General features: G+C 42.9%; 2 protein-coding genes across 2 annotated transcripts; both read left to right on the plus strand.

Moving 5' to 3' along the window:
• Nucleotides 1-904: 904 nt before the first annotated feature.
• Nucleotides 905-45,204, plus strand: TBX20 (T-box transcription factor 20). The gene is made up of 8 exons (XM_037126605.2): nt 905-1,508; nt 4,764-5,019; nt 6,009-6,173; nt 9,633-9,741; nt 13,389-13,547; nt 21,609-21,685; nt 39,011-39,120; nt 40,340-45,204. The coding sequence occupies exons 1-8, from the start codon at nt 1,382-1,384 to the stop codon at nt 40,678-40,680; spliced, it is 1,344 nt and encodes a 447-aa protein (XP_036982500.1). The 5' UTR covers nt 905-1,381; the 3' UTR covers nt 40,681-45,204.
• Nucleotides 45,205-51,298: 6,094 nt separating this feature from the next.
• On the plus strand, nt 51,299-102,875 carry DPY19L2 (dpy-19 like 2). The gene is made up of 20 exons (XM_053661288.1): nt 51,299-51,493; nt 54,337-54,361; nt 55,662-55,749; nt 57,516-57,653; nt 58,969-59,089; nt 62,240-62,333; nt 67,017-67,074; nt 68,867-68,958; nt 71,107-71,206; nt 74,032-74,109; nt 74,871-74,957; nt 80,230-80,289; nt 83,755-83,835; nt 85,857-85,958; nt 87,061-87,132; nt 92,663-92,782; nt 93,660-93,834; nt 95,300-95,399; nt 96,689-96,814; nt 101,482-102,875. The coding sequence occupies exons 1-20, from the start codon at nt 51,358-51,360 to the stop codon at nt 101,630-101,632; spliced, it is 2,004 nt and encodes a 667-aa protein (XP_053517263.1). The 5' UTR covers nt 51,299-51,357; the 3' UTR covers nt 101,633-102,875.
• The last annotated feature ends 13,499 nt before the right edge of the window (nt 102,876-116,374 follow it).

Genomic DNA, 116,374 nt, shown 5'->3' on the forward strand with positions numbered 1-116,374 from the left:
ACAAGGCCAACAGGACGACCCCCACCAGGCCGTGGGAAGTCCCGGTCCCCGCCCAACTACGAGGGCAGAGGGCTCCGTGTCCGCCAAGCCCAGGCCCTGTAAGGCTCCCACTCTCCCACCGCGCGTCCCCGCAGGATGCCGCCCCCGCCCCCCGCACTGTGTTCGCCCCTGGCCTTCCCTTTGGTCGGAGCCCCACTTTCCTGAGTCCCTCTCGGGAACACGAACCCCAGGTGAGAGGCACGCCGGTGTGCAGCAGAAACCTTGGCTGCGAGGGCAGCGCTCTTTGCCCGATGCTCGCAGCACGCCCTTGGCGCACCTTTTGCGGGGCTGCGCCTCTCAGTGCCATGGTGAAGCGGGCAGATAATGGAACCCCCCCCCCAGTATGGGGACTCAGCCCAGGGGGCTTACCCCCCGAGAATGGGATCTGGGGATCCGGCCCGTGGGCACCAGCTCTGCTGCGCCGCTTTCCTCTCTACTTAGCGCTTCCCAACTTTCTTTTGGAACTTTGAGCACCGGTAAGAAAAATACTGGACGAAGCAAAAACTCCTCGAGTATTCCTCCAGCCTAGATTCACGCACCGCACCCCTCCCGGGATCCCGGAATTTAGGTCGCCACAGACGTGGCCCCTCCCGACAGTGCGCACCTCCCTCCCGCCCCGGGACCGCGAGACCGGGAGGCAGACGCCTCTGGCGGCTGCGCCAGCCTGCTGGTGACAGCCCCGTCCCCCAGCGGGTGCCAGGTTTTCAGCCCGTCGCAGCCAGAGGCCAGGAGGGCGCGGCGCCCCGGGCGCGCCCTCCCCGCCCAGCCCGAAGGCCCCGCCCCCGGCGGCGGAATCTGGAAGCGGTGACGTGGGGCGGCGCTGACTGGCTGGTGGCCTCGGGCATCGGCGCCGCCAGCAAATTAAGGCGCGGGGCTGAGAGCACCGGGGCGCAGTGTCCTCGGTGCTTCGCCGCTCGGCGATCGACCTCCCTGCTGTGGGTCCGCGCCCTCTCCGTGGCGCTCCGCGGATCCCCACCTCCCTGAGGGGATGCTGCTAGACCCCTCGGCTTTGCGCAGCTGATGCTCGTCACCAGCTTCCAGCGGCGCAGCCTGTGGTCTTGCGGCGCGCCCCGGGGCTTGCGCACCCGGTTGAGCCCGCAGTTGGTCTTCTCCGGTCCTCTCCGGCTAGTTCGAAGTGTCTTCGGCTCCAGGGCTTTGCGGTGGGGTGGTGGAGAGGCCGGTGTGGAGCTCTTGGGAGGTTGGGGCTGATTCATCTGGAATCCCCGGCTGCGCTGTGAAAGCATTCGGAAACTTTGCGCTGTTTTCGGTTTTGTCTCCCTTTGGGAAGCTGGACGGCACTTCGGCAGGCCCGGTCCCTGGCCAGGACCGCGTACTGGAGGTCATGGAGTTTACCGCGTCGCCCAAACCCCAGCTCTCCTCCCGGGCCAACGCCTTCTCCATCGCCGCGCTCATGTCAAGCGGTGGCTCCAAGGAGAAGGAGGCGGCGGAGAACACCATCAAACCCCTGGGTAAGTCGGGTGCCTGACTGTTCGCGGTGGGCGGAGGCGGGGTTCTGCCCATCGCCATGCGCCTCTGTCCCCGGGCTGCGCAAGGCTCCTGAGTGCGGCCGCTTTTCCCACTCGCGCGCGGCAGCTGCTGACCTTAAGGCCACGGACCTTACTTTTGGGGGGAGGAGGAGACTTTTTCCTTTAAGGCCCACTTTTTTTTTGGCAGGGGGCGCGTCACAATCTGCTATACAACCGGTTTCGCATCTCACAGACGCGGTAGACGCTCTCTACTTGTCTACAATCCCAGGGCGTGCGGGTGTGTAACTTTGTAGGGATAAAGACTTTCAAGGATAAATAATAATAAAGTCCCCTCCTAAGACTCAACAGGATTTATGATGCGTATAATACCTGCTTGTGCAGTGGAAACCAAGGACACTCCAAGTGACATAACAAGAAACTAGTTTAATTTTGTCTTCCCCCGACTTGATAGACTAACTAGGGCCAGCTTTTTAAAAAACGTCATCGAGTGCTGTAGAATGAGCCGGCTCTCCTCGCAGGAATCATTTGCTTCACAAACGCGCTAGACTGATCAATAAGGCATCACTGTATAGCCGCCGTCATTTTCAGTAGAGGTTGGCGAAAACATCAGCCAGTAACCATTTTCCAAATTCCTCAACTTTTAGCTATACTGTTTATTTAACAACCTTTACCATTTATAGAAGACTCTAGGCTTGGAGTAAAGGAGGAAAGGGATTATGTTCCCCTTAGCACCAGTGAATTATGTGGGAAAGAAACTGCCGGAAATGTGTTTCAGCGCCCCTTTGCAACTGAGAAAAAGCCTCCTCATCACCTCTTGGGGCCCCAGGAAATAATTATTTCATATCCTGGTCTGCTGGAAGCCCTAAAACAGTGAAAAACATCGAAAAGCAAACAGGGTAGTATTTATTTTGAACTCTCCCCAACTTTTCCTTCCTTCTTCCTGTCCTTCCCAATAATTTAATATCTCACATCCAAAATAACAACAATAAGAGAGACGAAGCTCTAGAGATGGGGAAAAATGAGCTAGGCAGAGAGAGAACAGAGAATTAAAACCCCTGCAGCAATTCAGAACCCAGGAAACAGGAAGTGGAAGGGCTCTAGGAAACACAAAGTCCCAAGTCTTCCCTTTAAGACTTTCACTCCCATTCCCTGGCTTTCCCCCCCTACGCTGAGGTCTAACTCTGAACTGGCCAAAGAAATGGAAACAACCAATCAAATCTCAACTGTTCATAAAAACAAAACAAAACAAAAAAAAAGGTTAACTAGCTATCTCAAAGTTATGTTTAGGGGACTTCCCTACATCACCCACTCCCGTTCTGGGGGCTTCCTGATTCTTTACAGACGTCCCCGTGTCAGTCTGGGAGCCAGCAGGAAAGGCCGGCTGCAGGTTGTAATTCCTGACCGAGGTACAGACAGCAGGCTGGGAAACAAGCCAGCTTCAGTTCCACCGTCATTTCAGTGCTGCTTCCTTGCCTATTGATTTTCCTGAGGAAAAAACACCTACCTAAATTCTAAACTATGGACGACTCCGAGCTCAGAGCCAGCACCCCCTTCCTCGGCACACATACTGTCAGTAGGCATCTCTCTGGAAGAACCAGGCGGCCTTCCTGTCCCTTTTAGGGGTCCGTCCGAGAGAGCGTGATTAGTAACTGTAAGCCAGGGACTCTGTAGAAGCCCCTAGAGGTTCTGTTAAGGGAGGATGTGGTTTGGAACCCCACTGAGAAGTGGAAGCGAAGTAGGGTGTCCCCTGTTTGAGCACTGGAACATGTTAAGTGTATTTAGAGGGACAGCTGGAGACCGCTGGAGCATTTCTTTAAAAATTTGTTCTGTGATACATTCGACATGTCGTACCATTGTGTTGGAGCATTTTGGAATCACTGTCTTCTACCGGTGGTTTGGGGCTTAGAGAGTTTGCATTTTTCAATGGTCAAAAAATAAAATTTCCAAGGCTCCTTGTTAATTCTTTATTAAGACAGTATGTGAACATGCTTCTGAAAATATTAGTAGAAAATAAGACATTGCCATAGCATGGGTCTCTTGCTTTGAATTGAAACATATAAGGATAAGATAATTAATGTAACAATTCTTCATTTAAGACACTTCCAGGAGCTGGACTGTTATTGTAAAAGTAGAAAAGGTAAAAAATCCTCTATTTCCTGCCCTAAGTCAAGGAGAAATACAGAAAGAAAACCATTTCATACGATACAGATATCGCATAAGTATATAAATATATACACACATCCCTACATTTAGAACTTGTTTCAATTCCTTGAGGGCACTTAGAATAGAGTTGTTTGGAGGTCAGTTTCACATTGCAGATTCAAGTAGTTTCTTTTTTAAGGGATGCAAGATAATTGGGATAATTACAAAAGTCCCCCTGTATTCCATCAAAGTGACTGGTGGAGGGAGTCCCAGGCCCTTATCAGCGGCGGAGGAAAATGTTTGGTTCGTAGGCAGCGGTATTTCAGCCTCCTGCTGGATGGCAAAGCTGCCTTCCTGCTTTAATACTCCTGCTAGCCTGGTTTTCTGATTGTTTTCCTCACTTTGAGGACCTTTTTGTCTCTGTTTTCCTCACTTCTAGGACCTTTTTGTCTCGACATGGCCCAGAGCTTACAGTCCTGTGATTTAACAAGCTAAATGCTGGGGTTTTTTAAGATCTCAGGCTGGGAGGTACATTGTACAAAAGCCCTAATCTAACCCCTTTAAAGCCTAGGACACTGAGAGCCAGGCAGAGAAGAGAAGGGACTTAATTTTTTTTAACTGCCTCTCTACTCTCTCCGGCCCACGGTTCATTTTCTCTCTGGAGAGGGGGCTCCAAGAGGGCAGGAAAGCTCCTCTGCACACGAGGGAGAAGCTCATCTCTCCACTCCCCCCGGTTTTCAAAGAGGCAGGACCGGCACCAGGTCCCAGGAGCTGAGGAGTCTAGACCTCGGGAGGGATAAAACAGGAGCGCTTGCTTTTTGTCCATCACAATCACCACCTTTCCAGTCCACACAGCTTGTTCCCCTGTGCAGGTTACAGAAGCAGTGGTAACAAGCCATGGCTCTGGAACTCACTCATGTGGCTCAGCCTGCTGGGAGTCGCCCGCTTGATTTAGAACGTGATGCATTCCCAGCGGCCTCCCTGGAGTTTCTGAGCTTAACTTTTCCAGAGTCAAACCAGGTGCCTATTTTCGCCGTGGTGCTCTTCCTGTGCCTTTGCTGGACGCTCTGCCTGTCACTGTCCATTCTTTTGCAGAACAATTTGTGGAGAAGTCACCCTGTGCTCAGCCCCTAGGCGAGCTGACCAGCCTGGATGCTCATGGGGAGTTCGGAGGCAGCGGGGGCGGCAGCAGCCCACCGTCCTCCTCGCTGTGTACAGAGCCGCTGATCCCCACCACCCCCATCATCCCCAGCGAGGAAATGGCCAAAATCGCCTGCAGCCTGGAAACCAAGGAGCTCTGGGACAAATTCCACGAGCTGGGCACGGAAATGATCATCACCAAGTCTGGCAGGTAGCGGGGCTGTGGCGGGGAGAGGCAGAGGATGGGAGTGCGCCCTGGGTGGCGTGGGTTGTTGGGGGGAATTGGGTGAATGGGGGGAATCCCCGCTGGTCCTGGGACCCAGAGGCAGCTTCCCTCGAGGGGGGCTTCTTTCCACCAGTTTGCTTTGGAAACCGCTGCTGGTCTTTTAATTCCTCAAGTTCTGGCTGTGGAAAAGCTTACCTCGGTCTTGATGAGAAAGGCACAGGGACCAGGGACCTCTGTCCCCTGCAGCCTGGGAGGGTTTGGGGGTGCAGGCTCGGCACCTGGAGGGTAGGAGGATTGGACACCAGGGGTACAGAGCGGAGGCTGGGTGCTTCAAGGAAGGCAGGTAGCTTCCTTTCTATGGGCCTCAATCTGCAGAAGCCTCCAGCTCCCATTAAAACTAAAAGTAAACCCCGGGTGGCAGAATGAAATTCCTAGTGACTGCGCTCTAGGGAGGAGGGGGCACTGGCTCCGCAGCCCCCTGGCGCCGAAGCTGAGCTGGCTCAGGGCTCGCAGGAAGCCAGGGTGCTGGCACTCCCAGGGCCTGGGGTGAAGGCTCCGGAGGTTGGCGGCCCTGGGCGCCCGGCCTGTCACTCCAGCTCTCAGGACTTCGGGAAATACCTCAAGAGTCCCCTGAGCCCCCTCCCGCTTTCTGGGGAGGGAGCGAGTTTTCTCCCAACAAGACCAGGAAGTTGCTGCTTGGGGAGCTAATGGGCTTGCTGCTGCCGTAGGCTTTTTCATAATCACAGACCTGCAGGTGTTCTCATTGCAATGAAAACACAACCTACCCCCAGCCACAAGGACTCTTGTAAAGGCTACACTTAAAATTTTCTAGACCGTCTGTCTCTAAATCCCCATCTCAGTGGCTTTCCAAGAAACAGAAAGGGCCACGCAGGGACCGACACTCGCTTCCCTCCAATGCTGGCAGCCCGTTGGGTGTGTGAGCTCAGACAGACTCTCTTGTCTCCCTGTGTCAGGAGGATGTTCCCTACCATCCGGGTGTCGTTTTCCGGCGTGGACCCTGAGGCCAAGTACATAGTCCTGATGGACATCGTCCCCGTGGACAACAAGAGGTACCGCTACGCCTACCACCGGTCCTCCTGGCTGGTGGCTGGTAAGGCGGACCCACCGCTGCCGGCCAGGTTTGTGCCCCTGCCCCCCACATCTCTGCCTGACCGAGATGCCTTCCAGCCCTGCTAGTGGGAACCTTGGAGAGTCTGTTTTTAAAGCCACGAGCTCTGGTGGATTCCAGGCCCACACGCTCCAGCACTAACCACACAAACTGCGGGCTGGTCTCTGAGAAAGGCAGGGTTTGTGCCTCCACAGGGCACTGTCTTTCTCATCCCTCTTGATCCGTTTCAAAGTTTCCCTTAAACGGCAGGCAGGTAGAATATCGGCTAGAGATCAGAACCCATTTCCCACGGCATTCATCATTTCTAGTTGTCTGCTTAACACCGCACTGAATAAATCTACTGACGAAGTGGTTGCCCTAAAATCCTTTTTAAAAAGTGCATTTTAGTGCAGTGCTTGCTTATAGTAAATATTTGTTAACAATGTGGTTAAAGCTGCACATAACAAATATCATTTTGGTAAACTGTGCTTTTTTTTTTTTTTGCCAGAAAGGGCGCAGAGATTTAAGTTTAACGTTTACATGGATGAGTGTATTCAACATCAGGTTGACACTTTTTTACATGAAACATTACTCAGTTAGTATAGTAGGGATCATATATATTTGCTTTCGTGCTATTTATTGGTAATAATGTTTTTCCAGTAGAACCCCATTTAAAATCCTGCATGTAAACCTTTATTATTGCTGCTTTGCCCAATTGAGCATGGGGGGCGGTATGGGAGGAGAAGAGCATGTATTTATTTATTTACGTGAACAGGAACAGCTGTAGTTATAGGAATCTTAAGTGCGTACTTTAATACAAGGAATATTAGCACTTAGGCTTCTAAAGCCAAGTCTTACAGCTTTTAAGTTATTTTACAACCAATTTTTGTAATGGATTGAAAGGTCATCTCAGAGCTGAAAACTGATTTAAATGTAAAGTTCTAGGAGCTTTGACGTTGCCGCTGGTTGTTTGAAAGCAGGTAGTCTGGACTCTTAGTCACACACAGACTCAACAGACAATTTGTTCAGACAGAGCGTTATGCTTGTTTCCTAGTTGATCACATTACTGAGCGGACGGTGTGCTAGAAGCAACGGAGGAAGAGATGGCAGGAGCTTCTCCGAGGTTGCCATTCCCACAAGGGACCAGGAAGGACATCGTCCCAACCCTTCTAAGCTAGTGCAGTGAACACATATTAAATAACTAAGACAAAAAAATGGTTACGTTTTAATTGAGCAAGCAAGATTCACCAGTTTCCAATAGGTATTAAAATGAATATAATTAGTGTTTGCTACTATTTACTACTAAATAGCTGCTTCGTATTACTCTTCAGCTTTTTGGGGGAGGATTTTAGCAGATTTCTAACCAGTTTTACAAACAAACCCTCTTTTTTTCCCCCCTTTAAAGTCTTTCCTCTAAGAAGTTAATCAATCTTACTTAGCATGTGTTTTGTTCCTATCTGAAGGTATGGAGAACTGGTGCAGGCCAGCAGGCCTTTGGAAATATGACATGCTTTGTTTATGTTACTAATCTCTTCTGGTTGCAGAAAGCAAGCGCGTACCAATAGACTATCTTAACTGAAGCATGTGTAAGCTATTGCTGGAATTTTAAGTCCCAGGGACCGTGAGAGGGGAGGGGCTTCCTGTAGGCTTCTTCATTCATCTTAGTTCAGCTTATTTATGTTGCTATTAGATAAAAATGTTTAGTGTGTTATAGGGTAGAAATGTTCTGGGTAATTTAAGCAACTATTCTCTATTATTATTAAAAAAGAAATAGTGCCATGTATTTTCTTCCTCTGTAGAGGAAAAGGTAGGAGACCTGGTAGGGTGACCATTTTTGTGTTGACGGTGCAGATTCCTTAAGTTCTAGTTCTTTGATACATTTTTGTCTCAGACTAAACCTCATCAGTCAGTGGTGCCTAATCAGAAGCAATAAGGTTTGACAATATCACTTGATCATAATAATGGGCAAGACATTATGCAAGATTTAAAATAATGCTCTGTTTTCACAGAGGACATTTTCTTTTCTTTAGAGTAATTGATATTTAATAAGTATGTTAATCGTTTTATTAATGTGGTTATACCTGGTGAATTGATACTTAGAGAACATTTCAGCAGCTTCTGGGACATTAAATACTCTCGAAACTTATTTGGCAGGGAGGGTAGGACATAGCACTGGCAGGTAAGACAACTGTGGCTATAACGCTGTAGCCCCGGAGGGGTGGCACATGAAAAGCCATTACAGCCGTGTTATCAAAGAATACTTCAGTTGAAAGGCAATTTCGAGCACTCGTGCTAAAAAAAGTCGTGCAAACAGGCAGGCAAACAAACACCGCACACCCGTCTGGTTCTTGCGTGGGTCTAGTAACAGTTTCCATGGCCGTCAGCCTTTGCTTTGCTTTGCTCCTGGTGGCTTCGTTTCAGCACCTGCCCCCAGTTCTTCCGTTCTTCGCCCTCTGTGTGACAAACCACAGCACAGGCTTCTGGTTCTTCACGTGAACATTGCAAGGAAAGGTTTCATGTCCTTTTTTCTTGCCTTGGTGCCAACTGTAATATTTATGTTTGATTAGAGTTATAAGGGTCCTATACAAAATTCAGATATGAATTACCTGTTACCTGTGGAATCCAGCACAGTTCCTTCCCTGCTCATCGGCTCTGTGATCTCCCCCAACTTCAGAAAAATTTCTGTCATATGGAAACCACGACTGGGAATTACCAGGAGCTGTACTTAGTGGGGTACTCACAGGCAGGACACATGGCCTGCGTTTAACTGAAAGTATTGTTTTGCACATAGCACCTGATCAATAGGTGATACATGCTTGATAAATACATTTTTGACTTAGGTTGTTTACAAATACATTGAATAACTGAAGCTTACTCAGCTTGTTTTCATTCTCGTGATTTAACAAGATGACGGGGGAAGAAATAGCATTGAAGGTAGTGGGAGGAGCAACCAGCTATGATGTGTGGGTTATTGAATTTCCAGCTCACTGTATTAAAGTTACTCTGTCCTGTATTTATTAAGACCATAAACTTGAAACCCAGTCACCTTCCATTTTAAATGAATGGATTCTGTAGGATTCTTTCCTGTTTTAAATTCTTTATGTCTTCATTGCTTCATAGCAATGCCTAACCTAGAACCTCATTATGCAATTAATATAGCCTAATCTTTCTTGAAAATACCTTTACCAATGAGATTTTATATTTTACAGAAGTGGCCCGGTAGCCTATTATGTAGAAAAAAAACCCATCTTTAAAAATGGTTTGCTCAACAGATAATAAAGTTTATTAAGTATTTTCCCTTTTAGATCATTGACACATAAAGAAACAGAGGTTTCAGAGTTATTGTATTATTAAATTTGAAATTATATGGAGTAAATAAAATCCACCACTTATATGGGAGTTTTGTGTTCCTTTAGAATCAGAATAATTTATAAACCACAGAAAACAGATTTTTTTTAAATGCCTCAATAAAATCTCCCAATTCTCTCAGGCTGTACGTGCACCCAGACTCTCCTTTCACGGGTGAGCAGCTCCTCAAACAGATGGTGTCTTTCGAAAAGGTGAAACTCACCAACAACGAACTGGACCAACACGGCCACGTAAGTGCAGCTCCTTGGAGTGAGTGCCCTCGGGTGCAATGGAGAAGCCACCCAGTGCTGCTTTCCTCCTCTCCCTCCACCCCTTCCACCCTCAGCTCCGAATCACTCTATGAGGACCTTCCTGTATTCGTGTTGCCAGGAGGCCATTTCTGTGCAAGAGGGTTGGGGGCCTTCAGCACCATGGATTTCCTGAGACTTCAAAAACTGCTTTGCACCCACACCAGTTAAACGAAGAGAAGGTGAATTGTGGAGGCTACTCCAGCTGGATCGTGGTTTAAGCATCCGAATTCTGTCGGTGGTCTATCAGATAACACAGCATAAAAGGAACGGGGCTGAGATGCCCCCATGGGGGTTGCTAAAGTGTGTTCTATGGACACATTCACGTGAGATGCGGAAGAACAAAAGGGTTTTGTGTCCAAATAAGTCTGAAACCTGTTCAGCTACTCCCAGCATCTGAACAGCACGCCCGCAGAGTCCTGAGTAGACCTGGTTATGCAGCCTCGGCCGAGATAAACGAGGGCTCCTGTGGGCACGTGGAGGTTGGCCAGGCCTGAAGCAATTTATTTGGTTTCAGGCTAAAGCCAACCATTTGAAATGATGTCTAAATAAGTTTGGGAGAGTGCTTTGTACTCGGTATATATCCCCTTTGTAGAGAGTCTTATGAATAGTAAGGCACAGAGGAGTCTTGCAATTAAAAACAAAACAATTTGATGAGTCTGAGTTCATCAAAAGGTAGAAAAGGGGAAACGAGAATTCTGTGCTGTTATCAATAGTTAATTGAACAAATAGCTACTGACGTGGGCCTTTGCACATTTGATAAGATTGCTTTTGAAGCAACCATCTGTGCTCTTAAAAATTTACATGAAACTTCTGTTTTATGTAAATCTAAGGAAATTTGGACAGACTTTCATACTTCTTTTTGATGAGAATACTAATTTTTTTTTGCCTTAATTGACACAAAGCACATTAGTAGTTTTCTAGTTGCTTCTGGGGCTTACTGATACAATTCTTTTTTCTCTTATTCCCTTAGTTTAGGCTCTTGTTACGTTAGGGTTTAGTTTGTGTTGGGTCTGTGCAATTTAGAAGAATTTCAAAACATTTTTCCAGAAAAGATGGTTGTAAGTAGATAATAAATAGAGGTTCTAGGCATGGTTTCAAATGGTTGGCTTGAACCTGAAACTAAATAAATTGCTTCAGGCCTGGCCGACCTCCACGAGCCCACAGCAGCCCTCGTTTATCACGGCTGAGTTAGTGTAAGTGGGTTAATCTGTGACTCAGCTGCTGCTGCTGTTCGGATGCTGGGAGTAGCTGAGCAGGTTTCTGTTATTTCACATGTTGGAAAACATAATTGACCGGACAGTGTTGGCATAATTGTCCCTTTTTTTTCAGAGATGTCTCCATTCATATATTTTTTTCAGGTTAAAACCTATAAAGTATCTGAGAGACATTTCCTGTAGGCCACTGATCCTTCTTAATGTCAGCCATGTTGAAATTTCTTGGGCTCTACTGAAACCTTTGCGGGGAGACTTGAAAAATGTTAAAGGTTCTAGTATTGCGTGAAGCTTTTTTGAGCCCTGGGTCTTTCCGGGAAGACTCGGAAGTTCACTCTGAGATCAGCTGTCCAGAGTTTGACAGATGGGCTTTCCCTTCAGCCTCACAGGTGAGCGTAGGTGAGCACTTCACTGTGTTTCCGGAGCTCTGGATTCTAGTCTGGTTATGAGATTAGATTTGGACAAATCGCTTAGTTTCAGGTTGTTAATATCCATTTTGACTTAAAAATCTTATTATTTAATACAACCCTTTGCCACCAGCCACAGTGTGTTCTGGAGAAGACAAGGGGAGATTTTTTAGCCACATTCTCTGAATTAGTCCTGAAGAAGCCCCTCTTACCGACGCACTTTTAGTTTTATAACAGGAAAAACTCTTACTTCCAGGAATTTGTTTGGAAGTAAGATGAAGCAGAGTCCACATTTTTATTAGTGTTCCTTGGCCTCATGAGAGTCCAGGAGCCCGGGAGTCTGAGGCTTGCTCTGAGGTTGGAGTCTCTCTGGTACCTTTTCTCAAAGGGAATTGACCTTGGGGTGGTGTGAGAAGGGGAGCCAGGACCTTATTTGAAGGTTGGGCTTCTCCCATTGTGTGTGTGATTTGAAAATTCTCTCTTCTCAGTAGCGCATGTCATGAATGCTCAGGTATTTTCTTTTATCAGTATTTTTTCACGTCAAGATTATTCCAGTTTTATGACTGAGCACAGATACCCTGAACTCCTTAGAATACACACACTATACAATGAGAAGACCTTTTCTTTTTAAAGTTCATTTCAGTGTGTTTAAAGCTCTCATGTGTTCCCATATGCCTACTCAGGTTTAGGGTCATAAAAAAATGGCAGGTACAAAATTCAGTGCCAGTGAATGCGCTGGAATGTGAAGTTGGCTTGCGCCTCAGCACTGAGAGAGATTGATTTTGTATCAGTTTTCCCACTGCGAACTAGTAAAGTCAACTAGCAGGAGCCCTCCTCCCCTACACCCATGTTAGCCAGGCCAACAAGGGAATTAACCATTGGTTGCGACAGCGCTTGTGTGCATTTGAACTTGGTCCTGCCATAGCATTTATACAACACCTCTCTTGAGAGCCAAGCTCTCTGCTATGCCCTTGGGGTAAAGGGCCTACTGCTTGAGGCCTGGTATGCCAGGAAAGATATGCTGTATTTTGGAGATTTAGGTAGCTCGCTGGGTGGCGGGGCAGGAGTAGGGGTGGGGGACGATGTGGAAAACCTTTTGTATCTGACAGTGAATTTTGTGGCACATATTTCATAGTGGCAAATTAATGTATTTTATTTAAAAGCTACATGAAAAAATACTGCCTTGTTGACCAGGGTAGGCTATGATTTCTAAACACCGGGCAACTTTTATGAGCTATGGAGTGGAAGATGGCCATCACTATCACTCATGTTTAGTTTATAACCGGAAGTCAGGAACCAACCATATCAACAATAATAATAAAGTTCACGTTTTTTGAGGACTTCCTATTTGCTATGTGATTTATAAGGGTTACATCATCGAATCCTCACCACACCCTGTGAGGTTAATACTGGTTTGTGTTTGAGAAGCTGAGGTTGGAGAGAGGTGAGGTCACCTGTCCCAAGATTAAAGAGCTAGAAAGTAGCAGATTCAGTGTTCTACCCTGGATCTGTTTAATATCACACTGTCTTTCTAAATTGTTTAATCCACTCCTCCCTCTGTCCCCAGTAAATAGCAATCTGTCCCCCTAGCATATAAAACTTATTGCTTCAGAAAATGTACATGTACATCCTTTGGTCTAACGAGACTAATAAACAAAAAATGTTTTAAAGACTTGATTTAAAAATAAATAAAGCTTACTCTCCAGATGACCTTCCCTGCATCACTTTAGAAAAGATACTTGAAACACCCTGTATTATCTGCACTTCTTTTGGTAAAATGTGATTTACAAGGATGACTCTGCAGTATCTTGGGGGAAGTGATTTTCTTTAAAAATGGAACAGGCTAGATCTTGCTGTGAACCTGAACTTGAAACTGCAGACTTTATGGTTCTTTCTCCCCAGATTGTAATTTGGCCCGTTGAGCAATATCAATACCTGAAAGTCAGTACCTCCCCCTTCTTCCTTGTAGATCATTTTGAACTCGATGCACAAGTACCAGCCCCGGGTGCACATCATTAAGAAGAAAGACCACACGGCCTCGTTGCTCAACCTGAAGTCAGAAGAATTCCGAACATTCATCTTTCCAGAGACCGTTTTTACAGCAGTCACCGCCTATCAGAATCAACTGGTGAGTGCTCCATTCACAATTTATGTCCCAAATAAGATAAGGACTTAGGAGGCTCTTTCATTTTCTTGGCGAGAACAGCTATCCTGGTACTTAAAGTAGCAGTTCCCTTTGGGGAGAGCTGTTGAGTATCAGCCCCGGAACCTGCCAGTGTTGAGGTAGGAAGGTCTGGATGACACCATCTGGTCTAAAATCTTTGTGCTCCGGGTGGGCTGCCCACCACTCATGCTCTCACTCAAACCTGATTCCCTTTGGCTTCTCAAATTTCTTCCTGAGAAATTACCTGCTTCCTTTTCCTCTTCCTGGTAGAGCCTCATAACGTGCGTAATCATCCATGCGCTGATTGCTCCACAAAATTTAGGACTTCCGTTTTTCTGCTAAATTATCACACATATTCTAGCCAACTGCCCAAAGTGCTGATACTTTGGATATTTTTGTAAGGCTTATTCAACTGTAAGTTAGGGTATGTTAATTCTAGTAGAATGATTTTAAGTGTTTCTTTAGATAAATGATAGTATGTAAGCAGTGTGTGTTTAATTGCTATCAAGAAATTTAATTGATAATATTGAGTTATATATTTTCTAATCTCTGTTGTACCTCACATTGAAAACGTACCCATTTTTTTTATCCATAAGGTTAGTTCAATTCAATAAATATCAAAGTCTTAGTAAGGGCTGGGTACTCTTCGGTACTTCCCCGTATATTTTCCTCATTCCTGGTTAGCACAGCCTTGGAGGCAGGGATGAAGGTAACATTCTGCAGTGAGGATGCTAAAGCTCAGAGACAATGAGTAGCTCTTCCACAGTCTGGAGGGACCAAAGTAGGGTTTCTTTTCCACCGAAGAAACTCACATTGTCAGTTTACTTGACAAGTTCAGTTGTCAAGTTCATACCCTCTCTGGTAGGGTATGGCCCTTTGTATCTGGCTGTCATTTGATTGGTTATGGGTAGCAGAGGTACCACTCCCCGCCTGTCCTGTTACGGTTTGAGTTGTGAGTGAATAACTGTTGGGTGCTGTCGGGTCCGGAGCGGGACAGCCAGTCAGGGGAGCCAGGGTGTTGGGTCTCTCTGGAAAAGCACCATGATGAAGCTGGAAGCTCAGGTAGCTCTGCTCAGATGAGGAAGTGGGACCCAGAGCAGGGCTCTGGGCAAATGCTGGGGCGGACCTGTGTCTGTGAGACGCGAGTCCCTGTCGTTCCTGTAGGGCCCTGAGTAGGTTTTACTGTGGCCACTGTTCTCCTTCCCTGTGAGCCGGGGCTGAGACTGCCCAGACCGGCTTCGGGGATGCCTGGGAGGACCAGACCAGATGCTGCTGGTAAATGTGCCTTTGGACATGGTGCTCTGTGAATAAGGCCTGTGGTTATTACTGGACTGTCTCTGGAATGTCCAGAGAGGATCTGTCACCATTTGCATTTTAAAATGTCAGGGGCATATTTTATAATGAGATACCTGAATGCCCAAATGCTATCATACTAATTATTTTAAAGAATAAAAGCAAGATGAAAGGAAGTTTCACAGAATAACATCTAGATGCGGTTTACCAGGCGAAGGAGCAGCGCAGAGTAAATGTTAGCAGGACCTCTCCCATCACAGTTCATGGGCCGAGGGGTCATCATCTACATAGTTACAGTAATAGCTAATATTGGGTCCCTCCTATGTGCAAGGCACCCTTCACAGTGCACTGTTTTATTTAATCTTCACAATGCTTTTATGTGATAGGGACAATGGTATTTTTATGTCACCCATACAGCTGGAAAATGGAGGCATGGAGTTAAATAACTCATCCAGGGTGACCGTCCTGCACCCATCAGGTTTGACCCCAGGTGGTCAGTGTCCTTAACCTCTATGCCTGGCGTCCTCCTGGCTTGTGACCCTGATGGACTCCAAGACATCCTTTTCAGAGGATTTCAACTCTTTAGGTTCATGTCATGTTCGGTTTTTTTTTTCTTTTCAACAAGTGCTCCCGCTTACGCGCCAGTGTGACGAGATGGCAGCCGTCCTAACCTGGCCGTCAGCATGGCCACTGGCACCGGCTGTGTCCAAGAGGGGCCACGCATGCTAATGATGTTATCTCTTTTGATGCTTTTTGTCCCACTCAACTATCTATTTAGAAAATCTTCAAATATGTAAGAGTTACACAAATGGTAAAGTGAATACCCTGTACTCCATCCAGATTAAAAACATTAACACCATGCCCCTTGACTGCCTCTGCCCCGTGTTTCTGCATGGACCCGTTCTCCCCGCCGTCATCATTTGATACCCACTCACTTGTGTGCAGCATGATGCTTTCCCTGTGAATGCTTCTACAAGTACATATGGACAATAGGAATATTGTTTTTGTAACCACAGTGTCTTTATCACAGCTAAGAAAAGTAGTAAGACATTCCTTAATATCATCTAAAATTCAGTTCATATCAAAATCTTCAGGGTAGACCAACAAATGTCTTTTATTACCCATTTTCCTCTCTGAACTAGGATCCGATTGAAGTTTATGGTTGGATGTATTAGTTTTAATTCAGAAAAATCTCTCTACATTTTTTTCTCACGATTCTGTTTAATTCTGACACTAATCCCCTGCAGAAGGCCCCCTTGGGCCCCATTCTGTCGAATAAGCAGCAGGGTCAGAGGAGTTAATACCCTTGCCTAAGGTCACAAACCTGGTAAAGTGACAGAACCGTCCCCAGGGTCTGAGCTCCTCCTTGTTGGTGGCCTTGTGCTCGATTGCAGGACCAAGGAAGAAGGGACCACTGTCAGTGTCGAGGTTTGGAAACTGAAATGGCAGTGTTGCCAGGTTCAAACAGTCTGTTTATTTCTATGTGTCTACCTTTAAAACCTTGACCAGTAGCACAGCGCTGTGTGTTTAATTGAAATTCAAGTAATAGTTGAGCAAAGGACAAAAAAATGTAATAATCAAAGATTTGATCTGGGTTTCAAGCCAGTTTTGAAATCATTTATAAACCTCCTAAGACCAATCAAAATTCATGTGTGAAAAACATATATGGGGTAAATAAATCATTTGGGAGTATTTTCTTTAGTCCTATACTGTTTTCTAAAGTTATCCTTGATTCTGTCTAGGCCTCTCTGCCTCGGCTGCTTTCTCCTTATTATATCTTGTTTGTGTACTGGTTATCTTATGGCAAACACAGGATAAAATAAATATATAGGAAGTAAATTAAATATGTACTGAGGATAGTAGAAATATTAGAATTTTTCTATGCACAGAGTAGAGAGAAGAGAGACGAAGAATATTTTAAAACTCATTCAGGATGGATCACCTTCATAACTCTAAAACTTTAGATAGGACTGTTATTTTTAAATCTATTAAAAGCCAAATCCAAGTTTCCTATAGAGTTGTGAAAAAGCTTCTTTTACTGTGGCTGGTATTTTTATTTATGAGTAACGAAAATGGAACTTTTTTTTTTTTTTTTACTATTTTTTCCTCTGGTTTTGGCAAGGAAATGATTGCATTTGTCTACCTTATTAGATAAAAGCTAAATACGTTATGCTTTCAACAAACTATTTTATAATTTAAGACTTAAAGGTCATACCTGGTTTGGGAGCAGGCAGACCACTGCTGTAGAGTTGAAGTGTAGGTCAGGTTTCATTTTTAAATGCCTTCGGACAGATCTTTTCCTGATAATTGGAGAGATGGTCTCGGAGGGCCAATTTCACCTTGCAGCTGGGAGCCCCCGCTGTACTCGGAGACCAGTGATGTCATGTGGAATGTCAACCACTGGGAAGGTCCCCTTCTCTCTGGCACAGCTGCCTTGCAGTCATGCGCACATTCATCTACAGATAAAGGAGATGCTGAAAGGGTGCATTTTTAGGTTAGGACCTGCATTGTGTTCTACGTTGTTAATTCAATGCATGAAATAATGGGCGTGTTTTGGCCTGAGTTAGCGATGTGCATGTGTGTGGACAGGCACTAAACGACAGAGTTTCCTCTGCGCAAAGTGCTGTCCTTACCTAGTAGTGCTTTTTTTCCTTGTCCAATGAAAGACCTGCTGCCCTTAAAATGCAGTTTTGAATTCTGAACCACACCTGTGGTTTGGGTGATCAAGACTATGCATGTTATGTTTGGTGTTTGACTGTTTTGGGGTCCTTGCCTTTGACGAGGGTGACATTGTTTAACGGTGTCACAAGAGGCTGGTATTCTATGTCAAGGACAAAGTGTGGTCCAGCTGAATCACTGTGTGTGACTGAAATCCCTTCTCTCATCAGTTCTCAAGTGTGCGGCACCTTCCCTTGTCTTAATGGGAGGTCAGACGGTACCTTCAGAAATGAATTTCTGTGTAACCACTGGTTTTTACTTAAATATCCATGGGAAAATAAAATATAATGCCTCACCTTTAAAAAGGCATGATTATCTAGAATATTAACATTTTGCTAAAAATTATTTTATCCTAAGTTTGAAATCTTAAGATTTATCTGAAGTTCGAATGACAATGCTTTTCCTGTAGGTCGAAGCAGAGTTTCATTCGGTCTGTAACTAGAGGGAAGACGGAGTCATGGTTCTGACTGCTTTCTCCAGAAGCAGAGTTCAACCAACCAGTGCTTCCGGGTGATCGTTGTTAGCACTGCAGTGGATTCCAAGCCTAGTGATAGTGCAGGGGCACCCTAGGCTCACTGAGGACTTTAACCCGTGGTCCCTCTGCTGCCCGTCTGTGCTCCATGAAACCTGTTCGAGGTTGGAGGTTAATCCAGGCCGCCACAGCATTTCAGTAATAAGAGCTCCATTCAGCTTTTTTCCTCCAACTTCCAAAAGCAATTGTTTTCCCTGGAATTAGATAAACGGGCCATAGAGACTGTGGATACCTGGCTGTTTTCTTGCGCTCCTTTTATTAGTAGTGCACTCAGGTTAAATCGTCGCTGCAGCCCACTGATACGTCAGGTGTAGGAGCTCAGCTGGTACTCATCTCCAAACTTTCCTGTAGTTGGAAGTCATATCAAAATGTAAAGAAAAAAGGTTCTTTACCTTTTTTCTGGTAAAGGTTTCTTTACCATGGCTATTCCGGGGGCTTATGAAGGAGGTGTTTAAGATAGAGGAAGCAGAAAATTTCATGATGAAAGAAAATTCCAACGAAATCGGAAAACAGATGTTGAATTTAAATCGCCTCCTAATTCAAAGTGAAGGCAGTGAGGTGTGGTGATGGCAGATGGACCCCACGCTGTGGGGGTGTTTATCCTCCACGACAGCTCTACAAGCAACAACTGCAGTTTCCACAATTTCTTTCCAGAGACAAAGTAGGTCAGAAGTCGTTCTTCAATTATCACAGAGAGATAATACTTTTCATCCTTTGAGTTTGTATCTCCACTCCAACAAAGCTTAACCCGGTTCACATTTTAGAGGGATGATGGAAAAGCACTTCTTTCAAAGTCCTTGGTTTTTCTTTATTTGTATTTTATTCTGTGATGTATCGGTTGGGGGTATACAGTTCAGTGGTGAGACAGTCCTATACTCTACATAGTGTTCTCCCTCCGCACTTCCAGGCCCCAGCTGGCACCGGCCACTGTGATTACAATATCATTGCCTATATTCCCTATGCTTCACTCTCTTTCCTGTGACTGTTTTGTAACCACCAGTCTGTACCTCATGGTCCTTTCACCTCTTCTACCCAGTGCTCCAGCCCCCCACCCGGCTACCACCAGTTTTCTCTCTGTGTCTATGAGTCTATTTCAATATTTTTGTTTAGTTTGTTCTTTAGATTCCACGTAAAAGTGAAATTGTATGGCATTTGTCTTTTTCTGACTGCAGAGTCCTCAGTTTTAACAGCAGATGCATTTATTTTCTGCCGTTGCCTGCAGAAAATGTTATTCATTGGTAAATCCATTTACTTTGTAACTTTACAAATGAGCTTGTGGTAAGTAATTGAGCTTAAAAGAAGCCCTAGCTTGATCGCTTCATCTCGCAGCTTCAGTTTGAGATTTCCGTCTGGGTTCGGCTCACCCAGAACATCTGGACCACTGCCAGGGGTGTGATGCCACCCTCTTCCCTGGAACCCACGTCACCTCAGTTCTGGCCAGCCGTGTGTCCCTCTGCCTGCTCCATGTGATCTGAAGTCCCATTAGGGCAGGGACCGTGTGTTCCTTATTTTTGTCCCACCCAACATTCCCAGAGGGTGTGATAAGTAACCAGTCTCTCTTAACTCTCTGTCCCTGAGTTGTGGCAAAAGCTGTTTCCTGAACTATAAAGCACTTCAGGGACATATTTTACCTTATAATGATCCAGGAGAAGGATACACAGCTCCCGTCTTTGAACTGAAAGTCTTGGTGGTGTTAATAATCTTGGAACATAATGGTTGCTCGGGCTTTAGAATGTTTTTAAATTTATTTCAAACAAATAACACTTTTCTCCTCGAAAATTGACCTTCAGAAGTAAATCCTGCTCTGAGAGAGTGGTTCACACAGACCTCCACCCCTCTGGGCTCTGTGGCTGCGTGTGAGGGAAGGCTCTCTACAAACTCCTGATGGTCACACTTTAGAGGCCACCTCAAGGGTCCCCATCTGTTCCTTTTATGCATCTGCCCAGTGGCTGTTGCTATCCATTAAGAACAGATTTCTGATTTATCTATTTTAGTTCCTTCCCTGTGTTCCATTTTCCATTAACTGAGCTGAAAAGAAAAGTAGCAAATTTCTTTTTGGCTGGTCTAGAATGAATGTTCATGGGCCAAACATTGAGCACTTCTCAGGTGTTATCAGGTGCCCTCAAAATTAATATTATCAAAGCATCAACCTTGTTACTCACCAGTGGTCATGGCAGAGAAATGCAGGCTCTCTGGTCCAGATAGTGTGGGAATTTCTGCTGTAGGTGAGGTAAGTAGCTTCTTTGCAGCGTGTACATTGGTTAGCTGACATGGGGAAAACTTGAAAGAGGAAAAAAACACCTTTCTTTTGTGTTAACAAAAGCCATTCTTTAGGTGTTAATGGCTTGAAGTGAATAGTAGATCCAATGAGATCCGAGGAAGAGCCGCTTGCGGTGAAACAGCACGTCAGACTGTTCTGCTCATGTGCGCTCCTCACTTGGAAAGAGGGACACACCTCCACCTGCCACTTCTTTCCCAGGTTAAGACTGGGAAAGAGTGACCTGGGCTCTCTTAATGATGTGAGCGTGGGCTCTCAGAGTAGGATTTACTCTCTCCAAAGGGGTCTGTGGTTCTTTTTGTCAGTTCTCCTAGGTCCCTCTCAGTTCAACACTCAGAATTTTACCAGCCAAGTGTGTTTTCACTGGTGTTTCCTTTATTTATTTCTTTGTTTTTGCTTCGTTGCCTGATTTATTATTCTTGGAGATGCAGTACATGTGACTTAATAGATCTTTTCCCATTAATATTAATAATGTGGGGACCATGGCTAGCATAGCATAGATAATACTTCAGACCATGATTCTTATTAGCAAGTAATTTTTTTCCACGTGACTATAGAGTCTGTAAATAACATTGCAGGGGTGGATAGCAAAAGGCCGACTCATCTGAGTCTAATTCAGTAAGATGGAAGGGCATACTGGGGTACAATTATATTCTGAAAGCTCTATAGCCTATATTTATGTCATGTATCTCAAGATAGCATTGAACATGAAGCTATTATTGGCCATTTAATCTTTTTTTAACCATGATGGTGTCTATATGTGCCTGCGATATTAACAAATGATGTTGCCAAGTCAGCATGAGGCAACGTTCTTGGTTTTATGCCCCATTCTCCACCGACTCTGGCCCTCTGGACAGCTCCCCCACTCCCCGGTGGAGCCCCAGCATTGCCCTGGTTCTCTGAAACACTTCACACGGCAGCCACGCTGTTCATGAAAGGCCCCCAGCCCTGACTGTCTCTATCCACGGACCTCCAGCCTGTTCTCAGATACCTCCTTCTCTCTGGGGCCTTCCCCAACATCCCACCCCATCCCGTCCACCCTTCCTGTGAACACTCTAGCAAGTTTGACCTTTCTCACGATCATGAGAGACACTGGGTATTCTTGGGGTGCCACAATGGAAAATGAACACACTCTTTATTTCTGATTTTATTTCCTGAACCTCAGAAATGATAATTGTTGTGTTACGCATTCTTCCCCTTCCAGATAACCAAGCTGAAAATAGACAGCAACCCCTTTGCCAAAGGATTTCGAGACTCCTCCAGGCTTACTGACATTGAGAGGTAATGAGAATTTTCTGTTTACTTTCTTTGTCCAGATAAGATAAAGAGAAGAGCGAGTTTGTAAGAACACACCCCTTTCAACGCCAAAGAACTGTACCCTCACTGTCTATAATCTCCATGTCGCTGCCCCTCCCCTTCTCGTTATGAACCCTGTAGATACACAAGTGCTTCAGTTCTGACAGCTGCTGCAGCCGGGTCTGTTCTGTGCTCAGTGTCTGAGTGAAGTGGCTCCTTTGGCCAGGACATTTATTCAACTGTAAAAAGTAGGGCTCCTTTGTTATCAGAGACTCAGTCCTCTTGATGATATTAAGCTGTACGTCTTGAGTGGCAATCTGCAGAGAAATGGCATCTTGATAGCTTCTGCCTCTGAACTGGAGGGACTTGCTAACGTGAAGAGTACAAAGGCAGTTCGGAGTTTTGAAATAAAGGGCGATGTAATTTAATTCAAGGCACATACTTGACCAATAGCTTGGACTGCTTCTACTTAATAGGAGAGATGTCAGACCTCAGGACCTTTAAGTGGACGAGTGACAATCCTGTGCCTGGAACTTACCCCACGTTTAACTTAATTTGAATGGTTAAATGTGAAGCCATCTCTGTGTTCAGTCCTGACTATGTTGGGATCCATGGTTTGCCTAACAGGAGTGTCAAAAAGTATGTGTTTCAGAGATGAGGTATTTTTTTAACATGATTATTTGCATCTCTTACACATACTATGTAACTTACTAGATTTTCTTTTAGTATGTAGGAGAACAGTTCAGTTCTACTCTGTTAGCCAATTTCAGTTATGCAATAGTATTATCAACTCTAATCACCCTGATATACATTAGATCCTCAGACCTTATCCATCTTCTGTGTTTATTCTTTTATGTGGCCTGAAGTCTTTATGGGTGGGAGGGGTACCAACACCAGCCCTCTGTCTGATCTTACCTCCAGATCTTTATGTGACTTTCCTACCAACCGCTACACTTTGCCACACTCTTCGTTAGCTTGCATGTGGATACTTCTTCCCAACTTGCCTTGGTAGCTCAAGTTTTTAAAAAATTACATGTTTTAGCAACACCTGTCTGATCCTTCCCTCAGCCTTCCCACATGGCAGTACATAGTGGGGTGGCTTTCATTTGGGGGAGCAGATATGGAGAGGCTCAGTGGGGAGGCAGAGAAGCCAGCGGGAAAAGCTGAAAGTTGGGCAGGAACTGTGGGACTTGAGTAGAAAAAAAGATTCCGTGGTGGGAAAGCCTCATGAGGGGTTGGGAGATGTTCAGATTAGGGGAAGAAATGAGCTCGTGGTTGAAGATCCGTCACAAAAGCAGAAAGGGCAAGTGGGCAGCTCTCTCGTTCCCTGGGTCACAGGCGGGCAAATCGGCCTTGAGACCCAGCCCGGTGAGAATGTGGTATCAGCAGTGTGAGTAACGAATGAGTCTATGTACAAAGTCTGCTCTCGAGAGGCATGACCTTTTCCAGCTATTTCTGGAGTGCCAGAGGCTCCGCTTCAGACTGGGCTTATGGTACAGATGGGATTATAAGCAGCGAACCCTCCTCAGTCTTAGCCAGGTGTCGAGCAAGAATGAAGACAGTGGCTCAGCAGGGGCCGTGGGGTGTGCTTTCATAGTGGACGTCATACCTTCTCTCTCAGCTTAAGGGTGCGTGTGTTCTATTGGGAGACACAGTCAAGGGTTTGAGCCCCAGCTCTGCCTTTTACTGGCAGAGGGATCCTGGAGAAGTCATTGAACCTCTGAGTCCATGGTCCGCATCTAGAAAATAGAGACAATATCCCTGCTCACTCCACAGGTTTATTATGAGAACCAAGGAAGATGGCATTCATGAAAGGCGCTTATAAATGCAGGCTCCTCTTGTTAGGAGATGAGCCTAGTTTCTGCCCCATCCAAGTCTACTCCTAAGAGTCTTCCTAAACTACACCAGGAGCAAGACTAGCCCCATGGCTGCCCACATGCTCCCGAGACAGGAGTGCCCGGGCCGACTGCCCATTTAGAATGACAGATGGGACGATGCCTGCGGCACACTCCCACTCAGTGAAGGAGCATCCTGATTTCAGGGGCCATGCGCACACACACCATGCCAAGTGGCTTCCCATGGTTGGAGGGCTGGGAGAGCATCTTACGTCCGAGCTGAATGTCCGCAACGAGACCCAAGTAGTGTGAAATCGGCCAAGGTTTGGGATTTCATTCCCAGATATTGAAGTCTGAATTTTTCCTAAACAGCCTTTGGGGATGGGACAAATCAGATCAATTGATCTTTAGAGACCTAAAGAAATTAAATTAGTCTGGAGTCAGTTACTGCACTAAACCATCTGGTAATTGAATTGCTCCTTGTAGCTGATTGAAAGCAGCCGCATCTGTAACAATACAGGGCAGTCTTCTTTAGAAGGGAGCTGAGGGAAGAGCACACTTTTTTACGACATGATGACAGAATTGGCACTTTTCTAACCTAATTGAATATGATGTTCAAAGTATGTGACCCCAGTGATTTCCAGTTTCCAGGTCCAGATTTACAACTACCATGGGACACCCAAACAAAAATGCCTTAAAGGAGGCTTGCCTTCCACCTCCGAATTCATCCCTTGGAGTTTTGCAACCGCACAAGCTTTGGGTACCCAAAAAGGCACAATGGCTCTCTGCTCTTACCTGACTAGGTTCCGTTTGGACCTTGAATGTCTCACCTGCTCCGTGTGTGGCCTTGCTCTTCAGGGTCAGCCTCTTCCTTGTTTGTAAAAGGAAGTCTTTCACCAAAGTAGAAAGAATAGTACTGGAATTTTGATTGGTCTTGTTTTGAATTTATATAGTAATCTGGGGGTGGGGGATCTTCACAGTATTGAGATTTCCTTCTAGAAATCTGCATATATTTATTTGTCTTTTTACTGAAATCGCTTCCTAAGTTCTCTAGAAGTTTTGGAATTTTCATGTGTATAGGTCCCGCACATACTTTCTTAGGCACAAAGCGAGGTCTGTTAGAGCTACACGGGCCAAGCCAATAGCCACAGGTCATTAGCGGCTAGTGAGGACTTGAAATGTGCCCGCTCGGTGTTGAGGTGTGCTGTGTTCACACACAAACGCCCCTGATTTTGAAGGCTTTGTATGAAAAAAAGAACAAAAATATCTCAATAATTGTTTAAAAATATTGATTAGGTGTTGAACTAATAATATTTTGGACATATATTAGGTTAAACAAAATATATAAAGTTAATTTCACCTTTAAAAAAATGTGGCAACTAGACTATTTAAAATTATATGTGGCTCCCCTTACCTTTCTATTGGATGGCACTGTACTAAGAGGGCTTTTTGGCAGGGAGAATGGAGAGGATTTGCTTTTGAAAATGGAATTTTTAATTAGGAATCTACCCAGTTTAGTCTGTGAAAAGCTATTGATTCATATATGTCTTTGGCATCCTGCCATTTTACTGAACTTAAAAAAATCTACTTTAAAGGATTTTTTATTTTAGCCTGTTGAGTTATGCTTTTAAAAATATCTTTTTCTTGTTTTATTACATGGACTAAAATTTCCAGGACACTACTGAAAAGTAATGATGATAGCATTTGCTCTTGTTTTGGACGTATTTAGCAATGCCTCCAGGGTTTTATCATAATATATGGTTTCCATGGGCTCTTGATTCTAGATGGGTATCTTTATCATATTGAGGTAATACCCCTCTCTGTCTAAATTAAGAGTTTTTTGTTATCTTGAATGTTACTTGAATTTATATTAAATGCTCTTTTAATATCCAATGAGACCATTTTAATCTTTTGTACTTTTAAATAACCATATTACTAATTATAGTCTTACTGTGTTGAGCCATCCTTGTATTCCTGGAGTAAAGCCTGCCTGATCTGTATCTGTTTTTCCATAACACGTTGCTAGCCTTAATTTACTCATTTTTAAATTTCAGTTATTTGATTATTGTTCAATTATAGTTGTCTGTGTTTTCTCCGCACTCCTCCTCCCCCACTAATTTACTCATTTTATTTTAGGCTTTTTGTAATGATCTTCATAACAGAGACTCGACTTGCCTTCTCTGTTAGTTTTTGGCATCTGATTTCTGCCAGTTTGTTCAGATGAACTAAAATATTTTTCTTCATTTTGTTGTCTGGATCAGTTTAATAGCAAAGATGTGATCCTCTACCTGAAGATTTTACCATCTTCTCCATACATTCATCTGGATGCAGTATTCTTTTGGGGAATTCTTCTTCACATTCTTAGTTTGTTTCATCGTTTATCAAATATATGTATTTAACTTATATCCCACTTGATGCTTTTTGTCTTAATTCTACTTTGTCTACTCTTACACTGCTAAACTTATAAAATGTTCACTTTCTTTGATTGGCTTCTTAATCTTAAAAATGATCTGTGACTACAGCAATATGATCGCTCTCCTATTAGCAGATATTCTGAGATTGCTTTCTTTCTTTTAAATATTTTTAGTGTTACTTTGTGTTGGTTTTAGGTATATAGCATAGTAATTAGACAATTGTATACAAGCATTCCTTCTAATACTTCTGGTACCCGCCCAGCCCCCAGCTCTAACCATACATAGTTATACGCTCTGGGCTCTACTTTGCATCCCCAGGACTATTTTGTGATTGTCAGTCTGCACTTCCCAACCCCTCACCTCTTTCACCCAGCCCCCAGACACCCTCCTCTCTGGCAGTGACCCATCTGGTCTCTGTCTCTATGAGTCTGTTGCAATTTTATTTGTTTATTTGACCAAGGAAAAACATCCTTCTATTGATTCTGTCTTTTGAGTTACTGACTCTCCCAGTTTTTGCTCCTTCTTGTAGGAAAGCTCCTTAAACAGAGTTGTGAGTGTTCTCTTCTCCAATTCCTCTCTTTCCTTTATCTCTTCTGCCCTGCCTCTCAGACGTTCATCCCCACTCCTCACCAGTCCACCCGTGTCCAGGTCACTGCAGCCTCCCCATTGCTAGATCCACTGGTTAGTTCTCAGTCCCCATCTTACCTGACATATCAGCAGGGTTTGACACAGTTGTCCATTCCCTCCCTCCTTTCTCTTGGCTTCCAAGACCCCCTTCTTTTCTGTTTTTTATTCTGCCTCATTGTGGAGTCCAACTGTGGAGACCTTGGTTGAGGAAGGCTATGGGGCCATTTTCTTTATGAGCCTTGTATGCCCAAGAGGGACTGTTGTAATTGCGTTTGAACAGGGCAGTGCCAGTGTCTTTTTCCTTGGGACTCTTTCAGCTTCCTTTGCTATCCACCCTACAAGCATCATGCAATAAAAGCTGATGCCAAACTCATTGTCTCTCCATTGTTGGAAAGTTACATTTTTTTTTGGTCTGGATAAAATGCTTTTAAAAGGTTATCTTTGAAACTCAGCACTTTTTACCAGTATTTATTTAGTTGTAAATGATTCTCATTAGTATTTACAACATAATCAAGCCCTTTGAATTGAAAACTCAAGTCATTATTGAGCTCATGAAAATTGTCTTCCTTTTCTTCCTCTTCCTCCTCCTTCGAACTTGCTTCTAATCGGTCCTGTCTATTCAGACCTTATGCAACTCCAATTGTACATATGTTACATCTCCTAAATCTATTCCTTTATTCCTTACTTATTCTTTAACACTTTCTACCTCTTTAACTTTTTACTGATTTTGAGAGATGTCTTGTAAGAGTCTTCTAATGTGCTGATTTTGTTTTCTGCAGCATCCAGCATTCTATTTGCTGAGTTCTCTTAAAATGCGGTAATTGTGATTTTGTCGTTTCCAACTATACTTTTACATTTCCAGACTCTTTCCTTTTGTGACTACTAGTCTCTGCTTTAACAACACAGGGTCTTTTTAAATCCACTGAAAACCTGAAAATATAAATTATGGGCTTATAACATTCTCCCTATTTCCTGCAATAAGTCTGTTTCAAAAGAGATCACTTGTTCTGCTTTTTAAAATTAGTCTTCTTCTTTTGGATTGCTGAGGGCTTCGTAATGTCCGAGTATTTTTCTCTAGCTCGTCTATAGAATGGGATGTTATTGGTATAATGTTTGAAGCTGAGATTAATTTTAAATAAAAGCATGTGGATCCTTGTGAAACCTCTGTTAGGTACAGACCAAAGAGGAGGTAATAATTGAAAATTTTAACTTTGCCACTGTGGAAATATGATTGTTCTGATTATTCTGTTTGATTTAGGGAGTTGCCATGGGTGGAAGGACATAGCCTTCCTTGGAAAGGGAGTTTTAACTTTGCATTGACTAAGTCGCTCTCTCTGACTGTAGCCAGAAATCATCTGCTCTCTCCCCACACCCAGCAAAGCAACTTCAGGGCCCTCCTGCAGAGGGGGTCATAGTTAGGGCCTCACACCCTCCTGGGTACCTGAGACAACACGTCCTGGCGAGAGTACCGCTTTAGGGCTCCTTCCTCCCAGCCTCCGGCAGGGTGTGAGCCTTCTCTCTCTCCCCTGCTCCAAGGTCTGCCTTTATCATTAACCCCCACTGCTGTAAGGTGGGGCTCAGGGAAGCCCTGGCAGAGGCCTTTTCCTCTCTTCCCTCCCCAGGTGCCCCTGCTCCTTGTCCACTGATGACTGACAGGCTGGTTGATGCTTCCCCCACTCCCTTCCTGTTTGGGCTAACATATCCAAATAAGCAGTTGGCACTCGCCCAAAGTTCCTGAGTTCCTCTTGTTTTCTCAATCGTATCAGTGAGGCGGAGAATTAAATACATAGGCTTATCTCACCATATTGGTTCAGAATTCATACTGAGAGTCTCTACAAAATATGTTTAGACCGTGCTGGCACTGAATGGAACTTTCAGACACAGGACATTTGGACGCACGCCCAGTGGGAATCAGGCCTTTATGCTCCAAGCTCAGAAACGCTCTATTAGTTTAGATGAGGAAGGGGACTTTAAGAAAGAAAGTTGCAAATCTAATATTCTGGGAAATTATGGAAGTTTTATCTACATCAGGCCACGAAACAGCAAGCATTTTTGGCAGATTTGCTAACGAGGTTCACAGTTTATGGATAGTTTTTAGGTCTTTCGTAATGATTTAGTGTGCTAGAAAGTAAGAAGTGTTTGGTCCTTACACAGCTCTCAGCGGCTGCAGAATGTCTGAGGAAGCAAGGTTTTAGGAGCAGAGAGGGGTCATGGGGCCCACCTCTGAGCAGGCACATGGCTTAGAGCACAGGCTAGTCCACCACCTCTTGCCACCTGTTTGCTGCAGCCCATGAGCTAAGGCTGGTCTTTACATTTATAAATGGCTGAGGAAGTTATAAAATTATTAAGAAAATCATTATAAAAGAAGAGGTGATGTACAAAAATAGTACGAAGTTAAATTTTATTGTCTATAAAGACTTACAAAAGCACAGCTGCAGTCTTCATTTTACATGTTGTACATAGCTGCCTTCCTGCTGCCAAGACAGAGCTGCGTGTACCTGACCAGACCCCGAGGCCTGCAAAGTGTGACACATTTACTTGCTGGGCTTGACAGAAAACCTGTGCTGACCCCTGGCTTAGAGCTTTAAAGGGCCATGGAAATGTTGGCAGCCAGGGAAATGCCTACCCGGAAATTTTACCTCCTTAGGATGGTTCTTCCTCCTTCTGGGTTGAAACAAAGACACTTAGAATTTTACTCTGAGGCAGTGATGCGAGTTGATGAAGCTGGTGGGGTCGGATGTCTGCCAACACGGCATCCTTCCTGTCTTTACAGGGATGGTTGAGACAGACTAAGGGTCTTTTGGTACCGGTAGGTCCAGCCAGAAGGAAGAGGACTGAATAGGATGACAAGTGATGACTTGGAGATGCATACTTTTTAAAGGGTCTCTGCAGATTTCAAATATCTGTGTTATTTTTGTCCGTCTTCTAATCTATCATGAATACTTGAAAACTAAGTCAAATGTTTTTTCTCCTCGGGGGTGCTAGAAACTTGGGAGACCTTTAGAGAGCAGTATAAAGGCATTTGGGAAAGTAGGAGTTTAGCGACTCCTAAAATATCATCGAGTGTGTTGTTACGGACTTAGAAAACACTTTTTTGACCACTTCCAAAATTTGCATGTTAAAATGGCAGGACAATGTAATATTTGAAATATGTAAGAAGCACAGACTCAAACTTTAAGTAAAATGGGAGCCTCGCCCTCCCAGAATCCCCCTCTGCAGCCAGTCTCCACTCCGGTGTGCATGCGCACTTTCAGATACAATCTGACAAGAGTCCACACTGCTACTTTCCATTAAGTTTGGGATGAATTTGACCTGACATCTGTACCCCTTTCCCCTCATGTTAAGAGTCCAGTTCTCAGGAACACTGGAAGTGATGGACTAGTCCATCCTTACTCATCTGCTTTATTTCACAAGTACAGGTGCTCAGCAAACTTGGGATATGCCTAGTCGACATAGCTCTGAAAACGTGGCACCCCAAAATTGAAAAAAATCTTTTTTGTGGTTCTTTTTTCTTTAGTGTAGTTTCTAGTAGAGATTCTGCTGGAGTGTTTGTTTCTTTTCGATTTTTCCCCTTATTTTACTAGAGTAAGTAAAACACTAGAGTGTTTTAAAGTCACTTGGAATCATTCCTTTGTGTGGTTGATATGCCACTAAGCCAATGGTACACATTTAGATTCATTTGTTTCATTATATTTTCTATGTTTTAGAATTTAAAAATATGTGTTTTTCTTATATGATTATTTAATGTATGATTTATGTGATTTCAAGACAAATGCGCAGAACATGGCTTCTTCAAGGGCATGAAGGTTCCAACCCTCTCAGCCCTACTCATTTCTTCCCTCTCCTTTTAAACCATTAAACAAGTATTGCTTATTCTTCCATTGGGCTTTCTAATATAAGTAGATACATGTTGTATATTCTTATTCCTCTTTTTATTAAATTTTAACATTTTACACTTTTATATAACAATGTACATTATATGTATTTGTACATCTGTGTTATAGGAGTACATAATTTACATGTAATATGCATTGTTATGTTTGGTCCATTTATGTGATTGCTTTGTTATAGATAAATAGAGATACAGGTCTTTTATATAAAAATGATTTTTTACTCCTTGGTCTTTTTATTAGCAACCTTTTTTTGGGTACTGTTTTTGAGGGTAAATATCAAAATCCTTACTCTTGTTCTGACGTTTTCCTCTTACCCTAAGATCTTTTAAAAACTCCTACTCCACCACTTGGTGATGTTCTGTAGGTTTTCCACTGTGAAAAATACTGAAACTAACTAGTAACTAGTAACTTATTTTTTCTTCCTTCTGCCCTCTCTCTTTTTAAGCATCTCATTCACAATCAGATCCCTGTAATCCCAGTTAATAAATATAATCATAACCTCCTTATCATCTCTCTCCTCCTTCACCCCCAGGTTTTGAGAATTGTCCATCTCCTTGACAGTGTATATATGTCATTACACCTTGTATTCTTTCCTAGAGGCAGGGTTTAGTCTCAGTTCTACAAGTAAATACATATTTAGTGCTCCTTATCATATCTTATACCAAGTCACTGCTAGATTCTTCCAGAAAGGCTCGTGGGCCCAATCTTTCTGTCTTTTGCATGAAAATGACAGTTTTTCCTTGACTTCATTGGCAAAAATCAGCGTGACTTGGTATACTATCCTTGCCTCACATGTTCTTTCCTGCTGTATTTTAAATGTCATTATTTCATTGTCTCTTCAAATAAAGTGTGGCTGTCAAACTCAGATGACAATCTCATATTCTTTCCCACGTGAGTCATGTAGTCTTCTTTCTGGAATGACCAAAAGATTTCCTCCTTCTTATGTTCCTGTTGTCCCTGATCCAAGGGCAGAGGGGGACATCCAGTTGCAGGGGACAATTATCTGCAGTTGCTTTCCCTCCCAGTGAGGCACAGAAAGAGGGTGGCATCAGTCCTCTGGAACATCACTCATCTGCTCCTCTCCTGCCACATGTCCCCTTCGAGTGAGCCATCTTTGGAGGACAGTCTGAGATTCTTCCACACTACACTCCAGAGAGCTTCCCCACGGAACCCTTGCTAAGTTGCCCAAAGCTCTGCTGACAATGCCAGAGGCCAAGCAGAGAGAGTTCATGGGTGAAGTGAAATGCGAACGTTTCACAGGTTTCCTCTCTCCATCGCAGCTCCCTTCCAGGCAGCTGGCACCGGGCACCACTTTGGAGTGGCTGTCCCGCATGCTCAGGACTCTCTCCAGATGCCCCACAGTAGGGACGCTTCTTGAAAAATCCTCCTTCGCCTTTGAATTTCGGATGTATTAGTCACTTTGTTCTTCAGGTTCGGTCCAGAACGAGACTTTGTGCTGGATGCTTTCGTGTGCTCATTTCATCTCTCCTCTGTCCTCACCCTCCCCTACACCGGTGTCTGCTGGGACCTGGGCTTTCTCCTCAGCGCGCTGGCTGCCTTTGGAGAAAGAAAACCTGGACATTCAGGCATCCTGGGCGCGTCATGCAATCTAAAAGTCGTCGCATAGTTAGCTGACAACCTAAGTTCTCATGTCACTCTTATATTCTACCTTTAGAAGAAAGCCAGCAGAGAATATTTGTGTAGGGCTGGGGAACTGTACTGGCTGCGCAAGTAAACAGATTAAACTTCAGCCTCGTGAACGCTGAAATGGTTATGGCTCATAACTTAGTTGGCTGATTTCCTTCATCTTTCAAAAATACAGCTATCTTTGAGTGTTGTGGAGACTCTTGCAATGTAGATTATACAGTGTCTGTATAAAATAAAAGTAAAATATAATTTCAATGAAATCTGCTAACAAACCCCCCAAAAAACCTAAAAAACCACTTAAGGGCAGCCACTATATGAGAGGCAAGCTACTGGAAAGTAAAAATATTAAAGATAGCAAATGGGAAAAGCTACTAACAATAGTCTCCAGCCTTGAGATTGGCCTGCTCCCGGTGACCCACAGGGCTCCCCTGGGGCCCACGTTCTGTAACAGGAGCCACAGAGCAGGCCACCACCTCTGAGACAGAGGGGACAGAGGGGTCTGCCTCCCCTTTGCTTGGAGGGACAGGCCTCAGAGATCCATGTCACTCTGAGTGAAGAGATGAAGTCAAGGAGTTTAAAGCTGAGTTTTATCTCTGGGATTATTGAGTAACGTATAATATCCCAATCTCGTAGAAAGAAAACAACTTTAATTATTGGTATGCGGTTTATTCTTTCTTACATCTAGACTAAAACATAAGCAGAATATTTGACATTATATTCAGGGCATGCTAAAGTGTGCCCTGACCTATTAGGTTTAAACTTTCAAAGGAAAGTGGAACTTCACTTTCTAGGGGGCATTTGCTGTGGGCTGGCACGATTTGGGGAGCCATCCAATACCTCTGTCATTACACCAGCGAGGCACCCGGGGCCCACGGGTGCAGGTGATTTGCACAAGTCATGCTTCGCTAGAAGATGTGGAGTTAGAACCCAGGGTTCTTTGCAATTAGTACTAGACTCTTTCAAAATAGGTATTTAAATTTTTAATTTTGGTTTATGTATTTATAGATTCAATCTGAGAGATCATTTAAGCCAGCCCACCAGCTCCCCCAAAACATCCCCCTCATTCTACAGAAGAAATCAAAGCCAAGATGCAGATAAGGATTCTGAATGCGCAGTTTCTTGGGAAAGAAACTTAAAAAAAATTATCGCCAGGTCCTGACTTGGATAGCTCAGTTGGTCAGAGCGTTGTCCCTTTATGCCAAGGTTGTGAGTTTGATCCTCAGTCGGGGCACATACAAGAGCCAACCAGCATAGATAGGAGGAAGAACAAATTGATGTTTCTCTCTGTCTTCCCCCTCCTCCCTCCTCTCTCTCTCTCAAATCAATAAATAAAAACAGAAAAATCACCTCCAATGAAAGTACAGTTAGTATAAAAGCCTGCATGCATAAGATGAAAGCCATTTTGTTTGGTAACTAGATTACAGTCTGCTTTAAATGAAATCTGTTTTATCGAATAAATTAAAATAATATTCTGACAACAACCACAGAAAAGGATAGCTTTTCACAGAACTAATTTTTTTTCAAATTATAAAAGTACTCACTACAAAATTCTTTTAACAAGCCGTGTTTCTGCACTTAAAATGTTATTCACTTATCGACAGCTTCTAAGAGGAAGCACTGACTTTAGGAAAGTGTCAAACCATTGGGTCTGGGAGCCGTAGAAGCAGAAGTGTTCACAGCTGACTTACCATTGTAGATTACCCTCCTGTCTTTCCTGCCTGTGTCTGTGTTACTGGGCGGGGGGGATGTTTGTTCCCTGCCCCAGAATCTACTCAAGCTCATCTAGAAGCTGAGGAAGCCGTACTTTTCACGGTGCCTCTCTCCTAGTTGTCACGGCCACAAGACCGAGGAAACCAAACAGAACAGCTTTTGTTTATTCAGTGGTATAGTTCACTTATCGACGTTGCTAATGATAATATAAAATCAGAAATGTAGATTGCTACTGAAAAGAAAAACCAGTAGGACTAAGTCAGATAATGAAAATAAAGTCTAGAAGGTTTTTAAAAGATTAATTTAGAGTTATTTTGTTTTTCCAGAATGGATTGCATACTATATTTCAGTTTTCAAATTAAAATAAATGATTCGTAATACATTTCAAATTGTATTATCTAAAGTTTTCATTTATTGAGTACTTTGTGGAAGCTATAAATATTGACATATTGTCTTCCAGTAATTTATAAAATTTTCTGCATAAATCTTTAGGGAAATATTGCGACAAGGAGTTATTTACCAAGGCCTAGCAAGACATGATATAAACATGAGCAAATTGATGAGCAAGAACAACTTTAAATATTTTGTTTCCTATAAGCTAGATTTCATTTTCATGGATTTGACATTTCCTTCCTGGACACAGTTCTTTTTTTTAAAGTTTGTATTTAGGAGAGAAAGTTAAAATGTAAATTGAAATAACATTTACTTTTTCTTGAATTTCCTCTCTGACATGTGTATGTTAAAGGGTGGTTTCAGTAAAGCAGGGCTCTATTCTCACTTTCATCCAAAATGATTATGAGATGTGACCAGCTTTGGGAACATCATCGCGATACTCAGTAACAACAATTATAATTTAATTTTGTCATCTATAAACACTTATTGAGCACTTACTACATTCTAGGTACCAACATATAAGCTCTCTATGTATATGAATCCATAAAATATGAATAATAACCCTAAGAGCTGGATCCCATTAATATCCTCATTTTACAGTCGAGAAAACGGAGACATGGAGAAGTGATTTGCACAAGGGCACAGCTGGCTAGTGGCCGAGCTGGGATTTGAGCTACGTGGGTTCCGCCGGCATGCCCCTACCTGCCAGGCTAGGGCAGGTCTCCCGGTGCGGCCTCCAGGTCAGCAGCAGCATCACTTGGAGACAGGCTGGGAATTACATTCTCTGGGCAAACCGCAGACCCACTGAGTCAGAGACTCCAGGGCAGGGGTGGACAGTCTGCGCCTTGACAAGCCGTCCAGGCAGATGCGTGCTGTTTCAGTCTGTTTGGGCTGCTATGACAAAAACGCCATGGACTGAGCGGCTCCGAAACGACATTGGTTTCTCATAGTTCTGGAATCTGGGAAATCCCGAATCAAGGTGCGGGCAGATTTGCTGAGGGCCCGCTTCCTGGTTCACGGACAGTCGTCGTCTTGCCGTGTCCTCACAGGGCTTAGAAGAAGGAAGCTGAGCCAAGCTCCCCGGTCTCTTCCTAGGAGACCAGTAATCCCACTGATGAGAGCTTTGCCCTCAAGACCTAATAGTCTATAAAGGCCCTACCTCCTGATTTCATCACATTAGGGATTAGGGTTTTAACACTGCATTTTGGGGGGACACACCATTCACTCTGTCACACACACTGAAGTGTGAGAACCAATGCCCAGATAAAGAAAGGATTGCTCTGCCTAGCCAGGCAGCTTAGGTGGTTAGAGCATCATCCTGATACACCAAGTTGCGGGTTCAATCTCTGGTCAGGGTACATACAAGAATCAACCAGTAAATGCATAAATAAGTGGAACAGCAAAAATTGATGTTTCTCTCTCTCTCTCTCTCCCTCTCTCTAAAATCAATACATAAAGAATTTTAAATTGTTTTAAAAAATAAGCAGCATTGTTCTCTGCCTGGTGCAGAAGCCAGCATGCAGAAGCACAGTCACGTGGATGCATGACTGCCCTCAGACTAGTACGTGCAGCAGAAGAGGAGTGCGTTGGTACGACGCAGGCGCAAAGGAGCGTGCGAGGGAAAAGAAGGTTCTGCTTTTTTGAGCAATGAGAGATTTGTGCTCTGGGTTCAAAGACAGAGGAAGGGCAGCCACTTCCAAAACTGATCGAGTCTATTATTGGTTTTGCTTATCTGGAGTCTGAACAAATAGTTGAAGTGGTTCTGAACATCTCGGCAGGATCCGCATAAGCACTGTAGCTACCCTCGGTCCTGCCCACCTCCTGGCTCTGCGTGTGCCCCCTCACATGCAGTATATTCCTCTTGGAATCGATGGCTACAAAGTAGTCAGAAGAAACATTTTTAAAGTACCTAAGGGATGATGTCCTTTTTTTGCCTAGAAAAGTAATTCAGTCTTAGATGTTAGAAAGGCCGAGTTTTGCGAACAGCACCCATTTTGCCGCCTCCAGCTTTGGGATCCAACAGCAGCGAGCATTGCAAGGCACGGTTATAGCTTGCAGTGACCTCAATGCTTAACCCATCAGGTGAATCATCCCTTAATTTTCAGGGTACGGTGTTTTAGAAATCCTCCCACTAGACTGCCAGGCTAAACAAATTCTTTGCACTTTTCATTTTGCTGGAAACAGGGATTAGACATAAGCAGCACGGGCTGCCTACTCTTTGTAACATCTTCGAAGAGATGGCCCCGATAGGCACCCGTTTCCAATCGCTTAAAAGGCAATAATTCAATTATGCCGCCCTTTATAGAAGGACTGCCATTGCTCTCCATTCACTCCCAGGCCTGACACAAGTAAATCACTTCGATAAAATCCCCTTTTTTTCCTCCCTCCTAGAGACAGGAGTAAGTAATGATACCAGTGGTCTACCAAGGACAAAATGGATTAGTATACTTCTTATAGAAAAGCAAAAATTTCACAAGGCAGTGATGCGTTGTGTGTTTGGAAAGTGATTTTTCTTGTGTGTGTATGTGAAAGCTGCTGAAATGATTTCCAATGAGGGTACTTGTAGAGTGGATACTATGTTCTGCTTTTGAACATCAGTGTGTGGATTGAGCAGTTTCTGCGCCTGGGGTGGGGAGGGGACAACACCTTCGGGAAACACCATCCCCAGCCTGGGCTCACTGATGGTCGTTCCTCAGTGACCACACAGAGAAAAGATATCTGCCAGGGTATCTGAAGCAAGTCCCTTCCTTCCTCATGTGAAAATAACCACGTAATTCTTTTCTAAGTTCATCTTATTAACAGTCTGAATGTGGCTCAGACTAAAGGGACATCAGCTTGCACGTCCTGTTATTAAGGGCTGTCATTTTATTAAGGGTTGCTCAGCTCGCTTGACCTTTTTCTTAATGACCCAGGTTAACCAAAAAGACAGCCAGTCACTGTCTAACAGTGTAGAGAATCAAGTCCTTGATGCAGGGGGTCCAGCATCACCAGAGTGTGGGCAAACAAACTTGGCAAATGGATTAGGACCACTGTCATGCCCAAGTATCCTTTCCATCATTATATGTATTTATATGTATATAACTCCATTTAGTATATTTATTGGTGCCTCTTAGTAAATGACAAAATATTTTCATTTCAACAAGTCTTTTTAAGGGATTTTTAAAAATAGGTTGCACTTTTAAACAAATGATACAAACTCACTTAAGTTGAACATTTTATCTTTTATTATAGATACAACTTTTTAATAGAGCTGAGAAGAACTTTCTAGCCGAGTTCCCAGCTGACTTTAGCTTTTAATCACCGAGGAAAGTCTTCTCTTCTGGATCACATTGTTCTGAACTAAGATCATTCAGGGGGCAGAACCGAACTGGAGAAATGACACTCTGGGACGATAGAACGTTTTTACCTGCTTTAGCTAAACTTCCGCAGTTTATTCACTAATACTCACTGAGGATCTCTCACGTGCCAGGCACTATTTTGGGCAATTCAAATAAATGCCTTATCTCACCGAATCCTTGCGTTCACAGTTCTAATCACTATTCCTGCTTTATTTTATTTTTCTATAGCACTGTCATCATCATCAAATGTGCTGCATACTTTTTTGTTCTCTCTCTCTCTCTTCCCTCCAGCCTCCTCCCATTAGGCGTGGATTATTAAGTTTTGTTTACCGCCACTTCCGCAGTTCCTAGAATAGAGGAGAGTAGGTACTCAACAAATATATATGTTTTCTGGATGAATGAATCGCCCTGTGAGGCGGATTTTTCTTAGACCAGCAGTTCTTTTCTCTTTGTTCGTTGGTAGGGTATTGTCTCTCATAATACTTTATCATTTGTAATTAATTTAGAATAAACAATGCATATGACCAAAGTGTAGCTGGTACTGAGGAATGTATGTTGGGAAGTGTCGATCACACACCCCTCTGCCATTCATTCCTTGCCGAGCCTGCGCCCTGGACTCACGCGGGGAGCTTTCTTTGTCCTTGGTGGTTAATTTGGCATTAGTCTGTAGGCCACAGCTGTTCCAGAGATGTACACTGTAAGCTAACCTGTTACCTATTTGTGCTTTTTGGCAGAAAAATTAAACAAAACTTTTGCTGGCTTTTTTTTTTAAGTTAATTCATTCTTTAGTTTATAGACTTTGTCCCAAGAGAAAAACCACCTTCAAAGACCATGGACCAATTTATTTGGGGGCCTCAGTCCACTAATTTAGGCTACATATGTGTCCTTCCCAAGTTTTGTCATTTTCGGTCTTCAAGCCACAAGGATCTCAGCACCTGTCCCCCGAGCTGTGCATATCTTTGTGTACCCCGTGGGCTCGCCAGCTTCATTAGTTGAACGCTGAGTCTTCTTATGAACAAAGCCATTCTGAACTTTAGCCAACATTTTATCAGATGTTGAGTATCTGGCTTTGTATTTGTTGGGCGATGACGTCAGTGAGAAGGTTCTTTGCAGCGCGTCCCAGGAAAGTCACCCACCCTTTCCCCACAATCAAATGCCATCTTCCTATGATCAGATTTCGTAGCCCTTTGCTCACCTCTTTGTTCCCTGTTCTGTGGGATTTCGGGGGACTCTCCCCGCCCTACCCACTTAGGTTTGCTCGTGTTTGCATGCCCGAAGTTGGGTTTCTGAGATGTCCGCAATGGGATAAATTACATGTGTTGGGACTGTCCCCCTTCCTGGAAGTGGCAGTCTTTTGCCCGAGGAAATGTTACTGACCAGTACATTCTTGGGGAGACCCTGTGTCAAGTCCCTGACGCCCCGCTCACCCGGGATGTGCTGCTCTGTCGCCCAGGGAGAGCGTGGAGAGCCTGATCCAGAAGCATTCCTACGCCCGCTCGCCCATCCGAACCTACGGAGAAGAGGACGTGCTGGGGGACGAGGTGCAGACGGCACCGAGCAGAGGTGAGGTCGCTGCGGCCAGCCGGCCGAGCAGCTGCTGGGAGCCCAAGGCAGGCAGGGAGGCAGCCTTGGCCTCAGAGTACACGTGGCCCCCAAAGTGTCTCAGAAGCCCCTTCAGGAAGGGACGGCTCTGAGGCTCATTTTCACAAAGGTCCTTATTTTGCCCTTGCATCTTCAGTGACGAGGCTGCCCAAAGGTGCCCTGGGGTCTTGTTTTAGAGTAAAAGGACAAGGAGCCTCTGAGTCGGGGCTCAGGAGTTACATGCCTGTGATCCACTAACTTCTGGGCTGTAGGACTTGGGGGGGCAGCCCCCTTAGTCTTTCTGACCCTCAGTTCAGAATCTGCAAAGCTGTGCCACTTAGGTGAGGAATACCTTCTTAGGATGATGACCAAAACTGAAAACACGTTACAGAAGAAGGAATAATGCAGTGGCCTCAGGCATGGGGAGGGGAGCTGGAAGGTCCCCTGTCACAACGGCCCCGGGAAGAGCCCTCTGCACCTGGACGTCCAGACAGAAGACACCAGGGGGTGGCCAAGCTGGGCTCAGGCGTGTCTGTATGGACAGAGAGAGCTCTGTCATATTTTAATGTCCACAATACACAAAGAGTGTAACCAGGCACAACAGAGGACATCTCTGATACCCAAATCCAAATGAGCTCCTAGGAATCATACAGTGGGAAAATTCCACGTCAGCTGTTGTTCCAACTTCTGGATACCACGATGTAAGAAAAGGTTATTTTGTACCTTGTGAAATAGTTAATAATGAAGGATAGAAGCTTAAAGAAGGAAGGAAGGGGGGAGGGGGGAGGGAGGGAAGGAACACTTTTGTGGATTTTCACAATGGCTCTGGAGGCTCCTGTGCCCAGTCTCCCTGCCGGGGAAGCCACAGAGGCTGGCACAGGTGCCAGCCACCTGGACGGAGGTCCTCTACAGGGAGCCAGGCCATTACCTTCGGGTAGGGTACCAGTGCTCCAGCCTCTGTCAGAGTACACAGACCAGCCAATGAGTTAAGTCTTGACTTAGTCAATTCTCTCTTCCACACATGGTGTGAATGATTTTTTATCTGGAAAGGTAGATTTGCCTCAGGGTTGACAGGTTTGTCTTCTTGAATTGCAGATCTACAACATATTTCCTAAAATAAGTTGGTCCTTACAGATCCTGTAAGTCTGGATTTGCCTGTGGAAATAGAACTTCCAGCCTAATGAGCTGCTTCCCCTTTCAGGGTCAGCCTTTACCACCTCCGATAACCTGTCTCTCAGCTCCTGGGTGTCGTCTTCGTCCAGTTTCCCCGGATTCCAGCACCCACAGTCCCTGACTGCTCTCGGTACCAGCACAGCTTCCATCGCAACCCCCATCCCTCACCCCATCCAGGGCTCTCTGCCGCCATACAGCCGACTGGGGATGCCTCTGACGCCCTCCGCCATCGCCAGCCCCATGCAGGGCAGCGGCCCGACCTTCCCGTCCTTCCACATGGCCCGGTACCATCACTACTTTCAGCAGGGGCCCTACGCAGCCATCCAAGGACTGCGCCACTCCTCCGCCGTGATGACGCCGTTTGTATGACTCTTGTAAAATCAGGAGACTCCAATCCAGAATGTGCAAGTGGGTATGGAAACATAGGGTGGCGCTGGGTGGGTGGGATGTGGGGCGTTGGAGCGAGGGCTCTGCAGGAGATGTGGGATCTGAGATCGAGGAGACCTGGACTCACAGGGAAGCCTGCTGCGGAGAGCATGCACCATGGACCAGGATGCATCTGGAGTTGTGGGTGGCTCTTGGGTTCAAGAAAGAATCCATGGAAAGGTCTGAGTCCCGCAACTAACAGGACATCAATGTACCCAGGAAGTTCAATAACATGAGGCAGATGAATCTTAAAGCGCATTACTTCTTGAGGTTAAAAACGTTGTGTCGGTGCAGTAACGTATCAAAAAAAATCAGCGTGTGGGGGTTTTCTTCCTGCTTTCCGCAGGTTTAAAGAATCTTCAAAGAGGCAATACTACGTAACATACCAACCGTAATGCATAATGACTAACTTAAGTCCATTTCTCCCTGTAGAAAACGAGAGCCAATAGGGAAGTACTTGTAGTGCTGTAGCTTACGCATGTTTAGTTCTCCTTTGTATTGCTTTGCTGGGGGAGGAGCTGAGATAATGCTAATGCATCCTATTCCGTGGCTGAACACTTGGTAAAGACTTCACGAGTTCTTTTGGTACTGTTGAAGGGCCAGTTCCTGCCGAGCTCTTTTTCACAGTCTTCCTTCTTCTCTTTCTTGCAATCACTTGCCACGTATGCAGGAAAAATCTTCTCTATACAGTGTTGCAGGAAGAGGCTGTATGTGTTACATGATAAAACCAAGGGTTTATTTTTCTGGGCTGTGTTCTCCATCCACCGCTGGCGTGTCCACTGAGGCACATTCTCGAGCCACTGCACAGGGGCACGCGGGGCTCGCTTCCACCCGCAGCTGCGGTAGAGAGGCGGCTGCCCAGTTCTGAGAGGCATTTCCCAGCCAGGGGTGCCAAAGGCCCCTTCATTTCTACTTCAGCTTTGGGAGACCTGCTGGATGTTCAAGGGCACTAGGCCAAATTCTCATTTTTTGGAAAATCTGCTTTGTTAGATTAGCTGCCCCTGCCACTTGACAAGGATTTGTGAACGACCCCTCTCGGTGCCCACACAGCCACGGTTGCAGCTGTGCTGCTCATGAGGCACCGTATGTCCACATTCCCCATTGTCCTTCTTTCTTCCTGTGACATTCAGTGACTCCTTGACCATTTTCTAGCCTATTATATGAAATGACACATTAACTCAGTGACTCCCTGACCGAAACACTGCTTGTAAGTAAATCTGAACATTTACCCACTTATTTTCAGCTTTTAGTCCCTTTAATGGTGTATGGTAATTAATTATATTTTTGTTATATATAATCTCTATTATTTGGGGGCAACACAGTATATGTAAACATTTACTGCCAGGGTAGTACTTTGGTATTCTGCAAGTTCATTACCCTAACAACAGAAATGTAATGAGCCTTACAGTCCTTGGACTTTACATATAATGCAGTCTAATTGCAGCGATATAACCTGCCCTCTTCACAAAGCTCCCTCAAACGGTTTTAATTTAATTTATATGTTCTGTGTAATACTTGTTTTACTCTGGCTGCAAAAATATTGAATCTGTTAAAAGAGATGGGAAGTACTGCTTCTGAGAGTAGAGGTGTATTTCAGAGTAAATGCAATATACTTATCACAACAGACTCCACTGGGATTTTATTGGGTTGTTTTAATGTTAGGCCTTTCCATATCAAATGCCTTTCTTGGGCTTTTCCAGCTTACAATACAAGGCAAAATGGCGTCACCCGTCGAGGGGATGCTGTGGTCCGACTTTGCCATTGCCATTGCCATTCTGTGCTGTGTCCTGGGGGTTTCATACGGAGAAGCGTGGGCTGCGTGAGCCCAGCAGCTCAAGGTCCTGTGGCAGATGCTGCGGGCCCCTCTACAGCTTCTGGGATGCTGGGCTGCAGCAGGCCCTGGTGGTCTTCCTTCGAACACAGCACAGACGTACATTTCCTTTAAAAGGCAGTGATGAGTAACGTTTAAATATCCAAAGAGCTTGGGAGAGGGATGTAATATTTAATCATTGGCCTATTGCCAGTGCTCCTTTTAAGACAGAGTGTGGCTGCTTAAAGTGGGGATGACAAAAGTAGATGCTGTTTCACGTGGTGCCAGTCGATGCTCCGGGGAACCACTGGTGAACTAAAGTAAATCCAACCTGAATTTTCTTTTCAATGAGAGTGACAGAATCATTTCGATATTTTGTTCCCAATCAGTGTGACTCCAAAGGAGGGTGTGTTTTTTGGTAAATATGATTTCACATCAGCATTTTCTGACTTCATAGCTTTATTTTGTAATTAAGCAATAAGTAGAGTGCTTAGAGAAAAGATGAAGATGTCAAAGCATGCTATTGGGAAATCACACCTGAAATTCTGAATTGGATATATTTTGAAGTATGTGGCTTTATTTGAACCAGAAAGAAAAAAGCACAACTGTGGAGCCCAACCCGATGAGAGTCCCTGCCGCTGAGAGAACCGGGGTAGAAGTTACTCCCTCCCTGCACCCCCTACCCAGTCCTTATGAGCTATTCGGGTTGTTGATTCTTACTTACTTAACTCCTTCAGTATTTAAGATTTAAAACTGTTATGTCTGTCTTACCAAAAGTAATTGCAACAACTAGATAATTAGCAAAAAAAAAAAGCCAAGTGAATAATAAAGAGCATGAGTTATAATACAACAGGAATAAATTCAGGGTTTCCCCGACGTATATCACAGTATCAGCAAGCATGGCTAACACATAGGGTGCTGAAAAGAGCCGCAGGCTCTGCCAGAATAGCTTTGTTCAACCTGAAGAAATGAATTTGTAACTTAGCAGGGCCTATGTGTGTGTTTTTTTACAAGCGTTTATCAATAATTCTAAGTTCTATTATTTCTTTGACTTAGTAAAATCTTCTCCCTTTCCTGCCCACCCTTAGCACTATAAGGATAAGTATATCCAGCTCGTGTGTAACATATCACAAATGGGGAGGCAGCAAGGTCTACGTTAATGAACCCATATGGCGTTGCTGGTCCTTCGGAGCGTGACAGTGCTCTGTGGTCCGGAAGGTCTACCACCATTCCTGGTGGGTGGGCCCAGAGGAGGGGCAATGAGGAAGCTTCCTGGTGACGGTTCTTCATCTGGCAACACTCCTCTTCATCTTCAACACTCCTATGGTACGGGAGTCACACTGATGTCTGGGGTGTTCCAGGGTTTCTCCTCTGCCATTCTCACCCACATCCCTGTCATTGCACAACTCCCATGCCCCTGAAAAGGAAAAAAATAACTCATAAAAGCCCATGAAATAAGTATTCTTAGGAGTAACACATCCTTATCCCTTACTGCCTATAAGTTTTTCAGCAGGATGTTGGGATATTTATCCCAATTCTGAATTTCACATTCACTCTTTAGGCTGTGCTCCTGATATTTGAGCTGAACTATCCTGAGAAAACGAGCCTCCAGTAAAGTGGGTGAAGTGACTACCACCCCATTAAATGCATGGTCAAGTTTAGCCATGACTCAGAAACTAAAGTTCACAATTCAGTTATGTCATTTACAGGATCCCTACTGTGAGGAAAACAGTATTTTCACTCAGTCTTCCATTCACTGAGTAAGGAAAGCTGTGTTCGTTGTTGATCATTATCACAGGTTAAACAGTATTACACCCTCAATCTAGACTGCACAGGCAGCCGATAAACCAGTGGACGGAAGAGCTTTGCAGATGTTTTAGAGACTCACACTTGGATAGACTATGGATTTTAAACATTTCTATATTATTTCAGAATCCAAGGATTTTATGTAAATGAGCAAAGGGAAGGTCATAATCTCTTAAACCTGAGAAAATCAATATCCTTTCTTCACTGCTGTTCATTCCATTCCATTTACCACATATTTCTCCAATACTTAGCTTTCTTCAGCACGCTTCAATGTGCATAGGTTCATTTATAACTCTTTGATAGGCACTATTCCCAAAGCATTTTCTGGCCCTTCTTTCTCTGTCCAAGCCTCAAATACTTCTAATTCCCTCCCCCAATAATAAAATAAAAACATGTTGGTGAGATAATACATCTGGACAAAAAATACAATTTGTTGTATTTTACTTCTGGTACATTAAAATACTGTATTTAGTTGCTTTTTTTTCTTTTTAGTTTCAGAAACCTAAAAGAAGGTCTTTGATTTCCTAAAGGAAAAAAAAACTATATTAGCCTTTTTAGTAGATTCCATCACGGTTCTGTTGTTTGCTGTGTTCATTTGCTTAACAACCTGCGTGCGAGCAGTCACTGTAACGAAGTGTGTGTGTCGGGGGCTGGGGGATGGGCATGGGAAATGTTTTATGAAAAAAGAAGTTATAAGCCTGATACTATGAAGTAACATCTAACGAAGTTCTTTTTAAGTGCAATATATTTATTTCTGCTAGAAATGTATTATCGACATTATGTAATATTTGAAGCATTACCTGTTATTTGTAAACAGCTTAAAATTATATATTACCCAAAATTGTACAGAAGTACAAATGTGTGCATATCAATTTCTTTCATTAAAAATGGTGTGGTTTTGATATATATAGACAAACATTTACACCTTTCATTATGTGACACCATTTGCTCTGTGACTTTTGCTACCTGTTTCCTCACCTGAAATAAAAGAGGGGGACTGAGTAAGGTCAAAGGTCACCACTGGCCACTCCCAGGGCAGACGCAGCCCACTGGATTACTACACAGGGTTTGACCTTGCCTTTGAAAACCCACGGAGAAGATACGGCTCTCAAGTCTCCACTAGTGCCAACTTGTCTGCACCCAGGCCCCTTCACTCACTGACTCCCCGGTGAACAGGCAGAATGCTGGGGCTCATGCAGTGATATGAAGACTCCATAACGCTCAGAGATCTCCTACCTCTCATTCCAGTCCCGAGCTCTTGGATGTGATGTAATGACATTACCCAGCAGGCTGACACAAAACAAGATTAGCCAAATTCAGTCTTCATCCTTCTTCCGCGGGACAGTCCTTCAGCATATCTGACGTTATCATGCCTGCTGCTCTCACAAGTCAGCTCTCTTACCCTTCATTTGTCATGCGTGCCAGACACCATTCTTGTAAAAATCTTCCATGGGAGTAATCTTCAGTGGGAGTTGTTGCAAGAAGAGCATTAGAAAACCCTGCATGCTCTTTACCCAGAATCACCAACCATTAACTTTCTTCCACATTTCTTTTGCCATTTGTGCTCACACTGAATAGTACACACACACACACACACACACACACACACAAATTGTTTTTCCGAACCATTTGAGAGTAAGTTTCACATGCCACGCCCTATTATTCTGAAGTAATTCAAAGGTCTTTCCTATAACAAAGAAGACTCCATGAAATCTCCATGGCAGAGTTAGCAACTTCAGGAAACTTAACAACGGTCTCGTACTGTGATCAGCCATCTGCCCTCCAGTTTTGTCAAATGACAGAGTGATGTCCTTTGTAGCACATTTTTCCTTCAGTACAGACCCAGTTCAGGGTCACATACTGCATTTTGTTATGTTTCTTTAATCTCCCTTATCTGAGATAGTTCTTCAGACTTTCTTTGTCTTTCATGGACAAAAAGTCCTGTTGTTCAATGGCTGATAATTACTACCCTTAGTTATCCTGATGTAATCCCAGATTTGGTCACTGGGAGCCTGCGGCGCTAGCTCCCCTGCACTTATTTTTGAGCACTTCTCCGATTTCTGGCATAACACATTTTCCCAGCCTCATCTGGTTTCTCTTGTGCCCCAGCCCCGGAACCAGCCATTTGTACAAGGAGCCTGGACTCCTTTTTGTTGGGGAACTGTATTAGGAACCAAGATCTGGGTGCAGATGTGCCCAGTGGGGCATGTTCGCTGCCAGGCCCTCTCAGCTCACAGGCAAACACACATTCAAGTATACATATGTGTGCGTGTGCACAAAAGGTCTTAGAAATCACGAATGTATGCCGATATCTCCAATTCCAAGGTGTCCCACAGAGTCCTTCTGCCCTTGCTCTGCTCCTTTCCATATCTGTGTCTGCCTTCTTCCACAGCGAGAACCCCAGCTTCCAACAACATCCACCTATCATTTACTCATCTCTGCCAGACATGCCAGCTGATGTCAGGTCACTTCACTCAAACAACTACTATAAATACACCTACAAACAGGGGATTTGAAGTTGTTTCCCTCTTCAACTCAGCGTCCATGGTTAAATGACATGTTTTTCAGTTACGTGGGTTAGCTCCTTTCTTGTTCTCCTGCCTGGTCATGTCTTTCATTTGCTATACAACTGAGTTCATTTGTTCAGCTTGCTTATAGTTTTAAGGTTCTTTTTTCCTTCTCACTAATTCCTACTGATATTTAAAAAAGAACATTAACATGTTTAAAAAAACTCATAGAACTGATAAGTGTTTGTAGCAAACTTGTAGGATAGAAGGTTAATATACATGAGTCAATTGCTTTCCTAACTATCAGCAATGAACAACTCGAATTTGAAATAAAAATACACCACCACTTACAGGAACACCAAAAAGGGGGAAATGAAATATTAGTGTGTACACAATCTCTATGAGGAAGACTATAAAACTCCGATGAAAGAAATCAAAGGAGATGTAATAAATAAATGGAGAGATTCTTCATTTTTGTGGATATAGGCAGACTCAATATTGTCAACATGCCAGCTCTTCTTCACTTGACCTAGAAATTCAACGCAATCCCGATCAAAATCCCAGCAAGTTTGGTGGCTATCAGCAAACTGGTTCTACAGTTTACACGGAGAGAGAAAAGACCCAGAATATCCAACGCAATCTTGAAGCAGAGCAAAGGTGGAGGACTGCCAGAACCCAACTTCGAAACTTACCACAAAGCTATGATAGTAAAGACAGTCTGATACCGGTGAAGGAATAGAAAAGATGATCAACCAAGCCACAGAGGAAGCCCAGAAAATAAACCCACATAAATACAGTCAACTGATCTCTGAGAAAGGAGCAACAGATCCAGCTGAACAGACACCTCACCAAAGAAGATAAGCAGATGGCGAATGAACATGAAAAGATGCCCAACATCATATGTCACTTGGGAAATGCAAATGAAAACAACAATGAGATAAGGCTATGGGAACGTGGAATTATTGCACAACCTTGTGAATATACTAAAGTCAGTAGATTCTACACTTAAAAGAATGTAAGTTATGGTATGTGACTTACATCTCACTAAAGCTGCTCCTTTAAAATGTTAAAGAAAAAGATATCCTGCAAATCTTTTATTTTCATTCCTTAGGGCCCAACTTGTCAACTTTGAGGACTTCCAGGGGAGTAAATCTTGTGTACTTGCGAGTTAAGAGTCAGTGGTCAAGAGTCTTCTCCCTGCCTCAATTTATTTTAACTGTAAAAAGAAGATAATATTGCCTATTGGATAGTATTGCGTGGCCTTAGGCTCTCAATTTATACAAGTTTGTTTTTATCCCTTTATTTTTTTTCCAGGAAGAATTATAGCTGGTTGTTTGGATTCCCTGGGAATGAAAAAGATACTGTAGATAATCCTTCTCCATCCTGGGCCTTGATTTGGTAATAACTGGTACCTTTCATAAAACACTTATTATATCTCTACACTCTATATACATCATCCTACTCAATGTTTGCAACCACTCTGTGAGGTTTGTGCTATTATCATTCCCGTCTGAAGTATGAGAAAAATGAGGCCGAGAGTGATTAAGGAGCCTACAGGAAGTGGGAAAGCCAGGATCCAAGTCCTGTCTGTCCTTGTAACTAACACACTGCCCTAACCGCTTGCACAAATAGTTCTAAATTCTAAGAATTAAAAAGAAACTTTATCTTGCCTTTTCTTAACTCAGATATACGGCCTTAACTAAGAAACAAAAACTGCATAACTCAACAGTTCTTCTCCTGATGGATTATAAATTGTCACTGGTAAGTGTCTCAAGAAGAGTTTGAACAGATTGCAGAAGAGGATTTTCAAGCTCCCCGTGCACCTCCAGTGGGCGGGCAACATCGATACAGAAGCAGGACTCTGCTGCCCCCAACAACAGTCTCCTGGTCTGGATGTAAACTCTGACTGCTTATCGGTTGTTTATAAAATGTGCATGTGCAAAGACATTTCTTTCAGTGGAGGTCACTGAACTGAAGAAAAATTTCAAAAATATCTTTTAAGATGTGCACACAGACCAATAGGAAAATGCATAGCCACCAAGAAGCACATACCATGGCTCTCCCATTTGGAGAGGACAAAGGTAGAGATACATATTTAAGCAAAAGGGTTTTTTTCATTTTTGTGAATTTATAGGAAATCTTGTAAAAGTATAAACTATAGATCTCATTTGGTTTACCTTTATACAATTTCTTGATTGAAATGAATAACATTACTAAATCAAACTACTCTAAGAGAAATGTTGGATATGTGGTTCAGTCATAGCTAACAAAATTAGGAGATCCTAAGAATTTTGTTACCATCTTTGGGAGTAATGGTGGCAGACCAGAGATGAACGCTGGGATGCCAATTCCAACTCCTTGTACCATAAAAAGGGAAAAAATACATTACTGTAAAAGAAACTGTAAAACAGCACAAATAAAAACCCACTTTTTATGCAGAAGAGTATCAAGTAAAGTGAAATTAGTATTTTAAACTATCAAATTTTAAATTTTGAAAATGATGTTCATTGCACTAGGAGCTTCTTGTTCCATAAAACGAAGCTAGACAGAGATATAACCAGGCTGCTCAAGGGAAATTTATATCTATGTGTTTGTGCAAAGTTCAAACATTTAAATTTGATTAAAAATTATCTGAATCAATTAAAGCAGAGCCATTACTGTATTAAATGGAAAACCACACATCGCCCATGATGAATATCTTCATTACTTTGATACATGAAATATACAAAGTCATTATTTTTATGCAGAGTTATATTTGGAATTTCCCTAAATTTCATATTTAGTAAACTGATTTATTACAACAGTGATTTTTCTGTTTCAAAATGAACTTTAAAACTACCTAAAATATTAAATTCTGATTTACAAGCCATTATTGCCATCTGCTGGTTATATAGTTTCATTGCAATTTTTTTTTTTTTTTTTTGCAAATTACCAATTTTCTTCATTAAAAGGCAAAAGGAAAAACAAGGGTGAATTTTAGATATAGAAGATTGCATTCAAAATCTCTAAGTAAAAGAAATCCATAACTTGCTAAAACATGAGGCATAATCATTTCAAAGAGGATAGGATACTGTGAGGATATGTTTGTATTATACCAAATTGTAATGTATCATTTTAATTCAGTTCATCACAGAATAAGTATCAGGCTTACTATTTTTAAGTTATTGTCATTAATAAGCATATAGCTAAAACATGACTCACACCACTGTCCATTCACAACTAGAGCAAAATAACTGTCCACTCTTGGAGAAGTCATAAAAAATGAAAACACGCCATAATTGTATTCAACCGAACGAAACTAGTGCCACGTTTTCCCTCATAGAAGCGCAAATCTATCTCTCCTTAGCTGGAAAATGCATAATTACTTAGTTTGTCAGCTTCCTGAGTTAACAAATGAAACTAGAACTTACATAACTGTTTAATAATAGAACTAACAAATAACATAATGACAAAAACTTAAGTAATATTCATCACTATACTCTGAATATGACCAATCTAAAGTAAGATACAGGATTTTCATCTTATTTCAATTAGGCATGTACTATGTTTTAGGTGCTTTTTTTTCAGATAAGGAAATAGTAGTTATTAGCTTAAGTCACACACTAGTAAAATATTTAGACTGGAGCCTAACATACAGTTAACTCTGTGTTTAGTATATATCTGAATCATATGCATATATTTTGCTTCTTTTACCTTTAAACTATATCATGAGTATTTTCCTATATCATTACATATTTATTAAAAATGACTTTAGTCAACTTAGTAATGAATGCTGCATTGCACTGAGTGTTCCATGTAACTGTTTGAAGTTGAGGTTATTGCTAGTCTTCAGTGATACAAATAGCCTAGTGAGTCTTCTTATAAAACTACTTTTAAAGGATAAAAACGATCATATTTGCACTTACAGGGGTTTGACCAAGGTAAGACTCCGCTGTATCCTGTTAAGACACTGATTGATCCAAAGTCCATTGGAAACTCCAGGAAACAAACAAATTAATTAAAAAGGGAAACCTTGGAAACCGAGGGAGTGCGCACTTGTGGCTGTGCTGGGGCAGCTGCGCGCGTGCGGAGGGCGCGACGGAGCCGGACTTCACGCCCCGCCCCCAGGTCCCTCGGTCACCCTGACGACCCGGGCCACCCGCAACGGCGGTGGGGCGGAGTCGTTGAGACTCCCAGCCCCCGCGGACTCGACGGACCGCACTGGGCCCGCGCCGCGGAGAGACCCAGGTCCACCCGAATAGGGATTATGAGAAAATGGTCGGGCAAAGGAGGAATAAGCCCAGAGAAGCGGCTTCGGAGCCGCTGCATTCTCCGCGCTGCGCGCAGGCGAGGCGGCGGCGTCGGGCCGCCGGGGCCGGGGAGCCGCTGCTGGAGGAGGAGCCGCGGGAAGAAGCGGAAAAGCCGCAGCTGTCCAGGGCTGTAGGCTGCGGGCGCCTGCCGGGGGGCTCCCGGCCCTGCTCTCCGCGGAGGGCCCGAAAACCGAAGGGGCAGAACTGCATGCAAATGGAACTGGTCGCAAAGACCCTGTTTCTCCGCCGCTTCCAATTCTTCAACTCTTTCCTGGAGCAACTGCGCGACAAGGTGCATCTATTGCGGAGGCCTCAGTTCTCCTTCCGGACAACCGTAGGCGTAGGTGAGCGCAACAGGCTCCAGAGAGCCCTTGGGTTTGAAGTGGTTTGGAGGAATGGCAGCCTAACAGCAGTAAAGATGAGGTCCGAGCTCTACAGAATCGCTGGCAAGAATCCCCAGTCCCCTTCGTTCTTGTGTTAACACATTTTCCAGGGTTTTGGGGCAAGGCACCAACAAAATATTTTAACCGGGGCATCTCCGTTTATATCACAGGTTGTGAAAATGAGAGCTTAGCGCTTGAGATGCAGATATTGTTAATTAAGGGTTAATTAAGGGAATTAAAGGCGTCCGTTTGAAAAGCTGTGGAAAACAGGAGAGAGAGTTATTCTTTGATGGGAGGGAATAGAAAAGTAAGGATTACCGCACAAAGAAACATTGAAGTGGGCATAAGAGACGTTTGCGATGCTTTTGTCAAATCATCGTTTCAGTCAGGTATAAGGCCGGGTCACTTTTAGAGGTGAAGTTGGTTGACAGAACACAGGGCACCCGGAGACTTGGTTTTTCTCATGCCTTCTGCATTTAGACCGTTGGCATTAGTACTCCTTACATTTTACCAGGTGTGGAATGTGGGGCACTGGGAGAGGCTGAGAGGCACAGAATATTTTGAGGATTTTTTGAAAACTAGGTGGATTTAGTGGGATATTTTTATTTTTTCCCTCTTCCCTAAATATAACTTAAGAGTTTTCATCAGTATATATAATTGTTGGGAGAATAAGAAAGGATACAAATGTAGTTGAATAGGACAGTGTATTTTAAAGTCATCGTATCAGAGGGGCATCTGTTTCAAGTTGACAAAGAAGATACAGGTTTAATTTCAAAGTGGTTCAGAGTATATTATATATTGGTAGGAAGAGTTACCATATCTAGTGAATGGGTTTTTTTTTTTTTCTGTAAAGAGCCAGTTAGTAAATATTTTAAGCTTCAGAGACCACCTGCCATCTCCATTGTATATTCTTCTTCCTTATTTTTGCAGCCTTAAAAAAGTGTAACAGCCACTTTTAGCTAGTGGACAAGAAGAGACAGTGGGCTGTAGTTTGCTGTTCACGGTGTAAAACAATGAAATCTTCTGAGAAGTATTGAACAGTTGTAGGAATGAGCTCAGGGTGGTTGGGAATATGGAAAAAGACCTGGAGAAGCGTGATTGGGAGTCTTTGACATTGCAGTGTTTATTATTATTGTTATTATTATTATTATTGAGTTATTGATTAACTTGCTGTTACTTTGTTAGCTGAGTTATTTTTGAATTTTTAAGGGGTTAATGTTGGTGGTGTGAGAAATAACTTGCCAAGTACATTTTGGGACAACCATAAGAAATATTGGGGTGGCCAAAAAGTCTGTTTAGTTTTTCTGTGAAATAAAAGACACATTTTCACCAGTAACTTAATTGATTTGGATATTTGAGTATGTTGGCTATCTCCTGCTATTGGCTTCTAGTGGGTAGACGGCATGCAGCTAAACATCTTCCAGTGCATAAGACAGCCCACAGCAAAGAATTATTTGGCCAAAATGTCAACAGTACAAGAAACTTCGCAAACCACTTTGACACATTCGATCAGTCTCAGCACTGAACAAATCTTTTTTTGAATTTCAGTTGTGTTTTTATCAGTAATTTTCCTCACTCTTTTGAAATAATAAAGCATAGTATGCCCAAAATATTGCATATTTTCTTCCATCTCTAATATTAAAACGGCTGCACAAAATTCACCAACTTTGATAAGCTTTTTAAATGCACACTGCTATGACAGCTGTCACAATACAGTGTTACAAAATTGTTTCACCTGAAGTTAAAGACAACTAAGTGCTACTTAAGAGCCATCGTGTGGAAAAAACTGAACGAACTTTTGGGCCAACCTGGTACTATTATAAAATCTTGGAGGGGAGACAGGACATCAGGAATAACTAAATAAATTCACTCCCCTGTGACAGTAACAAAAATACTTGAAATATTATGGAAGCAGTTTTTTCAGATCTTTGGAAATTAACCAAAGGTTTACATCAATCTAGAGTGCATTTATTCAAGAAAAATGACCGAAACTCTGTAAGAACAGTGGGGTTGGTGGTGTTTTCAGCTGGCCTCCTCCCATCCCTTTTCCCCAGCTCCACGATGTCCTTGAAAGTAGACAGTGTCTCTGCTACCAGAAGGGACAAACAGTGTTTGGAGCACCTCAAAAAGCCTATCCCCACAGCTGCTTCCCAGTCTCTCCAGTCTGGCAGCTCCCTAATGAAGCCCCCTTCCTAGGACATGGGCGTGGGGACCCCAGATGATCCTCCTGGGCATGGAGTCTGGGAGCTGTCAATGCTCAGTGAGGGCTGGAGTGGCCTTCAAGGGGTTTGTGGAGCAGGGCTGCTGAAGAAGCTTTTCCCTGCGTTGCCACATTGTGATGAGCCTGGGACAGTGGGTTCCAGTGGCTTCTGTGGCTGGAGTCACTGCTGAAAGGACCGAGCTGGTCAGACTGTGTATATGTGATTCTTTTTAAAACTTAATGTACAGAAGCAGAAAGTAACAGAGGTAATAAGAGAGAGGGAAACTGAAAAATCACAGAAAGGTCTAAAAATCATCAGTAATTTCCTCACTCTTTTGCAAATTGCATCAGTGGTCCTGCACGTCTCTCCCTTTGCTCCTCTTGTGCCCCCTGCAGAGGTAAGCGCTAGCCACAATTCATTTTATGAGCTTCTGGAATGTTTCCTGTGTCGCCCAGACAGGATTAGCCAGCCACCTGGCCTGTGCGTGCTCTCTGTAGACACATAAGGGGGTACATTTGAAAGAGTTATATAAAGGGTGTGTTAGAATTACCATCACGCATAATTAAGCAGCTTTTAACCACTTTTTTCTTTTTCTTTTTCCAGCTGCCTTTATGGGAGTTTTGCACTGGTAAGATTAGCTTCAGTCTGAAATAAATAAAAGCACTTGAATTAAAAGTTACCATCACTGTTTGCATACAATAAAACCATGGCCTCTTGGCATGAGTAGAGAGCATCTGTACGTGAGTCTGTATCAGCAGACACATACAGATTACTTTAGAAAGAGCCTCATGCAGAAGCAGCAATTACAAAATGGGTGCATTAGGGGAATAGTAACTTATGCCTTAAAATAATTTTGCTTTACCAAAGGATTCACTACTGTATTTCTTAAAAATCTAGATTTCCTAGTGTTCTTTGCTTATTTATTTCCTCTAAAAAACTACCTCACTTTACAGTAAAGTTACGTTACTTGACAGAAGCTTAGAAATAAAGCTTAGTAATAACTGGCACTTGGAAATCAGGTGGAAATGAAGCCAGAGACTGCAGTCACAGTACAGAGTTAAATGAGCCTTCAGCACACATGTGCCTCACTTTACACAAGTGATTTTTTTGTTAAAAAATATATGTAAAATTATACTACTTTTTCCCTTACCTATTTCATCTCTGCCTGAGCCCAGGGATTTCTCTTGGGAAGAATGGGTTCTGCCCCACCGCCTTGGGGACAGCACTGTTCTGGCCATTTGGTCTGCAGGGAGACTGTGGTGTTAGAACTAAGGCTGTGGTGGTAAGTGTTCCCTGCAGCTGTTGGCCCCCGGCCTTTGTCCCACATGTAAATGGAGGTGAGTGGGAGCCGGGCTGTTCCTTCAGCTTCACTGGAAGCACCTGCACGCAGATGAAGGGCAGCAGCCGGCTCCCTTCACTGACTGTGCTCTTCCCACTGGCGTCTCTCTTCACTGCCCGCAGCTGTTTTTCACAGTTGCACTAATGAAACATCTTGAAGTACAGCCCTGTGTTGACGCTTGAAAGCCGATTCCTTGTATGGAATAAGCCTTACTTATAATTGCTTTAATATCAAGTAGTTCTATTTAAAATTATATTCTGAATGCTTTTCTGCGGTTACAGAGGCATTTCCCAGACTTGGTACATTCGAAGGCCTTGGGGAGCTTTACAAATGAGCCAGAAGTTACCTCTGTTCTGACTTAGGGGCCGCAGTTAAAGAAGTTCAGTTGTGTGTACAGCACCAGACTATAAATGCCCGAAAATATACACGGTAGAGAGCAAATTATAAAGTTATCTCAGTGTTGATTATTAAGATTTATTTTCTTTCTTCTTCATGGTTTTTGTACTTTGTTTATCTGTAACTTGGTTATTTTACAGCTTGTTTGAGACATGTTCTTGTTATAAAATGGTGCTTTATTTTTTTTTTCTAGGATACATTTAGTAACACTTTTTGAAAACGATCGCCATTTTTCTCACCTCTCATCTTTGGAACGGGAGATGACTTTTCGCACTGAAATGGTTAGGTTCCTTCTTCTAGTGAATTGATGTGTAGTATAGTAATATTAAGACTATAGGGTGGACATTTAAGAACTGAAATGCATTTTCGGTGACCTGTGCTGTTCCTCTGAATCTTCCCCTCACAGCCCTTTGGAAGCTTTGAAGAATTGGCTACATTAGCATTTGTATGACATTCAAAGTTTTAATATTTTATAGGTATTATTTCAAAGGAAGGATAAGAATGTTATTAAATAAAGAGTGTAGGAGTGGCAGAGCACTGGATTCAGATGTTGGGTCTGTGCATCCTTGAGTGACAGCCATTCAGTTGACTTCCCTCACTCTCAGTCACCTTGTCTGTGAATGAGAAATAAGGCCAGACTTACAGGGCTTTATGGAAAATGAAGGGAGATAGTGGGTGAAGCACGAAGCACCGCACCTGGCACAAAAGCCATAGCTGCTATTAACCCTTGCTGGTGTGCCTCAGTGGTTGAATGCCAGCTTGTGAACCAAAGGGTTGCCAGTTCGATTCCCAGTCAGGGCACATGCCTGGGTTGCAGGCCAGGTCCCCAGTAGGGGGCACACGAGAGGCAACCATACACTGATCTTTCTCTCCCACTCTTTTTCTCTCCCTTCCCCTCTCTAAAAACAATAAATAAAATCCTTTTCAAAAAGCCATAGCTGCTATTAACGAAAACCTACATATTTATTTTCTCTATCAATGTTGCCTTATGCATGTTAGGTGTCCTGTCATTGTAGCAGTGCCCCTGGCCCCCTTAAGCAGAGATAAAACTCCCTGTCTGAACTCGTATGTTGCCAGTCCCAGCCGTGAGGACGTGCTCTCTCGGACGTCAGCCGAACACATCTTCAGGGCAGCAGCCACTGCTGTTGCTTACTCTCCCCAGGATGATGTGGTTGTGGAGGCCGAGTGAGTGGAGAGTGGAAGATCATTTTTAATGTTTTTTGGGGGAGAGCGTATTACAAACAATGTGGCCCTTCACTAGCTTGTATTTTTTTCTTTTTATCGAATGTATTGGGGTGACGCTGTAACAAAATTACACAGGCTTCAGGTGCATAATTCCACAACACACCATTTGAACACCGTGTTGTGTGTTCATCCCAAGTCTCCATCCTTCACCATTTATTCCCCCCCACGCCCCCCTTCACCGCTTGTCAGCCCCCACTCTGCCTGCTTTTAGATTTTAGGAAGGAAAGCAGGAAATCAATGGGGGAAGTAATATGAAACAACGCACTCCCGTTCATCTTTGACTTGTAACTAGCCCGGGAAAGTCGCCGTTTCATGTGCCGGAGTCATGCACTCAGCTAACCCCCCTTCTCAGGAGAGAGCATCTGTGTCTTGAGCGGCAGTCAGCTGGCCTGTGGTCAGTGAAGGACTTTGTGCCGAGATATTAGGTGGAGCCAGGAAGTAAGTTGAAAGCATCAGGTTCCATCTGATGGTGTTTATGGTCATTTATGTTAGTTCATAAAGAGCTGGGAGGAAAGAGTGGAGGTAAAGTCAGGCATGGTAGAAATAAAAATACATTGTATACATATTTTAAGGTGTGGTTGGCAAAGCTCCTTAAAACATTTAACCACCCTCCAGTGCTTCTTCAAACCTACAGGACCTATTACTAAAGAATAGTACTGCAATAACCTAAAGAATGCAGTAGTAGCCAGGAAAAATTAAGTCTTCTTATTAACCCTTTCCTACTGAAAAATTGCTCTAAAAGGAGTTGTAGAAATAATTTTTTGCACATTTTACTTACATTGACAATTTGTGCCTCTTGAAGGGACTTTATTACTCCTACTTCAAGACCATTATCGAAGCACCTTCATTTTTGGAAGGACTGTGGATGATTATGAACGACAGGCTCACCGAGTATCCCCTCGTCATTAACACGGTGAAACGCTTCCACCTTTACCCAGAGGTGAGTGGACCCGGGGCCAGCTGGAGTGATTCATTTTACTAGAGAAAATAGCAAGTGAACAAATGATGTTATTAAAAGGAGGGACCTTTAAGGTTTATTGATTGTATGGGTCCTTACAGTTGGGCAGAGTATCAAAAGTTCCCCTGCTGAATTTGTGTTAATTTGCACTCCCCTTATTATCGGTAGAGTTAAGAATGTTTCCATGTTTACCAAACATTTGGATTTATTCTATCAATAACCTATATAAATATTTGTCACCTACTTGATGGTTGCTTTCCTACTCATTTGTTGGAGTAATTTGTGTATTTTATAGCATAATCCCTAGAGATACGTGCCGACATATTTTCTCTTGATCTGGCTGCTTTCCCTCCATCAGCTCTGTTGAGGTAGAACTCACATGCAGTAAAATACACCATTTTGAGTATACAGTGCTTTGAGTTATACATTTGACAGATGTGTAAGACTGTATAACCAAACCACAATTGAGTTATAAAACATGAAAATAATGCCAGAAAGTTCCCAGGTGCTTCTTTGTGGTGACTATCCTTTCCCTGTTGAATTGTCTTGGCATGTATGTTGAAAATTGATTGAGTATATTACGTATGAATCTGCTTCTGGATTCTCTACCACTTTGTTGTTCTGCATGTCTGTATTTACGCCGGTACCACACTGCTTTGATGACTGTAGCTTTACAATAAAATTTAAAGTAAGGTAGTTCTCCAACTTTGTTTCTCCTTTTCAAAATTATTTTTCTATGTAAGTGTTAGAGTCAGTTTATCAGTTTCTCCAAAACTCTTACTGAGATTTTTATTGGGATTGCATTGGATTTATACATCTGCATGGGAAGAATTGACATCTTAATGCTGAATCTTCCCATCTGTGATGATGGGATAGATCTCCATTTTCTTCATGGTTTTTTCCCAGCAGTGTTTTGTATTTTCAGCATACAGTTTTCTATAAGCACTATTTTACTGTTGTAAATGCTATTCTTTTTAAATTTTAGTTTCTCATGTTTTGTTGCTTTTGTATAGAAATTACAGTTAATTTTGAATATTGAGCTAGCACCTACATGTTGATGAAGTGACTTAATTACAGGAAGTTTTATAGATATTCCTTACTCTGTAATATAGAACTTTAGTTTATATTGTGTGCATGTATAATTTTAAAATGATTGTTTCCCAAGTAAAATGATTTAAATAAATCTGTCAAAGTTTATAATGTCAAAGGCAACCATCACGAAATGGTATTTTGGAAAAGTTACTGTGAAGATAATGTACTTTCCTTCACTCTCTCTTTTCATTTTTATCTTTTGCAGGTGATTCTAGCCTTCTTGTATCGCACATTGGTGGGAATAATGAACTTATTTGGGCTAGAAACTAAGACCTGCTGGAATGTTACCAGAGTAGAACCTCTAAATGAAGTTCAAAGCTGTGAAGGCATGTTTTTTCCTACACTGCTGCTGGGTTGTCATTAATGTTTGCATAAACAGCTTATACTGTTAGGACCAAGAATTATTGTGAACTAGGGATTGATTTTCTTAAAACACAACTGGTTCACATAAAAGTATTTACCTTTACAGCAATTTTCTGACAAGGCTATATACTTATATGAGTATTAATTTAGAATTTGGGTATAATGTACACCAGTGTATGGCAATCCTGACTATAAGTTTTGGGGTAGCTTGAATATATAAATGTGAGGATAAATTAGTCAAATATTTACCTGTAATAGTTAATGGAAATATAAAACCAGATATGCAACAAAAGACTGATTTAGAAAAACTTCACATTCTTTATATATACTACCTTGTATATTGGTATCTTAGACAAAGAACCAATTTGGGATCAGTTAACAGTTTTCCAGCATCTGTATTTGTTACTACTACTTATAAGATTTGCAGTTTAGCACTTTTACAATCTAAGTATGATGCTCTCCCTTGAGACTGCTATTTGAAGTCACATATGTCTACTTGCATAGCATTTACAGAGTTGGTGTTATCTTTATTTCTTCACATTCTCCACAACATGAACACAGTATATCTTATAAGTATATTTTTATAGACTTGTTTGCAATAACATTCAAGTCTCAGAATATATGAGGTCTCTCCGGAAGGTATCCAGCCATGTAATATAAAAAATAGACATTTATGGAAGAAAATAGAAGATACAAAAATCATTGTACATAGGACAATGATGCTTTATTCCCCTTCAAAGTAGGTACCTTGGGATGTCACACAGTTCTCCCAATTGCCATCAGCTGCCCCGTTGTATTTTCCTGAATCTCATCAACAATCTGAAATCTCTTCCCTTTCAAAGATGATTTTAATTTGGGAAAAGCCAGAAGTCACAAGGCACCAAATCTGGGCTGTAAGGGGGCCGAGTCACCCGGGGATTTTATATTTCACTGAAAAACACTGCACGAGACATGATGGATAAGCAGGCGAGTTTCATAATGAAGCTGCCAATCGCTAGTTACCCATAGCTGTGACCTTCTGAATCATCAGAATAGTTTCCACAGAGGAATGTTTAAGCTTTGTGCAAAATTTGATGCAGATTCATTGCTGTACTTGCTTAGTCATTTTGAATGTGACGGCCACACAGTACACATGCACACTCAACAGCATCTACCGTCCCCACGGACTATTACAGTGAAGTCTTCACTGTTCACGCATGAGAATTCCAGTCCACTGTCCTTGGCTGCCAGGTAACATCGATGTTGCACAAACCATTCCTGGCTGGACTTTTTCTGGATAGACCTCACATTCCAAATCTGTATTTCCCTACATTTTTTCTAGTCCTTTAGGTGATCTTTATAACTTCTAAAATAACATCGATAGAGGATTTTGAAACATAATTAGGTTTTTCTTAGCAAAATAAAGGAACGGAGGAAATGCCTCATAAAATGAGAGACTCTGTAATGACTCAGTCAGCTTAGAAAGGATAGCCTTTTCTGAGAGATGGGGAAAAGCCACAGTATGTATATACATTTATGATATTTACTAAGTTGCCACTGGGTGACAAGTTAGTGTCAGGCCTTAGGATCCCGAGGTGCGACAGCCAACTTGGCACCTTGCCCTCCCAGCACTAATAGCTGTGATTGACATTCCCTACAGGGAAGCAAGTTTGCCCTGGGCCAGAGTAGGGGGAAGTATTTCAGGAGCAAGGACAGCATGGTCCAAACTCCTGAGGCAACAGAGGACTGAAAGAGGGGCTTCCCAGAGCAGAGAGATGGAGAAGAAAGAATGGCGGGACACGGGGTGGGCCTGTCTGTGAGCAAGGGTCAGGAGGCGGAGGGCCGGCTGATGACCAAGGACTCTGTACTTTACTCTTTGAAGCATTCTAACAGGTTTGCATTTTAAAAACCACTATTTTGGCAGTTGTATGGAAAAGGTAATTAGTAAAGGACAACAGTGGGCTCACTGAGACCAGGCAGGAAAGGGAACTGAGAAATGCACGGATTTGAAAAGGATGTTGGAAGCTGATGTGACAGGATTTGGTAATTGGTTGATGGGAAAGGGGAAGGAGAGAGAAGTCGTGTGAGTGTTTGGTCTCCACTTAGTCGAGTCCCTTTGAACGGTGACAGACGTCAGTGAAGCGCAGGTTTGAATTGCTGCCTCAGGTGTGGACACCTGAGAGGCCGCAGAGTGGAGAGGTGGAGTGTCTGTACCTGCAGGTAGACGTAGGGCCACGAGAGGAGGTTGTGGGCTGGCAGCAGCCATGGAGTCACCCGTGTGGAGATGACACCTGGAGCCACAGAAGCAGAAGAACTTCCTTAAGGAAAGTACAGACTGAGGCATGTGACAGAGCCCCAGTGTCCAAGGGGGCAGCGTGCAGGAAGAGAGGCTGGTGGGGCAGACGGGGAGGAGAGGTCAGGGAAGTGGGGGTGAGCACGGCCAGCCTCCAGGCCGTGGCACCACCAAAAACTTTGAAAACCAAATAACTTTACATTTTTTGTGTTCTGTTTGCCCAACCATTCAAAGTTATCTTCATACCAAGTAATCTCGCAGATTTGTTCTGAGGACCGTGTGACAGGAAGATTGTAAGCACCTCGTAGAAGACCACGCACGCTTTAATATATTTTACACGTGTCCATCTGCCTCTCCAGCGACCTGGTCTGGTGCATGGGGTGTGTTGTATGGGAAGGTTTAAGGTTTGGGCTGTACGTCATAATGGATGGAATGACTAGATTATCTCACACCGGCAAAGCTGTTCCTCGGGGTCAGAGCCCATGTCTTACCCTTCCTAGAACCAAGCCAAAGATCATAATGCAATGGATTTTCTCTCGCAACTCATCAAGTGACTCACAGGCAGTTCTAGATACTAAGCAATAGCAGCATCTCCTATATGGGAGGCACCAACTATTTCAGTATAGTGATACTTAATCAGGGGAAGGTATAAACGTAACTGCAAGAAAGTATAAAATCTGAGTGTAACTGATAGTATCTCGTGTAAGGGGAAAGTACTGATGTAACTATTAAATGGAGCAGTTGTCTGCGAAGCAAATGCTTTCAGTAAACTCATGAGCGCTTATGTCCTATTACTTTATAATCATTCATTAAATACTGAATAATCTGTGTCTTTTTAAAGGAATGGGAGACCCTGCTTGCTTTTATGTTGGTATGATTTTTATTTTAAATGGAATGATGATGGCGTTGTTCTTCATATATGGTGCGTATCTGAGGTAAGACTACAGATTGGAAGATCTTTTAGTGGCCTTATAAGGACTGGCTGGCATTTGTTGATTGTATGAAAAGGACAATTAATGAGATTAATTGCATATTGGTAGGAACACTTTTAGATCTCCTGTACTTTTTTCAGAAGCCTGTCCAGCGTCACTTGTCCTCCAACTAGAGCTGTCACACTAACACCACAAAGGCCTTCCTTCTATTCTTGTGGGGAGTTTGTTTGTTACCTAAGATTCCTTAATAAATTTTAATGAAGACATCCCTGGGTCGTGTGTGACATTACTGTCAGGGAGGCAGTCTTTAGTTGGCGTTAGCAGCTCAGAGCCTCTCATTTCAGTCTCTGTCGTGTGAAATTAAGAGAGCAGTGAGGAGACTGTATATCACTCACAGCAGACACACACGCGACAGCCTGCCTGTCCCGGTCACCCCACTGTGCAGCCCAGTCGGGGGTAGCAGTGTGCTTGGTCACGGGTGGTAGGTTGAAGTCAACTATGACAGGCATGTACAGTTGACCCTGGAACAACGCAGGGGTCAAAGGTGCCACTTACCACCCCCTGCCCCCTCACAGTTAAAAATTCATGTATAACTTTAACTCCCCCAAAACTTAACTACTAACAGCCTACTGTTGACCAGAAGCCTACTAATAACACAAACGGTTGCTTAATATATATTTTGTATGTCCTATATATTAGCTGCATTTTTATAATAAAGTAAGACAGAGAAAAGAAAGTGTTATTTAGAAAATCTTGAGGAATAGTTAAATACATTTACAGTATTGACTGAAAAAATTCCACGTAAAAGTGGACCCTCACGGTTCAAACCTTCATGGTTCAGGGGTCGACTGTTGTCTGCTTCTCACTATCCAGTGAACCTGGGATGAACCTTTGAGCTTTTTCAGTGAAAAATAAGGTGAAATCCACCATGGTTACACCTAGGAAAGCATTTGTCTTCCTCACGAAAGGATGGACTCAGCTGCCCCTTCTCTGTTTCGTCCTGCATTCACTGGGATGTGATGCCTGGGGCTGCTGCAGTCACATTGCAGCCATGAGGGGAAGCCCATGAAGTTAGCACACGTGTCTGCACTCACAGCTCCACACTGCAGACTGGGGATGACAGCCATGTGTTTCGTGGTCCTGTTGGCTTAGTTGGCACACATCCATATTGGAAGCCACTTCTGTCAGGTGTTTGGTGTCTGACAGCAGAACACGTCCCTAACTAAGTCATCATCCTCCTTTACAATGAACTGCACGACGTTTAATGTTAAATATCTAGATTTAATCTTTAAATAGTATTTATTGTTTTCATAGGGTTTTTGTCTAGGTACAGGTTAGTATCTATACACCCCTGGTTTTAGGAAGTTTTCAGTATAAAAATACTAGCATAGAATCAATGAAAAATATATACAACATTGTACCATATATCCTATTCAACATAGTAAGTTAAGGAAAAGTAGTAAGTACAGGATTGGAAAGCTTGAAAAAAAGAAACAAGTATCCTTATAAGCAGATCACATGATTTTATATAGGAAAATCCAGAAAAATCCATGGGTAAAGTACTAAAATAAGAAAGTTTATGATGTTATTGGAAACAAAATTAATACACGTATATTGTAAATCTATAGCATCAAAAAATGAAATTTTAAAAGGATTCCATTTAGAATAGTCTTGAAAAAGAAATTTTTAAGAATAAATTTAGCAAAAACTATATATGATCTCTTTTGGAAAATTATAAAGCTTTGAGAGACATTTAGGAATATTTAAATAAATGGAGACGTGTGCCATATTCATGGGTTGGAAGACTCAAAGTGACAAGATTATTCCCATTGATTTATAGATTCAGTGCAGTGCCAGTTTTGTTAACCTTGCTAAACTGTGAAATTCTTCAGAAATGTGAAAGGCCCACCTACCACAGTTGACGAGGGCGGGACCAGTTGCTTTATTAACTGGGTCCCTGTGATAAAGCTAATGTAACAGGGCAGTGTGGCACCGGCATGGGGGCGTAGCATCAGAAGCAAGCAGAGCCCAGAGGCAGAAATGTACGATGAAAGACCCCTGATGGGCAGGTCAGTGGGCACAGACAGGGGTCTCATAAGGGGCAGGGACTGAGAGATTGTGGAGAAAAAGAGAGAAGTTGGGGCTATATGAAATATAAAGTCTATTTGGATTAAAGTCTCAAATACAAAAGACAAAATTGCAAAATGTTGAGAATGTTACATAGGAGAATATCATCAGGAACTTGGGATAAGAAAGAATTTCTTAAATAAGGTGTGAAAGTTTAGCCACAAAGGGAAAACTGATAAATTTTATTTAAAAATTTTAAGTTTCTTTAGACATTTTAGAATGAAAAGATAAGCCACAAACTGGGAAAGATATTACCAAGCATATACCCAACATAGTATCCAGACATTACATTAATTAATTTGATAAATTTTTATTGAATGCCTAGATATTCAATAGCCAAGACCGAAGGCACTATTTTAGGTGCTGGAATTAAAAAAGGCAATGTCTGTCCTCATGGAGTTTATGTTCTAGTGGACAAAATGATATACAACCCAATAGAAAAATGGACAAAATATTTATGAACATATATTTCCCAGAAGAAGAATCCAAATTACCAAACAAAATATGTAAAGTTGACCACCATTATTAATTACTGATATCAGGAAAACACAAATTTAAACTACAATGAGCTATGATTTTACATCCACTAGATTGGTAAAAGGAGCTTTTACCCATAGCAGGTGGATATATGAATTAGTACAGCTGTTTTGGAAAAACAGTGCACATTACCTAGTAAAGTTGAAGGTGTAGATCACTCAGCAATTCCCATTTAAAGTGTGTATATCCAAGACGCCCTGGCACGTGTACACCAGGAGATAGTATGTACAAGAATATAGCAGCATTGTTTGTAATAGTTCCAAACTGGAGACAATGCAAATGTCCGTCGGCAGAGGGATGTGCACGCCATGGTTTAATGCAGTGGAATCTGTCCAACGGGGGGAGGAGTGAGCTGTAGCTGCCCACATCAACACGAGCAAATCTTACAATGCTGAGTGAGTGAAGGCAGGCACAGGATAAAAAGAAATCCTGTACACTTTCATTTGTACGAAGTTTAAAAACAGACTAAATGATAGTATGATACGTGTGTAGAAGTGGCTGTATTGGTCATCACAAAAATGAGGACAGTGGCTGTCTCAAGGGGTGGCAGGTGGGGGCTTGGGTGAGATCAGTTTTCTATCTCAGTGCCGTGGTTACCAGGATGTTCACTTTATATCATTCCATGAACTGTCTAGAAATTTTATGTGCTTTTAGATATGTATATCATACAGGCAAAATATATTTAAGCCCATCACAGTATTACTTCATTACTTTATGGTGTTGGGCTTAAAAAACATTCTATTTTAGAAAATACTTTGCAGAGCTTATGCTGTTTTAAATGCAGGAAGTGTTTCACAGGAGTAAAACTTTGTAAAAGTACCACTTTGCATTGCTAGAGCAGCCCCAGAGGCACCCTCTTCTCTGAATTGGTTACATAGTGCTGGAGTGTCAGATGAGGCCTCGGGCATTGAGGAGGGTGTGTAGACAGAGCACACAGTCACTGTAGAAGGTCACGGAAACCGTGAGGATGCTGAATGGCACGTGAGAAACAAGAGGAGACTGGGGGGAGTGTGCGTGTTTCTGCTGCAGCCGAGTAGGGGCCCTCTTCATGGCCCGTGAGTGGTTAACGATATAGTTAACACGCACATCTAACTTTATCGAGTCCAAAGTTAATTGATATTTTCCCTGTTCTGATCAGTACAGGGAATTTTAGAATGCTTTGCTTCACCACAGCTTCTTGCATCTTGCGACTGTTACCACAGTTCAGTACTCCGATTGCCCCTCCCCTGTTGTCATTATTCTCTGTGCTTTATTTTGTTATTTTGGTTGTCAAACCTTGGATGTATGCACACGGTTCCGGTTTCCAGATGCAGTACTGTTTCCCCCCCCCAGACATTCCCTCTCTCTATTCCTTACTTTTCGAAGTGCATCCTTCCAATTTCCTTTTGTGAAAATTTATTAATGATAAATCATTTCCCATTTGCTTTCCTCTACTTATTTTTTTTAACTAGTCCTTCCTTTTTAAATCATCCAGCCAAGACTTACTATCTTCCGTGTGTGGAGCTGTGGCTGTGAGTGATGAACAGCGTACAAAGAAAAGGCAACTTTAAGAAACGGTTCTTAGCCTTTGAGGGTTGTCCTTGATCTAAGTCTCGTTTTCTACATTGTTGTTTCTCTGGGGCTCAAGGAAAGAATATTGCAGTAGTTTAGACAGTTTAAAGTCACTACTAAATGGGACTGTTAGACTCTTGTTTTCATCCCTTCATCAAAAGAGAAAAATTTGCCTCCATTCTGAATATTCAGAAAATGTAACATAGATTCTGAAGTGCTGGCTTGTTTGTTAAATATTATGTTCACACCTTATGTATTTTATTTAGAAAATATAATGTAAAAATCAGATCATTTTATATGTCCATTTTATATGCTTGCACATTCAAGATTAAGACGTCAAAAACATGGGTACTTTTGAAGTGTTTACGACTATTTCATATGGTTTAGTACTATGACATTTTAAATTCTAAGATAATTTTGTGAAAAACTCTATAGTTTGCATGGATTGTGATCGTGTGCTTTTTTTTACAGCGGGACTCATCTTGGAGGTCTAATCACAGTATTATGCTGCTTTTTCAACCATGGAGAGGTTCGTTTTCTAGAAAATAATTGTTAAATAGAAGGGACTATATAGGAACAAGGAAATATATTCATCAAAACAATATATAATTGCGTATTACTTAGGACTTCGCAATATTTTAAAGAACCTTGTAAGTTGCTATTTAATCACGTTGATCTGCAGTTTTGCATAATAATTAGAATTAATGACAAAATATCTTGCATGGTTTCTTCTGTATAGATTCATTCATGTGCATCTATTTTATAGAAAAAGGAAACACTGTGCTTGTTGAGTTCAGCACTGGGAAATGGTCGTTACCCGCACAGGAGCTACAAAATGGAAATTTAGGTTAAGTTACGTATCCAAGATTTCACATTCACTACACAGTGAAGCTGGGTTTCCCATTCACAGCTGTCTGACCCAGGGGCGTCCAAACTTTTGGCGTCTCTGGGCCACACCAGAAAAAGAACAGTGGTCTTGGGCCACTCATTAAACACACAGACACTAACGAAAACTGATGAGCAACAAAACGGTTTTAAGTAAACTTACGCTTTTGTGTTGGGCCACATTCGTAGCCGTGCTAGGACCTATGCAGCCCATGAGTCCAGATTGGACCCCCTGCTCATAAAACTTCATTCCTTCTATTACATTAACCTGCCGTTTCAATACTTCAAAATGCTGAATCAAAATAGAAGCCAACTAACTAATTCAGCCCAACAGGACATGGGCCACCTAAAAAAAGTCCTTAGAAACTTATGTATAATGGGATAAGTTCACCCAGCAAAACCCTGAGCACGTACCGTGTACCAGGCTCTGTCACACACTGAGGAACCGGCAGTGAGACGTGAGAGAATCTGCTAGTTCATGGAGCGAGGCCTGTCGGGTGTTATGGCACAGCTTGTATGTGGGCTGATCTTTCTTCATGCCTGTTGGGGGAGGCAGATACTTGGTTAATTTAGAAAAACCTGTTAGACGAAGGAGTCATAAAAATTACAGATAGCTGCATTAACTCAGAGCAAACAAATGCCCTCTCATCTCCAGCGTGTCCATGTGGAGGCGAGATGTAGTCTCCGAGCGTGCTGGACGGCTGGCATTACGACTTTCTGAGCCAGGCCACAAAGCCAGAATCTTCCAGGGTTCATAATTTTGGTTTCTTGGAAGAGGAGCAGTAACTTTTAAGACTCTTGCAAGGTTACAAGAAATTAGATGTTTTCTATAACTTTAGAATTTTTGATATAAAACTTTTATAATATTGTCCATATGTCTTAAAACAGTTTTAAAGTCTATTTAAATGTAATGAATACTTTTATTATGTACATCATATGAGTGATTTCCAGTTGTTTTTAGAAATGTATAGTTAACTTTTTAACAGGCATATTTCACAGATTCAGAGATGATCTTAATTACTCGTAATGTGTATCTATAGCTCATTAACCTTGTTATATGCAAACTCCCTGGATGTCTGTGAGTTCACTCGGTGACACGTGTTAGATATTTTCCTGAGTACGTACCCCTCTCCTTACCTGGGGACTCCCGGGCCACACCACAGAACGTGGGTCTGTTTTCCAGCCCTGGGTTCCGGCTCCTGTACCTGCCCTCCTGCTTGTCCTTCCTGACAGTCTTCCCTGGTTTCTGGGCATGCTCAGTGAGGGCTCTCTGCTGGGTGCCCGTCAAGAAAGCTCCCCAAACCCAGAAGCTCCCCAGGCGCTCAGCAGTGAACAAGCCTACTATTAAAATGCTGAGAACCAGCCCATATGTGATTCTGAGATGAGCAGTGTGTATTGCATTGGGATGTGAGCAGTAAGCATCTTACTGATTTCAGGCCACCCGTGTGATGTGGACCCCACCTCTCCGGGAGAGTTTTTCTTACCCGTTCCTCGTGCTTCAGATGTTCATTTTAACTTTGATTCTCAGGTAATTTTCATCAGTAAAACAAATCTACATAACTTTTAAGCTAAGTTTCTTAAAAATGTACTTCCACCTATTGTTAAAATTCAAATTTAGGTGCCATTTTTAAATTACTTTTAAAATAAATTGAATATCCATTTGAGAAAATAATCTAAAATACTATGTAAATTTTTTTTGCCACCTGAGAGTCTAGGCTACAGGTGTTAGAGAACTACATTATGTTTTAGTAAATCAGAATTTAAGGTTTCATGTATCTTTGGTAAAGATTCAAAGGTGTTTAAGAAACTATTACATTTTTCCCTCAAAGATTATGTAATCCGATCCCTTATTTTCCCACCTGTGGTTTGAGTGAATATTCATGTACATCCCAAGACAGGAGTGTGCTATGCACAGATGACTTGGGGAGATGCCAGGTTAGATAGATAGGAAATAGTCATGTAGTCATGAAATATTCATATATTCACAAAAATTTCTTGACTGATGTTTGTAGCAGTTCAATCAGAATTTGACCTCAGTTGCTTTTCTTGGACAGTTTTATTTGGAATTAATTTTATAAGCCTTACATATTTTAAGAGGTCTGAGGAACAGCAACTACAAAAACACGCAGAATACTGTAAATAACTTGGCCGTAGAAATGTTCCCTAATCGTCAGCGGCCCTCTCAGTGGGTGCAGTAGTGGTCACACCCCTGGAACTCCTGGGAACCCGCTTCTTCCCTTCCTCCCATGCCTACCAGAGTCTGCCTGTGTCGAAATCTTTTGTGTACATGTTTTGTCTTTCTTAGAACTGTGAATTTGTTAACCAAACGTACACACACGCATGCGGCTGCCTGCACACTCACCATGTTAAAATTCCACCCGAGGCGGGAACCCCACTGCGCTGCTCTCCTTCACCACAGAGCGGTGTGCCCACTGTCCGCTGACAGTGAGGCGCTGACCCATTCATCAGTTTACCACAGGGGGCAAGTGGCAGCCCGGTGGCCCCCACCCTGAGAGTGGTGCAGACTGACTCCCGGCTCCTGGCCTGTGGGACACATTCATTTTGGATTGAGTTGGGAGCTGGGAATCGGCTCTCCCCCCAGATTTCTCTGTCTTTGCTCTGCCCATGACTTTTTCTCAAAGATTATGATGGAGGAAGCTGCCCGTTTATCCTGCTTCTTTGTACGGAAACTCTGAAGAAGGTGGTTTACTTCCCATTTTTATTTTTGGGGGGTGATATTAGTCTGATCAGTCAGGGGTTATATGGAATGAAATGTGTTCATTGGACTATTTAGGATTGTACCCTCGAGTGCATGTGCTAAACCCTGTACCTTTGCCCAAAGTAATTTTTGTTTGAGAGATGTAAGAAAATTGAGTGCTTAATGAAGATTATGTTGTGATAATATGAATAAACAATGTGAGCATTTAAAATCTTGCTTTTGAAAACTCATGTACCATAATACAAGGAGTCATCACAATCCAGTACAGCCTTCACAAAAAGAACAGTTACAGTTTTATCACTTAGACAAAAATATTTGCATGTGTTCTTTCATATTCTAAAATGTACTAAAGTCTTCCCTGGTAAAAGCTGTTAGTGACTGATGTACCTTATAATTGTAGAATGAGCAGCTTAACTTTAATAGGCAGGAGTTTGTGTTCCAGAATTATTCTTTTTAAAATCATCTTAATTTCTCTCTTTAAAATTCCCTCATGGTCGCTAATTCATTGCTTCACCAGCACTTAGACTTTCACTTTCCTGCACTTCTTATTAAAACAACACAGTGGCAGCACAGGGAAGGCCTCGCCCCCCTCCTGGGCCAGCACCCAGGGAGCGAGCCCTGTCCCCTGCCTCTCCCCGACCTCGCCGCAGGGGGCGCCACTCTTCCACTGCTGGACTGGGTCAGGGGACAGTGAACTTTTATGTTTGAAATATCTCACTGATAAACTAGGCGCGATGTTTCCTTTAAAGCTCCAATTTTCATTATTTTATGCCAAGCATCTTTACAATCCAAGTAGTAGTTTAAAGTTCTTTCTAATAAGCATTTAAAAGTTAGTGATACTTTGCTGCCTTACATCAGAGGTGAGGGAACCACTAGACTTGGTCATCTTGCAGCTCCTCTCTCTGTAAGAGGCTCTTTTCCTGGTAAAACTTACAGCTGTCCATTCTCCCCATCAAGGACCTCGAACAACAGCAGGAGGCATTTCATGGCGCTGGGCCTTGCCAACGTCGCTTTCATGCTGCCTTGGCAGTTTGCGCAGTTTATACTCTTTACCCAGGTGAGGTGACTTTAAACTAATTTGAGTTGACTGCGAGATGCACTTTGTTGTTTCCATATAAGTTTTAAAGTGTGATTATGTTTGTGTCCTAATAGATTTTTAAAATATGGGATAATTATGAAGTTTACATACATGTGTGATTTTTTAAAAAAATAATTAAAAACCATATATCCTACAGTCTATTAATGTATTGCTTAGTTTGGCGGACACTAATGATCAACACGCAAAAGCCTTTTTTCTGTTATTTTAATTCATATCTTTTCTTGTTGGTATTTAAAATGAGTTCTGTAAATCTGCCTGTAGGTTTTCCTTTTGCCTTAGGAATTATTTTGGGTGCCAAGCTACCCAACATAGTGGGGGCCAACCCTATTCTTCACAGTAGAGGGTTTCTGCTTCTAATGTAGCTTAATTATTGGCAGTTTTGTTCGAAGAGCTGAGTCTCACCAGACACCATTTCTCCACTTGGTAATCGTGACATTTTTGAGTGGATAGAGGCAGTACCCTGTTTCCCCCAAAGAACTCAGTAATTGGTGGCAAGAAACTGAGCTGGGGAAGCAGAGGGTAAAAAGTTGATTATGATGCTTTTCCATGATACTAACATTTTTCAGGAGGGCTCCTTTCTGCCTAATGAATAAACAGGGTCAATAATAATGTCCTTTAATAGGAGTGAGAGACCCTACCAAGGAGCCTGTGCCACCAGTTGTCTACAAAGAGTGACATTAAAACCTCAACTTAATCGGTGCTGTGGAGTTAAAGCATGTTTCAAATATTCTCTCTACTCCCTGTGAGTTGGCCCTTTCAGGCCCTAACACAGAAAGTCCATGGTTTTCAATATTTGCACCTGCCAACATAGTAGCATAGATTTCCCATGTGCATCACTTCCTTGCAGGCAAATTTATTAATCCAGTGATGCTGATGAAACTATTTAAGTAGCTCTTTTGGTAATTTTGATATTGCCTGAATGATTGCCTAACCATTCCGAAGATGCACTATGTTTTCAGTGTCCTTTTAATTGCGATGTGATTAACATCACATTTTGTAAGTTTAAGGTGCACAATGTGTTGACTTGATACATTGTGACTTGATACATTGCGGTGTGATCACCACCTTATTACCACTACAGTATTAGTCAGCTCCTCTGTCAAGTTGTGTAATTATTTTTTGTGGGGGGAGGGTGAGCGCATTTAAGATCTACTGACTTGGCAACTTCAAAGTATATAATACAGTATTGATTGTAATCAGTATGCTGGGCATTAGATCTCCAGAATTTCTTCATCCAGTTGCAAGTCTGTACCTTAAATCGACAGATAACTCTGGTATCTCCTCACCTCCCGGCCCCTGGTGCCCACCATTCTGCTCTCTTCCTACCAGTCAGGCTGTCTCGATTCCACAGATAGACCGTCCAGTGTGTGTCTGTCCTTGTCTGCCTGTCTTCACGCAGTCCTCCAGGTCCACTGTGTTGTCAGCGTCCTCTTTTCTCACCTGAATAATATGGCTTCAGCCTAATTCCTTTACTCATTTCGGAGATGTGAAGTAGGCTGTGTTGGGTCTTTACACTGTATACTCCACATCTCTCGTGTTCTTCCATGTATTTTTTACTGCGTTGCCACTTATGCTTCCTCCTAGATGTTTTCTCTTGTCCTGTCTTTCAGTTTCTTGCATCTTTGTTTTATATCATCTTTGACTTCTTCATATTGGTTTTTCTGATAGTGGTATATTTTCCATTTCTTTTTACGTGGCTTTCAGGATGCTCCTGGAATTTTCAATCCTACCTGTTACCTCCTTGCGCATATCAAACATAAGCCTCTGTCTGATGATGCCAGACACATTTTTGAGTAATTTGCAAGCTAAAAGTGGTTTTTACATTTTAAAAGTGTTATTTATTCAAAAAAAAAAGGAAGAAAAAATTTAGCAGGTCCTCAAATATCATCATTTTGTTCAATATTCTTTTGTTATACCATTGATGAGATTTCATAAGAACGCAACTCTTTTTTTTATATCAGTTAGCCTATGGTAAAATTGTTTTCATATAGTATGTTTTGCTAAAAGTTGCTTAACTTTCTCACTATGGTAAGTGAGAACTTACTATGCACAATTGAGACTATACGTGGCCCACAAAGTGTATACTGTCTGACACTTGAACTAGATTCTTTGTGGATCTGTTTCTATTGTGTTTATAATAATGTCTCTTCCTATATCTATTTAATTCTGATGTGGTGTTGGACATTGCACACGAATAATGATATAGTTAATTTGAGGCCATGTTGCTATTAACATCTTCTAGAGAAGATTAAATGTGTTGCCAGCAGGCAAATACAGTCACTAACAACCTTGACTCATCGAGATAATTCAAAGGTGGCTTTCATCTTTCTGAGGACTGTTTGGTTTCTGCTTCTCTCTTTCCTCATAGCCCTTTGAAGCCCCAAGTCAAAGCCTGAGGACGTAGCAGGGGCCCCATTCTGCGCGTGCCCTCCCTGCCGAGTCTGCAGACACTCTCCACTACCCCCCTCACTGGCAGGCACCTGCTGCTATTGGAACGGGCAGACACCTGGGGAGAAAAGTGACCTAAAACGTCATGCCCTTCACTGCACATTTCCATCTTTCTCTGGTCTTGGCTTCCTAATTCTTTTCTGCCTTGATAGTGATCTGTGGCTTGCGTGCAGGTCTTTTCTCAGCTATTCTAGTTCCCGGTGAGAAGACGGGTTGAAATTACTTAGGTGTCATTATTAGAAATGTAACTCCTCTTGCATTTACTTTGCTTCTGAATAGTGAAGTATCTGTTTTCTACATGTTTTTCACTTTGGTTTTTAATATTTTTATTTCAGATAGCCTCGCTATTTCCTATGTATGTTGTGGGGTACATTGAGCCAAATAAATTCAAGAAGATCATTTATGTGAACATGGTAACACTTTTCATATTTATAAGTCCAACATTAAAATAAGATATTGGGGTTGCCTGCTTTCAAGTTGTTTTAATACATGTGATTTTGATACTATCCAGAAGGAAAACAGGAAGTGTACATTATAGATACCATATTATAACATACTTCCAACTACAGTGTAGGTGTTTTTTCTCTCTGAAACTTTTATTTTTATATTTTATTTATTAGTAGTCACTACTTTTGAAACTGTCTTTTCCCTGAGACCTGACATTTCTAACACTATGCGTGAATGTGACACACGGTGAATTTTATGTTTTTGTATTTTTGTTTTTAATCTTAGTTTCCAAACACATCTATCCCCCTAAGAACATAAAATAAATATCTTCTAGCTAAGAACATAAAATAAAGCTTCCTTCATGATAGAAATCCTCAAGTAGTTCAACAAAAAATAAGATTAAAAGATTCATACTTACAGCTAAGTTTTTTTTTATCATGTAACTCCATTATGGAATCAATAAAAATGATAGTTTTTCCCATTTTCTTTGTACCAAGTAGCAGATAGAGAAAAAAATTAAGTTTTCCTAGGTAGAATTTATGGTGTTGAAAATACTTAGAACCTATCAGTGTGTTGAAATTCTATTATCATTTGGCCAAGATCTATTTATTAATCTTATTTATGCATATCAAGTTTGTATTAGAATGGCTATATGCCTGTTGAAAAAATCTGCATTATGCTATACATCTAATGATGATAAAATGTGTTTCCTTTCTTCAATTTTTAGATTTCAGTCCTCCTTTGTTTTGTATTGATGTTTGGAAATCCAATGTATTTATCTTCTTACTATTCTTCATCTTTGTTAATGACATGGGTAAGTATTGTTAAGCTCATTTATATTTTGGTGTTTTTTTTTAACCTGTGAAATAGAAGGTTTAGCCCACTGGCTCAAGGTTTAGGAGAACAAATAGGGCCCTTTCCTGGTTATCACTCACATGAAAAAGTTTTTCCCAAGTAATGCCTATTCCCTCTCCAACCCTTGGCAAGTAACATGGTACAAAGTTTACCGTTTTAAGGCAGCACTCAAGTAAATATTTAAAAAAACAATTAGGTGGTGACAAGATTTACTTTTAAAATATGCAAAAACTCCTGATAAAAATTAGTTATTTCCTCCTAAGTCACTTTGGTAGGCTAAGTGCCCATGGCAGGGACACTGCCACTGCCGAGATGCATTTTTGGAGGTCCTATGAGATGCCTTCACAGGCTGTGGTGCATTCTTTTGAATATCTTCATGGGCGACAAAACTTCCTCTTTCGAGGGTGGATTTGATTTTCGGGAACAACCACAGTCTTGTGAAAAAGGTGGGTGATTGGGCTGGGTAATGCATAGATCTGGGTCAAAATACGGCGTGGCATTGAAGTGATGAAACCTATTTTCTGCACCAGTAACTGAGTCACCTTTGAAGGAAGTTTAGGAAATGGAGCTCCAAACTACTCTGAGCAATGGTAGCGTAATTAGAATAAGTGCACTGTTTTCTCATGTGACTTACTGTCATCGAATAACAAACACTCATTTGGATATGCATGTGGAACGGTGGTTCAGTAAATTGGTTTTATCACTTTACAGTCACGCTTCTGATACCCATGAGCCAGAACCTGTCACGTTCTCCTCCACTGAGCGCTCCTGGGATGTGCTCTTCCACAGTTACCAGACGTGGTGCCAAGCACAGCGACACCAAACAGAGCACTTTTCCATGCATGGTGCATTGACCCACTCTTTGAGATTGTTCTTATATTGTAACATTCTTGTTCCCCACATCTTTTTTCCCCTCACAATAAGTAGTCCCTTCTCTTTCTCATCCCCCCCCAAAAAAACATCGCCTGTGCAATTTCAGTTTTGTTGAACTTTCTCAGCATGACAAGGTAGAGGACTTGTAATAGCGTGCTCATCCACCTCTCCTAGGAAACCAATTTTATTTTGAAATACAGACACACAGAAAACCTCATAAAGCAAATGTGAGTGTTAACACACAGACAGTATTAACTAAAACTGACAAGTGCTGGTTAATGAGCTGTTAGTTGGCAAATACACTTAAATGACCATCAATCCCAGTCAGAACTTTCCCAGCCACCCCTCCCCATTATAATCCCTTTCCGCTGCTCTGAAGCGGTAGTGACCTGTGTGTGGTAGTCGCTCCCCACCTTCCTGTATGGTTGGATCACTGAAGTTCCCATTTCGTCTGTAGGTGGCCTACCTCCTGCCTGCTTTCTTTCCCAGAAAATGTGTGTGTTGGAGAGCCTAGGTCACTGAACATGTAGAGGATCACATGACCTAGATTTGACTCTTTGAATCCTCATGCTGTAGCCTGACATCCCCCTGTGTCTTCTGGACTTGTGATATGTTAATAATTGAATCTACAGCTTGGACAGATGAAGGTTGATCCATTTGGCACAGTATCGTCCTTTTACCAGGAGAAACCTAACACCAGCACCTCTCTTCCTACGCTAGCAGCCGCCATGGCTTAGTACCAGACTCATTCGTGTGATAGGGATCAAAAAATGGCGACATCCCAACCCTCCTTTACAGTGAACAGAGGAAAAATAAAGTACATGTCTGAATTAGGGGAGCCGGGGAGAGCTGGAAAAATATTTGAGGAAATAATGGCCAAAATTTTCCTAATTTGTTGAAAATTATTAACTCAGAAAGAATTTCAGTAAATCCCAAATACAAGAAAGCTGTAGTCAGGCATATTATAGTCAGATTGCTCAAAATCAGTGATAAAGGTACAATAGTAATAACAGTCAAAGAAATAAGACAAGTTAAATATATATAGAAGAACAAAAGGTAAGGATGTTAGCTAGGTTTTCATAAGAAAAAAATACAAACAATATGACAATTAAGCAACAACTTCAAAACATTTAAAGAAAAAGCACTGTTGGACAAAGGTGTAGTGATTGCTAGCAGGTGGGGTATAAATGCACTAAATGGTGATAGAAAAAATAAAAGTTAAAAAAGAAGAAAAAAATGCTATTTATCTACAATTTTTTTAATTTTTATTTTATCGATTATGCCATTACAGTTGTTCTATTCCCCCCTTCATTCCCCTCCACCCTGCACCTCCCCACCCCCACCATTCCCTCCTTTAGTTTATGACCATGTGTCTTAAGTTCTTTAGATTCTATATTTCCCATACTATTCTTGCCCTTCCCCTATCTATTTTCTACCTACCATCTATGCTACTTATTTTCTGTACCTTCTCTCCCCTTCTCCTCCTCCTACTCCCTTGTTGCTAACCCTCCATGAGATCTTCATTTCTATGTTTCTGCTCCTGATCTAGCTGTCCTTTTAGTTTGCTTTTGTTTTAGATGTGGTTGTTAATAACTGTGCGTTTGCTGTCCTTTCACTGTTCATCTTTTTTATCTTCTTTTTCATAGATAAGTCCCTTTAATATTTCATATAATAAGGGCTTGATGATGATGAACTCCTTGAATTTGATCTTATTTGAGAAGCACTTTATCTGCCCTTCCATTCTAAATGAAAGTTTTGCTGGATAGAGTAATCTTGGTTGTAGGTCTTTGGATTTCATGACTTGGAATACCTCTTTCCAGCCTCTTCTTGCCTGGAAGGTCTCTTTTGAGAAATCCACTGACAGTCTGATGGGAACTCCTTTGTAGGTGACTGTCCCCTTATCTCTTGCTGCTTCTAGGACTCTCTCCTTCATTTAAATCTTGGCTAATGTAATGATGATGTGCCTTGGTGTGTTTCTTCTTGGGTCCAACTTCTCTGGGACTCTCTGAGCTTCCTGGATTTCCTGGAAGTCTATTGCCTTTGCCAGATTGGGGAAATTCTCCTTTATTTGTTCACATAAGTTTTCCACTGGTGGCTGTTCCTTTCCCCCTTCTGGTACCCCTATAATTTGGATGTTGGAGCGTTTAAAGATGTCCTGGAGGTTCCTAAACCTCTCCTCATTTTTTTGAATTCTTGTTTCTTCATATTTTCCTGTTTGGTCATTTTTTTCTTCCTTCTGGTTTACTCCCTTGATTTGAGTCCCAGTTTCCTTTCCATTACTATTGGTTTCCTGTGCAGTTCCCTTCATTTCAATTAGTTTAACCTTCATATGTCCCTGTAATTTGTGACTAAAATCAACCAGTTCTGTGAGCATCCTGATCACCAGTGTTTTGAACTGTGCATCTGAAAGTTTTGTTATTTCTTTGTCACTTAGAGTTATGGGCTCTGGGGCTTTGAGATCTTCTTGAGCCATTTTTGGTCTATTTGTGCCCATTAAGTATGAGGAGTGGAGCCTTAGGGGTGGGGCGGGGCCACCAGGGCGGGGTCACTGGGTTGTGATGCTGTATGTGGTGGCGGGGTCAGAGTGAGGAAAAGGCAGCCCCCCTCTGCTGCCTCCCGCCACTGGGGCCTGCTCTGTCCTGTCTCACTGCCCATTCCCTCGCCCGTCTATCTGTGCAGGAATGCGCCACCACAGTCAACCCACTGCCCTGCACCCTCGCTGGGTCCGCCAGTCGCTCCCTGGGTCGCTCCCTGGGTCTGCCCTTTGCAACCCCATGCCTGGGTTCCACACGCCTGAGTCGGTCTGACCGAGTTTTCCTGTGCAACCCTTCTCTGCCAGCTGCTGGCTTCGCCCCTCTTACTGGTCAAGCTGAAGAATTCATTGTTATCGGACTTCCGAAAAGTTCAATTTTCTGTGTTCTGGCTGTGTTTTCTGTTGCTAATATTTTGATGTCTCTAAACTTGGTTGTGTGAGAAAGCAGGCGTCTCCACCTATGCCTCCATCTTGGTGGAAGTCTGAGAAGTTCTTATCCACAATTCTATAACTCGCAAACTACAGCTCAGAGATGAAGGCAAAATAAAGACTTCATGAGGGCATGCTAACTGACAGGAATGGTAAAGGAGGGCCTGCAGGCGGAAGGAACAAATATACTACATGGGCATGTCCGTGCGGTGCTGTACAAATGAAGCTCTGTGAGTGGGAGCTGGAGGTGCGGCCGGGACAAAACTGCCGCAGACTGTGAGCGTCTCCCTCCTGGTACCAGAGGTTGGGAAGTGCATGCTCCAGGTGCCAGCCGATTTGGTTCTCGGCGAGGGCTCTCCTCTGCATTTATAAGCAGATGCCCTCACTGTGTTCACATGTGTGGAGAGAGAGATCATCTCTCTCCTGTGAGTTCTCATGTCTCTCCTTATAAAGGCATCACTGTGAATAATGCACACTTTTCTTACCCAAATTCATGAGAGGAAAGTGAGGATGCACATTATACAAGGGTAGTACTAATTCCCATTGTGTAATGTGAATTCTCCCATGTGTGATGCAAATTATACATGGAAGTAGCATTAAGACCTGGCGGTGCATTATGCATGGCAAAATATGGTAATTCCATTCATTAGGGATTTAATTACCTCAAAGTTCATACCTCCAGCGTGTCACATGGGAGATGAGGGTTTTGATACGTGAATTTGGTGGGGAACATAAGCATTTCTTTGACAGCACTGAGCATGTGTATGTTTCTCAGGATGCAGCTCCATGCAGAAGTCTCAGTTTCGGTTTCTTGCCTCTCAGGGTTCGGAGCCCGTCCCTTCTCACACAAGCACACAGCTGCCACCCCTTCCCGCTGCCCTCTTCTAACACTGCCGCAGGTGCCCTCCTGGCTAATGTTCCAGTTTTTAAAATCGCCATTTTGGGTCTGGCATCTGCAAAGTTCCTTTTCTCCCTTGAAAGTTCAGTTAGGTTTTTAGAAAAAAAATTAAAAATATTTTACGTGGGAGTTTGGAAAGGAGGGTTTCCCATTAGCTCGAGGCACTGACCTTGCTGGACAGCGTCCATGCCCACTTGCATGGACACGCCACCCACACACCACCTACCTTGTCAGAGGAGTCGTCCTGCACGTAAAACTCCCAGGGGGTGCAGGGAGGGATTGACTTGAGTCCAGAGGCAACTTTCAGTGCACAAAGCATTTAGCTCTCACCCCAAGAAAATTTTGTGTTCCAATTTTGAAAAGTCAGCAATTAACAAGTAAAATGGTTGGTGATAAGGAAGATGGAATGAGGAATGGCTGTGTAGTTTTTGAAACTTCTAATTCATATAAAATATGAATGTTAACTTTATTCATCTCATTTTGTGTTGTGCATTTTAGGTGGTAATTCTGAAGAGAAATAACATTCAAAGATTGGGAGTGTCTGAACTCAACTTTTGGGTAAGAGTCAACATTTTTAATGCAATTTCTTCAGACTCTTTATTTCTATAAACTGAATAAGATAACATACTTAAAAATTGAATGATTTAGAGTTAATAAATTTTATTACTATCTACTTGCTTAAGGTGGGAAGTAGTCCTTAGCAACATCTACAAGTCATTTTTAAGAAAATTGTTGTTTGTCCTGACTGGTTTGGCTCAGTGGGTTGGGCACCATCACCCAGACTGAAAGGACTGTGGTTCAATTCCTGGTCGGGACACAGCCTGGGTTGTGGGCCAGGTCCCCAGGTGGGGACGTGTGAGAGGTACCTGATCGATGTTTCTCCTTCATGTTGATGTTTCTCTCCCTCCCTGCCTCCCTTCCCCTCTCTCTAAAAATAATCAGTGAATTTTTTTAAAGACACTTCTTGATTTATTTCAATACTGCCCTCCATCTTTCTTCCTTTACTGTTCATTCTGCTGCACACCCACTGCCTTGCTTTTAAAATTTCTACTTTCTTGAGTTTCTCTCTATAGACTCTCTTCTCTTCAAAATATACATGGCAAAAATAAGTTGCTAGTTCTGTTCCCGCTTTTCCCTTTGATTTTTCTCCACATCTGTCTATTATCTCTTTCCTTCTGCTTCCAACTTTAAACTCAAGTATTTTTGTCCTTTTAGCATTTCTTTACAATCTCCCAGCCTCTTCTTATTTCAACTTAGACACTGTTTAATCTTTTTTTGACTTCCTGCCAAATATACACATGGATGGCCCATGTGCCTTCCAGGTTTGCGTGTTTTGTTTCCCGGGTAAATAAGTGTCCTATTAAGTAGGCACTGCAGTTCCTAATTATCACACTACCAGCAGGTGGCATCCATCTTTCTCTCTGATGTACTTCTATTAAAAAATATAACCTGCCACATCGAAGAACTATGTGATTGTATATTACATATTGAGAGGGTAAAACTGTGAACATTATAGTAAGATAAGAAAGTACATTTACACTCAGAATACAAAACAACCAAATGAAAGGTATCGCCAGTCTCATTGCTTGAGGCAATCTCTCATCCCTTACAGAACATGTGAAAAACATATGCACACTTAAGTCATTGGATGTCATGACTCTTCTGATATGTGATTTTCTTTTACTTCAGAGAAAATAGTAATGGTTGTGTCTAAAAGATTAAATCAAGAAATCAACAGAAGATTTGAAGATTTTTATTTAATAACGGTACTCAAAATAAATTGAAAATTTCAATCACAAACTATTAAAAAAGGACAACGAATAGGACAGTGTCCATAGACATTCAGAGAATTCCATCAAAGCTGTTCTCAGGCAAATTTATTGTTTTAAACATTTTCGGATTTAGACTAGAAAGAATGGAAGTTAACCTCAGGTTTCATTTCAATAATTTCCAGAGACAAAATTCTAAGGAAAGAAGAGTTGAAATATAATAAATGTTCAGCTTATATTTATATTTTGAAACTTGTATAATTCTCTTGCAAAAAGGAGAAACCAATAATGGTAGTCATCTGAACAGTGCAGTGGATATCCTGGCTGTTTATAGTGTCAGTCGCTGTTCTTGTTTTAGAGAAGACAGTCAAAAGGAAAAGCAGAGATTTTTTGAACTAACACTTCTTCTTACAAACAAAAACCCATTTTATTTCTCAAGTAATTCTTTAATGGTAGTGGCCTAAAGGTTATATTGCATATCTTACTTTATTATAACTAAAATGTTGAAAACAAGGAAGTTATTATTTTTATATTGAATGACAAGAAAATATACACAGAAGAATTGTCACTCATAATTGACCAAAATCTGTTTTTTAAAGAGTTTATTTATTTTTTTAAAAAGATTTTACTTATTTATATTTAGAAAGAGATGAAGGGAAGGAGAAAGAAGAAGAGAAACAATAATGTGTGGCTGCCTCTCACATAAGATCCCCCTGGGGACCTGGCCCACAACCCAGGCATGTGCCTGACTGGGAATTGAACTGGTGACCCTTTGGTTTGCCGACCCTTTGGGCCAGCACTCAATCCACTAAGCCAAACCAGTCAGGGCTGGTTTTTTTTTAATTTTTTTTTCAAGAGAGGGGAAATGAGGAAGAAAGAGAGGGAGAGAAACATCAATGGGTTGCCTCTGCACACCCCCAAGTGGGGATGGGGACCTGGCCCTCAACCCAGACATGTTCCTGGACTGGAAATTGAACCAGCGACCTTTCAGCCTCTACAACAAGGTCCAACCCACTGAGCTACACTGGTCAGACCCAAAATCTGTTTTTAATATTCTTTACCATGATGTGGCAACTTGGAAAAAATATTAGCAACTCAAGAACAGGTAGATATATCTCCTTAGTCTGATCAAATTGGGTTCATTCCATACAGGCTAAGTTTCACACTAACAGATTAAAAAAGGAAAAAAACACATGACCATCTCATTACATGCAGAAAATGAATTTTATAAAATTAAACCCCCATTTATTAAGCACCGTAGGAACAGCAGGGAATTTTCTTCATTTAATAAAAAATTCTTCAGCATTCACTGGCCCTATAGGTCAGGTATTTGGAGTGTTCTATTTAAAATAAAAATCAAGATAAATGTTTTTTCACTTTTCATTAAAGGTTTGAGTGAGCACATTAAAGCAAGAAAGTAAACAGTAGTAGGAAGGAAATGGAAAGGAAGAATCAGAAGTCATTATAACATCATTATTTACATAGAAAACACTCAATAACTTTTCTTAGAAATTGTAAGAATTCAATAGCATGGCCAGATAAAAGATTAATATACAAAAGTCAATTATATTTCTATTTTCTGGCAACAAAGAGAAAACATTTTGTAAATTTGTCATATATATATTAGGAATTAAAAACAAACAGTATCTGAATCAATTTAACAAAATGCATTCAGTATTTTGGAAAAAGTTATTTTTATGTGTTAACACATACATAATATCAAGATAAAAGGAAAAATTTTCATGTTTATGCATAGGAGGACTCTATACAATGTCATCCTCCCCAGTTGGATAAAGAGGGGAAAAAGAGAATGGCACTAAAAAAGTATTTGAAGAAATAGTGACTAAAAACTTCTTAAATTTGGTAAAATACATAAGTTTACACAGTCAAGAAACTGAATCCCAACTAGGGTAACCCAACAAAATCCATGGCTTGACACATCATAATGAAACTTTTAAAAACTAAAGAAAAAGACAGAATTTTGAAAGCAGGCAGAGAGAAATGATGCATCATACCCATAGGATAACACTGATTTGAATTACAGCAGACTTCTCACATGAAACTATGGGTGCCAGAATAGTGGTACCATTTTCTGTCAAGCATCCAGTTTTCTATAGGAACATCCTTTCTTAGACTTTGTCACTCACATGCCTCACATGATTAAAATTTTTCTGTGCCATTTATTGATGTAATTAAATATCTTAACTGGGTAATTTTTAGTAGCTGACTTATATCTATTTTATTTATTCTTTAGCTAATTCAAGGTTGTGGTTGGTTGTGTGGAACAATAATTTTGAAATTTCTGACATCTAAAATCTTGGGCGTCTCGGACCATGTAAGTACTGCCTAGTTAAAACATAAGAAGCTTTATAACTCTGTATACCTGAGTGAAAACTTCAGAACCATGTATTTGTACCTCTTCCACTTCAAGAGATGAAGTGCCTTCTTCAAGGTCTCCAAGCCAGTCACTGGCAGAGTCAGCATCACAGCCCTGCTGTCCAATGACTGTTTTAATCAACCAAGAAAAAAGTGCATCAGCGAGCACTTACTTAGCCTTCTGGGAAAATTAATAATATGTTAAATAGTTATTTGTTTATATTTCAGTTAATGCACAAGTGAGTTTTTGTTTAGTTATTCATTTATTGCAGATGTTAACATATGAACAGCCTGTACTCAGCTTTGAAATATACAACTTCTAAAATCTCAGTATAGTTTTATTTATAATCATGGATTAAACTTAAGATATGATTTGAAAATTTTTAAGATTTTTCTTATAATATAAAAAGAAAATGTTAAAGGTTTTCTATCTTTTTGACCTTCTGGAAACTGTATTGGCCACTGATCCCTCATGTGTCGCATTTCTGTCTGTTCTAAGACGAAGCCCTTAAATGATGGCCCTGTTTACAGCACATGTCCCACAGAACAATTTCTTTAAGGAACAGAAAGCAGTGCATGGATTTACTTTTGGTTTTTAGCACTTTCTGTTTGGATATGAGCATACATGTGTGTATTGTACAATAATCTACTCTGAAATTTACCTTATCTACTACTATCCACTTAGGACCCTGTCTAATGTTGAAGTTGCTTCCTAAAAAGCCAAGTGTTATCCCTATTAATTAGAATTGAACTTGCATGCATGTTCATATTAAATAAAATTTCAAACTGTGAGGATTTATTCACTATTTATTGCTAGCTTTGCATGGCGGTTTATTAGGTTTATTTGTTGCTGTTGTTTTCTAGTATGTCTGACACATTTTCCTTTTTTTCCCTTTCCCCTTTTATTGGTCTTACCTTTTAATTCTGTAGGGAGTATGTATTTTATTATCAACTTTATTTAGGTCTCCGCAGTTATTTACTTATCTATTAAGTTGGTCTGTGTTTTCTTTTTCTTGCCTTACTCCACATGGTCACCCAACTCTACAGACCTCACACCCACCTTGTACTCTTAAGTGACCTCCTGTGTGCAGCAGCAGTGAGAAAGACTTGAAATTGAAGTGTTTTGCTTAAATTACCATTAGTCACCAGACCTACTCTAAATTAGAAAAATCGAGGAAACTCTGAAATCTCCTGGTGGATAGATAATGGGAACCATGGATAAAAGAAAACCACAGAAAATCATATCAACTTGATATAAAATAATTTCTGTCCATGTCAAATATTATGAATTAAGGTTTAATATACCAAATATTTTCCTTTTTTTCTGGCCTCCGGAGAATGCTGTGGAAAATTATTGTCCCTCCAACAGTAGGTAATGAATACTCAGTAGAAAAAAGGAGTTCTACATGGGGTTTGTGTGGTGGTGTTTATTTCAAAGGCCTTGGGAATCCAGTAACTACATCAGAGTATTATGTGTACTCATTGTAATTCTCATGAATAATAGCTCTCACATTTAATGGCTTGAATGTATGCCCCAAAAGTTCAAGAAGCACCAAAAATTGTAATCAATATCAGAGGCTTCATAAAAATGACAACAGATAGAAAAATTGTTCATGATTTACAATGCATGGTGAAAGGGCTTAACCTGAGATTGGTTTTTCCTTGATAAACGGTGTGATTATACAATCTCATAATTAACTGCACGGCAGTTTCTGCCCAGTCAGTGCTGGTTTTAGCTCACCCTTTACATTGTCATCTCTGCTTGTTTTTCTGACCTCTTTCAGCTTTTCATTTCTCTTGGTGTTCTCTTTGTTTTCATACTTCAGCATAGAACATGTATTGTTCACTGTGTATCTTTTCCTTCAAGGGGCATCCATGCGCCTTGGATTTATGTGTTCTCTCCATTTCACTGCTCTGCTATTACCAGTTGTTACTGAAACTGTGTGTGTCATTTCAGTTCCTTTTACGCTTTCCTTCCAGATTCGCCTGAGTGACCTCATAGCTGCGAGAATCTTAGGGTACACAGATTTCCATACCTTAATCTACACCTGTGCTCCCGAATTTGACTTTATGGAAAAAGCGGTATGTTTGTTTTTCTTTTCTACAGGTATGGCATTTTTTTTTTAGCTCTTACGTTTTCTTTTGAATCTGAAACTCAAGATTTTCATTTAGACACATCCAACTTACCCTGTGTTTTTTTTTTACTGTAATGTTTGCTAATCATATAGCCTTTCTCACCTGCATTCTTACGTGCAAAGCAGTAAATGATGGCTCCTACCTCGAAGAGTTACTGATGATGGTTGAGGGAGATGGTCCAGAGAGGTCCTTAACATGTTATATGGTCCCCAGTGAAGGACTATGATGACAGTCAGTGACAATACTTGTCATGACCTAGGTCAGTTGGAGGCATGGAAGCACTCTGGAAAAATAAATCCAAAGTCTTAGTCAGATTTTTAAAGAATTCAGTTTTACTTAATTTAATACCCCAAATATTACAAACATTTTGAACAAGATGTTTCCAGGGAAAGGTACACAACTAACCACACATTGTTCTCTTATCTATCCATCCGGTCATACATTCATTCAAAAACCGTCCCTGGCCCCTAGTCACCTGTGAGGCAGCCTATTGCAGGGCCACACAGAGGGAAGGGACTCAGTCCTGCCTTCAGACGGTAGATGCTGCAGTCACAGGGTAAATCACTCCCCAAAACAGCAGCCGGCCGTTGTCTAGCTGCTGCGATGGCTCCAGTGCTTATCACACTCGCAGTACATACTCAGGCCAGTTTGCTGCTTGTTAGTTCTAGTTTCATAAATGAAAATAATGGAACTTTGCAGCCCAGGAAATGATAATGTAGGGCCCAGGGGTCAGTAAGTACACATTACAAAACCTAATATTATGTAAATAATAAAGGATAGACCCCCCAAAAGGCAAAAATAATGGACATATCTAATTTTTGGTTTAATACTTTTATCATTAAATTTTTTGATAAATTTGTATAACTATTTTTAAATATTGGTCTTTATATTGGAAGACAAAGGTTGGTAAATTTATATATATCCTGTTAATGACAAAGATAGTTCTACCTTTAAGAGATTTCATTGTGACACTCAGTTTAACATGAATTTTTACTCATTTAATGTAAAATTTAATAAATGACTATTTTGAATAATTGTTTTATTTCAGACTCCGCTGAGATACACAAAGACATTATTGCTTCCACTTGTAATGGTGATCACTTACTTCATCTTTAAAAAGGTATTTTTTAAAATGTATTACTTTGGGTTCAAGATAAAGACTTAGAGTAGATTAATGATAGTAGCTCAGAACTCTGTCTTATTTTTAGGGGGAACTCTTTCCCTCTCTAAAATTTTTTTATTTAAATATTTTATTATCTAGTATTACATGGCTTTTTAAGAAAGCCATATTAGAAAAGATACCCTTAATTATTCTCTGAAAAGAAATGTATTAACTACCCACCATGTGGCTATGTCAACACCCTGGGGACATGCTCCGAAGCCACCTGTAGTGTGAGCTGGGGCTGGGACAGCTGGGGAAGCAGAGGCCACCGCTGACCCTGCAACCATCGGGAGTTGGGTAGAGGGCCCATACAGACTTTGAAGCGGGGCGGAGCCGGTCAGAGGGAGGGTGTGTGTGTTAGCTTCCTCGCTCACCTGGAAGGTGAAGGTAAAACAGTCTCTGAAAGTACCCAGAGGCTGCTGCCAACCACCACCTCAGTCCACCCCGCCTCCTGTGAAATACAGGCTGAACTCCATCCAGCAAGGAGTTGCCCCCGTGCAAAAGCTTGGAATTTTAGAGCTGAAATAGATCTTAAAAGTTTACCCCAACTCTCTTTTGTTAATTAGAGGAAGTTAAGACTTCAAGATACTATTTGCCTGTGGCAAGGCTGAACCTAAACTGTTCCCAAGGACCCACTCGAACCATAAAATTGCTTCTTTCTACCGGGTGTGTTTATGTTTATGAACCAGGGCATTTTAAATGTCATGTAGTTTCTCAGAAAAGTTTTATCGATCTGATTCTATTCACAGACTTTTCGTGATGTTTTATGTGTCTTATCTGCAAACACTTATCTAAGGTAATTATATCATAGATGTTTCTAAATCATGCTATATTCAGTTATTAGATAACTTACTGACAATATCAGTTTTCCAAATGAGTGGACATTAAACTTCAGCATTGTGATTAAGAAAGGAGATATGAACCAAACTTATATGTTTCCTAAAAATGAAATACAATGGATTAGTCTTAGGGATTGCATTTATGTGTTTGGATATGTTTTAGAGATATTTATATTTGTGAATTAACTCAAAACTTAAATCAATTTAGTTTAATTTCAATATATCACTAGAATTTAAAGTCAATAAACAGAAGGATGCTAATTTTTTTTTGAGCAATTCTTTTTTAACTTTCAGAGAAAGTATAATTGTTTTTCTGAATATTCATGAAGTAGTTTTTTTCTCCATTTACAGTTGAAACTATGTGTTCCATTACATTTTTGTGGTTTAGTAAAGTCACTACACTTATGGCATAAACATATGCAAGAAAAATATGATGTGAAAGTAAATTGCTGAAGAAATTTCCTTCTGAGGCAAACCTTATCTCACATTCTATTTATGTAGATACGTCATTAGACTTACTGTGTTTAAGGAAATACATGTGGCAAGGACAGATTTAGATTTCCAGAACAATGGTGACAATAGCACAGAGAGCGCTCATGACCCCGCACCCTATGTTGATATTTCAGTAAAGTTTTGTGTGGTTGCCAGAAGTGCTCATTAGAATTTTATAGGAGAAATTGTTGAAATGGTAGAATCCTATTGGTTGAAATCATTTCTGAAACAAGAGAGCTGATAGACCCTCAGGTGGAGCTCTTGACATTCTAGAAAGAGTGTTTGTAGAGCCCTGAAAACTGTTCACATAAGGAATGTGTGAAGGAGGCTGGGTTTTTAGATTAGAAAATAGAAGAAGCGTCATGGGTCTTCAAATATTTGAGGGGGTGCAGTGTGAGAGAAGAAACACTAGAGGGAGCCCGTGGGTGGGAGATAACGGCTCAAAATAAGGTGTGTCTGCCGGATTACACACCTGAAGGTGACGGCCTTGTGGGTGTATGGGCACTGAAATAGGACACAGTCATGGTAATACATTCAGACAAAACAGTGTATCAGGAACAGAGGGAGGCTGCCCACCTATCCCCCCAGCCTTGACTGCCTAAGTGAGGAAGGCGTCAAAATGGAGACCAAGTAATTGGCTGATTTCACTAATCTCTGGGGAGACCTTCTCCCAATTACCCATTTTTCAAAAATCTCTGGATCTGTGTGTCCCCTTCAACTCCTTTCTTATTTCTCTCTCCCACTCCAAAATCCATAGTAGAAGGCCTCTGCGTCCTATAAAGCTCTGTTATAACATAGGTGGTCTTTTTAATGGAACATAAGCATGGGCAGTCTCACACTCTCATTCAAATCTAAAATAAGCCCCATGAAGATAAAAGCAGTGCCAGAGCTATTCATGCTGCGTCCACTGCACAGTACCTCGGACCCTGCAGGGGCGCCATGAGAATGCAGCCCATTTTTAGCCATAAATATTTACTAAATTTGTTAGACAGCTTTTCCAGAACTAAAAATATATATATAGCCTTTACTCAATACCTTTTCTTCTAGCAGTTTATCCTAAGGGCATACTCAGATGCTCACAGTCTGGTGTACCGGGATGTTCCTGGTACTCACAATTGTGAAAAACCAAAACCACTCAGCACTGCCTATTTAAAGCATTGTAGATGCTGCACGTGGCTGACTGTGTAACATTCTTTTCGTTCGTTTGCCTTTTCACAGGCACAGTCTCCAGCAATTAGTAGCACCTATTTTATCTTAAGAAAGAATGGCTTTTTCAGATGCCTTAAGAAGGATTGTTATAAATCATGCCTTTTTAAATTACTGTAACTTGTAATGGTATTATCTAATATTTGTATTTTCTTTATGCTTCTAAGCAGTTTAGAGAATCGAATTTTTAGCATCTAAGAAGAAATGGAAGTTTATTTTGATGTGACCATAGTATAATGGACATTTAGTAAATAGAGAATGTTTTTGTTTTATTCCAGAAAACAGCTCCTTGAACATGGTGAGGTAAAGCCTTCGTTTTAATCACTGGTAGATTGTGGGTTAAGATCTAGTTCAAGGCCAGTTTATAAAGGAACAGCCTTGCTGCTGACAGCCACCAGCGGTGCTTGCGTGGGTCAGTCGCACTGGGCTGTTTCTGCCGATCCTTCCACGTTTTAACCTGTGTTTTGAACAGTAGCAAGGAATGGAAAGCTACAAGGCTGATGTATGACCATAGAGCATAATTAAATTGAATTACCTTCAGTCATTCGTTCTTTCACTTATCCAACAAGAACAAAGATTAATGTCTGAACTGCCGAGCTAGCCAGCCATCTGGACGGGTACCTGGGGCTGGGCTTCTGCCCCACAGAAGTGGGGTGGTGGGCCAGGGAGCAGGCTTCGGCAGGGCTGCTGGACACCAAAGGCGGTGTAGCAGTGCCCCTGCCTGCAAGTGTGTGCGAGTGTTCGAGGGAGACAGGACACCGTGAGGCAGCGTTGTGCACCACACTAAGCCATTATGTGGCATGTCCAGGAAAATACCAGCACAGGCTGGAAATAGGATTTCCTAAGTAAGAACTTGTTCTTAAAGGAAGGGTCGGATATATAAGAGGGCAAGGAAATCTGAACTTTGTAGGGATAGCTTACAGTGATAACTGCTGTTTTTGAATAGCTGCTGTGTGCCATGTACAGTGCTGTTTAATTCTTATTATTCCCATTTTGCAAGTAAGAAAATGTAAACTGGGTGATACTACCCCATACAGAGATAAACACTGACATAACTTAGTAGTTGAATTCTTTGCACACATAATCAAATCCAGGAGCTCCTGGTTAGCAGGATTTGAGAGACCAGACTCCTTCCTCCTGTGGCTCTGCCATTTGTCTACACAGCTTCCCAGTGCTGTGCCATCCCCATCAACCTGCCAGCGAGGAGCGGGAACATGGAGGTTGGAGGGTTTGCAGGGGCTGCGCCTGGAAACAGCGTCCCTCACCACCACCTGCCCACCTGACGGAGGCAGGCTGGGAAAGGAGAGCAGAGGGGTCCCTGCTGAGAGGCAGAGGCCCAGAGGCACGAAGCTGTTCTCCTGAGGTGCCCCGGCCAGCTGCTGGAAAGCTTGCACTTGAACCCAAGCAGTCCATCCCCAGGGTTCCTAAAGTCAGACTCAGTGCCCCCTGCCTCCCTATTCATGTGTGTGTGCAGCCTCATTCTCACACCAGCCCTTTGAGGGAAGTGCTGTTATTTCTGTTCCACTGATGAGCACCGTAGCTGAGAAGGGGTCTAGTGACCGGCTGCGAGGCCCAAGGAGACAGAGCCCAGGGGAGCAGCGGCGGGGTCGTCTGTTAGCCCGTCACTCTGCCGCCACTGAATGTGGCTGCTTTTGTGCGAATCGGTCGGGTCACAGTCCCGAGTTCTACATGTGAGCATGCATGCACACTTAGTCTACCATGCGGTATTTAAAGCCTGCCTCTTCTCAGCAACACGACACTCCTTACTTCTGCCTTTCTCTTCTCCCCCTTCAACAGGCCCCTAATTCTGCCCAAAGATGAATTTTACTAAAGAAAAACAATTAACTGGTTTTAAAGTAAGCATTCCACACTCCAACTTTGGGTCCAAGAATTAGGAGAAAATTACATGGCAAATTTCATTTTTAAATATCTTTTTAAAAAAGGAACAGCTCTGGGTAACTCATAGGGCACATATTCTGTCAGATCCCCCCCAGAATCCATTCTGTGTGTGTTTGAACATACACACCCCAGAATCCATTCCGTTCTGCATGTACACAGCTCTACACTCTGAAAACTTTTCCATGCCATTAAGTCACCTTCCCACAGATAGTCTTTTAATGGCTGTACTCATGTGGCAATTTAGTTACTTAATCCTCTCTGCTGGCCACTTAGGATGTTTCTATTTTTACTGCTAAAATTCCACTTCAGTGACCATCTTGCAGAAGCATTTTTGTGTTTTGGTTATTCCCTTAAGTTCCCAGGACGGAGAGTTAAGTCAAAGGAGCGGACTGTCCCCTTGGTCCATATAAATACCACCGACAGAAACAGTACTACAGAAACGTCCCTGCTGGTCACTTCAGTACGTGGCATCACATCCTCTCTCACGCCTGGCATTAATTTATTGTTTGTCAATTTTGTAGATTAAAATACCTTATCATCTTCAACATTTGATTTCTTTGAATGTTAGAACATGAGGATTTAGTTGCCACTTACTTTTGGTTACATTAATTCTTTGTCCCTTTTTCTAGTGGAGTTGGTTAATATTTTAACAGCCCGGGGCTCCTGCTTTCCCCGCCCCCTGCACTGTCCCCTGCCCCAGTTCTCTTCCCTTGCCCTCACCTCATCCCCAGACACCATGACATGACTTTATTTTCGCTTCATCTGTTTATTTTTCTCTTTGCTAAACACACGGAAGTGGAAGCCGCTCAAGGGCAGGAGTCGCTCACTGTTGTTTTGTTCACCTTTGAATCTGCAGTGTCTGGAATGGTGCCTGGCAGGCAGCAGGCGTTCAATTAACCTTTGTTGAATAAATGAATGAATATTAATAGACTTATTACTAAGGTAAAACGGTCCTTGTCCTGATGAATAGTAATAGCTTTATGCGCTTAATTTTGTGTTTCTTAATTTAAAAATAGATAAGGTTAAATGGTCGTTTTGTTTTGATTCTGTAGCTGATCTTCCACACGCTGCAGCTGTTTGCCTTTTCCGCCCTTGCCGTCCTCATCATGAGGCTGAAGCTGTTCCTGACCCCGCACATGTGCGTGATGGCGTCCCTGATCTGCAGTTGGCGGGTAAGGCGTTCGGCCTGGTGCTGCCGCTGAGTAACCAAAACGTAAAGACACTGGTGTAACCTTAGATGCGTTTAATGTCAGTTCATGACTCCCTGTAGACTAAGGGAAGCAGCTTCAAATAGCTGTGAAAATTATTCCTAGTTTTTAATAAATATTTCTAAGACAAGTGATGAGGTACACCCTTCCCTCTGCGAGTAGCCCATCCACAGACGTTGATTTTTGGAGTGTGCATCTGTGCAAGGGTCCTGTGGCCCATCCAGGCTACCCCTGGCTGCTCTTCTGATTCCAGAGCAGATGCTTGCTCTGCTGCTGTTTTCTTGGCTCAGAGAGTCCCTGGGAAATGTCGACTGTTCTGCGGTTCCGTTACCATAGCTGCCATGCAGGGAGCTGGGCGAAGTAGCAAGGATATGGGGACCAAGGTGCTTCTAGAAACACCTTACTTAGTTCCAGTCATGAGAGTCTTAGAATGTCAGGTGCTTATTTTCCTGAGAGCAGCGTCCGTGTACGTAGCAGTGCCATTTCCCTCGTTGTTCAAGTTGGCCGTAAAAAGCAGCCAGATATTACAGGGTTTAGTTCTAGGGTGTTTCAAAACCGTGATTGGCTGATCTTAATCCCTGGTGACAGATCAGTACTAGAAGGATCAGGTGTGTTCCTCAGTTCTTTCAGAAGTAAAGGGCTGCATTTGTAACTGGGCCCTGTAATTCCAAAATATTTGCTCTTTTTGAACAATAGGTGAGGATAGTTCTGTAAGTGATTAGTGTACTTGATGATATCAATGGCAATCCACCTTGGTTCAAGTAGCAAGATGAAAATTTATTACTGACCCTATAGCATTCTTCATATAAGAATTATAAATAAATGGTTTCTTTCATTTCAGCTCTTTGGCTGGCTTTTTTGCAGAGTTCGTTTTGAGAACGTTATGTTTGGCCTCCTAACTGTCATGTCCCTACAAGGTTGTGCGAACCTCCGTAATCAGTGGAGCATAATAGGAGAATTTAATAATTTGCCTCAGGAAGAACTGATTCAGTGGATCAAACACAACACCAGAACAGGTATGTGGCTGCTCCGTTACATGTATCGCTGGTTTTGTACACACACACTTAAAATGCACACACATTTATACTTCCACAGATTTTGAGAATGCTAACTGCAATGCCCTCCCAATCAAAGCTTTTCCAAAGGTGATTTTGTGTCCTCATTTAAATCCTTCTGGGTAACTGTCAAAAAGAATTTTCATTAATACCAGAAATTAAGGATTGTTCACAGTTATATTCTGCAACTCTGAGATTGCTATTGTATTTTAACCCTAACAAACAGTAAATCGAATAAAGCTTTAGCAACCAAATTTCTCACCCTGTGACGGACCATTGAAGCAGCAGCCACACCCCCGTCCCCCCTCGGCGGCCCCAGCCCCAGCCCCAGCCCCAGCCCCTCCGGCACAGCATGCGAGCAGAAGGGCGCCAGAGGTGGGCGCTATCCCCTGGTTGAGAGCCAGTGCCCCAGCCTGAGAGCTTCTCTCATTAATTATTGGATCTTGCAATAATAAGTGCACATTTCTACTTCAACTGACTTCAGTATTTTCAAGTTTAAGGCATATAAAGATATTTTAATTCAAAATTACATTTAGGATAGTTAGAGTTGAAAGTAAACATTTATTTATAGTAGATCTAAATAACATGTGTTCTTATTAGTAATTTATATGCTAATTAAAATTATAATAATAATTGTATAATAATTTTTATACAAAAGTGCCAGGAGGTAAGCATTTGGTCTTTTTGTCTTCCAAGAGATAAAATTGAAAGTGAAGTCAGATGGCAGATTTGGTGAATCTGATTTATACAAAATACATCTATATGTGCCATTACTGCAAAAAGTACGACTAGCAAGGAATCACATATTTTGATTCAGTATATAACTTACAAAGTCAAACAGAAATGAAGGCCCCTGAATGATGAGTGTGTAGAGACGATCTGAGGGGAGAAAGCAGGGCGCGGCTCTGGCAGCTGGTCAGACGACATTCACAACCCACACAAGTCATCGTGAAAAGTGCACCGTGACACTCGCCCTTTAGCCTGCCCACCAGCCTCTGCGTTCCTCTCGTCCTAAATCGCTGGGACAGGGCGTGACGTGGAACGGGTGGCTCTGCGTCTCAGCTCAGTGCTGATTGGGCTGCAGCTGGAGTGGGGCTGGGGCTGTGCAGTCCTGGTGGAGTCTTCACCTGGCGGAGCCTTGGCCTCGTTCACAGAACCACACAGAACCCAACCTGTCCAGTTGCGAGTGTTCAAACGTGTGGTCCTGTACCAACATTAAGCACAGTTCCTGGCACCAGGACGGCACTCAGCAAAGGCTGGTGGTTATGGTGGGGGACAATCGATCAATTCCAGGTGCGGAAAAACAATGGCACCAACAGGTGTTGTTTAAATGCACTCTAGCATCCTCATCTGGGTTCACATAGGGAAGATCTGTAACTTTTGGTTTTCTGTCCCACACGTTATTAAAAACCATTATCTCTTGCAGACGCTGTGTTCGCGGGGGCCATGCCGACCATGGCGAGTGTGAAGCTGTCCACCCTGCGCCCCATTGTGAACCACCCGCACTACGAGGACGCAGACCTGAGGTGGGCCTCTGATGGGACCTCTGGGCTGGGCACACTCACGACTCACACCGACTCTTGCAGACAGGGAAATGTTTGCACACGCGAGCACATGCACACACACGTGCTCTCCCCCTCGTGTCCGTGCTGGAGGTTCAAAATGCATAACCACCACCCTGATATCAGGGGCCTCTCCACCCCCAGTGAGCTTAGTAAGCTCTGGCAACTGGAAAAAGCCAAAGCCAATCTTGCCAAAGTGAAGCCGGAGTCACAGAGTTCTCACTGCTCTCAGTGGGCATGCGTGCATCCCAGTGCCGCTCGGGGGCCACACCCGGGGCCGAGTCGGTTAGGCCCCTGGCCTTGGTGCCCTGCGCAGTCCCCTGCCCCCCACCCTGCCTGGTTTCAGACTCCTTTCTCCATCTCACTGCCGGCCAGTGCCTGGCCTTTCTTCAAACAGAGGGAACAAGTGTGGGAAACCTGCTGTGGTTCATGGTGTAATGAAGTGTAGAGTGTTTGTTTGCTAGGGGGTCATGAGAACTCAAGTCCCACTGAAGTCTGAACATTCTTTTCCTTAAATGACTGACTTTAAAAAATAGTTCTAATCATTCCAGGAATTGTCAGAGTAACCATTTCCTTTGCATTTAATTTTTGGCCTTTTGTTAATAGGTAAAATTTTAAGTTATTTAAAGTTCTATGTCCAGTTGTAGAGTTTGGGCATCCCACATGCTCGAACTCCTTAGGTTGCCTATACGGATTCATTCTGGGTTTCATAGAAACCCTCACTCAGGGCCACACTACATACTGTGCCATGTCTCGGTGAGCAACCCTGTTTCTCAGCTTCCCTGAAGGTGCTTCACCTGGCTGCTGCCCTGGGTGCCGCTGCTGGAAGCTTCCATTTCCTACATTCACCTTCAACTCATGTGTCTTCTGGAGCTTCTGTAGATGAAGCTGTCTCCTGAGATCTGTGTTTTCACTGTGCTTAGTCTCTGCCTGCATGCATTCCACGAGTAGGTTAATTATTTTATAAATGGTACAAAGCAAATTGTATATTCCGAATGATTATCCTGCTGTCCAATTCTAGGTTCTAAACTGGTTAATAAGCAATTCATGCAAAATTCACACTGCTGTACATTTTAGCATGTGTAGGAAATAAGGGGTATGGAAACTGCTGTCCCCCAAATGATCTGTGCCATTTGGGATCATATGTATAAATGTTCTATCCAGTGAGCATTATGATTTTAATTTGCTAGAAAAATATCTTTATTCTATTATCACATATTAAAAGTGTCTTTAATCTATCTTTAAATTTAAAGGGCCCGGACAAAAATAGTTTATTCTATGTATAGTCGAAAATCTACAAAAGAAGTAAGAGACAAATTGTTGGAGTTACATGTGAATTATTTTATTTTAGAAGAGGCATGGTGTGTTGTGAGAACCAAGTGAGTATGAGCCCTATGATATATTTTTTAGCAACACTGTTTTATTTTATTAAAAATAGTCCTAATTCTTGAAGAAGTTTTGTTCTGAATAAATGTCATTAAAATATTTTACTTAAAATTATTTCATGTAGGAAAGTAAAATTATACTACCTTTTAAGCAGAATTTAATTTAAAAGAATTATAGTGTTAGTTTCCTGATTTTAAAATTTTAATTTATTATTTAAAATGTAACTTTTTCATGCTTTTCCAAGTTTTTATGATAATTTTTATTAGATGTGTGAAATGCAGATTTGAATTTACAGCTGAGTAAGATATTAACATTCTGCTACTACAACTGAATTACATTGGATTTATAAGAATTATGAGAAAAATTTAACATAACTCAAAAGGATATAAAACAGGTTATTTTTTATTTCTGAATTTTGAATCTCTAAAAATCATCAAGTACAAAAATGGTTAGTTGATATTTTGAGGGCTTTCTTTTTAGACTCTTTGATCTAAGGGGCACTAAGTTGTGTTGAGCCCGATGTGGAACATTTTCACTTCACCTGTGGATAATTAGGAATTAGGCTTTCAGACAGTGGCAAAAAGCTAAGTTCAGAAATTTTAGTAGCGTATTCTTCTATAGAATTTTAGTATCTAATAAATACATCTAGGGAGCAATGGCGTCATGCAAAAGAAGAGACAGGAACATCATTATGTTCATGTATGTGCATCATATTAATTTCACTCAAAATTTAATAAAACACAGTAGACTTCAAAACAAGGCTTGTTACCACAGATATATATATTTTTTTATTTTATTGATTATGCCATTACAGTTGTTCTATTCCCCCCTTCATTCCCCTCCACCCTGCACCCCCCACCATTCCCTCCCACCTTTACCCCCCTTTAATTTATGACCATGTGTCTCAAATGCTTTAGATTCCATATTTCCCATACTATTCTTGCCCTCCCCCATCTATTCTCTACCTACTGTCTATGCTACTTATTTTCTGTACCTTCTCCTTCTCCTCCTCCCACTCCCCTGTTGTTAACCCTCCATGTGATCTTTATTTCTATGGTTCACTCCTGATCTGCTGTCCTCTTAGTTTGCTTTTGTTTTAGGTGTTGTTATTAATAACTGTGAGTTTGCTGTCTTTTCACTCTTCATATCTTTTATCTTCTTTTTCTTAGATAAGTCCCTTTAACATTTCATATAATAAAGGCTTGGTGATGATGAACTCCTTGAATTTGATCTTATCTGAGAAGCACTTTATCTGCCCTTCCATTCTAAATGAAACTTTTGCTGGATAGAGCAATCTTGGTTGTAGGTTTTTAAATTTCATGACTTGGAATACCTCTTTCCAGCCCCTTCTTGCCTGTAAGGTCTCTTTTGAGAAATCTGCTGACAGTCTGATGGGAACTTCTTTGTAGGTGACTGTCCCCTTATCTCTTGCTGCTTCTAGGATTCTCTCCTTCATTTTAATCTTGGCTAATGTAATGATGATGTGCCTTGGTGTGTTCCTTCTTGGGTCCAACTTCTTTGGGACTCTCTGAGCTTCCTGGATTTCCTGGAAGTCTATTTCCTTTGCCAGATTGGGGAAATTCTCCTTTATTATTTGTTCAAATAAGTTTTCCACTGGTGGCTGTTCCTCTTCTTCTTCTGGTACCCCTATAATTCGGACGTTGGAGTGTTTAAAGATGTCCTGGAGGTTCCTAAACCTCTCCTCATTTTTTTGAATTCTTGTTTCTTCATATTTTCCTGTTTGGTCATTTTTTTCTTTCTTCTGGTTTACTCCCTTAATTTGAGTCCCAGTTTCCTTTTCATCACTATTGGTTTCCTGTGCAATTCCCTTCATTTCAATTAGTTTAGCCTTCATATGTTCCTGTAATTTGTGACTAAAATCAACCAGTTCTGTGAGCATCCTGATCACCAGTGTTTTGAACTGTGCATCTGAAAGTTTTGCTATTTCTTTGTCACTTAGAGTTATGGGCTCTGGGGCTTTGAGATCTTCTTGAGCCATTTTTGGTCTGTTTGTGCCCATTAAGTATGAGGAGCAGATCCTTAGGTGTTCACCGGCAGGGGGGGGGGCACCCAGGTCGCTGGGTTGTGATGCTGTATGTGGTGGCGGGGTCAGAGTGGGGAAATAGCGGCCCCCTCTGCTGCTTCCTGCCGCTGGGGCCTGCTCGGTCCCATCTCACTGCTCACTCCTTCTCCAGTCTATCTGTGCATGAATGTGTGACCACAGTCAACCCGCTGCCCTGCGCCCTTGCTGGGTCCACCCGTCGCTCACTGGGTCGCTCACTGGGTCTGCCCATTGCAACCCCATGCCTGGGATCCACGCGCCTGAGTCCATCTGACCAAGTTTTCCTGTGCAACCCTGCTCCACCAGCTGCTGGCTTTGCCCCTCTTACCAGTCAGGCTGAAGAATTCGTTGTTATCAGACTTCCGAAAAGTTCAATATTCTGTATTCTGACTGTGTTTTCTGTTGCTAATATTTTGTTGTCTCTAAACTTGGTTGTGTGAGAAAGCAGGCATCTCCACCTATGCCTCCATGTTAGGGGAAGACTACCACAGGTATTTTATAATGACCAAAGGGTCACTGCATCAAAAAATATGTAGCGATTATAAATGCATATACATCTAAACAGCATTTAAAAATACGCAAAGTGAAAATATGCAGAACTAATAAAAAATAAACAAACCTTCAGTCATGGTTTGAAATGTTAACATTCCTTTCTCTACAGAGAAAAATAGATAAATAGCCAGTAAGGATTAAAAAAAAAAAAATGAACAACAGCCTAAGCTGGTGTGGCTCAGTGGATTGAGCACCAGCCTGCAAACCAAAGGGTTGTTGGTTGGATTCCTGGTCAGGGCAGATGCCTGGGTTGCAGGCTAGGTCTCTCGTAGGGAGCATGTGAGAGGTAACCACACACTGATGTTTCTCTCCCTCCCTTATCCTTCTCTAAAAATAAATCTTTAAAAAATAAAAGATACAAAGACAAACAGTATCAAATACCCTGGTCTAATTGGCATTTATAGAACGCTGCAGGGAACAGCTGGAGAACACTCATTCTTTTACAGAGCACATGGGACATGCATTAGAAGAGAAGATACCGTGGGCCATAAAAGAGTCTCAGTGTGCTCAGTGAAATCATGCAGAATTAAATGAGAAATGAATAAATAGATGATGAGTAAATCCATACGTATTTGCAAACTAGCCAATAAACTTATGGGTCAAAATTAAAAGCACAAAGGAAATGTAAAAAGGGATGTTTTTTACTTGAATGGAAAGGAGTCTTAAGCAATGTTGCTGATCTAACTGGAGATCTGTGTAGGAGAAAAACTGAACCCCGACCCACACTACGCCACACACAAAACTGAACTTGACATGGATTACAGAACTAAATGTAACAGCTAAAACTGTATTTCTTAGAACACAGAGCACAAACCATAAAACGTGAATAAGTTATATACATCAAAACTGAAGTCTTTTCCTCAAAAGGTGTTAAGAAACTGAAAAGGCAAGCCACAGACGGGGAGAAAACAATTGCAAAGCATGTATCTGATGAAGGACTTACATACATAGTTTATATAAAGAAATTTCACAAATTAACAACAGCTGGAATCTGAAAGCGCCGAGCCCACGTGGCTGCTGCACGCCACAGGGGGTCCAGGCCAGTTGACTGACTACGAACAGGCGATCAGCACAAGAACAAAACAGATTCCAGAGTCATAGCAGTTTGCAACCCCCAGGGTCTCGTTCCCAGCCAACAGTGATCAGACCTGCGAAGAAATGGACGGAATGACCAGGCCTAAGGGGAAAAGTTGGCAGACACCGATTTCAGCGGGCCCAGATGTTGGACTTAGCAGTCAAAACCTGCAAAGCGGCTATTATAGACACATTCAAATAATTAAGGAAAATACTGTTTAGGGAGAAACACTACTTCATCTAGTCCACTCATAGAGCCACCCAATGGGCATGGGTGGAGGAGGAGAAACTTGGCGTCAGAGCTTCCTTTTCCCGTCTTTGGCCTTGTTTTCACGCTGATCCACATGGATTTAAGCCCCCAAATAGGAAGTTTATCAGGAACTGTATTCACTTTTAAAAATTTGTCTCATTCCACAATTAATGGGTTTTGTATTTGGTTGCTGGTAATCACTTAGAAAATATAGTGATCTATATTTATTTTGAAAATGAAATTTTAAATATATAGTTCTGAATGTATACTGAACCTTTGTTGGATTCAAAATGCATTGATTATTTGATTACATGGAAAATAAAAATGCAACCTACTTATTTTTATCCTTTATCTCTAAATATTGAACTTAGGCTTTTTGAAATGGTGCCTTAAAATCTTTAATGTGCCCTGGCTGGTGTAGCTCAGTGGATTGAGTGCGAGCCTGCGAACCAAAGAATGGTGGTTCGATTCCCAGTCAGGGCACATGCCTGGGTTGCAATCCAGGTCCCAGCAGGGGACGCATGAGAAGCAACCATACATTGATATTTCTCTCCCTCTCTCCTTCCCTTCCCCTCTAAAGATAAATAAATAAAATCTCTTAAAAATCTTTAATGTACTGAATAAGTCTCTTAAAGTCTAGGAGCTGCTCTACAATTTATGTGTCTCCTCTGGATATGAACGCACCGACTATGGTTTACCTGGCCTTCTTCTCCTTTTTTCAGGCCCGGTTGCAGCATGCTAGAGATTTGGGATCTGGAAGACCCTTCCAATGCAGCGAACCCCCCCTTATGCAGTATCCTGGTCAAGGATGCCCGGCCTTACTTCACCACGATGTTTCAGAACAGTATGTACAGAGTACTGAAGGTCGGCTGAGGCCGCGACCGCCCGCCGCACTGTGGTGCAGATGTGCACCGCAGACGGTCATTCTGGCTTGTTTACATTGATCGACATCACAGGCCTTAGTCAGGGACCCTTAAAAAGAAGAAAATAAAGCAATTTAGTTTTTCCGATTGCTAAAGGAGGGTACATTATTTCATTGTTTTCCATTGAATGTCAGCCTTATTAAGCTTGCATTTAAATAATTAAATCATTTCATACTGCATAACAAATGTTCATCTTTAAGGTTTAAAAAACAGTATGTAAAAGAACAATGAAATTTAACAAATCAAAGAGATGTAAGTCTTTTCAATCCAACTAGGTGAATTGCTTCAGGTTTTCTCTAGTACCAGGGCATACTGGTTCCGACTCTCTAAACCACTTGGACAGAGTAAAGCTGTTCCTGACACAACACCTCAGACCCCGATACTGACCTCGGGGTCACAACCTCTGACCTCTGCGGGGAAATTTGTTTGTGACCATGCCACCACTAAGATTGTTCCTGCTTTCACTAGCCTCTGGGAAGGTCTTTAATAGCTTTTAATAACTTTTTATCGCTTCAAGTTAAGTATTTTTACAAACAGCTTACTCTGTAATGTTTTGATCCTCTCGAGTCTATTTAACCAACCAGATAAGTATTTTTTCCATTGATTAATTCTCTAAGTTTAGCAGCTTATTCATCTGTCTTTAGAATCCAGTGGTTTTTCTTTTAATATCCAGGCAAAATAAAAAATTGCTATCGTACATGATATAATTTTGGCTGAAATATAATCAGAAAAGAAACTCCAGTTAAATTTATCAAATGAAATTTTAAGATTCTAGATCTTGAATTAAGCAAATGCATTTTGTCTTGCTAGCCTTGCAGCTCATCGGACCGGGCCTTTGTTTTTTTTTTCTGGTCACCGTCATTTGCAGTAACGTAGTTTAAGTCCTTTTCAACTTTCAGAGTTGCAAAACATTTCACTGTAGGACACAAAGCAGCTGAGAAAGCATGCCACAGTTTATTTATTTTAGCATTTTCAAATAATTTGTTTCAGTGTGTGGACAAAGAAGAAAGAGGCATAACACCTGACATTCATCAAGTTACTGTAATACATACTAGACGGTGTTTGCATAGGAAACATTTTTTAAAGTTGGCAGAATTAAATGACAACAACAAAATGGGACAAGTTGTAGTAACTTATAAAATGTTCCATGTAAATATAATGTATTAATATGGGTTTATGTAACTTTCATGCGCTGTGTGTGTTTAAGAATTAAATGAGCCTTGAAAATTCTGCTCATGTTTTCTATTTTTCCTCATCCTTTATTGTTCTGAAATTGAAATAGTTTTGCTGTGAAGGTAGAAATCACCAGGTCCTGGATTCATGGTCTGGCGATGATACTTAGCCACTGTAGAACAATTCTGCACAGTCCCCCACAGAAGGCAGTGTATGGTGATGGAAACAGTGTGGCCTTCTGACAAGTCGGATCTAAGTTTGAATCCTGGCACCTCATTTACTAGGTGTGCTACCACTCAATCAAAAGTCAGAAGATATTTATTGAGCACTTGCTGTATGCCATGAACTGTGTTGTTCCACTTATTTATTCATTCATTGATTGATTCTTGTATGTGCCCTGACTGGGGATCAAACTGACAACCTTGGCATATGGGGGTGGCGCTCTAACCAACTGAGCTACTTGGTCAGGGCATCTGAGCTTCAGTTTCTTTACCTGTATGTAAGTCAGAAGTCACAGGACCTAGTTGGAAGGTCATTCTGAGGCTTAGTAAGAATGTGTGCAAGTGCTCGGGCGTGTAGGGCCCGACACACGCTAGTTCCATTCGCTCCCTCACCCAGTAAGGAGCTCAGCAATGTTACGTCACCTGGTCGGTCACCTCGTCTCAGGACTCCAAGTCTCTTGCCTTTATTTTGTGTCAGTAAACAGGAATGTTGGACTATAGCCCCCAAAAGATGAGAATTCTGTTTTTGCAACCTAACATATCGGTGTATTTGGTAGTTTTCTATATCAAACACCCATGTTCCATAATATATAGGAGAGATACAAATTAAATTTGTTTCTATTTTCAAAAGGGTCATGGCTCCTCCCACCCAGCTTGCAGCAGCCAGTGCCAGGCGAGGGACGGCGAGAGGCAGTCCTTCCCCGCACCCCCAGACCCTGTCCAACTCCAGGTTCCCACAGTGGAGAAAAGTCCTTTGAGCACGGGCGAGCCCAGACACGCGGGCCGTGCAGGCACAGCGCACACACGCTGTGCACGTCTGTGAAGTGATGGGCACTGAAAGTCGGTCACAGAATGCCTCCAGCCAAGTCCAGCTGTTTTGAATGAACAGCTAGGCTTCATTAGACTCTTTACAATGTCGTGAAAAGCAAAACCATCTTAATCTGAAGTGTAGTTATTGTTTATAGACTCATACCTAGTGAAATGATGTACTGTATTATGAAAACAATTTCTTCTACAGTAAGTAGGAGGAAATACCCACTAAAAACTGTTAGTGAGCAAAATGTTTATTTTACATAGACTTAGCGCCATCTGCCGGCTCTTAAGTATTACAATGTTTGTCATGAAATAGCTACAAAAAGAGTTAAGTAGCTGGTTTGCACATTTTAAAGATGGGAGAAATCCAGGCAGAAACAGAAAACTCAAGGACATGAGCTACACTTCTTTTTAGTTGTGATTATCTCTGCAGGTAGGGATGGAACAGTAATTCCCGGTTCTTCTCTGCCTTAACCACAACATCTCCACTGTTTCTTCCTGTTCTCCCTCCTCTGGTGCCTTGGGGGTGGGTGGGGGGTGGGGTTCTCTGCTTTGGTCCCGCCTTCCTGTAGGATGATGGACACTCCCAACTTCTCACTTCAGCCGCAATGAATGCACTGCTTGAATTTTTCAGCATCTCTTTTTGCTGCGCGTGCTCACACTGTCGCCTCAGTCTGTTAAAGTCTTACTTGTCCTCCTTCCACTTGCTCTTCCTGCTCATGCCTTCACCTCTCAGCTCAGATGTCCCCTCCACCAGGAAGCCTGCTGGGACCATCTCCTTAAGGTCTGCTAATGCCACTCCACTTGCCAAGTAGTTTGATCATTTTAAAATTATCTCTTTACCTCTGAGAGTCTCTCATTGAGCTAAGAGCTACTTAAATATAGGGCTTGTGTCGTTTGATTCATATTCTACTTCTCATCGTTCCTGGCACATAGTAGGTGCTCAGTAAATGTTGTATGAAGGAATAACATGGAAAATAAGTGGTTGAAACATAGGGAAAAAAATTAAAGACATGGTGGTTAGTGATCCCATTGGGTAACTTTTGCTGTTCCTAGTATATACCTCATTTAGCCCCCAAATGGATCAACATATCTTGTAGGTCTCCAACACTGTTTGGGGTGCTGCTGGATCAAATTCAAAATATCAGTGTGTAGATTAAGACTGGCTTCAATTCCTGCTCTATCTCTTCCTAGCTTGGCAATTTAACATTTTTCTCATATGCAAAATGGAGATATAAAAGGCAGGCAACAATAGGCTTACAGTTTTAAAACAATACAATAATAAGTAATAATACAATAATAAACTTTTACAACTGTAAACCTACTTTTGCTCATCTCTGCACTCCTCTGTGAAAGAGAAAACCACGGGCCCCAAACAAGGGCACCTGTGCTAACCACCCACAACGCCTCACCTGGATATAATAACTCACCTGTCTGTCTCACCTTCTCTCAGGAAAAGAACCTTGACCAGTCTGGAATTTTCTGGTCAACACCAAGAAGGTAATTTGATAAAACCCAGAAGATATTGTGGTCTAAAAACGATGCTTTCTCTCCTTTAGTAACACCTCCCTTGCCCTGCCCACCCTTCTCCCTGGGAAACCCTTCCATTCGGTACATTCCCACTGAGCACCCCGCTAGCGGCTGGATCGGGGGTGCTGTGTGGTGCATGAGTTGCCTAATGGAGCCAATGAGATCTGTCAAGTTCCTCGGCCACATTTCATCCTTGAACACTTCAAAATGGTCTCTGAAAGAGAAAAATAAGGTGATACATGTGCATAAGAAACAGAACAAGTGCCCTGGAGGTGGCTGTTGGTTCTTTTCGCTTGTTGTTCTTGCCGAAGTCGGATCAGCACTGAGCCAACTGCGGATGGGACGGGTTCCTGCCCTCCCTCCGGTAGTTTGTTTATTCTTTAGGGACCATCCGTCCCCTCCAGAGTCTATTATCAATCGTTCGCTATGGCGATTCGGGAAGCGTTGCTCTTGTGCTGCTTCTCTGATGAGGTCTAACTTACGCCTCTGGTTCGGGGAAGCCACTATGCTGGAGACAGAAAATGCACACCGCCTAAATCCACGGCTGCAGCTTACCCTTCGAAGTTGCGGGGTGCTATTGTGTAGGGGTATCCCGTGGTGTTAAGTTTTAAAATAACTGAATTTTTTCAGGTGGTCTTTCCCTTCAGGTATAAAACAAGAAACTCAACAACCCCAGACCTCTAGAGCATGGCTTCTGACCAATATCTCACCAGGGAACGCAAAGCAAATTGAAAAGGATAAGATAACTCCTTATCTCACCAAACTGCCCTAGGCAAAAACCATTTATATAAGGGGATAGAACTGCAGGTTTAGAAAGGACGGACCCTGGGAGTGGTCATTTCAAGAAGGGCTGGCTGAGAATCGGGACACAGGCACTTCTGCAAGGGGAAGACCTTGGTTTCCAAAGGTCCTCCCAAGAACCGTCTCAAATATCACTGGCCAAGAAGACTGCCCAGTGCTGCTCCTCCCAACCCTTCTCAGGGTTGGCATAGGCCTGGGGGTGCAGGGCAGGGCTGAACTTTGGGGAGGGGATCGGTCTCCAGCGGTGCCCCAGCAGCGAGGGACAGGGAAGCAGGCCAAGAGGACGTTGTGTGGACCCAGGAGTTCCTGCCCCAGCAGCACCGGTTCCTTCTATTCCTGTGATCAGAATCTGACTCATGGGAGCTGCACCTGCAGTGAAGGAGCCCCGCAGCTGACCACCCTGCCCCAGGCTCCCTGGAAAACTCTGAAGAGACCCAGCTTCCTCCCAGGGTAAGATCCTGTGTCTGCTGGCAGAGCCCCAAGGCTCCCTGCCGCCTCTGCTCAGGCCGGGGACTTGCATTGTGCTCCGGCCCGCGGAGCAATCAACTGGGGCTCGACCACCTACCTAGAACAAATGGGTTGGGGGGACAAGAGGCGCGAAGAATGGCAGCAAGACAAAAGATTCTGGTCAAGCTGCAAACTTTATTTTTCCGAACTGGGTATATATATGGGGGGGAAGGGAGAGGAAGGAGATTAGGTTGCTTGCTATTGGCTAGCTTGAGACAAAGAAGGGCCTGCTTATTGATTACTTGGGTGCAACTGGTACTCGTGGACACCTCATGTGCCTGTAGCCGATTGGCTTTGTGGAGTGCACAGGTTCCTGTAATCAATGCAATGTTTTTAGCTAGAAGCCAGGTGTAAGGTTCCCAACAGCATTGAGCAGAAGTCCAGGGCAAAGGCCTTTGAGGTGCTCACTCCCCCTTTGCTTGTTTACTAGAATCCATTTGCTGGGATTAAAAATTATCTGCAGAATATCAAATTCCCTGCAGAGGCCACTTTGGGACAGCGTGGGCTGTGTGAGTGGAACTCAGTGTAGCCCCAGAGGGTGGTGCGGCGCTGGTCCTGGCGCTGGGAGTCACGTGGCCTTCAGCCAGACAGGCTGCACGCTGGACTTGGAACCTGCAGGTGAGTGGCTGCGATGAGCGGTTGCTGAAAACTCTCACAGGCAAAGTTCCCAAGTATGTGAAAACCTGGAAAGTGTCCTGAAATGGCTTTGACTGCATTCATACTCTGCAGGTTGTAAGTGCTTTTTTTTTTAAACTAAAAACATTTGTAAGGCTTTCATGGGAGCACAAAGACATCATGAAGTGTGGCACGCACTCGCGTGGTTGTTAATTCCGTCAGAGACACAGGAAATCGGAAAGCCTTTTTATAAAACATTTTTTACTTATTTCTACTTGGAGAGAAGGAGAGGGAGAGAAACATCGACTGGCAGCCTCCCACCTGCCCCAGATGGGGCCTTGGCTCCCAACCCAGGGTTGTGCTCTGAACAGGGATCGAACCCAGCAACCTTACAGTTCACATGCCAGTGCTCAAACCACTGAGCCGCAGCAGCCAGGGCCGGAAGACCTATTCTTAAGTGACGTCTTTAAGCAAAAGTAAAAGGGGGTGGCTTGTGGATGTGGACTGGGCTGCCTGCCCTGTAGCTGAGGGAAACTGAGATCGGAACTGCCACTCTGAGCCCGGGTGACTCCATCTCCCCACTCCAATTTCTTCATGGTGATTAATAGCTTCAGGCTGAGCAGAAAGACAGCTGGCCTGCCCAGGCTTTAGTGCGCCCATCCGGGAAGTGAAGGGGATTCAGTGTGACCACCAAGAAGGTTTGCAGAGCACTGCCCCGTCTCAGGCTGACCCAGCTGTGTTCATGGGATCGTTCTCAGAGATGTGTGATGGGTTGTTATGATCAGGTGTGTTTAACAAGACCAAAAAAAAAAAAATGTTACTCATGCCAAGCATCTGAAAGTCAATTTCAAGGCAAAGCAGATAATTTTTTTTAAAGTGATCACGTTCTTGCTATGTGCTAGACAGAGGAAGGAGCTCAGAGGGAAGCAATACATTCTCTGCCTTCAAGGAGGAAACAGACACACAAGTCAGCAATTATACTAAATCCTATGGGTAATGGCGGCAGTGGTAGTGAAGGATGTTTCCAGAATGTGGACTCAAAAATGGGACCCTGGGTCATCATGATTCCTGGGAGAGGAAGCTACCAATATGCAAATGAGCGGCAGGTGGACTCACAGACCACTGCCCTGACAAGCTCTGGGCACCTCTCCCAGAGAGCACAGAAGTCAGCTTGACCTCATTTGTATCCATCTGCTAGAGAAACACTGGAAAGACAAGAGAAGAATAGGAAAGACCAGTAATTAGCATATACTGAGCTCCTCCCCTAGACCAGGCACTATACTTAATATTCTAAACACAATGTTTACTCCTTATCACAGTCCTGGACACTCCTGCTCCTTCGTTCTCCTCCTCCTCACTGAGTAGGAATACCTTCATTAAGAGAAACCTAGAAAGCACAAATACAAATTTGGCAATGAACCCCTGAATTGGGCTTTGACTTTGTGGCAGGCAAAAACAAGCGGATTCTCCTTTTCAAAAACACATACATAATAAAATCAATACTTTGTTAATACTTGTTGATTTAATTTATGAAATGCATGGATGTTAAAAGAAAACATTACCTATACCCCAGAAATGAGCAGGATGACTTGTTTTTGCCCAGCTGACAGTCCTGCAGCACTGCCTCCCAGGGGCACCATTGCCATGGTTTTCTGTCGCTGTCGCAATCCCCTCTGGCCTCAGGACACCCCAGGTGCTGCGTGAGCACCGCCTCCCTGCAGCCCAGACTTCATTATAAGTAAAGGTGATTTTATAGGATTATATGCCTTTTTGCCAATCTCTTTGGAAGAAGCAGGTGAAAATTTACATTTTTAACAGAGAACGATTACCTTAAAACCAAAGCTAGATCAAAAAATCTGCTGGAGCTCAGAACACAAATTTTTCCTGTAGACCCGGCCAAATGTGAACCCGGGGCCAGGTGTAATTCCTCAAGCCCAGCCAGGCTCTGCAGGACGGTTGTGTGGTGCCCACCGAACTCGGCAACACGCCTGCCTTCAATGGCGAACGCAGCCAAGGAACCCATCAGAGGAGGGCTGGGGGAAGCCAACACTGCCTTTCTGTGCTGGAAGCCGCTGCCCCACAGCATGGAGCAGAGGGCCAGCCAGGGTGCCTTGGAGCCAGTTCCTTCTAGAAAATCAGCAGTGGTGGGCCCCTCCCCCTGTTGCAGCCTGGTCCCACCGGGCGGCCCTCCATCACAGTGGCTTTGAGGCAGCTGGACTTCTTAAGAGAAGGCTTCGGCTCCAAGGGTACCTGTCCCAGGAAAAAGGCGAGTGGGAGTTGATTGACTTTTGCGACCCAGCCTCTGGCTCTCATGGCATCACTTGCACCTCGTTGCATGGGCGGAGGCAAGAGAGGCCCCTCTTCTTGGTGGGAGGAGTGCCAGAGAATTTACAGCCATGCTTTGAAGCCTCCACAGAGCCTCCGTTTCTCCATATGTCAAATGGGCATGACAATGCTCCTTCAGGTAGGTCTTTTTGGGGGGATGGGGGGATACGCTTGGCTAATCCAGGTGAACTCACAGGGTGGAACTGAAGGCTCTGTCTAAGCTTAAGAGAAGGGCAAGTAGGAACAGCTGCCTCCTGGTACTACTCAAATTGGGCCATATTACATCATTTCAGAGGCTGAAAAGCAAAGATAGTCTTCTCATTGACATTCTTCTCTCAAACAAATAGATCACCTAAGCTGTAAGAACATAGTTTGCTCCATGGGATCAATAATAAAAACCATTTTGAATGCAAGAGAAATACAGCCTGTTAAGTGTTTTTGCTTTTTCCTGAATTAGCCCTCAGCCAAAATCAGGTTGCCCACCACAGTGGTGTACCTTGTTACCCCCACCCACTGCCTAGGTCAGTGTCTCACAAGTGTCACCTCACGGGAACGTGCAGAGTGGAGAGAATTTAACACAGAAATGCGTTGTCATTGGCCGATGCATCATGAAATACAATTTGTCGTCTTTACCCTGTGTGTAGGAACAATGTAACTAAAAATTTATTCTTCACCCACTTCAAGTGTTATGCTAATAGCAATTAATTGCACTCATCTATTAGTTAGAACTCTTGGTTGTAAGCAGTGATAAAAAAAAATTGGGAGCAGGCTTCACCGAAGAGAACTGCAAGCAGCCCAGAGCCCTGGAGAGCTGGGGCTCATGCAGGCCCCGGGGGGTCTGCAGCCCACTGGTGAAAAGCAGAATGCTCCAGGACCCTTCCCCCACCCCGTCCCCACCCCCAGTCCTCCCTGGGTCTGCAACACGCCACTCTCTCTGCCCACTGATTTCGTCTGCTTCTCTGCTGACGCGACCAGCAGAAGGTGGCTGTCCCATCATTTTCTATTCTGAGTCTTCCATTTAGCAGACTTGCCCAAACTGAATAAGGCCTCTTCGTCTTAGGTTCAGATTCTCGAGAGAGACAATATGCTGGGCCCCGCGTGGTTCAACACCCACTCGTTGGACATAAAGGGTCAAGTCCTAGCACAGCTGCAGGCTCCTGGGTGCAGGTGGGGAAAGCGGGGTTCAGTCAGGCTGGGGAGGGGCTCAGGGAATTCCTTCTGAAGGGCAGGGGTGCCCCGGAGGGTGGCTACCACAACTTATTTACTCACAATTATTTACTCTTACACTTTTCTGTTTTATTCGACTTCAAGGCAGAACTATGCTTTATTTGTTTGTTCCATCAATATCAAGCACATTGCCCACCCCGCAGTAAGCACTCCCTGCGTACGGGATTTACGAATGGAAATTTTCACTGCCACAAAACCACCCAGAGCCCTGGTCACTGGCACAGACGATGCGAACCATCAGCCACTAAATGGGGCTGTCACTCTGAAGTCCGTCCCCACCACTGAAATCATAAGCAAAAGGCCCACATCCATGTTGAAAACAAACGTTTCCAACACAATTTCTTCACTTTAATGAAGTGTCACAAGCACATCTTTGGTGGGATTCTCACTGTTGGTCATAAGCAGCAGAAAGTGTCTCCTGGACGAGGGGTGTCCGAGGCTGTGGCATTCGGACACATGGCCGGGCTCCAGGCTGATAATCTAAACAACTGCCCAGGTGGACTGAATACGAGCGATGCGCATTTTGGAGTCTGCAGACCAGAGGCGCCCGGGGTCTTCACAAAACCTGTCCATGGGAAATGGAAAGGGAAGGGCTTGGGGTGCGTTACCGGGAGGAGACTGAAGGCAGGAGGAAAACAGGCAGCGAAACTGAGCCATCAAGCCAGTCCTCCTCAAAGAAAACCGAACTTATACACCGGTCTCATTTTAATCAGGACATCACAGCCTTTTTTTTTTTTTTTTTTTAATTTCTTTCTTTCTAGAAGGGACTTGGGGAATTATCTATTTCTTCCCGACAGTGTCATTCGGGGACTTGGCCAGAGTTGCCCAGCTGACTTGCAGTGTGGAGGGACACCGTGCCCGGGCACCCAGCCGTGCGGGGGGCAGTGGTGGAGTGCCCCTCCGCGCGGGCCACTCGCTGTGCCAAAGGGGAGAGTTCTCGGCCGGGACTGATCGATCTTATGCGGTAGGTGCTGTGGCTCCCCCGACTGCCGTCCAGCGGTCTCGGGAGGTGGCAGAGAGCCCTGAAGCTCGTCCCACCAGGCATGACTGCAACACTGTGGTGTGGTCCCTCTTCTGCCACCCACTTTCCGGAAAGGCACCCATCGGGGAGGCCTGACACAAACTGTGGAGGCGAGTTCACACACCTTCCAGCTTTTCCAGCACCGTCACACAAATACCTCCGCGAAACTGCGAGTGGTGGTGATAGGCTCTCAGTGGCGGTTCAAGTCATTTGTCCCCAACAACAGACTTCCAAGGCCTGCAGATGGCTTACTTCTTCATACACAAGTCAAAAAGAACCCAAGTTAGTCCCCAGGCCCTGAACGTATGTCCTCGTGCAAGGCCGTGGTCAGTTGTGTTGGATGGGCTTCCACAGCCTTTATTTTCAAAGAAGCAACTTCTAGCACTAAAGGGAAACCACAACTCACGGTGTCTGTCTTTTCCAAATGCCCCACCTCCCAGGACAGTGAGGAGTCGAGGGTGCGGTGGGGTGGCCCCACTGGGGTTGCTGACCCAGCACCCCCTCGAACATGCTGACCTTCAGTGAATTACTCAGCCTCCCTGTGTTTTCCATCCTGCGCCTTGTAGGTCGTGAGGATGAAATGATGTGCGTGAAGAACAGAACTGTGCCCGGGACCCGGTGCGGGATGGTGTTATGGCAGCTGTTTGTGACTGCGAGGCTCTTCCCCTTTCTTTGATGTTTTCCCTTTTGTCATTTCATCTTTGGGTGTAAAGCTGGCACCCGTGCATCCATCATTCCTGTGTTGAGTCGCGCCCGCACATAGCTACATGCAGTGCTTCTGCCGGAATCCCTTTGGTTCTTAAGACACTTGTGATTTTGTGAGCCTCCTCCTCCACTGGCTCCACAACTGCATCTCAGGCTGCGGAGCCCCAGAAAAATGGGGTTTGGCACCCAAAGCTTTTCTCTGAAGCATCTGGTGACTCTCTTCACTGGCTCCTCACACTTGCCCCTTCACCTTGATTCATTTCCTTTTCCTTCCTCCATCCATCACTTCCCAGATTCCAGCTGGTCTGTGGAAAAGAAGGAGGGGAGACGCGGGCCCTGGTTTTCCAAGCTGGAGCAAAGCTGGGCTGGGTCGAGGGGAGGAGCAGGCGTGCGGGTAGCAAATGCTGGCATCCGGCTCGAAGTCCCAAAGGAGGTCCTGCCAGCGCTGCGTCCTGCCGTGCACTGGGGTGGGTTCAGCATCCGTGACCTGATTTAAGGGTTGGAGAGACTACACAAAAGGGACTCGGACAGAGACCGGTGCCGAGGACAAAGGTCTGCCTCTGATGCGGAAGTCGCTTCTGCGTTTTGATCACACCGACATCCTGCATTCCTTGTCCCCTCGCTGGTTTTTCTTTTTCCTGGACAGAGCTTAGGTAAAAATAAATGAGTGCATGTTAAAAAGTCTATCATCAAACCAGGGAATGAGAATAGAGAGGTTTTCTTTTTTCCTTTCCCTTAATAGTGGGTGGCAGCCTCCCCATTTGGCAGTCACCTGCGGAGATTCTAAAAGGCGCAGATGCCCTTCCTGGTCGGAGAGTTGTAGGCATCAGCGTCTCTTCAAGGCTCCCAGGCAATGTTGCCGGAGCTCCAGGTTGAGACCTGGAAGGGTCGGCGCTGAGCAGCCGTGGGTGCTCCCCACTCCCCCTTCCCCTCCACTGCAGGTTCCCAGGACAAGGTCAGCCCTCACCAGCGTGGCTCAGTCGGTTGCGTGTTAGCCCGCAAAGTGAAAATCACTGGTGCGATTCCCCGTCAGGGCACCTGCCTGGCTGGTGGTTTTGGTCCCTGGTTGGGGTGCGTAGGAGAGGCAAATGATTGATGTGTCTCTCCTTCTTTTTCTCCCTTCCTTCCACTCTCTCTAAAAAGAAAGCAAGAAAACCTTTAAAAAAGAACAAGGTCAGGTGACACCAAAGATGCGACCTCACATATATCTGTGTCGCCTCCTAACCAAAGGTCTGTGAACAGCACAGGGCCCGCTGTCACCGGCTTCATTTTCTTGGCAGTATTTTCAAGACCTGTTTCCAAGATCCATCTGAAACTACTAAAGAAGAATTATTATGGACATTCAACAGCGATTCCTCCAAAATATGACTCCAGAAAGAAAGATGAAGCGTAATCTTGGTGAAAATGTCTCTCTATTGCTCTTTCCATTTGTTCTACAGGCAAAATTTGTTTGTGTCTCCTTCACACACGTACAGAGTATTAAATATTCATAATAAAGGAATTTGGAAAATATTTGTCTTCAAAAATGCAAAATGGAAGCAAAAGAAAGAATCTTAATGGGCTGTGGAGCGTGAGCCCTGAACACTCAGAAACTCTTCATTTGAAGTGAGGCCTCTGCTGCCGTTCAGGCTTGGGTTAGGCAGGGCGTGGTCGGGAACCTCCTGGAGAGAGGTGCAGGCAACCTTGAACTCACCCCGAACTCCTCACTCTCTGGGGCTGCAGCCAATAATCTGCATTCTAAGAAGCGTCATGTATTTTGCTTGACTTTCATTTTTCAAAGCAGCAGTACCATCTCTAAAATAAAACTGTCCACAACATCCCAGAGAAGAGAATTGTTCAGGAGGCTGCTGCAGTTGAACAAAGTCATGATGAGGCAGGTTTGGGTTTGGCAGGTGGCCAGTGCCAGAGGTTCGGGGAGCTTCCCTAAAACCCACACCCGGCTGCCCCAGGGGCCCAGACGTCGGTGTGCTCTCTGTCCCCCATGTCCCCTGTACTGCCTGTCCCCTTCCTGTTCTCTCGCCACCCCAAGGGCTGACCTGGTGAAGGCCTCATCTCACCAAAATACATACATTTATCCAGTTAATCATAGAAGAAATGTAGAACACGTTAGGTGGACATAAGGTGAACTAATTTTTTTTTAACATTTGCTGGGAGCACGTGACGAGGTTGGGATAAGAGAATAAATTGTGTGGTGCGTCCCCATCCATGCCTCCCCTGGAGAATGGGAATGGGTGACTGACCACAGATGTCTATGTGAGTCAGTCCCTCCCTTCTCTGTGTCTGGGGGCAGCGGTGAGAGAGGCCAGACTTCTGGCTCGGTGTCAGCAAAGGCCCGCTGGGTGCAAGCAAGGCCTGGCCACCGTCAGAGGCTGGAGGTGGAATCCACGGGCTCCCAGGATTCCTAAGGCCACCTGGGCATATGGGGAGCCCAGCATCCTTCGGGGAGAGTCCACTCATGTCTAGATGAGTGTGTGGGGCTTCGTGAGCCGGGATCCATGCTGGGGGTGCCCTGGGCATTTCCTGATCCAACCATCGCTTCATCCATGTGTTCACTTTTAACTCTCCTGTTCATCACTCGAACTTACATTCATTTTTTTCTCCCCTTCCTCATTCTCCAAAGGATTTAAGATAGTCATACCAGCCCCTACCACAGGTCTGGCTCACAGGGTTTCTGAAATACATTGTTTCTGCCTGGAACAGCTTTTTCATGGTTTTTGTTGTTGCTGCTGTTGTTCTTCAAAGTCTGTTTTTCTAACAAGGCCTAGACCCAGTTGCATCTCTTCCCCTGAAAGCCCCACAGTCACACCACCGACGATGTCCCCTCCTTTGGCTCACTTCCCGTACTTGTGCTTCGAATCATGTTACGTCCCTATGTCACTATACTTTGTTGCAGCACACCCCATCCCTCCAACTAACTGTCAGTCCTTTGGGGATGGGGAATCCGCATAGGAATTTTTAATACCTATTGAGGTCCTAAGGACATAGGAAGCCCTCAGTAACAGGAGCTGCATTTTAGAGAGACAGGCCTCTCCCCGGCCAAGTGGTTCTTGACAAAGCACTCTGACCGGTAATGAACTCGGAGTGTCTCAGGAACACCCACTGGAGCATGAACAGTTTAAATTACAAGGTCAGCTAGGAGGAAGACAGTAGATAAAATTTGAAAAGCCATAAAGTAGCAATTTACGTCTGTCCTCCCCCCAGACCAAACGGATACATTATAACACAGTGACAAATTAATGCTGGCGTCTGCTGAGGAGCGAGTCCTGCACAGATACACTGTGCCCCGCCCAGGCCCATTTGCCGTTACTGTCAGCTGTGCTGGGAGTGTGCAGGTTCCTCTTTTAATACGGAACTGCTGGCTGAAGGAAACCACCGCCAGGATCTAGAACTTGACCCCAAGACGCTTCTCCATTAAAGAGATCGAGTGACCTAGTCCAAGGAAATGAGAAATCCATGCCACAACCACAGTTCTCCTCTGGCTGCCATTCTGTGGGGAGCAGAGCAGAATGGGGGAAAGGGGGCCGTTCTGGGAGTTTAAAATGGGGCCTTTAAGATGCCGATGTACAGAAGAAGGAAGTTAGCTTCCAACACAGTCTTGGCCTGATTTGATGTTTCCTTGACCACTTCACAGTATTCCCTTGGTCCCTCTATCTTAATATTGCTAGGCCTGATTCGGGGGTATTTACTTGTTTGCTTCTATTATTTTATACTCTTCCTCTTTATTTTATGCTCATATCCTCCTTTTAATCTCCTC

The sequence above is a fragment of the Artibeus jamaicensis genome, unplaced genomic scaffold (genome assembly GCF_021234435.1).
Source record: "Artibeus jamaicensis isolate MK-2021 breed Jamaican fruit bat unplaced genomic scaffold, CSHL_Jam_final contig_1016, whole genome shotgun sequence".
NCBI lineage: Eukaryota > Metazoa > Chordata > Mammalia > Chiroptera > Phyllostomidae > Artibeus > Artibeus jamaicensis.

Coding starts and splice junctions, on each gene's coding strand:
- TBX20 (XM_037126605.2), top strand. CDS start 1,382: ATGGAGTTTACCGCGTCGCCCAAACCCCAGCTCTCCTCCCGGGCCAAC. Junction 5,020..6,008: donor ATCATCACCAAGTCTGGCAG/GTAGCGGGGCTG, acceptor TCCCTGTGTCAG/GAGGATGTTCCCTACCATCC. Junction 39,121..40,339: donor GCAGACGGCACCGAGCAGAG/GTGAGGTCGCTG, acceptor TTCCCCTTTCAG/GGTCAGCCTTTACCACCTCC.
- DPY19L2 (XM_053661288.1), top strand. CDS start 51,358: ATGCAAATGGAACTGGTCGCAAAGACCCTGTTTCTCCGCCGCTTCCAA. Junction 80,290..83,754: donor TGTCTGAACTCAACTTTTGG/GTAAGAGTCAAC, acceptor TTTATTCTTTAG/CTAATTCAAGGTTGTGGTTG. Junction 93,835..95,299: donor CAAACACAACACCAGAACAG/GTATGTGGCTGC, acceptor TATCTCTTGCAG/ACGCTGTGTTCGCGGGGGCC.